The sequence below is a fragment of the Telopea speciosissima genome, chromosome 5 (genome assembly GCF_018873765.1).
Source record: "Telopea speciosissima isolate NSW1024214 ecotype Mountain lineage chromosome 5, Tspe_v1, whole genome shotgun sequence".
In the NCBI taxonomy this organism is placed as follows: domain Eukaryota; kingdom Viridiplantae; phylum Streptophyta; class Magnoliopsida; order Proteales; family Proteaceae; genus Telopea; species Telopea speciosissima.
Window position 1 is genome coordinate 5,471,969 of NC_057920.1, and position 116,593 is coordinate 5,588,561.

At 38.6% G+C, this 116,593-nt stretch overlaps 7 protein-coding genes, 1 long non-coding RNA gene and 1 other non-coding gene across 15 annotated transcripts; 5 read left to right on the forward strand and 4 right to left on the reverse strand.

Moving 5' to 3' along the window:
- Positions 1-2,924: 2,924 nt before the first annotated feature.
- Positions 2,925-3,842, forward strand: LOC122661736 (zinc finger protein 4-like). The gene has a single exon (XM_043857233.1). The coding sequence runs from the start codon at positions 3,024-3,026 to the stop codon at positions 3,597-3,599; it is 576 nt and encodes a 191-aa protein (XP_043713168.1). The 5' UTR covers positions 2,925-3,023; the 3' UTR covers positions 3,600-3,842.
- Positions 3,843-7,606: 3,764 nt separating this feature from the next.
- Positions 7,607-25,917, reverse strand: LOC122661735 (homeobox protein HAT3.1). Of its 2 annotated transcripts, XM_043857232.1 has the most exons (9): positions 25,591-25,917; positions 22,098-22,263; positions 21,822-21,945; positions 21,605-21,717; positions 21,094-21,513; positions 20,953-21,021; positions 16,113-16,445; positions 8,263-8,352; positions 7,607-8,186 (listed from the first exon to the last, which is right to left on the reverse strand). In XM_043857232.1, the coding sequence occupies exons 1-9, from the start codon at positions 25,887-25,889 to the stop codon at positions 7,827-7,829; spliced, it is 1,974 nt and encodes a 657-aa protein (XP_043713167.1). In that variant the 5' UTR covers positions 25,890-25,917; the 3' UTR covers positions 7,607-7,826. The 2 variants fall into 2 exon arrangements, with proteins under 2 accessions (XP_043713167.1, XP_043713166.1); XM_043857231.1 differs by having other exon boundaries at positions 20,953-21,513.
- Positions 25,918-25,981: 64 nt separating this feature from the next.
- Positions 25,982-28,374, reverse strand: LOC122661739. Its single transcript, XR_006332922.1, has 3 exons — positions 28,334-28,374; positions 26,426-26,487; positions 25,982-26,255 (listed from the first exon to the last, which is right to left on the reverse strand). It is a non-coding gene; the product is annotated as an uncharacterized LOC122661739 (long non-coding RNA).
- A 4,082-nt stretch (positions 28,375-32,456) lies between these two features.
- Positions 32,457-36,710, reverse strand: LOC122661785 (coumarin 8-geranyltransferase 1b, chloroplastic-like). Its single transcript, XM_043857291.1, has 6 exons — positions 36,599-36,710; positions 36,255-36,350; positions 34,077-34,148; positions 33,309-33,404; positions 33,089-33,193; positions 32,457-32,498 (listed from the first exon to the last, which is right to left on the reverse strand). The coding sequence occupies exons 1-6, from the start codon at positions 36,650-36,652 to the stop codon at positions 32,457-32,459; spliced, it is 465 nt and encodes a 154-aa protein (XP_043713226.1). The 5' UTR covers positions 36,653-36,710.
- A 23-nt stretch (positions 36,711-36,733) lies between these two features.
- On the reverse strand, positions 36,734-41,410 carry LOC122661786 (homogentisate geranylgeranyltransferase-like). The gene is made up of 7 exons (XM_043857292.1): positions 41,344-41,410; positions 38,864-39,072; positions 38,511-38,594; positions 38,343-38,417; positions 38,149-38,232; positions 37,779-37,849; positions 36,734-36,809 (listed from the first exon to the last, which is right to left on the reverse strand). The coding sequence occupies exons 1-7, from the start codon at positions 41,408-41,410 to the stop codon at positions 36,734-36,736; spliced, it is 666 nt and encodes a 221-aa protein (XP_043713227.1).
- Positions 41,411-56,681: 15,271 nt separating this feature from the next.
- On the forward strand, positions 56,682-96,069 carry LOC122661049 (probable indole-3-acetic acid-amido synthetase GH3.1). 6 transcript variants are annotated; one of them, XM_043856359.1, is made up of 4 exons: positions 56,837-57,042; positions 57,150-57,227; positions 65,787-65,814; positions 65,933-67,341. In XM_043856359.1, exons 1-4 carry the CDS (start codon positions 56,988-56,990, stop codon positions 67,302-67,304), a joined length of 1,533 nt encoding a protein of 510 aa, XP_043712294.1. In that variant the 5' UTR covers positions 56,837-56,987; the 3' UTR covers positions 67,305-67,341. The 6 variants fall into 6 exon arrangements, with proteins under 6 accessions (XP_043712293.1, XP_043712294.1, XP_043712291.1 ...); XM_043856358.1 differs by lacking the exons at positions 65,787-65,814; positions 65,933-67,341 and adding an exon at positions 94,649-96,059 and having other exon boundaries at positions 56,682-57,042; positions 57,150-57,251; XM_043856356.1 differs by lacking the exons at positions 56,837-57,042; positions 57,150-57,227 and adding an exon at positions 65,257-65,595 and having other exon boundaries at positions 65,713-65,814; positions 65,933-67,342.
- On the forward strand, positions 88,933-90,327 carry LOC122661220 (probable indole-3-acetic acid-amido synthetase GH3.1; the record flags this gene model as incomplete). Its single annotated transcript, XM_043856558.1, has 1 exon — positions 88,933-90,327. A coding segment is annotated over one exon (1,380 nt), but the record flags the coding sequence as incomplete, so codon positions are not given.
- A 4,628-nt stretch (positions 96,070-100,697) lies between the features above and the next one.
- On the forward strand, positions 100,698-102,778 carry LOC122661050 (probable indole-3-acetic acid-amido synthetase GH3.1). The gene is made up of 3 exons (XM_043856362.1): positions 100,698-101,017; positions 101,169-101,270; positions 101,381-102,778. Exons 1-3 carry the CDS (start codon positions 100,698-100,700, stop codon positions 102,759-102,761), a joined length of 1,803 nt encoding a protein of 600 aa, XP_043712297.1. The 3' UTR covers positions 102,762-102,778.
- Positions 102,779-105,934: 3,156 nt separating this feature from the next.
- Positions 105,935-106,008, forward strand: TRNAV-AAC. Its single transcript has one exon. It is a non-coding gene; the product is annotated as a tRNA-Val (tRNA).
- Positions 106,009-116,593: the final 10,585 nt, after the last annotated feature.

The window sequence follows — 116,593 nt, forward strand, 5'->3', positions numbered from 1 at the left end:
AAAAAAGTGATGATGTCCAAGCTCCCAACTCCCAAATAAAAATAGAAAAACCCAGAAAGGTGGGGAAATAAAAACACCAGAATCAACCAAGAAAGAGAATTTTAAGTATGGGATGGAGGAATTGAGGGAACCATATCCAAGATAATAATCATTATCTAGGAACAAGTTTCTTTCACTTTCTTGAATTAAGATGGAGAGAGACAGAGAGAGAGAGAGAGAGAGATCTTCTTTCATTTGCTAAATTAGAACAATTAGGTCCCCAGAATATTTGAAAAAGCAGGAGATTCTTGGGTCTAATCTCCTTTTTTAATCTTCCTTCTTCCCATTTAAGAGAAACCAACTTGGAAGCCAACCTTGGACAAGAAAGTGAAGGTGAGAGGTTGGACTTTTTTTTTCTCCCACTTGAATGCTTTAAGTTCACATCATACTGCACGTTTCTTTATTGTTGTTCCAGGAGGCATATCTCTCCCAATTCAGATCCTCTACAATGCGCTGCCCATAGTGGCTTGAGCAGTGCATAAACAGGGTGTAGCACAATGACCACCTTACCTCTGCCTGAGCGGGGGTAAGGCGGTCATTGCACTGCACCCAGTTTGTGCGCCGCTCAGGCCGACGATCACTATCCATATCTCTCCCACTTCCTCTAGCACTTCTCTGTCTCTCCCTTCAAGTTAGGATATTCTGTGGTAACCAATCTCATTGTTTCCATCTCTTTGTCAACCGTTGTTCTCATTTAATATTACAACCAAACCAATCTCATTGTGTGTGGAATGACCGGACAGAAAAAATGTCAACAGTCGGGCTTAATTTAAAAAAACTTCCTAACTCTTAGGTAAGCCCATTAAATCTAAGATAAAATTGGACAACTTGAAATAGAAGAATTCATCTAAGGAGTTTTAGATTACTGATCTAGAAAACATTTTGCCCCACCTTTCTTTTTTTTGGGTGCATTGAAAACCTTTTCACCTTCTTTTTTAGTGCTCTTCATTGTTTTAAAATAAATTCTATTAAATTCAATTTACTCTTTTGGGTCAAATGAGTAAACAGTTCATTTGCCAAGGTTTTCAAGAGACTCCTGGAATATTTAGATACCAGGTTTTCCCTTCAATAGCTAAAAAAAAAAAAAAAAAAACTTCTGAAATTTTCATAAAATCTAGGGCGATGGATCACTGATTCTGTAGTTTGCTTTTCGAGACATTTTGAGCACAAGGTTGCGAGTTTGAAGGTATTTTTGAACATTCATAAATAAGGGTGCCAATAATGGAGAGTAATGATTAGTGGATTGCTGCCATACAAAAAGATTCCATTTTGCACCGTCTTAATGAAGGAAAAAACGTGTCATTTCACACGTGTTCTTGAAAAACATGTAAGACAATGATAACTGTTAAAAATGATATAATGTTAAATTACTCTCAATAATTTTGAAAACCTTCTACAAAAAAAAATAGAAATAAGGGAAGGGATAATAATAATAATAAAAAAAAGGTTACATGTTCTTGTCCACTTTACAATCCTTAGAAGAGTATTCCAGTTTACTACCCTTTTCCCCTTTCTTATCTTATTTTCTTTTTATGAATATAAATATTATTAAAGTGTCAAACCCAAATGCTCAGTTTCTTATTTTTCAATGTTTTGTTTCCACCTCCACCACTGACTAGAATAGAGGACTCTGATCAATCGATGAGACAAGTCTCCTGTTCAAGCTCTTGACCCATCAACCAACATTTAGGTACCTTTCATCACCAAGAAGCTTCAGCATCAAAGCTACTCTTTTAAACCATTACTATAAACCGTCAGCTAGCTAAAGAGGAGCAAACAAGCAAGCAGCCTTTATGGAAGGAGGTCTCCTCCTGTCTAATTGCCAAGTACTTTTCAAATAACTACAAGATTCTCAGAATAAGTACAAGTGGTCTTTATGCATTTCTACTGTACATATACATTGCCCATTACTTGTTTCAGGAAGACCAGGAAACCCCACATGAATATCACATCCACATAGATACTATTTTTTTCCCCTCAAAGCAATACAATAACTTACCCCTTATCTACTACCTACTTTATGTCATCATTATTTGAAGTTCTCTGGTCCCCCACCATCCCTAAAAAAACCATTAATAACAGTAAACTATAGCATCTCCACATCCCACACGCACATTGATATCCATCTTTCAGTCATTCATTGTTCAACACCACCCAAAGGACTTTGACTATCTCTTTCTGTATCACAAGAACACAGATTTGATAACCCAAACAGAAAGCTGATTACTGTTAGAACAGAGAAGTTTAGGGAAATCCATCTTAACAAAATCAATTTGATGATGCAAGGACTTCACATGCAGATTTTGTGTTAAATTTTTTTGTTTCTGATGTGTCAAAACTTGTAACACTGCAATAAATCGTTGTCAAGATTGCCAAACACTGACAAGATTTGTCTGGTTAAGTGGCCCACCTGTACTCTGGAGTTGAAGTAGCACTAGCTTCTGTAATTTTAGAGACATCATGCATGTATCTGAGATCTGACCCAGTTACTGTGCTAGTCTAATAGCCACTTTTGAATTATATACAGGGCAGTAACAGTATTCATCACTTGCATGCAGTGAATATGAATAAGTAGATAATGACTAAGACTGTTGATGGAATTGTTGCTGGATTGTCAACCTTATATTTTTAGTTACTCCCAAGAGAACCATATAAAGTTTGTGCAATATAAGATCAAAAAAGAAAAAAGATGAGAAGGAAGGAATCCTAACCTTTGACATGGGTAACAGTAAAAGATGATATAAGCATTGTCCCTGGAATACCAATTACCAAACTATCAATAGGTGGGGCTGTTGGATAGAAAAAGAGATCAATTTTCTTTTAATTATGGAAAAAGAAGTCCACTTGCCAGTTCCTATCCCTTATGACATCTCTTTCTTCACCATTTATTCCCCATTTGATATACAACTTTTTAAGAACACCCACCACCATCTCAGTAGAGGCTTTATTTCTTCAACTTCCTTGGCTTCTTTAATTTCAGGGTTATGGTGAAAATGATAATTCAGAGCGAAGAAGAAGAAGCAACAAAGTTGCTGGAAAACCAGAATGATGGCATCGAGGATGATGGAGCTGAAGGTGAAGATAACTTTGGGGAGTGGTTGAATTTGAGCCTGGGCAGAAATGAGCCCCAGATGACAGAGGACTCTGATCACTTCCCATCAAATCCAGTTTCCAACAGAGTCTTCTCCTGCAACTTCTGTATGAGAAAGTTCTTCAGTTCCCAAGCATTGGGTGGTCACCAGAATGCACACAAGAGGGAGAGAGGTGCAGCAAGAAGGTTCCAGTCTCAGAGGGAGGTGGCAATGATGGGCTTGCACCTCAGTTCTCCAATGGTCCGATCACTAGGTGTTCGACCCCACTCACTAGTGCACAAGCCAAGCAGGGAAGAAACAAAGATGGTGGCACGGTTCAATGATTCCAACAAAGGCTTCATGGCATGGACACCATTCATGCTTGAAGAGGCAATGGACTTGATGTGGCCAGGAAGCTTTCATGTGGATCCCCAACAGCCCAAGCAACCACCAGAGCTACTTAAGCTTGATTTGAATCTTCGACTCTAGATCATCCACCTTCAATCACACAATGATCTGGGTTCCTACTTTTATTTCTGGTCCACTTGTCTGATCTTTGAGTTTGTTAATCGATCGACCAAAGAAGCTAGCTAACTTAATTGGGAATGAACCAGACAAACTGAAGCTTCAAAACACTTGCAAGAAGGGTTGTCCATGACAAAGAGAATTACCTACTGTTTTCAATTAGTGTACTAGTAAACATCAGGTGTATTGTGCTTTCAGTTCTCAAAAGTTTCACCCAACATATGTTATCAAGGACAACTTTTTTCCAGTTTTCCTCTAGTTTTGCTTCATTAGAGCATAATTTGCAGAACCTAAATATTGTCCACAAACCATTTGTATGAAAGAAATCTAAGGATTGGATTAAAAGGGTGGTGGTTGGCTAATAGAAGAGCATCTCCATTTGTCTCCTTTCCAAGAAAAGAAAAGAAACTGAAAAGAGAATATCTCACAATGTAATCAAGTCTGCACTGCTGGCTTCCATACTTGGATGCTTACAGTTTCCAAAAGCACTCCATAAATGTTCATTGGCAACAAATCACATCCTATATTGTAATTTTCCAATAATTTAGATTGCTGAGAGTTAAGGCAACAGTGAACCTGTACATGTGTTCAAGAACCCAAATAAGATTTACCAACTATATAAATTTGGCCAGAAGATAGGATCATCATACTTGAATGCTACCAGCTTTGAGATCCACTGCAAAAGAGTTTATTCTTAACATGTTCATTTTCCAGAAGGACTGAGTTTCTCTACACCCAGGTGAAGAGACTCCATGGCCTTACTGTCGTTGGATGAGACTCCCAGAGGCAACGACAACTTTGTCCAGTAAAGGGGGATAATTTTGACCCTAGATTTCCTTTCACCAAGTGGTAGGAAAACTTCACCTTTCCAGAAATTAAGATTACTGATAGTTGGCCAACAGTTATCGGTGATCCCAAATTCATGAACCGCATCTACTTTTCTCTGAAAATTTTGCCTCAAGATAGACTCCCCTTATGGAGACAGATTTGTGTTTTTCATTACAATTAATTAAGCTCAAGGATGTTGTAAAGTGTTCAGCTCTCTTTTTTACTACCTTTTCTTTTCTTTCTTTCTTTCCTTTTTTGGGGGTTGGGAAAGATCTGTAAGATTCATGATTGAACATATCACCCAGCTAACATCCAGAAATCAATAGCTTTTTCTATAGCTCATGAATGAATCTGCTGAGTGGTTGCAATTTCCTTCTCATTAGCTGTAGAAATCAACTGCAGTATCTCTAAACCTGGAGAAATGTCATCATGTGATGGGAGCTATTTCTTGGACTGTTTAGCCAACAGAGTGGGAGGCAGTTCACCTTTTTGGGATTTTTGTAAGTTTTCCCCCCTGAAATAATTTGGGGCATGTGGGAAGAGGAACAAGATTTTTTAATGATAAGAGGTTGAAAACCAGTAAAAATACATAGAAGGTTGAAATGAATGTAGCACAAACAATTATCATATCAAAAGGCCTTAGGTCAGTTTCGATATGTCATCCAATGACATTTTGAGTTCCCTTCTTTGAATGGGAAATTCCTATAATTGACCTTAGGAAAAACACTGGAGCGCTAATTGAAAATCTCATCCAAACCAATGCCTCTGTGAGTGCTCTCATTGGCCTCCGCATTGGTGCAGCGGCTACACAACCGGTTAGCGTTCTCTTGCTTGCATCGCTGGATCCCTCTTGCCTCTGCTTCTTGAGCACACTCTGCATACCCAAATCCATAGAGGCAGTGATATATTGATGGTTAAGAAACTTAAAAATGATGATAAAACCTCAACCTGCTTCCTTAGATTGATGTTGGTGGTCTTGGTGCTGCAGTCAAATGTTTCTAGTGATCAGTTGAAAAGCTCAGAACAAAGTTGAAATCTTAGCCAACTAAGTGTTGAAAAATGTGTAGGGTTAGTATCACAATTCTGGTCTGTGGGATGTCACTCTAGAAATGTGATGTTGGACCAAAAGAAGACAGAGAAGGCCTAGAAGACTAATACATCATGAGACAAGTTCCCATCTGAGTTATCAGGCAAATATCTTATTCCAGCAAATACCTTGATTGCCTAATAAAAGGACTTATGTATAGGAAAGGGAGGTGAAGGTACGAACCCCCGTCAAATGCAACGAAGAGAAACTTCGTTTGAAGGAATGGAAGAAGAGTTTGCAGTGGCAGAGAAATGAAGGTACGAATTGAAGGGGTTTTTGGTCCTTGGGTTTTGAGAAAAGGGTTGGCTGAATTTGGTAATTTCATTTTTTATGTTTTAAAAGCTAAAAAGGACTTATTTCAAAGGAAGACAGAGAAGGACCATCTTAGTAGCCATGGATTTCAAAGCTTCATTATACAATTTATCTAATTTTTATTGGTTGGAACTTGATATAAAACCAAGTGGCATTGAGGTTATTTTTTTTTTTTTTTTGGCCTTTAAATGTAATAATCCTACTAGTATTACAAGATGACCATGTGGGTGCTTCTCTTCAGGGAGAGGAGTGGGAGTAAGCGGCTACAACTTGGTGAACATGAAAGAAAGCAAACTTGAAACTTGGCCTGCTAGGACCTTACAATAACCTACTAGGGTTCCAAACAGTTGCTTTACTTCTCATGGTCGGATTTCGTGAAGTCAGTCACTCGGTCCACATTTGATTGGAGGTTCGCAAGTCGCAACGTGTTCCCCACACAAGGTTTTTAAGAATCGAAATCGGCAATCGAGTCGGCCTCCGCCAATTTAAATTTTGGCAAGGATTTGCTAAAATCTACCAGAATCTGTCGGAAATCAGCTAGATCTCGCCTGAACCGTGGGAAAACCTGATTTTTTTGAAGCAGGAATCGGAGAGAATTTGGAATCAAATCCAACCGATTCCAATCGAATCAATATGGACTGGAGTGGATAATATAACTTATGAATGAAAACTTGAATGCTTGCATGCTTAAGAATGGATATCAGATTTTTTTTGAATCCCTATGAATATATATTTTGATTTTTGTTAATCCTTAGGAATGTATTATAGAATTTTGGACATATAACATGCCCACATGCGTATAGGAACTGGAACCAGGCCATCACATTAATATTCGGTTCAGATTAAGACCCATCTCAACAGGGGTTGGTTATCCAGCACCAAGGCTGTTACAACTGATTATGAGATTTTTCTTTGAGTACAATCACCATTAAGACTATCCGAATCTTTTATAGTACTCGTATCCAAATGTGAAAGAGTTCTTAAGAGCATCACACATCAGAATGTATAAATTATGGAAGCATGATTTTTATGGACTACTCAGTTCTTGCTCTTTGTACATTCATGAATGCAGAAGACATAGTTTTGTCTATTTATTAATTAAAAAAATACAGATATCTATAAAAAATTCTCTAAAGCACCGTACAATTCTATTAACATAGTAATCTTGAAAACTGATGCGCTTTAAAACATGTTTGAAAAATCAATTTTATTTGAAAGACAAACACTAAAAGATACAAAAGCCCTATGGGACAAATGTTGCAGAGGCTTGCAAAAATAGACATCTTACCTATCCAGGCAAAAAAGAGCATGCCAAATGCATGAAGCTCCCGCCACTGCAGGGAGTGGGGAGGGTCATAATGTACGTAGTCTTACCCCTGCTTTCACAAAGAAGCTGTTTCCAGACTCGAATCCGTGACCACTTGGTCACAATGGAGCAACCTTACCTATCCAGGCAAATTCCAGCAAATTCTTTTCTGAAACCTGAACTGATTTTCTAATTAGTAACAACAGAAGAGGTCCACAGATTCGATCTCCCTACTGGTTAACCAGTTTCGCTTGAGTACTTCAGATGAAACGTGAGATACCCGAGCTGTTGGACCGCCATGGCATCATTCAAGTTGGTGAGGGCAAGTCCAGCTTCACTGCTGTAAAATGCAACCCTCCAAATTATATAACATGTTCAATCTCATAAAGCAGGGAATATGGGTTAGCTTTTGTAGGCAAATCCACTCGGTTTCTTGTTCAAAGAAACTGCTCCCAAGGAGGTAAATCCCCATCATGATGATACGGGGCAACAGCTAGTTCTCCGAGGGCTATCTGTTCCCCCAACTCTTCATGCAACACCGCCCCCCTCCCCCCCCCTTTTTCCAGAAAGAGGTTTTGGTTTCTTGGGAAGCCATGCAGCAGATTTTCTACTTCTAGTCTTGATCGGAGACTGCATCACTACTTGTTTTAGAGTCCGGTCATTTGTCGAGTCTGTTTGAGTACCCCTCTTTGGTAATCTCCATATTACTCATCTCATCTGATTCTTCATCGTCCTTCAGACTCCTCTTCCTGGACTTTGATGTAGCTGATTTCCTTTGACTGCTTTCCTCAGTCACAGATTTCATCCTCTCCTCATTCTTGCTGCAACATTCTGTACCAATGACCTCAGAAGAACCTGTTTTACTTAATCTTTTATCTCCACTAACACTGTTTGCAGCATCTTTATCAGGTTCAGGGTCTATGCTCTCCTTGTTTGGGGGAATGGTATCAGCTTTGCTGACTCCAACATTTGCTGATAAGCGCAAGCTTCTACGTGCATTCTCAAACCATTTGCTAACCTAAATATCCAGAAAAACACAATTAGAAATTAGTGTTACTGACTCCGACTAAAAATTGAAATAAAAGAGTGCAGACCTGTCGAAGCGTGATTCCCAGTTCTTTCACCAATTTCTCTTTTGTTGATCGATCAGGATACTGGTTTTCCCTCAATGATTCAGACAGCCTCTGCATTACAAAATTGCTATCAAGTATTTGAATGGAAAGGGGGTAGAAAATGAAAAGAGTTTGACTCCTAAAACCAAGTATAAGTGGACAAACACTCCCAAGGAACAAAAAACATGTTTCACATCACTCACCCTAAACTTGCTAGTCAGAATTCATTTAAAATATGGCCCGGGATATGATAGTTGTCCAGAAAGCAAATTAATGTCACCAAGGACAGCTGAGATATGACTTTTCAACCCCCCGCCCCCCTCCAAAAAAAAGAAGATTTGACTAGGTCGATGTAACAGTAAATCATTTGGATAACAGGATTACATTACAAAAAAACAAAGAAAATCATTTACAGTTCATTTAGGGAGAGAGAGAGAGAGAGCAAATAATTAGGTTTCAAACAATATAAGCAAAATGGTTTAGAAGAAGGGACCAAAATACTGAAATATTCACAGAAGTTCAGTTTCGATTAAAGGGGGAAAAAAATTTTAGCGTTGAAAATTTCAGGTACATAATATTTTGGAATAATATGAAAGTTCTGAATTTTTTCCAAAAACTTTAGGACTTTTATCCACTTTGTGGTTTTTTTTTTACTGTCTTTGATATATTTAATCTTTGAATGAATATTTTATTGCTAATTTTATTATTATTACTTAATAAATTACTTTTTTACAACATTCTATAATGAATTTTTATCCACTCAATTTTCTTTCTCCTGTAAATATAATCCATATTCCAACCGTAGATAATGCATAAAGATAAGAATAAAAGATTCCACAATAAGAAAAATTACACACAACTTTCAATATATATATATATAGTACAGAAATTTTAGACCAAAATTTCAGAATATTTCAACTGATTTTGTCTCGAATAAAATAATAAATATAAATAAATGAGAGATTTCTTTCAGGTCCCTAGACTGAATAAAACCTTCTTTAGAGGGAACTTGTGAATTAACTAAAGATAGAAATTTCTGGACCTTAGGGAGCATGGCTTTGCAGTCTGTGCAAGAATTTAAGCTAAGGCCTTTTTTTTTTTTTTTCTCATATAATGTGTGTGCGAATCGTAGTAAGGTGGTGGAGCTTAAAAGGAGATACCTAGAAATCATTTACTGATAAAGAAGTCAAACCAGGAAAATGAGACTTCGAGGGAGACACTAATATGATGTGAAATGAGATGACTACTTGTATTAAAAATGTTGCTAAAGATGTTCTAGGTAAATCTAAAGAAAAAGTCATTCCTCTAGGGAGACTAGGTGATGGGATGATGAGGTTCAAGCAGCCATTAAGAGTAAGAAAGCTAGTTTTAAGACATGGCAAAAGACTAAGGATGTAAAGGATCTAAAAAGGTCTAAATTTTCTAAAAATGAAACTAAGAAGATTGTGGGAAAAGCAAGACTGAAGAAATACAAAGATTTTTATAACAATCTGAGCACAAAAGAAGGGGGGAAAACTATCTAATGAAGATGTATTAAAAGTGAAGATGGTAAAGTGCTAATAAGGGATGAGGATACTAATGGGAGATAGATAGATTATATCTACAACCTACTAAATGAAGATGATTCGAGTAATAGTGTCCTGGAAGACTGCATTACCATCAAGACACCACATGTCGTAGACATGTACGAAAGATTTAGGTTTCTAAAGTAAAAGAAGCTTTAAGGAGAATGAAAGTAGGCAAGACAGTAGGCCCAAATGAAGTCCGAATAGAAACGTGGAAGAATCTATGGTTTATCTTGGCTACCCAAGCTGTTTAATAAGGATTATGAGTACAAGGAAAATGTCAGATGAAAGGAGAAGCATTGTGGTACCAATTTTAAAAATAAAGGTGATATTCAGAGCTGCAATAACTGTAGAGGCATAAAACTAATCATACTATAAAATGAGAGAAGATTATTACTGAGACAAGAAACTACTATTATGGAGAACCAATTTCGTTTTATGCCAAGAAGATCCACGACAAAAGCTATTTACTTACTTAGGAGACTTATGAAAAGATTTAGAGAGTGCAAGAAGGATCTCAATATGGTCTTTATTAACCTAGAAAAGCTTATCACAGAGTCCCTAGAGAGTTAATTTGGTACCTACTAGAGCAGAAAATTGTTTCAAGCAAATATGTGGACATAATAAAGATATATATGTTCAAGATAGTGAATTCTCAATTACAATTGAGTTACATCAAGGATCAGCTTTAAACCTTTATTTTTTTGCACTTATCATGGATGATTTAACCAAAGACATTCAAGATGAAGTTCCTTAGTGTATGCTTTTTGTGATGATATTGTTTTGGTGGATGAGACAAAAGCAGAGATTAACGTAAGGTTGGAATAAGGGGACCAACTTTGGAATCAAAAGACTTTAAGATAAGTAGAACGAAGACAGAGTATATGATGTATAACTTTAATACATTAGGACAAATAAAGAGCAGGTGAAAATTGATGAGAGGAAGATTCCGGAAAGTGATTATTTTAGACATATGGGCTCAATCATAAATAAAGAAGGTGATATAGAGGATGATTTTTCACAGAGAATTAAAATAGGATGGATGATGTGGAGAGGTGCATCCGAAGTGTTGTGTGATCAACGTATTCCTTTAAAACTTGAAGGAAAATTTTATAGAACAGTCATACGACCGACTATAATGTATGGTGCAGAATGTTGGGCAGTCATGAAGCATCATGTAGATAAACTTAGTGTAGTGGAGATGAGGATGTTGAGATGGATGTATGGCAAAACTAGGAAGGATAAAATAAAGAATGATCGTATTAGAGCTGATTTGGGAGTAGCTTCGATACATGATAACCTGGCATGACCATGTTCAACAGAGGCCTTTGGATGCTCCAATACGGAGGAGTGATTTGATTCAGACTAAAAGAACTAAAGAATCTGGGGCAGACCTAAAATGACTCAAGGACAAGTGGTTAGGGAAGACATGCATAGCTGGCCTTGTATCAAGTATGACCTCGAATGGAGTTGATTGGAGGTCAAGGATCCATGTAGCCAACCCCATTTAGTTGGGATAAAGCTGAATTGTTGTTGTAATGTGTATGCAAACCAAGTTTGAAGGAGTCACAAGTGAGCTTGTGTACAAATTTTGACATTTAGAATTCATACAATAGTAAAGTAGAAAAAGAAGAGAACTCGCAAGTTGAAGACAAGGCACTGGGTGTGAGAGAGTTCTAATCTCATATCAAATCTGGTTTCAAGGGATGCATGAGAACTATAGAAGAGAAAGAATGACGAAGGGTAAGGGATTCTCCGGTGGTTGCTCATGTTTTTTTTGGTGGGGGTGGGGGGAGGCATGGTGCTACTTGTATTAGAAGGCAATGGCCCTTGCATTGTGAAGGTTGATGAGATTGAGGAAAGCAATGTGGAGGGGCTGCTAAGTGGGATCGAAGGAGAGAAAAGGTAAGGTATATGGCGCCATCCTCGTGCTGCTTGTTTCGACAGCAAACCAAGCTCTTGCAAAGCAATGAAAATGGGACCTGCAAATTAGATGGCGGATGAGTCAGCTAAGAACAGTAGTCTTTGTATATGGGTCCCTATCAAGGTACTAAAACTCTGATCTCGACCCCAACTCGACCCTGGGAAAAACCGAGATCTCGGTCAAGTTGGTGCCTCTTTTTTTTCAACTCAATGGATTTTAGACCTAGTTTGGGTCTGAAACTTGGTATTCAGCCTATTTTAGGCCATTTAAACAATGGCATTATCAAATTTTGCAAAAACAAAATCCAAATAGGAGTTTTACTTCGGACCTTAAGTTGGTAGGCAATGACGTACTAAAATACCCTACTCTACCCATAATTTAGTAATAGAAAGCAAGCGAAACATTCAATTAATAGCTAAACAACTTAAATAAGCATTAGAAATGTTAAAGTGATACATCAAACTGTTTAACAATGTTACAAGTTATAACTATCATCACTTAAACTGAGTGAATCAAGTATTCAATCCCCAGTAGTGCCACATAATCTTCCCATGACATAGTGTTGCTGCACTGTTGCATACAGTGCTCCACAACAAGCATTTAAGAGTTGAATCCTTCAAATTTGAGATTAATCTTGAAGATGTGTAGCTGAATCCTTCAAATGTGCAGCTGAATCAACTCTCCTGCAGGTTACAACTTGAAATCCTAAGCTAAAATGAGTCACAGCCTTCAAATGGGGAAGAAAATAGCTTTTGAACAGAACTCGATTGAGAAATATCGAGTTCTATCGAGTTAGATGACTTTTAAAGAAGTAAATGGGTCGAGAACTGGGTCGACCCAGAAAATGTAATTTGAGAAATTGTATACCAACTTGATTCAACCTCCCAAAAAAACCCTGAAATCTTGTGAGTTCTTGAACTATGGTCCCTATCTGTAGTAGCCCCTTAAGTTGTGGGTTTGCCCTCAAGCCGTCTGTTGCTGTTGTTGGATCCGTAGTTTTTACAAACCGAACCGGGGCAAAGGGCCTGGTTTTCACTGCTTTGGACCAGTTTTGGACAGTTTAATATAAAACTTAAAATTAATTTAAACAATTGGAATAAAGATTAAAAAAACGTGACCATTCCCGTAGTGGTTGATCTTCTATGGTTTTCCAAGTAGTTGGATGTTCAAGTCACCATGTTTGCACATTTATCATTCTTTTTTAATAAGGGAAACATTGGACTGAGTCAGAATGTTTTCAGGAAGCAGATGGAACCGGATGGTTTTCAGAACTGCCAAGTTTGATTCTGGTTTTCAACAGGGTAGTCCAATGACTGAACAAAAAATAAATGGGAGGGCAGTTTTGGTTCTGTCCAACCACCGGTTCAGTCTGGTTTCGAAAAAGTATGGTTGCATCTTATATCCTGTATTTCAGTTGTTTCTTATAAGATTCCGGGTCAGGTGGGTCCAGGAAAAACCTCTAAACTGGCACCATATATGCCACGTTGCAGGTTGGATGAGGCTGAAATTTGTAAACCGCTAGATGCAGAAGTCCCATGCTCATATGTCAAGTTTAAGCCCAAATAGAGTTGGCCACGTGGCAAGACAAAGCATTGAAAAATCCAAGACTATAATGAGGGTATGCCCAATGCATGGAGGCATATGATTACATTTGAGCCAGAAGTTTGACATGTGATCAATTCAGACCAACAACAACATGTGATCAATTCAAACCATTTCCTAGATATCCAATAGTTGGAATGGGTGCAAATAGGTCCGCTAGGCCAGAGATTCTTCCAAGATCTGTCGACCATAACAATTTGGCCTAAAATTTGTTAGTTACCCACGTCCAATTTTATGACCAATATTGGTCATAAAATGACTTCAAAATTCCTACCGTTCGCAACTAACAGGGACTGTTAACGGAGTGGGTTTAGTTATTAATTAGTTTGGAAAGCAGGGGAGGAACACGTTATTTGCCAAACCTCAAGGGTGAAAGCATAATTAAAGCAAACCTCAAGGGAGGTACATGTAAATTACCCTAAACCATTTAGGGCTTCTCTTTTCTAACCATAGAAGACTTAATCATTGAGGACAAAAGGTTTTATAGACAAACATTTTTCTTTAGAAGTTTTGAGTGACAATGATGCAGATCAATCAGATCTGACGGATATGAAAGGACTGTGAGTAATGGGCCCACTAATGGAATGGGAGAGATTCTGATCTGACGAATATATATGGGTCAGATCTAACGGTCAGATTTTAAGCTACGGGTGGATATGGCAAGATCTAAATCTAGATATAATGGTCAGACATAATAGAAAGAATAATTAGATCTGATGGTCAAATTCTAAGAGAATAAATATCAGATCTGAATTTTTTATTTTCAGAATAATAATCAATTTAATGAGGTACAAGAAAGGAGAGAGAAAGGGTGATCTATGGGTGTAAATAATGAGAGAAAAAAGGGAAGATATCTCTTTCCTAAAAAATAGGATCTCAAGTTTAAAAGAAAAAAACTAATAGAGGAGAGAGAATAAAGGCTATCGGTTAATGAGAGAAATAGAAGGAGAAAAAGAAGGGGAAAAGCATCCTACCATGGAGGGTGAGATAATGAGAGAGAGTAACCATTGGGTGGGGAAGGAGAGAAGAAATAAGGGAGTGATGCGAACAGAGGGGGAGACTGGAGGAATTATGGATTAGGGGAGAAGAGGGAGCTGGCCCATTAGAACTAGATGGGCCAGGCAAAAAGGGAGTGAATATGGGCTGGATCGGGGGAGGAATGGACCAAAGAGAATCTGAAGGATCAGCCAAAGAGGGGACTGGCCCATTAGAGCCAGATGGGCCAGCCAAAGAGAGGGGGAAAGTGGGTCGTGACAGGGAGGGGAGGGGTAAAAGAGAGGGAGCCAAAGGGGGGAGGTCTAGGGGATAAAACACCCTTGACCTGCTTTTGGAGAAAAGAGGAAATCCCAACGTTCGAGGGGAGCTTTGGGGAAGCCAGCAGAAGGGTGTCAGGCTCGACAGGCGAAGGAGCAGAGGGGACTTGCACAGGAAAGGGACAGGTCGAAACGGAGAGCAGAGAAGGGTTAGAGGTGTTCAACTCCTCGGGGGGGGGGGGAGGACATCATCGCCACAGAGGGTGGCAGACTGAAGGACAGAGAATCTATTGGGAGCTGCGGTAGCATGATGGGGGACAATCGAATCAGAGGGAGAAATGCGACAAGGAGAAACTGACGCCGGGAGGACCTTCCTATGATTGCCGCTTCTTCTCCGGCCATGGCTGGGATCACGATGAGCAGAAGATGCCAGAAGAGGAAAGGCTTCTGGCTCAGACATCCTAGGGGGGTTTTCTTTACACACAGAGGGACTTCTATAAGCCCCGGTGAGGTTGTCAACACAACAGCAGCAGCGGCAGCAGGGGTCTTGCGAGGAGAAGCTACATCACAACCAGCGGTGGGCGAGGACTTGGAAACATGGGAGAACTGACCGAAGGTCTTGCAAATAAAACAAGGGGGCAGCAGCCTTTCGAAGAGTATCTTCTGCTGGAAGGAGAAGCCTTCTTCATCTAAGATAGTGACAAAAGATGGAGGAGGAGCATCAGCAAAGACAAGGACATAGATCCTAGCAAATGATAACCTATCCATCTTCTTTGTGCGCTTACCGGAGTAACAAGGAATTCTGATGACTGATCCAATAATGCTCAGGCCATTTTCACACCAGAAATGAAGCGGAAGACCAGGCAGCGTAATCCATAAAGGGATGGAGAGGAAATCAACCTTGTTTAGCTGCAGATGATGATCCCACTGGCGAAGGTAGATGGTGTTTTCCCCCACCTGCCATGGGCCTCCCTCAAGGGCTTTCAATTTGTCTTCTTCATCAGAGAAGTAGAAGATATAAATGCCCGCATTACACAATCAGTAAACAAAATTTTGCTCGTTCCATGGGATTGATTTTATCCCTTTCCAACTCAAACAGGACCAAGCCTGAGCCTTCTTTTAACCATAATCTAGTAGCTCTCTTTGTTACTAGAGCAAGGGTCAAAATCAAAAACAATTTGGTGACTTGGTTAAGCACCAATTGAGCAAAAGACTTAACTGAACATGTTCTGCTCAAGACCACCATTTAAACAAAACCATAAACAACCAATCAAATGGATCAACACTATCAGCAAGAACAAAAATACTGCAATTCGATTGGAAGAAATGCCTTCTGCCAGCAGGTCTAACTAATTAATAGAAGAGAGAAAATATAATACCATATGTGCTTGAACATGTGCATGGAAAGTAAGTTCATCACCCACAATGGAATTTTTTTTTTGGGGGGGTGGGGGTGGGGGAAGGAAATTTAAAAAAAAAAAATGATACCTGAGTTGCAGCTTTTCCGAGACTTCTTGATGGCGATGCAGTAGCCAATTTCTCAGAAGAGCAAGGCTCTGAACCATCTTTCTGTTTACAGCGCACTAATTTGTTTGCACCTTCAATGTCGAGCTTTTGGCGAGTTTTTCTTTCTGGAGTAATTTCAGTATCTCTTGAGCTTCGCTTTATATCTTTATTTGTCCCATTCATTGTGGTTAAAGAATTTCCTTTTGTTGACATGGTACAGTTCCCCGCAAAATTGCTCTTCCCTTTTCTTGATGCACTTCCGTCAGTCCAATCTTCATCATCACTTGAATCAGAAGGAACATTTCCATATGTTTCCTTCATAAATCAGGGGGAAATGACAAACAATTAAGTGATAAAAAAATTGGTCATAAAAGCCAGCAGACACTATGCAGATGCAGTTTAGTCTACAACAAAGATTAAATTTGATTAACAAGATAGAATGATACAGGAACACCATAATGATACAAGACAGAAGGCACTTCAAGCATAATGCAGCACTTCCGAGCACAACAAAATTGGTTTGTGTGAAGATGGGGGAACTGATGAGGGAGCATCCTGTAGACCCAAATTATCTCACTACTAAGGCTTAACAGTTGTGTCGTGAGCTCTCTACCAACGAGGAAGGAGTCCATTACCAATTTGCTATCCGATGGATCAGTCACTGGGGTTCCATTCATGAAAGAGATCAAGAATGAGCACAGTAGGTGGCTTACAATAAGGCAGGGAATGTACAAACAAAATGGGATATAGCTTTAAATTTCGGGAAGAGTAAGTTTATGTCTGCACTTTGAATCTGGTTAAGATAGTAGCAATAAGACTTTTAGAGGCATACTTTGGTAATTTAGGTTTGTTTTGTTGGTGAGATTTATGAACATTGATGGATATGGTTATGGAATATCCAATGGGGTTGATTGCTGGTATATTTCAAAGAATTGACTATCAAGTATCAACTGACAAGAAACCTTGCCCAACAGCAGGGAATTTTGAAGCTATCATTTGCTGCTAATTATTTTTCCAGATACACTGTCAGTGATTTATAATTTCATCTGTTAGTTTTACGGTGAGGTGAACACCAGGACAAGAGTGATTTGGAACTCCATTGTCGATGTTCCTTGAGATCATTGAAAGGTAAATACTCCTTCTTGACCTGCCAATACTAGTTGTTGTTAATTGGATTAGAGAGCAGTTTTATATTGGTTATGAATAAAGGGGGCTGAGGGGCTCACCTAATCCAGAAGAGAAAAAAAGATGATGGGACAGATCGGAGAGGAAACCAATCGCTGGGAGAGGGGATTTGCGCACCAGCCCTAGGCAGCACACAGTAAGCACTTTCTTAAATTTCAATCCAAAATCCATCCCAAATTGTTGGGTTACAAGCTATTATATAAAATCAAACAAAAGAAACCCTAATCCTAACATGAAACTAAAATAGACTTTGACTCGAACTCTATCTACGCTCCTTTCGTTAACCAACAACAAGAAGATAAGGTTAAAATTAAAAATAATCATAATTAAATAAACGCCTAACTGCATCAACTCTCCCGGTCTTAAAAGAACTCGACTCCTTCAAGTTAGGTCGCAAACCCAAGATACCCTTGTAATTATCTCGACGTTGGGGTGACATGTATCTCGGGGAAGACGGAAGAATTGCAACTCCATGGGTGGGGAGGAGAGAGTGATCCATAACTGGAGAGGGAGAAAATTATTGTCGTTGCAGCATATGGTTCAATGCATGAGGCAATATCAGAAACGTATGCCCTCTTTCTTGTTGGTGGTGGTGATGTTTCGAGCACCATCGTAGAGAATACCAACATGTCGTTGCCAAGGTCACCCTAGCAAAATGTCACAGTGCGCCAACAAAGTGACCAAGCACGGCACATGGTATCGTAATGGCCCAAACTGTAGATGTACTCCAGCTGAGCTGTAGGTCCAAAAACTTGCACATGAATCCTCTTGAAGAGCTGTTTCCGTGGAAGGTTCAATACTGGAACAAAATCAGCAGAGATGAAATTGTCTTATGCCTGATATCGACGACTGCATAAACATCTGTAGAACCAGAACCATGCAAAAGAATACCCTTCTATCTGTTTGAGAATGGAGTAAGACTAGCGGAGTGAGCTTCAACTTCATCATCATCATCATCATCATCATCGAGCTCAACATCTTGCTTAAGAGGAAGACCATCATTAATCTCCACGTCCTCGTTCATATTGGCCAACTACTGCTTCAACTCGACCATAGTAAGGGGATAGGTACGCTTAGGACACTTACTGGCAAAGTGACCTTTCTCCTTCGCCGAAATTAGATTAATTTTGGAAGCTTTCCACCAAATCCAAGATTGCTTAAATCTAATTTATGTTGAAGGAGTTATGTTCCGGTCAAATTTAATTTGGTGTGCGCGAATGCTGTCAAAATGGCTCTGAATGGAAATACTTTTTTAGGCATCAAAACAAATGAATATTTTACCACACTTTTGGTTTTTAACAATTTTTTACCATATTAAGATTTATAGAATTCATAGATTTGAGAAAAACCCCAGCATTAGAAAGTTGAAAATTTCACCTACCACTGAAAATCCAGTTTTTGTTCGTGAACTGGGAGGTTGATTTTTTATCCTTTTGGAATTTTATTTTTTAACCATTTTTATTGGATTCAAATAGGGGGAGTTTGCTTATTTATGAATAATATCTTAAGTAAAACCATTTATGAATAATATCTTAAGTAAAACCATTTACTTAAATGAAATACCAAATATAAAACAATTTACTTAAATGATATTAGGCATACATAAGTAAATGAAATACCAAATATAAAACCATTTACTTAAAAGATATTAGACATAAATAAGTGTTTGTCCTGGATTCCAGCCAATGTCCAAGAACAATATACACTATCAAACATGGGTCAAAAACCACAAGTACCAATTTGCGTGTTTTTTGTGTGAAAATAGCTCATGCATTGTATTTAGAATATAAAAAATAGGTTGTATGCAAAAAATAAAAATAAAAAAAAAAGCATTTCTGGGCCTCGAAACCACCAACTCGAGTTGTCTAAGAAAAAATCACTGGTTTCGACTAGTTTCGACCATATCTCGATTTCTAGCTGGTCGAAACCCGAGCTTTAGAACCTTGATTTGAGGTCATACTTGGCACAAGACCCAAACTATTCATGTCATTCTTCACAACCTCACCTTTAATCAGAATCAGATCACTCCTCCTTATTAGGGCATCCCCAGGCCTCCGTTGCACATGGCCAAACCACCTCCGACGACATTCTCGGAGCTTGTCGTTGATCGGGGCAACTCCCACATCAGCTCTAATACGTTCGTTCCTCACTTTATCCTTCCTAGTTTTGCCTCACATCCATCTTAACAACCTCATCTCTGCAACACATAGCTTCGCTATATGGCAATTCTTAATTCCCAACATTCCGCCCCATACATCATAGCAGGTTGGTCATGGTACTGCGGTCGCACCTCTCCAGTTCATCCATCCTACTTTAATTCTTTGTGAAACATCATCATCTATGTCACTTTCTTTGTGAATGATAGACCCCAGATATCAGAAATAGTTACTTGGCGGTATCTCTCTCTCTCCTCAAATTTCACCATGTCATCATCCATCATAGTGTGACTAAAGCTACACATCATATACTCCGTCTTTGATCTACTAATCTTTTAGCCTCTTATTTCCAAGGTCGATCTCCATATTTTCTAACTTAGTGTTAATCCATGCTTCTGTCTCATCCACCACAACGATATCATCGGCGAAAAGCATACACCACGGTACCTCATCTTGGATGTTCTTGGTTAACTCATCCATGAAAAGCACAAACAAATAAGGGCTTAGAGCTGATCCTTGATGTAACCCACTGTAATTGGGAATTCCTTGCCCTGGCCTCCCATAGATCTCACACTAGTCACCACACCCTCAAACATATCTTTAATTACCTCTATATATTTACTCAACACCCCTCTCTTTGCAAGAACATGCCGGATTAAATCTCTAAGGACTTTCTCATAGGCTTTCTCCAGGTCAACATATTTCCATGAGCCTCCTCAATAGGTAGATAGCTCCAGTCGTGGATCTACCTGGCATAAAACCAAATTGATTCTTCAAGATATGGGTCTCTCTTCTCAGACAAGCTTCAATATCCTTCTAAAGTTTCATAGTATGGCTCATTAGTTTTATGCTTCTATTGTTATTGCAGCTCTGGACATCACCCTTATTTTTGTAAATTGGAACTACAATGTTTCTCCTCCAATCATCTAGCATTTTCTTATGATCATAATCTTGTTAAATAACTTGGTTAACCAATATATCCCAGATACTCCTAGGGCCTTCCACATTTCTATTGGGATCTCATCCGGGCCTGATGTCTTGCCTACTTTCATCTTTCTTAAGGCTTTTTTAACTTCCGCTACATGGTCACAGATTTTGATTGAAATATTTCCATCATTTCACCAAAATATTACCTGAACCAACTAAATTCTTTCAATGTTTCAGTTAAACTATGTTAATCTGTCCCTTCAGAAAGAAATTACAATATGTTTTATAACCAGTTAATCCACCAAAACATTTCCAAGTTGAAAGCCATGCCAGGTCAAGATGGCAGATATGACTTTGCATTGATTTAAATGAATCAGATGTTGAATCCATTCATACCCTAAGAAAAGTGAAAAGAACAACAAAAAAAAATAAAAATCCTGAAACCACTTTCCATTTCATCTGCCTGATAAGATAAGAGTTCAAGTACTCCCATGGCACATTTAACATGAACAAATAACATTCACGAAGCGAGAAATGTAGATATGGGAACTTACATCATGCAGCTTCTTGTAGTCCAACCTCTCAACATTCCTTTTCCCCGATACAAGTGTGGCATTTGGATCCACATCCAGTAGGGACCGAAGCTCAGAATTTACTGATTGGTTTTTCTTTCTAATCGTTGTGGATCTCTCAACTGAACCTCTGATGGATTTGGCATCATCCATTGACAATGATTCAGGAACTTCAACACCATCAAAAGACTTGCTATCATCTCCTGAAGCACTGATATCCTCAGAGTCGGAAGTAAAATCAGAACTTGAGGATTCCTTCTTAATCAGTTCATCATGATCTACAGCATTAGGATCATAATCATTATCTTCTGCATCATCAGAAAGAAGTCCCACATAAAGGTCATCATTGGATACAGCCCTCGAGTCTTCAGATGCAGAAGTGAAGTCAGATTCCTCGAAAGTTGAGTCTTCTGTCTGGGCTTTCCCATCATCTTGTGGACCATCAGGGTCGTAGTCATCATCTTCAGAGTCATCTGATGGCAGCCCTAAGTCACCATCTTGCTCATCTCTAGCTGCGGTAGCAGCTGCCTCAGGAAAAACCTTCTGCACATAGAATAAAGGAAACACTCAAGGATGGAAAGGTTGAACAATTTTGTAAATTGACTAAAAAGAAAACAGATGTTTCCCAATTGACCTCCCAGTGATCATTAGTAGAGAGATCCGTTCCTAGGGATTCATTAAGTAAGTTGATGTTATCTACTTTGCAATCACATCCAGGGCACAACCAACTCTCGTCTCCAGGTGGAACTGCACGACAGAAAACCAAGGCAGCATAAACTAGAAACATGTTACTAAACTAACCACTAGTTCAAAGTAACAATGACTTATCACTTGAGTTGTTAGAAAATTACTTTCATCTTTTAACAGTGGAGGATCCAAACACATCTGGTGAAACCCACGGTAACACATTCCATCACAGAGTATAATATCATTTGCAGAAGTCAAGTCTTTGGACCCACATTTGGCACAAAATATCTGCCATAAGATGGATGTATAGCTAAGCATTCACTGTTCCAGGAGTACTATCCATTCACTATCATACGAATAGAATGAAATAATAAACAACAACAGAAAATAAAATTTAAAGAAGACGAAACAAAGCTTATGAGGTCTAGGACTTGGCTTACATCCTCACTGTAGATTTGTCCATCCGAATCAAATAAGGATTCCTGAAGCCTTCCCTCAGCACAGGAAGAATCAATATGTTGAAATAAACTGCGTATTTCCTGTTTGCAACGTAAAATTTCGGTTGATGCACGCTGCAGCTCCTTCTCTGGCTTAATTTTTTCTGAACTGCAGATTTATAGGAGCAGTTATATAAAAAACAGGAAATATGCAATTCACAAGAAGAGGTAGACACAGAGAAGTGTATAACAGAAGTTTTAGCCCTGGCCAAGTAAACAGAGACATCCCAATCTTCATCACCAGAAAATACAAATCAATTTGAAAGCCTGAGGAGTCAGAAACATTACAGTAATGGTCCTGGAGTTGGCCACCACCCAGGTAGTGTAGAAATTCAATTGCCATGATGGATCAATAGATTGACCACGATTAGATATATCCAACCCAAAACCACTCCTAGAACATTTAAATTTTTATCCAAGATTTGCTAGGTGGTAAAGAAGTAGCACATACATAAAATGAATGTAGCTAAGACGAGGAAGTCTGAACGGATAAGTGCAAGACCATGGTTACAATAAAGAGAAATGAGTACCGGAGACCATACAAGAAACGAAAAATGGAGAAGCCACATAAGTAGGACACTTCAATTTCTCTCGGTGCCACTCCGCCAAAAAGGGTATACGAAATTTCCTGGAACATACTGCTTGAGAATGGGTCTTCAAGCAACTATGGAAAAGACTAGGTGAAACAGGACGAGTGCACTGAAGAAAACTTGGTAAGTAGCAGCAATAGGCAACAAAATGAGGAAACTGAAGTGATGGTTCAGCCATTTATGGAGAAGACACTGAAATGTACTAGTTAGGCATCTAATGGTGCAACTTGGAGGTACTGAAAGGATCAAGGGAGAGAGAGAGAGGGGGGGGGGGGCGGGAAATTACTTCAAAGGAATGGCAGCCATACTTAACAGCCTGTACGGATTCCACTATAGCTGCCCCTAAGTAGTTGACCAAGGATTAGTGAGTGAATTGAGCTGCATCCAGGAGCTTAGTCACCAATTAGATTGGTTAAACATATGACCATTCAGCATCAAAGCAACTATGTCGTACATTTGTCTCCCATGAATGGTAACGATGATCTTCTTGCCATTGTATCTTTCCATATGCATGTCAATAGCATAGAGGACAGGCCTCAGCGCAACGGTAAGGTTGCATACATTATGACCCTCTCCAGACCCCACAGTGGCGGGAGCCTTGTGCACTGGGTATGCCCTTTTTTATGCATGTCAATAACATAATTTAGAAATGTAATACCGCAAAGATTTACTATAAAATAGATCAAGATCAAATATATGTACTAGACTGTAGGAGTAGAAATGGAGTGGCTAAAATTTTGGAGGGATGCCTAGGCAACAAGTTGCCGCCTAGGTGTCCTAGGCGTACTAAATATGTACTACAGCAATGATAATTTTATATACTATGCTTATGTGCAACATAGACGCCATATCAATGCAATATGGTATAATTATGGTAGAAATGACCTAATATGCGAAAACCAACATTTGGTAAATAAAGCATAGGATATAATTTAAGTATATTCATCCCAAAAAAAAAGAGCAAGAAACCACTTCCACTATCTTAGTTCAATCGCCAAGTGGAGGGAGAGTCTAAGAGTGTTGCTTCTAAATTAGAACTAAGAGCATGACCTGGCAAGGTGTTTCTCAAATTTTGTGTTATCAAATCACTCCAGAAAAACTGAGAATTTTAAGCAGTAAAGTTTTAAGGATCTGAGTGCTGCACAGCCATAAACATTAAAAATGAGTGAAACTGAGAAATGATGCTGAGATGAATGGGTGATAACAGTAGCTTGAATAGAATATAAAATGAATCCGACGAGGGAAGTAGGTTTATAACAGGTTACAATATAAGTGGGGCTTGTATTTATTCGTATGTTAGATATTACCCATTCATACAGAACAGAAAGCTCAGGAACTTCCAAGAGAGCCATCCCAACAGAAAGAAAGAGCTGGATTTTACCCAAGGCCCAAATGCATGAGCCCTTAGGGTGATAACCCAAATGATATGATGGGACGAGTCACTGGAAAATTCAACAAAAACATCGGAAGGACAAGAATTTTATTTCCATGAGTACCGTCACATGCATACGGCATTTTGAGAAGAAAAACATTTTCATAACACAAGGTTGGGAAGCATGCACATACTTGTATCAGAACATACTTCTACCATAGAACATTAGCACGTAGGCAAATGTTTGCTACACCAACCTTTCGTACATATCTATGATGTCTGGTGTCTTGATGAATAATGCAGATAACCGATTCGGTCATAATCAAACTATCTCCATTTAGAAGTTCACAAATATACCCATCCCATATAAACGTATAAAATTGAGAAGCAATAGCTTTATGGTTTTACCGCATGTTTTTGAGTGTTTGCGTGCCAGGGGGGGCAAACGTAAATGCTTTAGCACTATAATTGTGGTCTATGAGCAGTGTTAGGTATGCAGTATCACTTGACTGGTTGCACCAGCATGATAGGCTTTGGAACCCAAACCCAGATGGAAATGGTCCAAGCCAAGATTTTGGTCCAACAAGAGTTGGAAGTAGTTATTTTAGTTATCTAGTAGTTTATCTTTTTCAGTCTTTTATTTGTTTGAGTTGCATACATAGGATTAGTTTCAGTTTCATAGTCTAACTTGGAGTCATGTTATTTCTCTCGTTAAATACTTGCATGTAACCCAACATTGGAGAGACAGATTAAACAGTAAATGGAATAAAAGTTTATAATGTTTTACTCTGTGAGAGTGTGAGAGTGTGTGATTGTGTGAACTCATTCCCTTCCCCGGCAACTCTTCAATCCTATCTCAGGGTTTTCCCTTCTCCTACCCGGCCTCCCACCAGTTAGTTTTGGCTATTTTCATTTCAGTTTTGTAACAGGTGATACTTCTGTCAAATTCAAAATGACTTTTGAAAAATATAATAGTATAATTGAAGTGGAAAACAAAGAGTCATGAATCAATTGATCAACCGTAAATGAATAGCACGTACAAATAAATGTCAAAACACATATTTTTCAGGAAGAAGTCATGGTGAGATGGGTTTTCCCCAAGCTTCCCCCAATTCATCAACATAATCAACAAAAAATCTATGAACTCTGTAAAATGCACCAATACTTGTTTATTTTGATGCATATGCCATAAGTTTCCATCAATTTTCAAAGAACTACAACTATACAGAAAGGGACAATGTGCAAAACTACCTCAAATCTCTGTTTTGAAGCAAAAAATACCACTGGTGTCTAGGTGAAATGAGATTTTAAACACTTAAGGTTAAAATGAGCATTTTTGTAGTATGAGGCTTCAGGCAAAATATTTCCCGTTCAAAATGGACAGTAACCTCCAAAAAGTAATTAAGACATTCTCACAATAACCAAAACACTACCCTTAGAATGAGATGTGCAGTTCACTCTACCAGATACAAACCTTTGTCCTTTCCAACCTTCACCAGAATAAGCATCAATCAGGCTTTGCTCATAGCTCATTCGAGACAACAAGTATCTTAAGCGTTTCCTAATTCTTGAGAATTCATCATTCAATTTTCTACTTGTTTTTTCCCTTTTTTCTTTCTTCTTCCTCCCAGCAGTAACATTAACGGACTTGTCTGCTAGAACAGGATGATCAGGAGCTTTGGAGGCTCCATAGGGCCTTGACCGAAGAACTCTAGCACTACAGGATCTTAACACAAATGTTCTTTTCCTAGACCCAAGGGAGGCTTTAGCCATCTTGCTTGAAAACCTAGAACAATTCTTTGCTGAAAGAGCTAGAACAATTCTTGCAGAAACAGCTCCTCGGACCATCGGAGTTTCCATAGAAACACTTCGTATATATTCGGAGCCAAGTTGATGGTTTTCTTGTGGTGTACTCTCACTTTGTACATGTTCAGAGCCAAGTTGACGGCTTTCTTGTGGTGTATTTTCATTTTGTAACTGTTCAGAGCCAAGTTGACGATTTTCTTGCGGTGTACTTTCACTTTGTATGTGTCCATAGCCAAGTTGACGGTTTTCTTGTGGTGTAAATTCAATGGGGTTTGAGCTTTTCCTTGTATCACCGTTCTTTCCTGCTGGAGAAGCAGCATCCATATGCTCCACCTGCAATATATGTATCCAAGCATCGTCATCCTAGTAAGCATCAGTTGTGCCACCACTTGGAAGCATTTACTTCAAAACACACTTTTGCTTCAGAAGAATTCATTTTTTTAAATGAAAATATGTATACCAAAGCAGCAGCAATGGTGATGATGACAATAACAATGTGTCACCTGCTCAAAGTAAAAGACCACTGCAAGTTGTGATGTATTTGGATGTTATATAACTGAGATTCCTGCAAGAAAGATCAAATAGACTTCTGATAATTTATAACCCATTCTATATAAACCACTACACAGGAATGATGATTGCTATCAATTGAAAGATAAAAAGACAAACAAATCCAAGACGAAAAAGCAATAGTTAGATGGGTTGCAAACTCATGTACATGAAATAAACCTGATCATCTCTCAATGCACACAACTATTAGTTTTTTCAGTGCTGATAGCAAATAATTATCATTTCGAAAAATTCCGAATTTGATACAATGTACATAGAAATCATACTAGAGATTTATATTTAAACCCAGAAAATAACTTTGATGGAGGCAAATCGGACTTTGAATCATCCTCAGTACATTGTGAATGGATAGGAGAAAATTAAAATTAATGGAAGATGGCCTTTGAATTCCAATACGAAGGAGGAAAATCAACAAACTACAAGAGCCCCATAAAGGTTTTTAGAGAGAAAAGAGACCATGGATGCAAATTCATATTAGATATCTTTCCGTATGATACGTTAATTCTATATAAATAATTAATTATATACGAAGATATTTTGTAATACAGAAGTACACTTCGTACATAGATGATATAAATACAGTTAGAAGAAATAAAAAGGAGTATTAAAGAGAAGGTAGAAGGGCATGGCTGTAATTTTATGGAGGGAGTTGGGTACAAAAGCTAATTTTCTCTCCCGTCTTCGTCCTTCAGCCCCATCTCATCTCCTCTATGAAATCTTTCAAATTTCAGCCCCTATGCTAGAGTATGAAGACAAAACGAGAGCAAATTCAATCAAAGTAAATCAACCCAGTGCACTCTCAATCTGTATCATCAAATCTACTTTTTCCAAGTGAAAAATTGAAATAAATAAAATCGAAATCCGACGATTCAAATCCCTCTGCTGCTTCTACATTCATCCAAAACCCATTCTAACCCACTCCAAAAGTCAAATTTCATTTCACCTAAGTTTTCTGTGCCCGTGTGAGCTTTATGTTCACAAAAGCTTTTAACAAGTTCAGTACATCCTAGACCACAGACGGTGGGTCTGTGATCCTATTTCCTCTTGTTTAGCATTCAACTATACAAGAAAAAGTCTTTGTTGGCATTTGGTTTGTGACGGGTTTGTGACTGGCAGTGACAACTTTGAATGGATGGTTCTCATTGGAGTTAATCAAATTGTGAAGTTTTTTTTTAGGTGGTAGGGGGGGGAGGGGGGGCGGTTGGGGTTTTGAGTTGGTGAACGTTTCAATGTTTCAATGTTATAAGCTACAATTTAAAATAAGCTCCTACCTCCAGTTGCTTTTACGAAGTTAAATGCACTAAAATATCAAGCACCCATGGGTGGTCTATTGACTAGTAGCAGCAGCGGGAACAAGTAAAAAATTGTTGGGCCTCCCAGTCTTATGGTTCGGGTGAATATAATCCTACTTTCTGCAAGTTAGATCCACTCAGATGAGAGTGAGACACGAACACTGTTCGATTTCGAATTTTCACTTTGGAGGTACGAAAAATGAAGTTTAAATGCATGCGCAGCACAACATCTATGCGTATTCTCAAGCCACTCCACGTGCTCGACGAGAAGCTGCCCATTTCAAGTTCTCAAAGTTTAAACCCACATTGTTCATAGCTCGAATGCTACCCTAAGACCATTTACTACGATCTAGGGCTAGATAACTAACAACATGCTATCAAAACCAAAAAAGAAAACTGATATTATCGAAGTCAAGATTGCTAGGTCACTCGGAACAAATTATATCTTAACTTGTCATCTCCACCTGAATTAACGCAAGCAACAACAAAGAAGTACAGGAAGAAAAAAAATTAAAAAAAAAAAAAAGAAACATCGCTTCAGAAGCTCACCTCAGCGTTGTACAGAATCCATTAACCTCGACAGCCGTTCGAGGATCAGCAACGAGAGGAGGAAACGAAGGATTGGAAGGAGAATCGCGGAATCGAAATAATAAATGAAACGGATTGAATAGTTTCCCGCCTTTCAGAACGAACAGAGAAGCCTTTCTACACTTACCTCGCGACGCGAACACAGTCCACACATATGTATTAATATATTATAGAGCGGTGTGTCTCTCGAACTCACCACCGCTTTTCTAATCCGCCGAGATGCCCGAGACAGGCAGGCAGTATTATGCTTTTAAGACTATGCCGACGTAGCGTACAACGCTGCTTTAGTGCACTTCTATACGTACGGCGTTCACTATACAGTGTTCTAAGCACGGAATCTCAAAGAATTTTAACGTGTCGGTGATTCTAATTTTAGGAAAAGTTACCAAACGCAAGTAGGCGGGCTAGAATCAGGAAGCAGTCCTATTACGAGTTTCAAATCGGTGGGTAGGTTTCGAATTTCGATGATGCTAAATCGATCTTCGGTCTCAATTGGGTCAAATCAAAGCCGGTTCAATAAGATGAGGATCGGTTTCGATCGATCGATGCTGTAACAGGATCTACCATTAACCCTTCCAAATGAAATTGGTAGGACTGCTCGTTCAAATGGAATCAATTGACTACATAAAATGAAGGTAGGCTGAAAAAAGGTATTTTTTGAACGAGATGATTATTTTTCTACATTAACGATATATCCTTCTTCTTCTTTCCTTGTCTGCCAAAGAATTTTCCTTTCTTTTCAACATCGATTGAATCGATTTGGTCATTCTAGATATTGGTTGGTTTGGTTTATTTTCGTTTCTCACATATACGTAACGAAAATAATTATAAAAAATTTATTAAGTTTTCCCTTTTTTTCAAATTCGGATTGATTCTCTATCATTTCAATTTTAATCTACTTTAAAACTTTGCCAATGTGGCACACAACCCTAATATCCACTGCAATGAACTTCACTCAAGTTGGCTCAATTAAAGTTCTCTCACACAAATGTTTTGCTAAAAGCAATATCATAGAGGTTATCGGTTCAAACCTTGCGGGAGACACAATAACCAAAACTTTTTTAGAAAAAGTAAAGGGGCATTTTGAAACTTCCTTTGTAAGCTTACTTTTTTGTCATTTTGGTAATAATATCATTTCACACGTACTCGAAAAATGGTCTTGACGATAACATCTTTTGATATATCACGTTCAACTTATTTTGGAAAACTCTTTTATACTTGTTTTAAAGGACTTTTGAAAATACGATAATGGATAATAAAAAGAAGGTGTCAAGTTCTAAATACGCCTATAAAGATATCAGACACTTCATATCTTAAAATCTTTTAAAACCCATATGAGTTTAATGGCACCATTCAAAAAGCTGCATAATGGCTAGACAACGTTCACTTTTTGATGGAGTTATAAATAGATCACTTGGAAGATTTTTTGAGGTGTCTCTTGAAGAACTTTTGGGACACCCCTTTAGGAGATTTTGGAGAGACTACGAAGGCTTTGCTTGGAGATCTCAAGATTACCCATGTGTTGTATTTGGAAGAATATACAAAAGAATCTACAAAGGGATCATGACAGGAGGAACCAAATGCAATATGCTTCAATGGAACATCAACCTATGAGTGGTATTTCATGTTGTGCTTTCAATTGTATATTTATCATATTATGGGGAATTTTGGAGTTGTACTTTGATTTGTAAATCTGCCCCATAGTTAATAAGTTCAGGACCGACAATAATATGTAACTATATACATACGGCAATCAAATGGACTGTATGGCAATAGGACTTTCAAAAATCCGGCGCAATAAAACATAAACAACAATGATATAGTACGTGGTTAATACGTGTTTAATACGATTGCTCTGTAAAATTTCAAGAGCAAAAATACTTATATTCACTATGCAACAAGCATGTACACCTAATAAACACAATAATAGATCCTTGGAAGACAAATGGGAGAGGGTACATGTTCTGCACAAAAGTTTATGTTTTTTTAATAGGATGGTTTGTTTTATAATTAAGTAAACTTAGTGGTTCTTAGTAGTTACATCTTACGTAGGTTCACTTTTAGTTTGGCTGAAAGTGCAATTTGGAAGTTGTCAGTGTCTTAGCTTATTGTATTTCATTTTCTTCCACATGATCAAATTGTTTCTGGGATACATTGGAGTGCAAAATCAAATAAAATTGTTATTGTTTCCCATGACCGGAATGCGTGAGTAAATGCTTATTTATCACCAATACATTTTGAAACATTTTTATTATGAAATACCACACTATGATATGTCAAATAAAGTTTTGACTCCTTAATTAATTTTTTGCTTTCCACATATGTTTGGAGCCAGAAAGCATCAAATGGGTACGAACCCTTGTCATTAAAAAGTTCAAATAAGTAGATGGACCAAGAGTTAATTAAAAAAATCCATCAATTTTTTTTTTTGGCTACTACAGTCGAATCCAGCAAAGGGTTTTTGCATTCAAGAATCAGGGGAGGGGAAAGGGTTTTTCCATTAAAAAATTAGGGGAGGGGAAAAGGTTTCAGGCAAATACCTTAAGCCATTGCAATTTGCCATTGCAAATTGCTAGCCTAAAGAACCATAGTCGCCGGAATAAGAAGAGGAAGGAGTGGCGGAGAAGAATGGAGAAGAACCACAACCGTTGGGATTTGGTATCCGTGAGAGGGCTTGGAACCAAGAGTTAATTAAAAAAATTTGTCATTTTTCTTTGTATCACAATCGAATCCGGCAAAGGGTTTTTGTATTCAAGAATCAGGGGAGGGGAAAGGGTTTCAGGCAATTACCATAAGTTGCTGCAATCTGCCCCTGCAATCGCATGGTTGAAGAACCACAGTCGCCAGAAGAAGAGGAAGAACAGACGGAGAAGAATGGAGAAGAACCACAGCCGCTGGAGTTTGGTATTCTTGAGAGAGGGACGATGGTTTGGGGCTGGGGTTTGGTAATTGGTATCCGTTGATTGGTTTTAGAATTTAGACTATAGGTTAAAAAAAAAAAAAAAAAAAAACTAAAAGTGTTATATGTGTATTATACGCAGTTTAAACGTGTATAATACTTCAACCCTTAAAGTCTGCGTATATATCCTACTTCAACGACTTATATGTAATACGATGAGTTTTTTAATTAAACATTTGGATCTACGCTGATTTACTAACTATGATCCACACTACAAAGAAGGATATTGTAATTGAGTTTACAAATAAATTAAAGAACTCTCAAGTGAATTGCAAAGTTAGGGGTGAACTTTGAAACGCGTAGGTTTGGTTGTGATTCTCAAAAACAATTGGGTTGATCATGATCCTCTAAAACAATGATTTGATAGTGAGCCGAGAAAACCTTTGGGTTGAAATTGTGACAATGGAAAACAACTCCACAAAGGGTTGAGTGTGAGCATGTGAAAACACTTGGGTCAGTTATGAACCCACGAAAACAATATGTAAAGGTTTCATTGGCACCACTAGAATACCAATACAAATAGTGCAAATCCATGTGCTTGTGTTGCGCTTGGTAGTGGAAGTAGGTAAGGGGACTGAACCACTATAAAACATCTTGTCTCTTTGCAGTTTGATTGTTGTTTCCGCAATTCCACATATTCCTTGTGTTAAACAAAAAAGAATGAAGGGAGGGGGGGGAACATCATCAAAATCCAATTCACCCCCTCTTTGGTTGCCACATATACGGTCCAATAGAATATAATATTGATATTAACTAACTTGGTATTTGGACTAGGAGAGGATTCTATTTCACATTGGAACTTCGTAAGGGCTACCCTCTCTACCCTGAATTAGGTGATAATACTCTACTACTAATAACATTTTGAGGTCTATCTAGGGCCATAAAGTTTCGAGGTTGGAAAAAACAAAGTTATACTATACATAGGGTTTTGGCTTCTTTTTTTTTTTTGAGGGGGGGGGGGGGGGTTGGGGGTTGGTTTGGTTTTAATTATTTTCATTACCAATAGAACTTCAGTAGTACATTCATACTACCAAAAGAAAAAAAAAAAAAAAAAGTATTAGTATTATTAGATCCATTTGCGAACTTAACATCTTATGTTGCTCTTGTAACCATTTGACGTTCTTCTCAACGATAACAGTGGATGAGGAGGTACTCAAGAGATGTTACCTGAAAAAAAGAGTATCACAATGGTAACATGTATATAGATAAATCCTTATGTCTATCGAAATGCACTAAAACACAAAATAATGAGTTTCTTTTATCTTCTTATTGCTTTATTATGTACTCCTTTTATACTCTAAAAAATCATTAAATTGAAAAATTATTATTAGTACACCGATTCCACACTTCTTCAGATAATTTTCAAAGTTTTCTCATAGGAAAATTAGATTGCAAACTCTTATTAATGTGATAATGTGTTAAATACAAAAGCAATCAAAATTCATGCATTAAATTATTGTAATGAATACCATTTTGGGATAATGAAAAATCCCAAACTAGGTAGTCATTTAGGAACAAATGGAGATTCTATGCTATAACATAACATTAATTTTGTGACATAGCATTACTATAAGATGATCTTATTTGTTGAGCAAGGATAACTTTATATTAGATTCTTAACTTTTGAACCAAAAAGTCATTAATTTAACCCCCATAAATATGTAGCTTATTGGAACTTTTGATGTGATTTTTAGCTCACAAACCATCTTAGTGCATTCTATTAAAATAAAATGGTTTCTAAAGCCAATGTGACATACCTTAAAAAAGAACATATAAAAGGATTGAGTTGCCGGTGGATTTTTGGGATCAGTATTTTGGGAACGGTTCCAAATCGCTAACGCAAGTACAAGGTGACCAAATATCTACATGTGAAGAAGTTAGAGATTACATAAAAACATTCTTATGTGAGACAAATGTAATTCTTTGAATACAAGAATGTAACAAAACGGATGAAAGTTGTAGGGAAAATTTGCATACTGCTATAAGCTTGCCAAACCAAAGTGATGATGAAGCCCCTACTACCATAGCAAAACCATATCCTACTAATAGGATTTTGATAGCAATATCAAATGCCTGTTCCATTAAATACACGAGTAATGAGGAAAAAAACTTGGTTTACTTGTGTACATTACTTGAAGCTATTATTGAAACATTACAACAAGATGAACAATAATGATGGAAAAAACATTTTTTTGATCGATAGAATTGTATTAAGAAAATATATTATATATTTTTTCTTAAAAAACCAATTCATATTAATTAATAGTTCTTTTTTTTTTTTTTGGTAGAATCGATTAATTAATAGTTCATGAAGATAGAAATACGATATATTTTGTTGATTAAATGAGGTTTAAATTTTATTTTTGAGATACAAAACAAAAAAAGGAAAGGAAAGGTTAAATAATAATATTTTTGTCAACATGGTTGTCTGACAACATTATCCCTTAAAATTTTCTTCACACACAACAAACATTCTATTTATTAATAGCAATGTGAATGAACGTTAAATGTGTAGCACTATTTTTACTAGGTTGACTATGAATTATAGAATCACTTAGACATTAGAGATTATAAGTTTTGGTCTAGTGAACCAAATTAAAATGTATGGAACAAATTAATCAAGGCATACTAACTACATAAAGATAAAGACTTTCTAACACACATCAATCTTATGCTCATCCTTCAGCATGAAAGCAATAAACATATTTATTTATAATAGTATTAGAGGAGAAATCTTTGACTAACTCTTTCTTCACCAATTTGGGTGCTGATGGTTTCAATGCCATTTTTTCTATCTCCATCCGTATCTGAAATGTCCTGTGTTAATTACGACAAGTGTGATTATGATATAAGATATAAGACAACCATCAAAGAATTTACACAATAATTGAATAATAATCTAGTATATATTATTTATGAGTCATTTTTCTATTTTAAAATGGTTGAATGATTAAATTTTTTTGTTTTATTTACAAAGCAAACACTTCCCTCTTTATTCCACCTAAGTCAAAAGTTTAAATCTAGCAATTATGCACTTTTGATTGAAGTTTCAAAAAAAAATTATATTTGAATTGAGGGACAATAATGAAAATTAAGTATTTAGTTTACAACATTTCCAATCAATATTTAAATCTATTGGATCAAATGGGCCAAATTTTAAATCTTTCCATTCTACCATTATTTCCTTTTTAAAATAGAAATTGCAGGAGCCCCAACTTTTTCTCTGTAAAAGTTTATAATCTATTTCTTCTATGATAATTAAAAAAAATGAGCAAAAGATCAAGTAACCACCATCCATTGTCTACAAGTGCCAAAAAAGGAACATAAAAAATAAAAGAATAGCATTTGTTAGGGTGATATGTCCCCTCTTTCCCCTCTTCCCTACCCCATTGTTTTTTTTTATTCTTCTAATGTTAATAAAAATTTTCAAGGGCAGCCTTGAATCCTCGAGTTTGGCTAATAAAAAATGAGCAATGACTTTTATTGAGATCACTAAAAATCAATTAAATAAACAATCACAAACAATATGAGGAATTTAACGTTGTTCGACATGAATGCCTACCTCCACCTAAGAGAACCAACTATTTTTTCATTAAGCCAAAAAACTCTGTACATCACTCTCCGTCTCACCTTGTGATCTCCGTTGTTTGTGTCTAGGGTTTTTCCCACAGAGACAATATATAAAAAACCATAAAACCCTAATCTCCACACAATTACAATTTTATGTTGTACACGTAATGGACCCAAAATCCGACCCAATTAAAAATACAAGTCCAATAATAATTATGTGGGCCCAAAGAATACAAGACACATCCAACCCCAATAGAAATGATTTCTAACGAGTTGGAAACTCTTTTTGAATAGCCTAAAAGGTTAAAAAAATTAATAATTCAATGATTTATCAACAAATTATAGTTAAAAATCTATAGAAAATACAAAATTTTAGCTTTGCTATTGGGTTATAAATGGGTTATTTTGCGAATTGCTCCATCACTTGTAAGCATTTATGATGGTAGGTGTTTGATGGTAAAACACACTTAATCTTGTTTGAAAAAAAAAGTAAGGCCATCATCAGTTGAGTTCATAGAAATAGTCATATACGGCAAGGTATTGGGATAATCTTGCTACCAACTAGACCAACTTATCTTCTTACAGTTGAAAGTGTCAAATGGGACTCACTTAAACGCATACAAGTCTATAACGAAACCCATAGCTCACTCTTAAGCCTTTCACATATGATCAGTACGCACAACCTCCTGCTGAACAATGTCAGATTAGCTAGACAAAATTGAGTGCATGTAGTCTTCTACCAGCTCAATAGAGTATAGGGTAAGGGTTTAGGGTATAGGTTTAGGATATAAGGTTTAGGGTATAGGGTATAGGGTATAGGGTTTAGGGTATAGCTTTGTTGTTGGAATTTGAGAAAACGGTTTGTGGGAAGCTATGACTTGGGTTCCACAGAGATTTGGACTGTGTTTGGTATTCCAGGTTTTCATATTCTCATACGATAGAAAACAACTATTTTTATCACTCAAGAATGCGAAATCGACCTAGAATGCATTTTAAACACAGCCTTGATCTCTCTCATATCTTACATTTCCACCTTCGAAATTGGGATAAAAATCACTACCTTAGGGAGACTTAAGCCCCCATCGCCTTACCCCATAAAAGGCCCCCTGCTGGGAGATTTACAATAGAGAGTTAATAACCTTCTCCTGAAGATTCAAGGTTATTTAAAAAAAAAAATAACAGCGATAAGAATTCACTTTTTTGGGGGAATCAGATATGGAACTTCTGATAGGGAAGTTTGAGTAACTAGAATGTACGTTAGTTGAATGGAATGATAGAATTTTCCCCCAACAAATTTTTTTTTTAACGGTACTAGTAAAATTCATGCTTAAACTAATATGATAGAGCATTTACCTTTAACATCATTTGGGGAATGCAGCCCAAGGGCATAATCAGCATTTGAAATATTAACGATTTTGTAATAAAGGTTGGTCTCCCAAGTACATATTTCTGCAAGTTGTTAGTTAATGTCATAACTATATTTATAAAAATCTAAATGGATACATATATGAGAGTTGTAGACATACTATAATGAAATTACTTGTGGATTAGCTTAGTTCTATATGATCCTATTATGTTGATTGGGAAGTAGATCCAATGTGATGGAATTACATAGGACCAAGCTAATCCTCGATTAAGAATGGTTAGTTAACCAAACACAGCCTAAATTTCATTTAGCATGTAAAATTTTTCCGTACCTGGATATGTATAAAACAAGGGATTTGAAAACCCAGAGCACACCACAATATCATGCTTGGTATATAAATTGAAGGAAATCTTTTCCATCTAAGAAAGGGAAGCTATAAAGAAAAGAAAAAAGCAAATCAGCTAAATCAATAACACGCTAAATTCAAATATGACATTATTTTATCTTTATCTACATCATTAACTTTGTTTCCTGCTGAAAAGCTAATACAAAAGTAAATATAATGTATTAAAAATTACAAGAATGAAGGAGAAAGTTTTCCTAGACCATGAGTGAATGAAAAGTATATCCATCTGGTCGATAATAACCCCTAGTAACTGGCCAAGATAATATTAATATCCAAAAAAAATTATGAGAAAATTTTCCTAAACCCAGCCCATGTTTGAGCAGGCCTGGGCCTGAGATTTTAGCTTTGGTTTGGGGCATGCAAGTCTGGAGAGGTTAATTGCGGGTGGGCTTTTCTTTTTTTTGTCTCTCCATTGTAAATTATTAAGAGGATGCTTGTGATAAATAATTAAAACCTTAGGATGTATACAATATATTTTTTTTTAAATGTTTATTATCAATATCTTTCCTACTTGGTCACACCCTCTATGCCCTGTAACAGGCACCATGAAATGATGCCCTTGCCCCTTGGGTCGATACTGAGTTGTGCTCTCCCATTGGCCCATACGCTGGTGTAGAGATCATGTAGCCAAGTAGAGATCTCATGCCCTTCTTCTTTATAGTATCCTTTCAATTCTTTTTTTTTTTTTTTTTTTTTTTTTTGTGGTAGATAGTATCTTTTCAATTCAACTACAAATTAAAGAAGACGGTTCACCACTATCCTAGGGTTTTATTATGTTCCAAAATACCTTCCTGATACCCATTCCCATCCTCTCACACCCCTCGTTGAATGGGATCCCATTCACCGTGGGTGAAGGGAAACTCTGTCCATCGTTTATTATCAAATATCTTTCTTTAATCTATTTTTTGGTAGAATATCTCTCTTTAATCTTATATAAATATTATTATATTTTATTTTGTGCTTTATATTCTTTTTTATCTAAGTCCTTTACTTGATTATTTTATTTCTAACTACTTCAACCCTAAACAAGCAACGGCTTTAGTAAACTAAAGGAATTAAAAAAAAAAAAAGTTGTAGAGGAGATACATTAATAGAATATGCAGACCCCCCAAGACAGCTAATAACTGCAGACCAAAGAAGTGGTGGAGATTTAAACAATAATCCCAGTCCAATACTCTGCGAAAAAGACAAAAAAAACAAAGATCAGAAAATTTTAGTCATATTTGCATGAAATCATTTCAAAGTATTCATAATTACATTTGAAAGTATTTGAAGATTACAAGCCTTTTTTAGAGCTAAACTTTAAATTTATAAGTAACGGAGAATGTTCTCTATGCCGGGGGCGCAGGCTGTGCCCAGACACATGGGGGTGGGAACAATGACCACCCTCCCTCCTTGAGTGGCAGACCCATGTGTCTAGACGCATAGAGAACATGAGCCCTATAAATAAATAAGAGCTTACGATGAGTGTATACCAGTGTGGTAGCTAACAAAGAGATGGCCACAGCATCTCTAGTTGAGAACTCTTCAGAAGCTAAAGGAAGATATGGCTTATTAACCTGGTTTGCATAAGATGGCAACATGGTTATAATAATTAGCTTCTTTAATTTATAAGTTTCTTTAATTAATATACATAAAATGTTCTTTTGATGTACAAGATATGATGTACCTTGTCAATTTCAATATCAAATAGCTGATTCACTCCATTTATATAAATGAGATTTAATGTTGAAACCACCAATACCTAAAACAATAATAATGATTTTAGTAGGAATACCAATTATTAAGTAGGAAAGTATATATTATTTTTCCTTGCTTACCCTTATGTCATTCTCACCTTCAAATATCCCATAAAGAATGTTGGAGTAAGATCAGCAATTGATTCTATTGGCAGAAGAGAAACTGATGATATTCCCACAATCTGATAATTCAAAATTATAATTAACATTTCTATTATACTAAAAAGTTAAAAGGAGCCGGGGAGGGTTTGCTATTATGCCAGTGTGCAATTTCGAGCCCATAAGAGGGGAGAGTTTTGGATTCGAAAATAGATATGAGTTCTTAATGGACGAGAGAGGAAGAATATGTGCGGCCCACAATTTTTAAAAGGGAAAGTGTGATGGAATTCACTCCCAAAATTAAATTTAAAATGATAGTCAACTTCAATGTGATTAAAACTAATATACTTACATTTGCTATGATAGTGTAAGGCCGGCAAAATTGATAGAATGCTTTCAATTTCTGCAGAAGTCTTACATAATGATCCTCATGTTTTGGTGAAAGCTCATTCTCTAATATAAAATTATCATTGGGAAGCTTCTCATTGGATAATGCTGAAAGTTGGTGGCTTTGCTTGACATTCCATTTTCTATGGATACCATGAAGATTACTCTCTGGAACTTGAAATGGAAGAACACAAATGTGAAAGGTTCATAATACTTGTCTAAAAATATTAATAATAATAATAAAAAAACCATTTGGTATGAAAGTCAAAGACAGGAAATAAATGATTTTTTTTTTTTTGATAAGTGTATAAAAAAAGGGTGATAAGGAAAATGAGATATATTCACTATTTAAAGAAAATTTAAATGTTGTGCATCTAACTATAGTTGGTAATGCATATTTGCATTTGCATTTGAACCAAAAAAGAGATCCTTTTAAAAGTCTTAATCAAAACCTTTCCCACCTCTTTACTATTTCCACCCTTAGTTAGTAAGTTCGGGAACGGCAATTGAACGGGAATGGATACGTTCGGCAATTAAACAGACTAGACGACAATAATACTTTTCAAAAATCTGGTGTAATAAAAGGCATACGGCAATAATACAATATATGTTTAATACGGCCGCTCTATAAGCAAAAATACGGGCATATGTTCACTATGTAATAGACATGCACCATCTAATAAACAAAATAATAGCATATAGACAATGATTTTATCAAAAAGAAACCTCACAACTAAAATAAACACAATATTATATCCCCTATTACATCTCATAAGATTATCATTTAACAAATCAAAATATCAATAAAAGTATCTCACCTGACATGGAAGAAAAAAAAATAAGAATAATGTGTTCTAGAATTCATCTCTAAGATGAGCTCACATCAATGAACTCATCTCTAAGATGAACTAACATCACCAATAGAAGTTCATTTGCCTCAGCAATCACCAATTTACCAAGCTACAATTAATTGGCCACTTGAGCTGAAATGAGAACGGAGATGAAGAAGATGAATGGAATGGGGGCAGTCGACGGCTAGGGTTCAAAGAGAAGAAGACCAAAATCGTATTATGCGAGGATTTTGTTTTGCGTTTTTTCTTCTTTAAGTTTTGAGTTTTTTTTTTTTAACAAAACTAAACTTAAATTAAAAAATATTAAATGTGTTTAATTCATGTTTAATACGTACATAATACGGGTGCACTTAAACAACAAGTATTTTACCATATATACGGAAATATATGGTAAAATATGTTTTTTTGAATTAAACGTTCAGATACACATATAATACGTGTATTATATGCGAACTTACTAACTAAGTTTCCACCTACAGCCAGAGCCAACATTAATTTTTGTAGAGAAAGCTTAGGAAAGGTCGGGCTCGGTTCGGTTGCAAAGGAAATTGAATGGAAGAGAAGTGAAATTTGCAAATCTAATACAGAAATTTTTGTAATCATACCCCACATGAGTACGCCACCAATTCCAAATCTTTTCATATTTGACTATTAATAAAGATTATAACTAAAAAATATCATTACCAAATATGATAATAAATTTAAGTAATTTATACAATCATGTTAGGTAATGATTAAAAAAATATCATTTTTAGATTTGAAAATTTTTCATTTTTTCCTCCTTATTTCTTTTACAATAGAAAATCTTTGAAGGTGACTCTCAATCTTTCTCTTTAATTTCATGATGCATGAGTTGTAGAAGTTTAAGCTTGTGAATTAAAATTGAAATTAAAGTGCTTCTAGTCGTCTACCAATATCTTTCTTTTATCAAAGAAATCAATGATTGCCATTTCATTCTTTCCAATAATCATTTTAGTGTGGGGGAGAGAGAGAGAATACAATCGATGATCACGAATAGGAATAAATGCATAAAATGATGTGGGTGTGATACATTGTTGACAAAATGGAATGCATTTTTGAATTCACATTGCTGGCGTAGTTTTTCCTCATTTGGTCACGCACGTACGTGAATGACTCACAGTCGTTCAAATGGAATCCATGTTGCAGGGAATATTCCATCTGAACGGTTGTGAGTGAGTCATGAATATTCAACTCCCCTCCCTCCAAACTTGGGATGAATGAGAGAATACGCACATGGGTATCAACATAGATGAATTTTTTTTTTTAAAATTTCATAAGGGGCAGTAAAATAATTTCATGTGCTCCTATGTCTAGGAATCACATGACCACGCAGCGTTGATTTTCCAAATACCAATACGAAGAAAAATAGGAAAGAAAGGAAAAATAATTACTTACTTCTTCTAGCAGTGAAGCATATAGAGTTAGTTGTGAAGTAACCTACAAAAAAGGGGGGGGGGGGAATGCAGTGGTTTCATAAAGAAAGACAAAGTAGATTTAAAAGTCGATTCCATGATTGAAAAATGGGTTTAATTTCTACAGAAATTACAGTAAAACAGTATATATAATATCTTACCTCTCTCAAGAGGTGGGCACATTGGGAGAGAAAAGGTTGAAAAGGCTGGTGTTAGAAGCGCCTCCATATCTCTTTCTTTCTCTTTCAGTTTCTCTTTCTATCTTTCCCTCTCTCTCTGTGTGTGTTGGTGAGTGGTGGCTAAAAACCTTCGAATAAATAGAAAAAGAAGAAGAAATAATGGCTGGCCCCAATAATAAACCAAGACAAAGTAGCTTTAGAAGTCGATTTCATGATAGAAAATTTCTACAGAAATTACAGTAAAACAGTTTAGTATCTTACCTCTTTCATGAGATGTGTACATTGACAGAGAAAAAAGTTGAAAAGGCTGGTCTTAGAACCGACTCCATACCTCCCTCCCTACCTCTCTCTCTCTCTCACCCTCTGGAGTGGTGGTTAGGTGTGTTCTTGTTCTTAGAAGCGACTCCATCCAGGGTTTATAGGCTTTATATGGTGGTGGGTACCGCTTTAAATGTTGGATAGATAGATAGATAGATAGATAGATAGATCAAGACGTAACGTTGACCACTATCAATGTCTCATACTGAAATGCAATCAAAATCCTCTTCCAACGGTCCAAAACCTGTTAAGGGCTCGATTGAGAAGGGGGTGGAGATAGGCAGACGAAGAGTCTAGAGGGGGAATGAGAGAGAATATAAAAGAGATTAGTTGGTTTTTACTTTTTTAAGGATTAGATTGGATTAGGGTATTATTAGGTTAGGCGATTAAGTTGGGGGTATTTTTGGGAGTATACATGTAATCTAAGAGTAATTAGATAATAGATTTGGGGTTAATAATAGACAACGATGAAGACGGGAGACAGGCTGTAAGCCTGTAAGTCAGTAAAGTGGCAAGTGGGGGCCAGTTTTAACTCTGGTGTGTGGTGGGCAATTTAGAATATAAAAATGATTTTGTTTTTTGGTTACAATGAATGATTGAAAGAAAAGGAAAAATAATTGAGACTATAATGGACTAATGGGGCAATGCGGGGCAGTTTTTTATTCTTCTTTCCCTTCAATGTATAATTTTATGTTTGTTGTCGGTGGATCTAATTGTAAAATAATGGAGGCACACACGGGATTTTAGGCATAAAATATCGATATATGATATAGAGGAAAAACCTGGTCATGTGACTAGCGTGGCTCTGCATGTAGAGTCAGAAGTATACGAAAGTACGACGTAGCCCTCATAAAAATGTGAAAATGTCAATTAAGGCAATGTTTGCACCTGCGATCCTATTGATCAGCATGTACGTGCAGGCTTTTAGGATTCTCTATAATATATTATCGGGTCAGAGAATACTAACTGGTTGTGTGGGGCCATTTGTGTCTAGGCGTAGGGGTCATATGACCAAGTAGCGTTCATTTCTCCTATATTATTATATTTATGGGAAAAAGATCCATGCCATGGTGTATGACACCTACGCTACAATACCTTATATATAAATATATATTATAAGTTGTGTTTCAATTGGTACCGGTGTAGAGATTGAATTTTTCACCCTAAAAGATCCTTGAGACAGTGATAACATGACTCTAACATGGCTCTAGAGTTAGTACGACACAAATGTCCATTTTGCCCTTGGAGTGACTTGGGTGTCCAAACCTTATCAGAATTGAATGAAAACTTTTAAGATATGTTGATTTTATCATTTTAAGGCTGCATCTAGCATTTGATGTTTAGACGATAACGTTTGGCCATTATTCGTGAAAATTATCATTCGACAAATTCTTTGATTTTGAATGTAATTTTGATTATATTCTTGATATAATTTGCATATGATCTCCACATCATTGAATTGTTCTCGGATAGACCTTTCGAGTATTAGTGGCTCGGGAAAAATCGGATGATCGGCTCAAAAGTTATCGTCGTCGTCTGAAAATTGATATGCGGAATCCTAAAATTTAGGGTCTTCTAGGCATTTTGGGCCTACACATTGTGGCGCCAACCCCTCTTTTTTTTATTTTGACCATTTTGCCCCTGAACCCAAGATTTTACTATGAATAGCTCTTCTCCCCATAAGTTAAAAAAAACAGAAACTGGAAAATCCCTGAAAATCAAAAGAGAAGAGAGATCCTAGAAAATCTTAGAAAAGTCCAAAAAGTAAATTACCAAAATTACCTCTCGATCGGAATTTTGCCGTGGATTCTGCAAGGTCTCGTTGGCCAAAATATATAATTTTCTCTCTCTTCCCTCTTTCGTTTATTTAATTAGATACTTATTAATTTAATTATTTTAAATTGTTTAGATTAATTACCCAAATTGGGATTCAATTGGGAGAATCTGACGATTCAAATCAGGATTAGGTAGCTTTGATTGCGATCCAAGCCACTTTGAGTAACATGTATGATGGACACATGTCACATCTAATGATTTTCTAAAAAGAAAAAAAAAAAAACACTAGCAAATCTTCCAGATTCCAAAAAAACTGAGGGAGAATCAGTGATGCCCGATTTTGTTACGAATTTTTATTACTCACCCTGTTAGGAATTGGGAAGGTGTTGATTTTTAAATTACTTTTTAAGATTAGTGAAGTTTCAAAATACATCTAATTGTGTTTTATCTTGTTTTGTCTCTCACTACAAGTATTGAACTTGGGATTTTCTCGATGTTCCAAAGCAAAGGATTGAAAAATCTCTGAAGAAAAAATGCAAGGATATAAGTAGGGATGTAAACGAATAGTCGAAATCCGTTTTTGTATCTCTGTCTGTATCCGTTTAGCACTATCTGAATTCGTCCGAAAGTTAAATGGATATGGATACAGCTATCCGAAAAGCTAAATTTACATATAAACGGATAAAATATTCGATTCATATCCGCTTAGCTCTATCCGAATCTGTCCAAAAACTAATCAAATGCGGATGCTGATATAACATGAGCCGAATCCAATCTGTTTACATCCCTAGATATAAGGAAAGAAATTGTACCTCGAGGATGTACCAGGTATCGTTCACACAACGGGTATGACTCAATTTCCAAAAATGGCCTTTATTATTTTCCTTTCGTTTTTCATTCATGAGCACTTTCTCAACCTATCCTTGTTTAGGGACTTAGGGTAATAAAATCTGTGGAGTGACAAAGAGACTTGTTCATCTCCTTGCGGTACCTTAAGGATTACAACTTGGGCAGACTGGTTGGGCTGGAAAAAACCTCAAGCCCCGTCGAAATTTGGGTTACATTCGCCTGACCGCCCAACTCATGTCAAATCAGGTGGGCTTTGCATCATTTTAAAGCTTTTTTTCCCCAATACCGATTCAGATGGGTTTCACATGTTTAATCCTTTTTGTTTTACCTCTTTTGTTAGGTGGTACAGAAATAGGGGAAGGGAAAGAAGTCTGAATTTATATTTCCTTTTTTCTTGGACAAGAAAGAACCTCTTAAACCACCACATCTGAGCGTTGAATTCGATTAGATAGAAACTCGGTGCTTCTATGTTTTTTTTTTTTTCATCCCCTACCTCAAAACTCGTAAACTTATTTCGCATGTAAACAGGGTAAACTGAGAAAGGACCGGGTTCTAGTTTTGACTGGTTGAGTGACTCAAACCGGTCAAACCGCAATTTGCTGAAAAAAGAATATAAAAAAATTAAATTAAGTAATATTTAAAAAATCCAGAAAAAAAAAAAATAGTATACAATAGTAATAGCTTAATTGGCATAGTGATTGATCTTATATTTAAACAGGAGGTCAAGTGTGAAAATCCTTCCACATGCACCAAACCGGTCGGTTCTGATCTGACCCTACTTTTAATCATCTATATTAGCCAGACTACCCAAAAGCTTGCTTGGCTCGATTAGGCCCAAGCTCAAACCAAGACGATTTTTCATGCAATGCATCAAATGCTATTTTCCTATATACTTCTATTTTCAATTTGTGGGTTTATTGCAATTGGGTTAAGATTTAGGGGCTTTTATTCTTTGTAATGGATCAGTCCAAGCCCATCTGTCTTTCTTCTTTATTTTTATGTAGGCCTGAGGCCCAAATAACATTAGGAGTTTTATCTCTTTAAATTTTATTTTATTTTGGTAGATAAAGATTTTATTCATAGGAGACATGGAGAACACATGATCGGGGGATAACACTATTGGGTATATTCTATAACTCTAATATATGTTCTAACATAAATCTACTTGAACAAGTAATCAGGTTGTGGTGGGTCCCACTGGAAAGAACCCATCTAACCTCAAACCCTAGTCTTTCCTATAAATAATAGCTGGAGGCAGCAACTTGTTTATTCCAAACTTGATATTCAGGGTATATTGCTTTAAGCAACCTTGTGCTTAAACTTTAAAACCCTAACAAACACATCTCATGAATTAATAGATCAAAATTAATCAACTATTGTACACGTCATCGACAGAGCCCTCTTAGCCAGGAAGACTTGAGGGTACAAGATTCAAAACTAGAAGGCAACTACAAAATATCCTCCAAGATTTGGTTTTGTTTAGGGTTAAACTTGTGTTCCTCTTGAAGTCTTGAAGAACTTCACCAATTCGAGATTTCGAATCTTGAAAAGCTCCATTTTTCAAGAAACTTGATCGTTATGCTTGAAGGACCACATCCCACCTTTTGTCTTCTTTTTCACGCGTGGAAGAGCATATCTCACCTTTTGTCATTCCTAGAAGAATTCAATGGCTGGTTCTCATTTTTGTCTTGTGTCAATCTTGGTGGGCTTACTTGTAACGAATGGGTTGCGTTGGGCAAGTCCATTCAAGACCAAAATGGCTCTTGGAAGTGGTTTAGATACTTCTGGTCCACAGACTAAGAACAACTAGTAAATCTATAGATGGATTTAACATTGGAAGAGAAGGTTAGAGAGGCAGCCATTATGTCAAAATCATAATCTATCGTTGACAAAAGGTTTTTATACTTTGGAGTGTAAAATCTTATCCATATAAGCAAACAATAATAAATAATCAAAAGATATAGTCTCTTCACATAGTACAAAGTAGGGGTGTCATTGTGTTAATCGATCGGCCACTCGAGCTTGGTCGGTTTCTGATGTATCTAATCAGTCCCCATCAATTTAAAGTCGTACACCGTATCTGTTTATTTAGGTAATCGGGTCTTGTAGGCCAGGCCATGACCATGCTTCTATTCAGTCTGTCAGTTATTGGTTCATAATCAAGCTCAAGGTAATAGGGTTTTCAATAGGCTAATTGACTATTCAAACTATAAATGGTTCTTAAATGGACTTAAATGAGCTAATTGGTGGGATAGAAACAATTGGTTATCTTAAATGGACTTAAATGAGCTAATTGGTGGGATAGAAACAATTGGTTATCGATTGGTCACAGTATTTGATCGGTTCTAGTCGGATGACGGTTAGGCTACAACCTACCTTACACCGAGAACCCTCGATTGTTAATCTATAGATGCTTAAACCTGACATTAGTAAATTGGACCTCTCGATGCGGGCCAACTTTTGACACCTGTGTACTAAGCCGGGACAACTCCACATGTATTGCCTAACCCGTTCTTAGAAATCCTATCCAAAAGCATTTCGGTGTGTCCGTGCGTTCGTGAGAGACAGAAAGCATTGGAATTTAGAAAGATGGAGACAGATATGGATATCAATACTGATACGGATGTATTGATATAAATATCGAGCAACTTCTAGTGAAAAAATCACCTTTTGATTGTATCGATTGATACGTATCAGATACATATCGGTACGGATCACAATCAATACTGATACAATGCTACATGGTCGATGGTAAATAAAGTAGAAGACAATGCTTGGGCAATCTATATAAACTCGAACAATAATTTGTCCAATGGGTAGTTCTAGAAAGCCCACGTCAGCCCTAATAAAGGTGACCCTACTTGTATGATTGTGTTTTGTGCGGATGAAGAGCACATTCATTGTTGCATGACTATATTTAGTGATGATGCTAGCAGGATTGATAGGATCCGAGGACGAAAGTTTCATCATTCCTGTGTTAAAAACAATCAAAATCTGAAACTTTGAAACAATAATTGGCCCAATGGGCACGCGTGAAGAAGATATGATATGTCTTTGCTTGATACGGAGAAATAGATATGTTTGACTACGAGGGAGGGATTCTTACGTCACATGAATCTTTTTTAGAGTTTTGCAAGCATGACCAATCGAGGGGACAAAATTTCATCTTCCAATAATAACCCTAGTTAGATCAAATTATATTGGGACATTGGGAGTTATAGATAATTTGGATCCTCTATTGTGGAACTGCCTGGTAGGATCGTGTTGCCCAGACACAGTGTTGCGTGTAATGTTTGCCTTATCCTTGGTCAAATGCCTTACTTGAGTGGGGGTAAGACGATCATTGTACGCAACACCATATCTGGACAGCACGGTCTTGCCGGGCAGCTCAACATTAAAGGATCTGGATCCAGTTATAGAGGTGTAATCTTATATCGTTTAGTTTCTCTATATCTTCGAGGAGTTCTCTCTCTGTAATGTCTTAGGTCTCATTTGTATAGAAGATAAAAAAAGAGTGATAAACTTGTAAGGGACATTTTTTTTCGCCTATCGCATAGAACCCAACAATCTCCCCCTCTACGTATGAGGGAGCTGCCAAAATCTTCTCCACCCCCCTCTACACGGGAGCGTCCAAGATCATTTGGATAAAACTCATCTTCAAAAGCTGACCGTTAAGGAGAGAGTGCCCAAGTACTCTGTATTGCGCTACTCACTCCCGATGTGTGATTATTTTTTTCATTTTTCACGTGAAACCCAATAGTGGGTTGGGTTGATAAGAAAAAAGAAAAGGAAAAAAAATGATGGATTAATATTTTTTTAGTAGGTGGGATCTGAAGGGAGAGAAAATGTAAGTGGGGTCGGAATCGATATGAGAGGGAAGAAATGAGAGAAGTGAAATATATACAAAATGATGAATGGATAATACCAATTAGTAGGATATTAAAGACGAATAGGATGAGAATAAATTGAATATTACAAAAAATAAAAATAAAGATTATCTGCTAAATTCCCACCCTGCGAAACACAAGCTCAAATTTTCTGTTTTTTTTTTTTTAATCCCATTTTTCTTACTCAACCAAACAGGATTTGATCCTTCAACACGGTACAAGAAGACCTTAAAAGGGTGGAAGAAAAGACGAGAATCGGGACAAAGGTTAGAGAAGAGAAATTTCTGCTATCGTGTGTTTCGTGTCGTAGAAGCCAAATGGCATCCAAGTGGGTAGGGGATGATTGGTTGAAAAGTTGCAGAAAGTCGACAACGTTGAATTGGTGTTTGATAAATGGCACACGTGACGTGAATTGACTTTCATGATATATGGTAAGTTGGAACTTTTGCTGGAAAAAAGGCAATGTTGCAAAATGGCGCATTCACCCATGCTCCCACTCATCCTCCAGAGTCAATTGTCAAAGTCAAACCAACCCCCCATGTCACTAATCTTGATTCTCGTGTGTTCATAATCCCCTTGCTATAACTAACGTGCGCACCGAGGTTTAACGTTTATGCTCAATTGTCCATTTTCTGTGTTTGCTCTAATTTGAGTAGAGGAATGCAAGGGTTCAATTGGTTCAGTTTTGGTTTGGTTTAAAAATACAATGTGTATAAATTAGAAAATTGAATAAAATTGGTTCAATTTTATTTGATTTGTATATGTACAAATTGAAAATTAAATAGAATTATTTCAATAATTCAGTCTAATTTATTTATTTATTTTTTTTGATTTCTATGAAATTTGGAATGTCTTATAATGGCCTTAAGTGAAGCATGAAAAAGAAAATGAACATAAAATGCAACTGGTACAAGAAAAGTTAAAAGAGTCAACAATCGTAGACGAAGACAGAAAGAAGGATGTGAAAACTAAAAGCTTAGAACTCATGATTTAGTCTTTTAAGATTTAATATGATTTAGGTTCAGTTCAAATTTGATTTTTATACGGATTACATTTCATCCGATTCAATTCAAGCCTATAGTTTTCCAACCTAAGATTGAAACCGACATAATTTTAAGGGGAGACTTTTCCTTCACATGTAGAGAAGGTTAAGTTCTGTAACCAATCTATAAGGTCTATAACCTCCACACCGTCTATGGAGTGTGGGTCTCGCACCCCATATACTATGGTTTGAATAAAGACAGTCCCCACATGGGGAGCAGAGCTAAATTAATCGGTATTCCTCCTATTGTTCTCCATTCCCTTTCAATCCCTTGATCGACCATAGATGTGAGAAAACTCAATCCTTTAAAATCAAAGCCGGTCTGAATTTTTTTGGTTCAATTCAATTTGATTTTAAAAAGCTGATTTGGATTCCGGTTTTCAGTTTCATTGACGCCCTTAGTCCAAAGTATACGGCGTTTGGTAGAACGTAGACTCAGCCACTTCCGTTCTTAGTTTCTTTCGTGTAAGCTTCCGTCATAATCCCTTTTGGATGTTGCCGAGAAGTTTCCCTCATTTTCCGTGTTCTGCATGGAAATCAAAGTTTCACCATTTTCCCTCTTTCTCTGGCCAGGGTCCTTACATGCCCGGTCAAAAACATGTTTTCTATCTTCTTTACTTCCCGGCCTCCTCTTCCGGGGGACCTGGTCCTTCTTTCAAGTTTCTAAGTGTTCTTACTGTACACCATTTGCATTGGAGGAAGGAAGGACTGTGTTGGTTGGGTCAGTCAAAGTTGAAAGTCTCCATTGTTGATTACTGAGTTCTGATTCGATGATTTGCCTTGCTTGGCTGCGCCGTACTCTTTTCACACTTTCCAAACACAAACCCATGTGCATATAATCAAATTCTTCTCTTTTCTCTAGACAGTTCCAGATCACTTCCCACTAAATTATTTTTGGGATTTCTAAGATTATATGATTATTATCACTTCCACTGTGACTGTGCATGATTCACTTTATTCTTCTTTTTCGGTTGGGGAATTGAAGAAAGCGTCAGCAGATCGAGTGCAGACAAAGCTTATTGGCTTTTCTTAAAAATCTGTATCAAACCCACCTGGGTTGAACCTGTTGGTCCAGAACTCCACACACTGATACATGGAACCAATTAACAATGCAATTAATCCATAGTGGTCTGAACTCTTAACTCCATTGACTGGCTTGGACCATCTGAACTAGCCAGCTGACCCAAATGTTTAAAACAATAATTGTTTTAGCCCTTCTTTAAATTAGATTTGAAGCTACCAATTAAGGGTGAGGACGTTTATAAGTTGTAAGCAAGGTTCAGGTTTAAGGCCAATTTTGATCTTGGCTGAAATCAAGATTTTTTAGAAATTTGGTCGAAATCTGGTATTTTTTTGGGTCAAACTCGAAATGTCATGGGATGGTTGAAATTGATTGAATCTCAGTATTTTTCGGTTGAAACTAGTCTCATAAAAATTATTCGAAACTCTGCATTTTTAGATCGAAATTAGTTAAAACTACCGAAATATACAAAATATGCTAAAAACTAGATTAGTCAAAATTTTTCGAAACACAATCCTTTTTTTTTGGGTGAAAAACTAGTTGAAACTACCGAAATATGATCAAAACTTGGTACAATTTAATATTGACCTTAAATTTCTCTAAAAAAATGTCGAAACCAAGATATCTCAATCAAAACTTACAATTTCAATCGAGATTTAGTTCCCTTGTTGTAAGCATCCAAAAAGAAAAGAAAAGAAAAGAAAACAGACCTCTTAATTATTATCTCTTATTTTACTTTTTGACCCAATATCTAAGAAATTTGACATTGAATTGCTTCTGGTTTGAGAGAGAGAGAGAGAGAGAGAGAGAGAGAGAGAGAGAGAGAGAGAGAATTCTTGTCTGTGATTTTGTGGTATTCTTCCACAACATAACTTGCTTTGAACCAGTTACATCAGTGCCCGCCTTCTTTTTTTAAGAGGTGAATGTATAATTAGTAATGCACTTAATTAAAGATAATAGAGTGGTCCCATGCTGAGGAGCTTAATCTAGCTCTACACAAACTGAGATTCTATTAATATGAACAACCCATAAATATATCTTTTCCCTGAAACCAAACTAGATAACGACCTCTTAACACCTTCTTGAGCCACAGGATTCCCTCCCTGTAAAATGATAAAAATTATATAATCTCTAACTTGAACCCAGCTCATCACGCAACAGTCTCGATGCAACTAATCTCTTAGCTAGAAAGAACCCTTTAACTTCACGTCTACACCCTCTTCAACCTTCATAATTTCATTCTTGACTTGTAAAAACTTTGGATTTGATCAAGTTGGGAAATGGGCTATTTCTGTACAGTAATATTGTTGAGCTAATTAACCTGTCTCTTCCAATCTAGCTATATATATATATCTTATTGCATGGATCCTTGTCTCCATGTCTTAATGCATGGATCCTTGTCTCCATATAATATATATAACCTAAGCATGGAATTACTGTTTTTAAGATTCTCTTGATGGCATATGGTCTCCTCCATTGTTTATATATCTTTGATAATGACATATAAAGAGGTTGGGTTTAGGTGGATTATACATTTTTTAATCTTAATCTTATTTATCTAAGTCAAATTAGTGAGACATTAAGAAAGCTAACCTAGTCTAATACTTGACAAATTCAAAATGATAAGCTAAGCTTTAGAGAAGTTCCCTCTTCATGAAATTATCTATATATGTCTCCCTCATATGGGTAGTTGTTCATAAGTCATGGTCTTTAAAGTCAGTTTCAATGAAAACCTAACCATTAGGACCCAAAGGGAAATTTGTCCAACCTCCATTGGTTAAACCCTAGTTAGACTTTTGGGTTAGAAACTTAGGTTAAGAATCTTAAGGAATTAGAATAAATCCAAATCTTGATGCCAAACAAGGTCTTTATCATAGTAGCAAAGAATCATATATGGCTTAGAGGTCTGTTCACGCCATCACTGTTTTTATCAAATTTTATGGATAATTGGTTCATATATACATTCTTGGGGTTGAGCTCTTACGTATACTCCATTACTATCTCTCTCTCTCTCTCTCTCTCTCTCTCTATATATATATATATATATATATATATATATGCTTCTACTACTTAACTTAAATCCCCATCCAATCTCTTTCTTATTTCATTACATCTCAACCATAATATAAAATGCTTATGGGTCAATTTCCAACATAATATACTTATCTCTAGGGACTCGTTTTGCTGTTAAATTATCCCTTTTTTTATTTTTTAAGGTTTTGGGGTTGGGGGGAAAAGAATAAATATGTCCACCATCCATTGTCTAATATTCTGATAAGTAGTTATCTCATAGTAGGAAGTGATTCTGCTGACGCAAAATATTTGAATATAATATAAAGAAAAAATATCCCCACACTGTCTGCTTAATATATGTCTCTTTGTAACCATTGAAGGGAACCCTAATCACCTACCCATACATGAACATTTCCATGTATGGTTTTATGATGACACATAATATTTTGTTTTCATAAATGGGCATTTATGGAAACCAAAGGATATGTGTCATTACCAACTGCACGTGAAGCATTCACTTACAATGATACCCTCCTATATGTTGCCATTGGTATGGCGTGAGAGATTTTTTCTGCACCGATGGCGTAAGGAATTCTCTTTTATATTAAATATATTTATTTATGAGAAATAAAATTGTTATGTATGTCTCGAATTCTTGGACCTGTTCTGACATTTTTGGTGGCGACCCGAATGGAACTTATTTATGAGATTTTTAATGGAAGCAGAGGGCTTCGACCCGACCCGATGGATCGACCCAAATCCAATGGAGAAGTATTTATGTTCTTTACCCTCTTTATTGTAAAGAGAGTGAGATTTGGGGTTTTTGTTTTAGGGATTCAGGGAGAGAGCATCAACGCCGTTTTGGGTGTTCTTGAGGGTTCTCCATTGTAACTTTCTCCGATTTACATAGTGAAACAGCTTTGCTTTCGGCCATGGATGTAACACACCATACTGGTGTGTGAACCACGTAAAATCTCTGTGTCATCTTGCTCTGTTCTTGTTTCTTTTCGTATTTTAGTTGGTGTTTTGCTCTAATAAGAACGTTACCCTGGTCGTGTGATTCCTGCATCTAGACATAGGAGCATACGAAAATATCACGCTACCCTCATGAAATTAAAAATCACATCTATATTGATGTCCTTGCATGCACTCTTATTTATTAAATAATCTACCCATTAGATTCCTTCAAGCAGACATCACACTTGACATGTGGTATCATCTTATTCTATCAATGTTACTAGTGCTCTAGAGTAGTTTTATCATGCTTAAGTCATCCCAACTTATCCAAAATTCCCTCCCAACACCCTTCTTGATAGGAGAGAGAGAGAGAGAGAGAGAGGGAGGAATAAAAGTGATTAAGCATCCATGATTGGAGTACTTAGTGGCCTATTTTAATCTAAGTAGATGTAGAATGACGTTGGGGAAGATTTAATAATTAACACTTATAATATATAGTAGTTAAAAAATAGGACATTGATAGCACCATAAGGTTGGTGCTATAGCCACCATGAGCCACGAATTGAAGTCCCATTGACGTGTTCGATGCACCAACTGACCATTGCATGTCCTTCTAAATTTAACCATCTTCCCCCTTTTTTTCTGGGAATACTTTTAGTATTATTCCCCATATAAACCTATATTTATTCATAATCTATAATGAGATACTTCTTAAAAAAAAAAAAAAAAAGTTTTCCATAATCCATGGAGATCATATCACCATTGATGATACAAGATTATGATTGGACTCTAGGTTCTACAATCCACTTAAATAAAAAAAAAAATGTCTAATTTTGAAAAGTGACTTGTTAAGAACTAGTAAAAAAGGGGTAAACTATAAACCATGTATAGAAGTTTTCTCTTTTTCTTTTATAAATTCTCCATTTTTGTCTAAGTATTTAAATACCCAAAAAACTTGGGGAAAAAAAAAAAAAAAAATCTATAGTGCTCCATTAAGCAAATTGTTATATTATCACACCCTTTAATGAGAAAAACCCGTAAAAACTGTAGTTAGGATCCAAATGGATGTTAGTTGGATTCAAATCTAATGGTTGACATCACATTTGTATATAAGAATGTGCCTTTTAGTGATAAAATATTTTTTCGATCCATCCCAAATCGTAAAGTAATTATTTTTTGAAAAGTAGTTTTCTATCTGGGAGTGTGGCCTACGCCAGCATTCCCATGTGTCTATCTCTCTTATCCTCAACACATAGGGGTAGAAGTGTTTTTGCAAAGGGGAAAAGAGAGATAGACTCATGGGAGTGCTGGTGTAGACCACACTCCCGATCGACAACGTTCTTTTTCCCTTATTTTTTACTTCACACTCCTAAATTACAACTTACAACACAATTAGATGGCGTAGAAGGTTGATCTTTCAAATTGATAAAGTCAATACAAGTGGTGCCTTAATGACCTATACTATTGATTAAAAAAGAGTACAAATATTTGGAAGATATGATATTTAAGTTTTAGTAGCTTATAACAAATATTCAAAAATACACACTAATAACTCTTGAATGTTTGTGTGTTTTCTATTATTTAACACGATGACTAAATTATAATAAGATTTAAATAATTAAAAATTAGAAAAAAAAAGCCATTTTCAGTAGATATATCAATATAAGGAATAGGCTTTTAGTTTGGTACCATTTACATAGTAGGTGGACCATAAAATTCTTGTTGTAACATGTTCATTGAATTTGACTATAACAAGCTAAAGATTATTATTATTATTTTTGGATAGGTAGGCCTAAATAAAGTTTGAGTCTTGTCATTCTAATTGTGAGATATCGGTCCTTACCAACTGAGTTAATTAATTAAAAAGACAGAGAAATTTTTCTTGTCGGTAGATTTGTTATTCATAGGAAGTAAGTATTTTTCTTTGTCAAAAGTTTTTCTTCACCCATGGAGAAGGAACTTTGAAGAGTTGGACAAATTAGAATGATGTTTATATGATATTAATAATTAAAAAATACAAATAGATAAGTATTAGTTCAAGTGACGCTTATGTGATGTAAATCACAGGGCAATAGACACTTCTGGGTGCATTTGATTTAGGGAGAAAATTTTCTTGCACCATGATTGTAGGAAAAATACACCTATTTAGGGTGATAAGTGTCTGCCCCTTCTATTGTACAAGATCGATAATATCCCAGTAGTGTTCTTGATACCTTGATCAAATGATTTTGGTCAACTTTGCCACCGGTCTAGTTAGTATTATTATTTTTGTGTTTTTTTTTTATAAATAAATGGAAAAAGAAAAGGATTTAGACTAATCCACTATAGTATTTTAGGAATTTTCATTGTCCTCTTTGAAATCAATCATTTTATATATAGAAAAAATAAATTCCGTTATTTTAACATAATTATCTTGTGTTTATTATTTCTGTCTTGAGGAAAGAGACAATTCTATTTAAATATTAGAGGTATAAATTAAGTGACACGCCCCTAGAGGCAGAAACGTCCTACATTATATATGCACATAAGCCAATGTACCATAACATATGTAACCACATAGCATTTTGGTCGTCTCTCACTCTCTTCATTCTCAGGTCCTACAGGTCTCTCGTATTTGTCTCATGTGCCATCTCAACAATAATCTGGACCTAATTTCAAAAATTATATGGAACCTAAAAATTGGAAACAACTCCAGTTCAATTTTTTTTTGATCACACAGGGAACGTTAGAATTTCTAGTTCAATCTCTCCTCGCTTGCTTAGAAAACCCTCTCCGTTTCTCATTCACTGGGACAAGATATGCTAGTACCTCTGTGTCTATCACTTTCCTCCTCATATGAAATGATCTATTGACCTTCGATACTATTTTGTTTAAACCGTGGTTTATTCAATAAAATCAGACTGATCGACTGAACTAGAACCGCAGCTTTTCAGCCCACCTTCCGGTTCTGGTCCGATTTTTTGAAAACTGGTAGGAGACACAACCCATCCTGCCGAGGACGCGGGCAGGCCATCGTTATCAAGGACCAACATCTGACCAAAAAATTGCCGCGTGGCTCAGCTGACTTGTTGACTCGGACAAACTTACAACTTGGATGGCTGACGTGGCCCGCATGTCGGCCCCACATGTCTTTGAAGAGGTGGACAACCGTGACGTCTTGTGGGCCACCTTTGTCCCCGCCTCACCCTACGCCTCCGGCGTCAAAATTTTTTCTCTGTCGACGACTTGCATGGCTGCCTCGCCGTCCAACGAACTTCCCCCGCTTCCTTCTGTGTTACCAGCCTGACGTGTAATGTGACGTGGCAAATAACAAAGAGAGCCATCAGAGATTGGCTCCCCACGCTTCCCTTGCCTATAAATACTGCCCTGCGTGAGTCCTTCAGAACCACCACTCCTTTCCCCAACCAAATCTAATCCAAAGAACTCCTCTCGTCTTCTTTTCTCAATCCCCCTTACTCTTTCTTTCGCTTGCTCACTGTTTCTGTCTCGGCTTCAACAATGGCTACTGGAACCTGTCTGTCGACGCCACTTGGCACTGCCGCTTGCAAGAAGCATGCGAAGGCTCTTCACTTCATCGAAGAGATGACCAAGAACGCCGATTCTGTCCAAGAGACAGTTTTGGCTGAGATCTTGACCCGAAATGCCGAAACTGAATACCTCGGCCGATACAACCTTAATGGCGCAACTGATCGTGAAACCTTCAAATCGAAGATACCAGTCATAACCTACGAGGATCTTCAGCCAGAAATCCAACGCATTGCCAATGGTGATCGTTCCGCCATCCTCTCTGGTCACCCCATCTCTGAATTCCTCACGAGGTTTGCATAATTATTTACCAAATGATTCACTTTATTCTTTCCTTCTTTTCCACTCCCTTTCTAATGAGTTTCTATAAAAAAAAAAAATAAATAAATAAAATTTGCAGCTCTGGAACTTCAGCTGGTGAGAGAAAGCTCATGCCAACAATTCAAGAAGAGCTGGATCGCCGTCAACTTCTCTACAACCTTCTCATGCCAGTCATGAGCCTGTGAGTACTGTACTATATTATTTCCTTTGACTCACCAAGTCCAAAATGGTTTCGACGAATTACTGAAACGTTTCTTGTTTTCTGTCTTTGCTGCAGTTACGTTCCAGGCCTGGATAAGGGGAAGGGGCTCTACTTCTTGTTTGTCAAATCCGAAACGAAGACTCCAGGTGGGTTACTGGCACGTCCAGTGCTCACAAGCTACTACAAGAGCGAACACTTCAAGACAAGACCCTTCGACCCTTACAATGTATACACCAGCCCCAACGAAGCCATCCTCTGCTCCGATTCTTTCCAAAGCATGTACTCCCAGATGCTATGTGGCCTCTACCAACGAAACGAAGTCCTCCGAGTCGGTGCCGTGTTTGCCTCCGGATTACTCAGAGCGATCCGATTCCTCCAACTCAACTGGCAACAGCTCGCCCATGACATTGCCACCGGGACCTTAGATACCAAAATCACCGATCCGTCCATCCGGGATTGCATGTCTCAACAAGTCCTCAAACCCAACCCTGAACTCTCCAGATTCATCACCAACGAGTGCTCCGCTGGGAATTGGGAAGGAATCATAAGCAGAATCTGGCCAAACACCAAGTATCTTGACGTGATAGTCACAGGTGCGATGGCCCAATACATCCCAACCCTCGATTTCTACAGCGGCGGGTTACCTCTAGCATGCACCATGTACGCTTCCTCCGAGTGCTACTTCGGACTTAACCTGAAACCAATGTGCAAGCCCTCCGAGGTATCCTACACAATCATGCCCAACATGGCCTACTTTGAGTTCCTCCCTCACGAACCCAAATCGTCCATACTGAGTTGCCGCGACTCACCTCCCCGACTCGTCGACCTCGTCAACGTCGAAGTCGGTAAGGAATACGAACTGGTCATCACCACCTACGCAGGGCTGTATCGGTACCGAGTTGGTGACATTCTCCGAGTCACCGGGTTTCATAACTCGGTCCCACAGTTCCATTTCGTGAGGAGGAAGAACGTCCTGTTGAGTATCGACTCGGACAAGACGGATGAGGCGGAGTTGCAGAAAGCGGTGGAGAACGCGTCAGAGTTGCTGCGAGAGTACAACACGAGCGTTGTGGAGTACACGAGTTACGCAGATACGAAGAGTATTCCAGGGCATTACGTGATTTACTGGGAGTTGCTGGTGAAGGACCCAGAGAACGCGGCGAGTGAGGAAGTGATGAAACAGTGTTCCCTGGCCATGGAAGAATCGATGAATTCAGTTTATAGACAAGGGAGAGTGGCGGACAACTCGATCGGAGCGTTGGAGATAAGGGTGGTGAAAAGTGGAACATTTGAGGAACTCATGGATTACGCCATCTCAAGGGGAGCTTCCATTAATCAATACAAGGTACCAAGGTGTGTCAACTTCACACCTATCATGGAGCTCCTAGACTCCAGGGTCCTCTCTGCGCATTATAGCCCTGCTTACCCTCATTGGACACCAGAACGACGACGGTGACCCCACTGATTCTGACGAGACCCCCAATCATCAACAAGAATAGAAGAAAATAAAAAATTAATTCTAATTTGAAGTAGTAGGCTTTTCTTGTTTCTCTCCCTCTTTTCTTGATAGGGTTTAAACTTTAAAGCTTGTTTTGAAAGTGATGTTTACGGCTTTAGTTAGATAGATGCGTGGGTAGATTGGGATAACATGTATGCGTCATGATACTGTCGTAACGCATATGTCTGTTTGTAAAAAGAAACAACTCTTTCGTCTCTTTTTCTCCAACCATTATCTTCTTCTTCTTCTTCTCTGTGAAGCTGTGCTTGGGGTGGTGGTGGTGGTAGTGGCATGAGTTTGTAAATTAGATGAAATATGAAAGGTTATGTGGTCCATTCAAAGTGGTTGTTTTTCTTGAAAACAAAAAAAACTGAAGTAGTCTCAGAGAAGCAGAGCATCTGCAAATAAGAATTCAGAAGAAAAGAAACGCATGCGTTAAATTAATAATGCAAGTAAAGATTTAAGATTTAAGATTTAAGATTTAAGATTTAAAACTTCTTCTTCTTTCTTCTTTGTTCCTTTCCACGTTTTTCTTTTGGGTAAAGCTTGAAATTACTGTTGGATGGAAGGACTACCTTGGGGAATGGTGAATTGGAGATGATGGGGGGCTCCATTTAAATAGTGCAGGCATGTTTGTTGGTCGTTCTTAATTTTATATTCATATAATGAAAATGAAAAGTTAAAAAAGATAATAATTACAATTACCAATTAGATTTACAGATTGTCCTTTCTTTTATCTTTTATTTTTTGTCATTTCTTATTGATTAATTATGGGTAATACATTTATATCACATTCTAAAACATAATAAAGAATAGATGATGGATGGTAATAGTATATCTAATTACCTATTGGGTTGGTATGGATTTGTTAAATGTAAAGAATTTGACACATATATGGTGGAGGCAGCAGGTTTGGAGTCTTTAAACATGACCCAAAAAAATAAAAAATTGATGGTTTCAATTTGTGTTTGATTTAGGGTTAAAGATTTGTCACGTTAATAGTATTGAAATCTCCCACGTTACACCAATCACGAGAAAAATGTTTCATTTAATAAGGATCCCACATGGTGTTTGTGGATCAAAGTAGCTCTATTGCACACGCTCATACACTTAGCGTTGGATATATTCCTTTTTTGCTTCTAGGAATGCCCTTCAAGGTACTCTAAATGGCAGTAAATGGGATGTGTTCAATGTTGAGTGTACATGTATTGCAAATAATCTCAAAAAGGAAAAAGTTTCAGTGTAAACCCCATAACTCATTAGATGAGAGAGTGTAAGAAGGAAACGCACATCGCCTCATGGGGATCTTTTCCTTTCAGTTTTATTAATTTCAGCCTAGTGCCTTTAACCAAGGGGGATGGATTCCACCCGAATAGAGTGTTTGGGCGGGGGTAGGGTGGTCATTGCACCCCCTTCTTAGGGGCATTGGGGAACAGGGCCGGATAGGGAACTAGAGGATATAAAGATCCAGGTCATAGCAGATAATTGTGCATGACTTACAATACAGATTGATCTATCATTTGTAAAGCTGGATGCTCATTTACAATTATCCTCCCCTCTCATGTAGTCGCATCGACTTCTTTTTTACTTCTTAGTTTTGGCATCTTCTTTTGTCATGTGGTAAGACATAAATATGTGTTTGATATGAATTCTCAAAATAAATTATGGGTTTATAACACTTTCCAAAACCTAATACTTCTACTAAATTTTCTTGTTTCAAAGTGCATTCTACACCCATAATCTACTCAAGGGCACATGACAAACACAACCTATATGTGATTGATCATTGGGGGAGATCGAGACTGAGCGAGAGGGTGTTTTGATTTTGTCTCAAGCAATCAAATTAATGATATATCATAGCTTGGAGTTGTGTCTTCATGGGGAAGAAGGAACCATGTGAGGAAAAACGACTGCACGTACCAACAGGTGAACATACATGTGAGAGCCAATCACATTTTAATTTGGTTATCATAAGAACCCCTCCTACCCTTGTAAATAGTAAAAATAAGACAGATGGTTGGCTCTCACATCTCAGGAAAAACAATGTAATACACGCCATCTCTTTTTCCTAGCACAAGTCTTTCTCGTGATATCTTAAATCTTATACATGACAAGAACAGCCAGGAATTATCGTCTGTAAGTTTAAGTCATCGGATTGGAATCTTTTATGCTTGCAATGGAAGGATTAGCATGAGGCCCCCGACACAAGGAATTGCAAGCAGTGAGATTACAAATCATTTTTAAACGGATAATTCCAATATTACCTTCCAAATCCCTAAGATTATACAATTTGGACATGCCAAATTTAATGAAGTCATGTAACTGATGAAATGTTGTCTCACATCATTTATCTTGTTTTCTTTTTGGGTCATATCTCACATCACTTATCTTGGATCCTTAAATGTTTTTTTTTAATATACCATTAGATCATTTCCATTTAATGGCAGTACGTACATCACCTAGCTAGAAGATGTCCAATGCAGCATCAGAGCTCGACACGTGACCGAGATGCCGTTCGAACAATGAGGATGGATGCACACATCTGAGCATGGGGCCCATGCGATGGAGAGTTTCTAGCCCGATGGTGCACATCCATCGTCGCCATTCGAATGGCACCTCAGTCACGTGTCAAGCTCTGGTGCAGCACCGAACATCTTCCAGCGCAATCCCACGCTGTAGATGAACTGAATCCGTATTTTATAGGCTTTTTCATTATACTTAATATGATATTAGAATCCAAGTCTCTTTGTTGTATTCCTAAATTATCTATCCACATGTAGAATCAAGTCTATCGAAACTACATATATAAGATGGAGAATATTGAAATGTTGAGAGACTAAAACTTTATTCAAGACTTTGAATGTGTCTTAATATATCATTGGCTTATCTCCACCTAATTAATAACTTAAGTTTTAGGAATAAATGTACAAATGATATTTCGTGGGCCATCCCATTATGTTGAAAATGGTATTAGAGTCATCTCTTCATTATATTGATACCTTTAAATGCAATAATAGCTTTCCATTATCCATAAAGCTAAGTATCTAGGGTGAACAAAAAGAAAAAGGGAAAAAAGCCTAAAACAAATTGTCTGAGATCGAAAATGACTTATTAGTATAGTAATGAAAGAATGAAGGTGGGTCCACTTATAGTATAGTAATGGATGTATGAAAGTGGGTCCATGATCTAATGAGTTCCATTAAAGTGAAACTATGGTGCCGACAGTATGGCTTAAACCTAATAAGAAAACCAACTATTATTGACCTAACAAAACGTTTAATCATGCATGCAAAGCAAAGTGAAGATACAATGGATCAGATTGATGATATGATTGTAATGGAAAGAAGATGTCGGCCGGGTGAAGGTGAAAAGATTTTGTTATGAGACCACATCAAATTGTGGTTCTTATAAGCACCTATTTATGTGTTTACCAAATGTGCAATTACATAACAAATTCAATTTCCAATTTGAAGAGTTCATAATTATGACTTAAAGAGATGTCTCCCCTTACCTTTCACATGTTTGTGATTTTGTAGCAGTGGTTGTTCTCAACATTTTATGAGTGGACCATATGAAGGGAACTAGTCATCCCAAAGCTTACATTACCAATTATTATTATTATTATCTTCTTTCGTTTTTGAACACTTTCAACCATTCAACATTATGTAAATGATGATGATTATCATGGCATCCATGGAAGGGTTCAAATAAGCGGCTAGAATCGGCCGGATCGAATCGACCTGAACCCTAACCCATTTTTGGACGGCCTAGCTCTTTCGATCGGCAAGCCAAATCCGGCTGATTTGACCGATCTGGTTCCGAATGTGCAAATCATGATCCACTGAGAGATTGGTTTGTCAACAATTCATAGGATCTTTTTATCTTTTTTGGTGGAAAGATGACATTACAGGTTCCATAATATCAACAACAGTAAGGGGAAATGGGCTGGGCATGTAAGGAGGTGTTCTTGGGCATTCTTCGTTTCTGAGATTGGAACGGGCATATTCTCAATTTGGGCTTGAGTTAGTCAGGGGCCTTAAACCTAACTTAATGGGCTCAAATCCAGACAGCAAGAAAATCATACGCAATGGGCTGGACTGTAAAGGTTGACCACTGCTGCTAACCTTGGGATGGGCTAGTAGGCCTTCACACAAACTTTTGTGACCCAAAGAAAAATGGGAATAATGAAATATACCATTCCAAAAATGCTAATATCACAGTGATTGTGATGTCACAATCCAATCGAATGGTCAAGAAACAAGGATGGAATTTTCGTTCTCACCACTTGTGGATAATGGAAATTCAAATGATAGAGTTAGCTTAGCTGCAATGTTTATTTATGGGTCAATTCCATATGGGTTGGGTCACCTGAAGTTTGAAACCAAACAGTGCCCATTTTATCTTCTTTAAGCCCAGTTTTACCCAAGGCCCAAATTTTTTTTCGGTTCAATTATGGATCCGCCCATTAGAGAGTGAGACAGTGGATCGGACTCAACTCAACTCTGAAATTTTGCCCATTAAGAAGAAGCAACCCTAGATCTAAGCCCAAGGGGAATTAAAGAGGGAATGAAAATTTTCAAACAAAAAAAAGAAATTTTTGTAATCATTACCCCATGTGATTGTATAAACTACTTAATTTTCTTACCATATATAGTAAAGATACATTTTACATATAATATTTATTTTACATTTTAAACCAAAGGGAATTGAATGCAAAGTAAAGTGGAATTTAATAACCAAATATGGAATGATTTGGAGTTATTGATATTGTCACATGGTGTCCCATGGGGTAATGATTACAAAAATTCATTTTTTAAGTATGAAAATTTTCCTTCCCTTCCCTTTAATTCCCCTTGCAACCAAACGGAGCCTAAAAGAATAAACTCAAATTGGTGAAAATGGGAAAGATTTCAGAGTTGCATGCCACACCCCTCGCTCTTCTTGTCTACTACCATTTTGGATGAAAAAGATCCTGTCAATCCGAACAGCGTGCAGCCATGTGCAGCACCTGAGTAAGGTGGTGCGTATTGACTGCCTTACCTCTGCTCAGACAAGGTGTTTGGGCAGGGGTAAGGCGGTAAATGTGCACTGCCTCATCTCAGCTGCCCGGATTGATAGGAGCCGAGTCCCATTTTGGAATTCTGTTTTAAAGAACCCCTATCCCCTTAATAGGATATCTTTATAACTTTAGACAATTGTTGGATAAGACTCATCTTTTGAGGCGTTATTCTTTGGCCATATACTTTGACTATTGCTTCGATTTATACTTTTATTTATTATCTTTTTGACTTCTTCTTATCTCTTTTACCTCCATTATTGTCTTAGCATCTATTGGATCCATGTAGCTGATCCCATTTAGTTGGGATAAAGTTATGATTATTGTTGTTTGTTGATTGATAATTATTTAAGTTCTTGTAAACCTGGACATTTTCCCTTCTCTCCATTCCAAAGGTTATATTGCAAGGAAATTATTTGTAGATATTCCAAATGTCTACATGTGAGGGGAGGGGATTCAATTGTAGATATACTCTCAAGCACACCATTAGAAACTTTAGCCAAGGCAAACTATTTCAGTCCCACCAAGTAAGGTATTTATTAGGGATAGGGTTGGGCAGACTGTCAACTTTTGGTAAGCTAACAACATGCATCAATCATAGGATTGGATACGGGAGGATAAAGGGATCTTTTCAAAGAGGAAAGTAAGGTTATCAAAATATCATGGGGGAATTGAGTTACATAATTGCGGCTTAAACACGAAATATTCATTGTGGGAGATTAAGGAGGAGATTAAAAAGTAGTAGCTCTTGCAATCACAATCTCTAGAAGCAGGTCTGCAATTCGTTCGTTGGGTACATTGAACATTCACCTCATACCGATACCATACCAAATATCGGATCGATCCAGGTATTTCAAACCGAATAATTTTTTGCAAATAAAAAAAAACCTGCAAATTAAATGTTTCATTCACGGGACCCACATGTGTATTTTGAAGAAAGTTAAAGGCTTAAAGCCTGCAATTTAAAATGACTCGGTTTGAAATACCTTGCTGCAATGGTATACATTGAAAGTTGTGTGTCATGTCTATACAATAAAACAAGAAAACAACGAGTAATTAAGAAGTTCAATTTTTATCTTCTCAGGTGCGGTGCCGCACCCAGTGCCAGGGCACCGCACTTTTAAAGATAAAGATCCAGAGGAAGTAGTGGTTCCCACTAGTTCCTATGGTACAACACATGGCAACAATTGAGAGTCCACGTGGAGCTGATCCGGACAAAGATTGCCAACGGACTCATTGCTTGCCGGTTGCCCCACCTATATGAATACCACCATGTCCTCTGCTTGAGCCCTTGAAGCCACGTACTCTACTGCCCTGATTACTTTCCCCTACTTCCCTCTTCTCTTCTTTCTAATTTTCTCGTTTGTGCTTCGCTTCTCTACCCCCTTACTCTCTCGCTTGCGGCTTGCAGCTTGCAGCTTGCAGCTCAAAGTCTCTGTTTCAACAATGGCTACTGCCACTTCTCTGTCGACGCCATTTGGCACTGCCGCTTGCGAGAAGCACGCGAAGGAACTTAACTTCATTGAAGATATGACCAAGAATGCCAAAGCCATCCAAGAGAAGGTTTTTGTTGGGCTCATGACCGTAAATGCTGAGACTGAGTATCTCTGCCGACACCAGCTTAATGGCGTAACCGCCGATCTCGAGACATTCAAATCGAAGATACCAGTCATCAGCTACGAGGATCTTCAGCCTGATATCCAACGAATTGTCAATGGTGATCGTTCCCCCATCCTCTCCGGTTACCCTATCTCTGAATTCCTCACTAGGTCTCCTCCTGCTTAACGCTTATCTATTTTATGTTTTTTCTCTCTCTTATCCTGGCGGCAGAGTTTCCGATGCTTAATTAATTAATTTCTATAAAAATAAAAAATAAAAAATTGCAGCTCTGGAACTTCATCCGGTGAGAGAAAGCTGATGCCCATGACTCAAGAAGAGCTGGATCGCCGTAGAGTTCTCCATAACCTTCTCATACCAGTCATAAACCTGTGAGGATTTCATTAAATTAAGTCCAAATTAAGTAGTGGTAATAGCTAGCTAGTGCATGGTTTGGTTTTGAATTGATAGAAACACCATTTCCTTGCATGTCTTCTGTTGTTTCTGTAGTTACGTTCCAGGCCTGGACAAGGGGAAGGGGCTCTACTTCTTGTTCGTTAAAGCCGAAACGAAGACACCCGGTGGGATATTGGCACGTCCAGCCCTCACAAGCTACTACAAGAGCGACCATTTCAAGATGAGGCCATACGACCCTTACGATGTATACACCAGCCCCAACCAAGCCATCCTATGCTCCGATACTTCCCAGAGCATGTACACACACATCCTATGTGGCCTCTACCAACGAAACGAAGTCCTCCGAGTTGGCGCCGTGTTTGCCTCTGGTCTACTCAGGGCTATCCGATTCCTCCAACTCAACTGTCAACAACTCGCCCAGGACATTTCCATCGGGACTTTGAATCCCAAAATTACCGATCCGTCTATCCGCGAGTACATGTTGCATCTCCTCAAACCCAACCCTGAACTCGCCCGATTCATCACCGAAGAGTGCTCAGGTACGAACTGGGAAGGAATCATAAGAAGAATCTGGCCAAACACCAAGTACCTTGACGTGATAGTCACAGGTTCAATGGCCCAATACATCCCAACCCTCGATTACTACAGCGGCGGATTACCGTTGGTATCCACCATTTACGCTTCCTCTGAGTGCTACTTCGGCATCAACCTTAAACCAATGTGCAAGCCCTCCGAGGTTTCCTATACAATCTTGCCCATCTTTGCCTACTTCGAGTTCCTCCCCCAAGAACCCACATCGTCTACACTGAGTGGCGGCATCGACTCATCTCCCCAACTGGTTGACCTGGTCGACGTGGAAGTCGGTAAGGAGTACGAAGTTGTGGTCACCACATATGGCGGTCTTTATAGGTACCGAGTTGGGGACATACTCCGGGTCACCGGGTTCCATAACTCGGCTCCCCAATTCCAGTTCGTGAAGAGGAAGAACGTCTTGCTGAGTATCGACACGGACAAGACCGATGAGGCCGATTTGCAGAAAGCAGTGGAGAACGCGTCGGAATTGCTGCAAGAGTACAAAACGAGCGTGGTGGACTACACGAGCTATGCTGATACCAAGAGTATTCCGGGGCATTATGTGATATACTGGGAGTTGCTGGTGAAGGATCCGGAGAACACGCCGAGTGATGAGGTGATGAAGCAGTGTTGTCTTGCCATGGAAGAGTCACTGAATTCTGTTTACAGACAAGGGAGAGTGGAGGAGAACTCGATCGGAGCTCTGGAGATAAGGGTGGTGAAAAGCGGGATATTTGAGGAACTCATGGACTTCGCCATCTCAAGGGGAGCCGCCATTAATCAATACAAGGTGCCGAGGTGCGTCAACTTCACACCTATCATGGAGCTTCTCGATTCCAAGGTCCTCTCCTCTCATTTTAGCCCTGCTTGCCCTCATTGGACTCCAGAATGAGGACGGTGACGATATGCCAATAATAAACTGAATAAGAAGAGAAAAATAAATAAAATTCCCCTTATTGTTAATATTTATTCTAATTAGGGTAGGCTTTTCGTAAGTTAATTTCGTCTCTTTTTCTCCAACGATGATCTTCTTCTTCTCTCTGTCTCTCTTTGCTCTCTTTCGTGCAAATGCATGTGCTTGAGGGTGGGGGTGGCAAGAATTTGTAAATTAGGTGAAATCAGGGAGGTAATGTGGTCCATTTGACATGTTCACCTTATATTGAAAACTTAAACTGAAGAAGGCTCAAAGAAGCAGAGCATGTGCGTATCGGTAGGAGAGAAACGCATGCATTAACATTTAACAATACACTTATTAAGAAATTGGGACAAGGTTGGGATCAGTCTATGCAAGAGTAAATGGAGTTTTTTATTTTATTTTATTTATAACTTTTTGGATAAATATATGGAGGAGTTTAACCCATGCATGTTTCTACGATATATAGTAATAAATGGAGACAATAGAAAATATTCGAAGTGATTTTTTTCTGAGCATGAATTGCAACAACAAATCCTTGTGGGCTACACAGGACTCAATCAAATTTCCTTAAAATAAAAAGAAGGGAAATTTTCACTATTTTCCTTGAGGTATCATGTAATTACAAAAACACTTCTAAGTTTGGGAAATTTTGCGTGCCCTCAGAGGTTTTTAAAAGTTAACACATGCCCCTATTTCGTTAGTTAAGAACTAACTATGTTAAAATTAAAGGGTAAAGTGACAAAAATACCCTTGCAAGAAAAAAAAACATGCAACTCATCTTCCTCAAATCGTTGAGGGTTTGAAAAAAGAGAAGATGAGTTACACTAGACAATCAGAATTAAGGTTTTGAGGAGAAACTTGTCAACTTACTCCTGAATCTTAAATCAGATGGGCCTAAAATTCTGTTCGATTGGACTTTATAGAGTTTGCTAACACCCGGTTCAGTTAGATCTGATTTCTCAGGCTTGCTGGGGCAACCAATTTGACCTTAATTGAATTCTGAATAAAATTTCAACAGTGTAACACGAAATTAATGTGGAATTTCGTTTGGTTCTCTCTAGTCCTATTGCCTCATCTGACTCTGTTACCACAAAGCTTAAGGCAGTCATTAAGGGGATGGAGGGTTCTGTGACTAAAAATTGGTTGGACATCATAGTTGAAGGGGATTCTAAGTTGGTGATTATTTGGATACAAGCCCGGATACAAGCCCATTCGATCAGGTCGGCTCATTAGAAAGGCTAGGTCTTTGTGCTGTTGTGGCAGTCCCTCGTCGTTGGAAAGAAGGCCAGCTCTGAAACACCTCTCCCAGGGTCTCCGTTCAGACTCCGGACCCTTTAATGTTTGAAGATCCTTTAACTCACCTATAATGTTTGAAGTAAATTCCTCCGGCGGCATCCTTGGAGGAGAAAGTTTGGTTGTCGGGTCTTCACCAACTTAAGCAGCGTAAAAATTGAGAGAGAGAGACATGTTTGACAAATTTGGCTCAATTCCATTCCATAGATTTTGTAGATGTGTTATTCTCCTTCCATGAGTTTTACATGTTGACTATGAATAAAATGTTTTTCTAAAAAAAAAAAAAAGATTTTAGAGGGTAATATTTTACTCGCAAAATGGTTCGGGCTAGGTTTTGACACCCTTACATTTAACAATGCACTTATGTTTGTTGCTTGTTTTTCTTAAGGAGTTATTAGGATAATTTTTTACTCCCAAAATGAAAATAAAAGTTATAAAAACTAAAATTACAATTATCAATGAGCGTTACATATATGGAATAAAAACAGTAAATTGATCGTTAATTAATTACTTGACTACAACTTTCAGTTGAGTGGGAGAGAGAAGTGAATTATTCCATTTCCTTGGTTGCTACCTTGGTAGGAGGAACATTAATTCTTACTACAAGTGTGCCAGCAAAATTTTCCCCCAGGTTGAACATACTCTCTATTAGGGCTGCAACAAGATGGACTCGGCTCCTGTCAATTCGGGCAGCAGTGCTGCATGTGCAGCACTTGAGATGAGGCGGTGCATATTTAATGCCTTACCCCTACCCAAATGCCTTGCCCGAGTAGGGGTAAGGTGGTCAATGCGCACTACCTTACTCGGGTGTTGCACATGGTTGCACGCTGTCCGGATTGACAGTATCTTTTTCATCCAAAATGGTAGTAGACAAGAAGAGGGGGGGGGGGGGAGTGGGTTGGGGTTTTAAAAAGCCTAGCCTAATCCAATCTTGTTGCGGAATTTTGTTTTAAAGAACCCCTATGTTACGGCTTGGCATATTATGATTCGAACCCTAACCCGAATCCGAATGTAGGTCCGGAACCCAAAGTCATAGCACTGTGTAAGATATGGAGTATTGATTTAATGTTTGAACGGATAGAAGATAAAGAAGGAATCCCATTGGTAACCCGCCGCTTGTCGGCAAAACGATAGATACCTCCCCTGTGCGGTTGCGGGATCCACATACAGATGTACAACTCGTAGTAAGAGATCCTAACCTCGTGTTAGGTGTTTTTAATATCATAACTATGTCCGTGTGGGTTCTCTTGCGGCACAAATAGACTTTTAGATGGTCCGACACGAAGAAAACAAATATAGAAATCTCAGGTTGATGTACTAGTCGATTGTTGCATCGACTAGAGAATTGTACCACCGCGGATTTTGTTCTAGAGATGTAAAGCCCAATGTTTTGGGTCGGGGATCTCGTTGTCGCATCCCGATTAATGGCTTGGGATGTTTTTCCCAACATTCTAGGACCCTTGGGACCCACAAAATCCAAATACTTGCACAAGGGTCGGCTTATTTCATAAACAAACAAAATCCTACAAAAAAAAGACAAAATTCAGAATTAGAGTTGAATCAGATTATGTGAGATATTAAGTTAATGACACCTATCTAAACTCACAACCCATCTTATATGACACCTATCCAATGCACAAACCGCCTTATAATTAGCTTAATATAAAAATCAATCAAACCTATCTATACTACATGCTATACTATTCCAATCAATTAAAAAAAAACTAAATTCTATCTACACCCCACCAAACCGACTCACGATTAATCTTAGTAAAGCAATTAAAATCTATTCTAATAACTAACTAACTCACTTACACTAATCCCACCCGTATGAATTAAAACAGAGAAGGAGAGAAAAGAAGAAGAAGAAGAAGAAGAAGAAGAAGAAGAAGAAAGGGAGAAGAAGGGTGTTGGACTGAAGTGGTTTACTAACCTAAGGTAATAATCTTCACCTCCTCATCTTCTCTTCGACCTAGTTATAGTAACCTCTATAGAACCCATGCTGATCTTCAAAATTTTGGAATGAACCATGTTCTGTTCAGTTCGTGTTTCTTATGAAATTGAGTTTTTAATTTATAGAATTAAAACTTAAAACCCACATACATATTCGGATCTTAAACCTTAACCCTATGTTAGCCTTATTACTAACTTATTCATATCTCGGAGATTTGAATTAAAGTGATTGATTCATGTTTCAGCCATACGGAACTGTTTTAATCAAAGTTGATTCATGAAATTACATTCATAGTTGTACCCACCTTCAAAACCCTGATTTTTCCATGCAAATCGATCATATCATGGTTCCAATTCATGGTAATGATCATGCGAACAATACTCCTGATCAATTGGATGAAGATCCGGCCCAAAACCCCAGTAAAAATTCTATTTTCTATGATTTTTAGGCTGCTGTACATCTCTGGTTGATGTCCTAATCGACTGGGTCATCAACCAGAGAATGCCATTTTAATTCTACACCTAGTACTAACTCTGGTCGATGTCCCAGTTGATTGGACCATCAACCAGAGAATAATGCCTTAATTTTTACACCTGTTATATCTCAGGTTGGTGTCCCAGTTGACTGGTTCATCAACCAGAGAATAACTGTTTCAGTTTTTAAAACACTGCCATCTCAGGTTGATGTCCCGGTTCACTGCCTCATCAACTTGAGATGCTATTTCACTTGTAAACACGTCATAGACCTTGTCCAACCTGACCACGAGGTAACCCTAGGACTCCACACAAGTTTTTGACGCTTCCTAACACTGTGTGTAATTAAACATTCGTGGTGCGTAAAGGCCCATTGCTACCAGGAGGTCTTGAGTTCAAGCCTCTTGGTTCAAAAAAAAAAAAAAAAAGCATTCTGTAGACACTGATTTTTGTCACCCCCTAATTGGCGATGATGACAACGGAACATGGACGATGGACAACGCACTCTCCCTCTTTCTAGACCCAAGATACCTGACTCATAAGACCAAGAACCATGTTGAGCACAAAATGACCCATTTTAGGCCAAAAAACAAGGAAAAATGGCACTGCGCCCCCACGGCGCCGTGGGGATGTGTACCGGGTTTTCACGGCGCCATGAGGGGGTGTGACATCAGCTTGCTGACGTCACCCACGGCGCCATGAAAAAATCCCCCACTGTGCCGTGGACATCTCCACGACGCCGTGGAGGACTTATCTGGCCAGGAGAGAGAGGGGATCCCTCCCTATAAATAGGAGTGTCCCCCTCCCTCATTTTCCAAGGAATTTTGGGTAGAGAGACCCTCCCCAAGTGATTTCCATCCTCTTTGTCTCATTTTTTTACCCTCTTTTCTCTCCTTTCTCTTATAAGAGTGTGAGTGAGTGAAATTTTCTTGGTAGTGGATAGATCCTTCGATTATCCCTTCGAGCATAGAGCACTCTTGCTCCTAGGCGTTGTTATCCTGTCAGTGCACGGATAACCATCAAAACCCCTTTATTTCAGATGTTATTTTGTCTGTTTTCTCCCCTCCAAATCATTTGAAAGAGCCATTACTCTGCCCAGAAAGAATCGACGTCAGTCCATTCGTCTATCTCCCCTGAGCCAGGGGAATGCAACCATACAGGTATAATTACTGCATTGTTGTTGATTCAATGTAGTCCTTTCGTATTTCATCATTTTAGTCCGTATTTCTCATATATGTAATGTAGTTTATTATGTTTTAGTTCAATTCATAGCATCTGAATGTAGTTCATAATATCCCCCATCCCCGTAATAAAAGAGAGAGAACATTCGTCTTCATGTAGCATCTAATACAGAGAGACCAGCTTCGGTCGGGCGAGGTGGGTGCTTAACACCTTCCCACACTCGTAACCTGACCCCTTACCCGAACCTTTGGTCAGACCATATGGAGTCATGTAGTCCGATGCCGTTCACAACGGATAGGGCTACACTTAATGGATCCTAGGCCCTAACCCTAGGTGGCGACTTCACATTATATTAGCATATTTTAATGCATGATCCTAATCCCCCATTTATCAATATTATACATTGACAATATTATCTATTATCCATCCATATATATATATCAAACCCATGTCGCCCATAAGGCTGAGGAACCCTCGTCCCGAGGACCACGGTACTTACAGTGGCGACTCCGCTGGGGATGTGAGTGGATAAACGTCCACTCGAGGTCAAACTTTCTAAATAGGTGCTATCAATAAATGACAGAATGTTCTCTCCAAACTTTTATGTAAAAAATAAAAAAAAAATAAAAAAATAAAAAATAAATAATATATATATATATATACAAAATAAATAAAAAAAGAAAAAATGTACAAAACAAAATACAAAAAAAAAAATACCATAATATGTTTGTCTTGGCTAACCCCTGTGTGTACTAACCGCATCATGCATAGTGCTCAAAGTGAAATCAAACGGCAAGGGTACTCTCTGTCGTGCCTTTATCCCCGGGGAGGTGAGGCACGTCGTACTAACTACTTTGAGATCGGATGATAGCCGCTTCCTGTACCACTTTCTTGCACACACACACTGCATGGGAACCCCTCTTACCCCCGTATTTATTTGTTGGACCCCATGAGTAATCATGGGTAATTCGCGGCGAAGCTACAGCCCTTGATATTTACTGTACGAGTTTAGAATCATCAGCGAGGGTATTCACTAGTGTGCTGTGGGGTGCTTTAGCCACCCAAAAAAGGCATTAGCATGATTGCTCTGAGACTGTGTGACCTACTCTCTAGGTATATTAAAAGAACCACGTGCCTGCAATTCGTGATCACGAGCGATAGGTATATCGATTCTGTCAAGGGTGACCTTGTTCTGTCCTATTAAGCCTACCCATTACATGCATCATGTAGGAAAATAGACCATATATGATTAGGGTGCGACACAAATTAACCCTTGTTAGCTGTAAGAAAGACCGAGTTTAAGGTCGCTTGATGATTAATTTGGCCTCAATACGAGATGCCTCCCAAAGTAAGGAATCCCATAGTCCCGTGATAGTCCCTCGAAGAAAGATGGGAGCCCACTCCCGTATGATCGATTCCCACATGTCCCTCGAAAATGGGGCACCTTATATTGATTCAAGATATAATCATCAGGAACCTGAAACTCGGCTTTCTTCTTTATTTGTTTATTTTTCTTTTTTAAGAAATGTTTGGGCGACGATGGCATTTGAAGTATGGTCTGAGAGAACTTCTACAATATCAGAAGCTCCAATGACGACTTCGATTACTTGAGCCAAATAAAATACAAAAAAAAAATGATAAAAATAAAATACCAAAAAATGCTAAAAATAAAATACCAAAAAAATGATAAAAATAAAATACAAAAAAATGTTTAAAATAAAAAAAACATTTTACATATTCAAGTAAATTCCTTGTGGCCTGAAATAATTCTCTCTGACTGATGTAAAGCACAATTCACATCAAAAGACTTCCTGTTACCCGCGTGAGCCCGTTATGACAATAGGCTAACCCAAATTGGTCCGATCCAATCCAGAGGTGTTCAGGACTTCCCTTTCTCCACCCAACATCGTGAGGCAGAGTTCGATCAGGCTTTTCCTGGATAGAATCACCATGGATTCGTTAGGCAGTGATCCACCCAAAGTACGGTTAGGTCGATAAATGGACCAATTACAGGCTGAGATGGCAGAGATGAAGCAACTTATGGTGCAAGTCTTGCAAATAGTACAAGACATGTCCCAAGGAGGCACAATACCCACTCTTGGGGAGCCGGAGTGTGCTCAACCAATGACCCCCAGGGTAGCCCCGACAGTGTCTAGGTTACCCACCAGGATTATGATGGAGGAAGAAGATGCCGTGATCAACGTAACTCAGGAGTATCCCGAGACTGAAAGGGAGCATATGATGAGGGAGAAAGTTGAAAAGCTTGAAATTGCTGTCAAGGACACGGTTCATGAGGAGCCTGAAGATAACTTGGTGTTCTTCCCTGAAGGAAAGATACCCGAAGACTTTAAATGGAAATTGGATAAATTTGATGGTTCATGTGATCCTAAAGCTCACCTTAAAATCTTTGCTATAGTGGCTAAATCTTGGGGCCTCATGGAAAATCAAATGGGGCAGACTTTTCTTTACTCATTTGCTGGACCTGCTTTGCGATGGTTGACACAGTTAGATCAGGCACAGACTCAGACTTGGTCAACAGTGGTGAGAGCCTTCACAAAGCAGTACTCATACAACACTGAAGTGGATGTCACACGGAGAGAGTTGGAGACACTAAGGCAAGGCCCTACTGAAGGGTTCTACAACTTCATTATAAGGTTTAGAGAGAAGGCCGTAAAGATGTGGAATCGCCCGACAGAAGCAGAACAGTTGGAGATGATCCTGGAGAATCTGTATGGAGAATATCACGATTGCCTTTACTACCAACACCACAAGACTTTTGAAGAGCTAATGGCCGTAGGGAAGCGTATTGAAGACAAATTGTTCAGAAAGACATATGGCCAGTATAGCCACACATTGCAATATCAAAACCAAAATTCAGAGGCGAATATGGCAAATTTAAGACAGCGTGAGTTCATCGATTTGGGTGTGGCTAGGTCTCTTGCATATGCTGAATTGAAGAAACTGGGACTTTTGGGCACGGTTCCTCTGTGATCGGTCAGGGATCCTCCACCAGCTTGGTATGACTCAGATCAATACTGTGACTATCACACCCAAGAGGGGCACCCCACTGATGAATGCATTGCGCTTAGGCATGCTATCCAAGACCTACTGGAAGCAGGAAAGTTCAAGCCAGGGGCAAAACAATAGTCTGTTAATCAGACAATCAATGCCCTTGAAGAAGATTTAGAAGGGTTTGATCCCACCTCCTTGATCCAAGCTTTGCCGGTTCCTTTAGAAGAGGTAGTGACAGGTCAAAAGTCTCCATCAATGATGTTCGCCCAGGATGTTCATGAATCCTCTCTTCCTCATTCAACAACTGATATGACTAAGCTGAATGGGTTTGAAGGCCATGAAGAGATCAAGGAAAAAGAGGTTATGGCAGGATTGCAATATCGGATTGACCTTTTACCTTTCCATCTCCAAGAACAGATCATGCATCTGGTCTTACAATCAAAGAGTGAAGATTGCCTGGATTTGTTTCATGAAATTACTCTCCTCAACCGTGGGAATGGCGACCTCTGAGGACTTCCTGTCCATCTAGATTATCCTTTCTTCAATATCTTTGGGATAAGAGACCTCTACCAGTTGTCTACTGAAGCCCTTTGTTTCCTTTTGTACCTTTGCGAAAGGTACGTGGTAGCATTCTGCTTTCGTGTTCCAGAATTATTAACCTATATGAGCCAGGACGAATTGCATCCAGAATTTGTTCCTCCTCGGTCAAACACAATGAAATTTCTTCTTCGGTTTCAGACACAGACTCAATGGCTCGAGTAATTATTCAGTTGTACAAAATGGAATGTCCTCTATACCCTCCATAACCCTTATTGGATACAGGAGTCGCGAGAAGAACCAAATGCGAATCTGATCATGCGTCAACCTCACTGCACCTTTCATTTTGGTACAACATTCAATTTGGTGGATTTCTTTAATAGAGGATACAGAAAGGATGATTGGGAGAAGATAAGGGATCATTTGTGTGAGATTAACGGAGTCCCTAAGGAGCAGATTCCTCAAGGAGCAGATTCCTCCAGGATTATGGAAAAATCCTTTTGATGCTACCACCAATTTTAAAAGAGAATACTTCTTTTACATTGCCAGCCTGCAAAGTGGTAGAATCGCCGAAGAAAGTTTTTCGTATTCCTCCGATGGAATAGGGGCAGACACTGATTGAGGACATCACTATCGCCCGAAGGCGTTAAACTACAATCATTAACTTGATGAGTATCAGTTTTGCTGGCCGACTTAAAATGGATCCAACACTCAGCTCTAGTTAGAAGGTCATTTTTCATGGTACAAACTGCATAGTCCCATGACAAAGCAGTAACAGTACTTCACTCTTGTGTAGACAGGATAGCACTGAAGACATCATCGGGTCTGCATCCCTTGGTTCTTTAGGTCTTTTCATTCAGTCAAATTTCCTTCTGTTAACTCATCCACCGTGTATTTTCCATTAGCCGTCAATGAATATGTTTTCTCGTCCATCTACTTGTTCTCTTTCTTTTCTCTTTCCTCCAAATAACAGTTTATGATGATCTCATGACTACTAGTTTTAAAAAAAAAAAAATATTACTACCCTTCCTTCCAATGTCAAAGTCTTGATGGTCAAAGATTTGGAGCTTTCCATACATCTGATCCCCTTCCAACGAGCCGGAAGCCTGGATGAAGATTTCATCTCATAAAGCCTATTAAGGGAGGCCCCCTTTGACCGCTAGTCATCTCAAATAAACCCTGATATAGCAAAATCCGCTAGTCCCCCAGTTGTGCCTTAGCCGTTTCCTTTTAAAAAAAAAAAAACTCACTTTGGCCCACCCACACCTCATTATCCATATGTCCTCTTGCTCATCAAAATGTCCCATTGGCTTCTAGGGTCTAACCGGAAGAGGTCTCTCGGTGAAGTAAGATGTCACAAGGGCAATACGTTTCCGAATGATGTAAAAAAAAAGAAAAAGAGAGAGAGTAGCTCCGTCTGCACAATCAAAATTGGGCCAATCTCAAAAAGAAAAAAATGAGAGTTCAAAATAAAAGAGCAAAAAAAAAAAAAAAAAAAAAAATGACAGCAAAAAAGAAAAAAGAAACAAGGAGAGAGCAAAAAAAAAAAGAGAAGAGAGGATGCATTGGCTCAAGGCATTGCAAATAATTGGGAGCACTTAGACCATGGGGCAAAAATAGCCACTTTTCCTTCGGAGACAACATTGTCAAAATTATCAGGGTTAAAATTACCAAAGTCTTCAATTGAGACACGAGAGGGATTGCCAAACTTCTTGATTACATTATTAAAAAAGAAGAAATTCCCCAACAAGTTCAGTTACCAGAATCTTGATAAAGTTTTGGGAGCAGAAGTGTCGAGTCATGGTTAGACCCTAGGGGCACATTTGAGCCTTTACCATCCTTTGGAACCCAGTCCTAAGCCCCATTACAACCTAGTAAAGCCCTCCCGGGCCAAATGGTGATGAGACTCTCGTCCACAGCTTCGAGCTCACCCGGCTATGATGGAACTTAATCATCAAGGCTTTGACATTAAGGCATCTTTATCCTGAACTACGTTCGACCTGATCCCTATTTGGGATACGTAGGTAACTTGATGAAGTGATAATCAAGTTCGGTCCTCCCACATGTACAGTTTTCCATTCGTCCATGTACAACTTTTTATTTTTACTCACTTACATCATATCTATCATATTTCTACTTTTTCCCCTTTCCCACTAGTATCCCTCTCTCGTTGATGCGATCCGATGATGTGAAGAAAAAGAAGCACGTCTACCAAGATCATGAAGATTTATGAAGAGATGACTAGGGGATTAAATGCCAGCAGCATTGTACTCACCCTCTTAACCAGTAAGACGACCAGAAGAATTAACTTGTCACTGAGGCAATCTCTATCCAAGATAAGAAGGACAAAGGAGCATAAGGAAAAATGATTTGTTTTCTTGGGGCAATCCACCAGGCAAGAGCATGTGAAATTAAAGGGGCATATTGTCCATGAGAATCGACTCCCAATCATGAAGAGTCTCAGCCTAAAAGATGAAATGACCGTACAAGCAGAGAATGATGATACTGCCTGGGATAAAATGCCATGACTCTCCATGAAGGAAGGGAAGAGTGACTTATCCACCCATCTTGTTCGTACACGTTTCCCTCAATTTACCCTTTGACTTGCTTTGTCAAAAGTTCATTCAACACCCGTTCGATGTTGGCCAATCGATGCTCGTCGAGCCTATGCGTGTAACGGGGATGTGAATAATATGCCTATGTGGAATTGTGCATTACTGGGTCAGAATGTGAATAACTATAAATTTTCAAAATAAATTTCTCTCACAAATGAAATTATTTCTTACAACAAAAAAAAATAATAATATATATATATATAGATAATAAAAAAAATGTTTGATGGATAAGTGTTTGGTAACGTATAATTCTGCACTAAGCTTTTGTGAAGGACAAGTGTTGTGCAACACAAAAATGGAGAATATCTGGTAAGTGTCTATGTTTGTATGTGATTACTTTTCACTTGCTTGTATTGATTACTTGCATAGGGTTGTGTTTTTCTTTTTGCATGACATAATTTGCATTAGGACTGTGATTCCCTTTGCATGCAAAAAATTTAAAAAAAAAAAAAAAAAAAGATAAAAAAAGATTACTTGCATAAGATTGTTTTTTTTGTTGCATTTTGGATCATAATGCAAACTACCTGAGTTTTAATGATAGACTTCTTTGCCATTGTCATCATGGATCCGTGTGCATAAGATTGCATTTTCCTTTAAGCATTCCACTAATCCGATCATGACAGCACTCATGTGCTATCCTATTTTCATCATCATAATGCCCATGCACTACTTGGCATCTAATGGTATACATTTTGGATTGCTTTTCCATTTTGATCATGGATACTGCACATGCATAGGATTGCATTTTCCTGACCAATGCCTTGATCATATACCATCTGAATTCTTATTTCCGTTGCACTAGCGTGCAACCTACTCAACTAATCATGACAAAATTCGTATACAGTTTGGGCTCTGATCATTTAGTTCCATCGAACCCTCGTACTTCCTGCACTCACGTGCAATTGGATTATCTGATCACTGTTGAATTCATGTACAACTTGATCTCCAATGATTTGGCCCCATGAACAGTTTGACCAAGTCCTTAACCACTTCTGCACTCATGTGCATTTGGTTTTTTGGATCACTGTTAGTTTGATCTTTCGGTTATCCCAGATTCACGTATGGTTTCGCACTCTCGTGCAATTTGATCCTTTTGATCCCTGCTATACTCGTGTATAGTTCGATTACCATTTGAATCTTCTGGTCCCAGCTGTATTCACGTACAAATTGATTGAACCTTTGACCCTATTGAACCTTGCTATGCTTGTGTATAGCTTGATCACTCATTGATTTTTTCGATCCCACTATACTCACGTATAGTTTGATCACTCTGTGACCTTTCTGATCCTCCCTATACGCATGTAGTTCAATCAATCTATAAATCTTTCGGTCGCCATTATACTCGAGTACAGATTGACCCATCATCCTGATCCTCTTTGTACTCATGTACAAGATTGATTCATTATCTGATTTTCCTTGTACTCGTGTACAAGTTAATCATTAACATTTTTTATCTTCACTATACTTGTGTGTAGTTCGATCATCCAGTGAATCTTTGGTCTCTATTGTACTCATGTATAGATTGACCCATCATCCTGATCCTCTTTGTACTCGTGTACAAGATTGATCCATTATCTGATTTTCCTTGTACTCGTGTATAAGTTAATCATTAACATTTTTTGATCTTCACTATACTTGTGTGTAGATCGATCATCCCGTGAATCTTCAGTCTCCATTGTACTCGTGTACAAGATTGATCCATTATCTGATTTTCCTTGTACTCGTGTATAAATTAATCATTAATATTTTTTTATCTTCACTATACTCGTGTGTAGATCGATCATCTCGTGAATCTTCAGTCTCCATTGTACTCATGTACAGATTGATTCATCATTTGATCCTCATTGTACTCGTGTACAAGATTGATCCATTATCTGATCCTCCTTGTACTCATGTACAAATTAATCATTGAACTTTCTGATCCTCTCTATACTCGCGTGTAGTTCGATCATCCCATGAATCTTTCGGGCTCCATTGTACTCATGTACAAATCGATCCTTTTTAGTCTAAACCCATGGACAATTTATCATCCAAATCATTATTCTATCTGGCCACTACTGGACTCATGTATGGTCTGATCGTCATGATCTCTTGACCACTTCTGCACTTGCAGGTAATTTTGTCATGGTCAAAACTCGTGAATAGACTTTCAGATGAGACCCGTCCCTCACTGAAACCATATCTTTCCCTCGGAATGACTGGAGTGTGTCGTTCCATAGGTCAGCCAGATCGGCTATAAGTACATCATACCATTGTCTTAGATTGATCGAAGAGTGGCTTTCCACATGCCATCATCGACAGAATGATGTCTATACCATGCGAGCACCTTCTCTGTGCCACAATACTTCTTTGGCATAAGGAGGGTCTTACCCTATAGAGTAAAAAAAAAAAAAAAATACCTAAAAAAATATTTTCAAGAAAGGCCCTGAAAAGGGGAAAAACCCTAAATATTGAGGAAAAATCCTCATGCATCATGAATTATACTAACTCTTGTTCAAGATGTTAGCCCCAGGCTCAGTCAAGTCCTCTTGCTCCTAACCAAGCTCAGTCGAGTCCTCTTGCTCATAATCAAGATCAGTCAAGTCCTCTTGCTCCTAACTAAGATCAATCGAGTCCTCTTGCTCCCAACCAAGATCAATCAAGTCCTCTTGCTTTCAAGATCAAATGAATTCTTTCAAGATCAATCAATCAAGTCCTCTTGCTTTCAAGATCAATCGAGTCCTCTTGCTCCCAATCAAGATCAATCGAGTCCTCTTGCTCCCAACCAAGATCAATCGAGTCTTCTCAATCAAGATCAGTCGAGTCCTCTTGCTCCCAATCAAGATCAATTGGTTTATCAAAATATTTCATCACGGTTAATCGCCTATTTGGCAACTCTAGTTGAGTGACGCCTTATCTAGATCTTCGGTCGAGCGGTGCCTTATCACCCTCAAATTTGATCTTTGGGCCGAGTAGTGCCTTATCTAGATCTTCGGTTGAGTGGTGCCTTATCACCCTCAAAAGTCTATCCCTAGTGGAGTCCCTCATATTCGATCTTGTGGGCCGAGTAGTGCCTTATCTAGATCTTTGGTTGAGCGGTGCCTTATCACCCTCAAATTTAATCTTCGGGCCAAGTGGTGCCTGATTTAGATCTTTGGTCGAGTGGTGCCTTATCACCCTCAAATTTGATCTTCGGGCCGAGTGGTGCCTTATCTAGATCTTCGGTTGAGTGGTGCCTTATCACCCTCAAAAGTCTATCCCCAGTGGAGTAACTCATATTCGATCTTGTGGGCCGAGTGGTGCCTTATCTAGATCTTTAGTCGAGCGGTGCCTTATCACCCTCAAATTTGATCTTTGAGCCAAGTAGCGCCTTATCTAGATCTTTGGTCGAGCGATGCCTTATCACCCTCAAAATTTGATTGAGCAATGCTCATAAGATAGAGATTTGGTTTTTTCGAGTTTTTCTTTTGAGGATTATCGAAAGATTTCATCGTGATTAACCGTCTGTTTTTAGCAACTCTATCGCCTTTGAGCAAAGCGTCAGTAGTACATGTTCTTGGTGATAAAATTAGTCAGTCTTTTGTCTTTACCCTTTGGCTGTTGGCACAGGCCTCGGCCAAAGAGGGGCAAACTGTAGACACTGATTTTTGTCACCCCCTAATTGGCGATGATGACAACAGGACATGGACGATGGACGATGCACTCTCCCTCTTTCTAGACCCAAGATACCTGACCCATAGAAACATGCTGAGCACAAAATGACCCATTTTAGGCCCAAAAACAAAGAAAAATGGCACTGCGCCCCCACGACGGTGTGGACTCCTTCCCACGGTGCCGTGGGTGCCTTCCCATAGCACCATGGGGATGTGTACCGGATTTCCATGGCGCCATGAGGGGGTGTGACATCAGCTTGCTGACGTCACCCACGGCACTGTGGAAAAGTCTCCCACGGCGCCGTGGAGGACTTATCTGGCCAGGAGAGAGAGGGGATCCCTCCCTATAAATAGGAGGGTCCCCCTCCCTCATTTTCCAAGGAATTTTGGGTAGAGAGACCCTCCTCAAGTGATTTCCACCCTCTTTGTCTCATTTTTTTACCCTCTTTTCTCTCCTTTCTCTTATGAGAGTGTGAGTGAGTGAAATTTTCTTGGTAGTGGATAGATAATTTGATTATCCCTTCAAGCATAGAGCACTCCTGCTCCTAGGCGTTGTTATCCTGTCAGTGCACGGATAACCATCAAAACCCCTTTATTTCAGACATTATTTTGTCTGTTTTCTCCCCTCCAAATCATTTGAAAGAGTCGTTACTCTGCCCAGAAAGAATCGGCATCAGTCTATTCGTCTATCTCCTCTGAGCCAGGGGAATACAACCATACAGGTATAATTACTGCATTGTTGTTGATTCAGTGTAGTCCTTTCGTATTTCATCGTTTTAGTCCGTATTTCTCATATATGTAATGTAGTTTATTATGTTTTAGTTCAATTCATAGCATCTGAATGTAGTTCATAATATCCCCCATCCCCGTAATAAAAGAGAGAGAACATTCGTCTTTATGCAGCATCTAATACAGAGAGTCCAGCTTCGGCCGGGCAAGGTGGATGCCTAACACCTTCCCACACTCGTTACCTGACCCCTTACCCGAACATTTGGTCAGACCATATGGAGTCATGTAGCCCGATTCCGTTCACAACGGATAGGGCTACACTTAATGGATCCTAGGCCCTAACCCTAGGTGGCGACTTCACATTATATTAGCATATTTTAATGCATGATCCTAATCCCCCATTTATCAATATTATACATTGACAATATTATCTATTATCCATCCATATATATATGTCAAACCCATGTCGCCCATAAGGCTGAGGAACCCTCGTCCCGAGGACCACGGTACTTATACATTCGTAGGACTCCACCTTTCGCCCATCAAATCATACCGACAACTGATACGAGGCATAACCCGACTTCTTAACTGCAAGTATAACAAGGTGAGTGGGGATAGACAATTGATTTCTTTTTGGGAATGTTTATTTCATTTAGTTGTTTTGTTAGGTGTCATGCATATGTATGAGAAATTGTCCTTATGTATCGTTTGAAACTGTTCTATTGATTTATTTTTGTTTATAACATATGGATTATGGAATTGTGAATGGATATGGATGTGATGATGGAATGTGTTGAAATGTAAATCTTTGCCATGACCGAAATTATGGTAGAGGACTAAATCTCAGGGGTTTGCTGGGTAAACTAGCATTACCAAAGAAGGTATTGAAACCGGCGATGTCCGATTGAGGACCGGGAAGCCAGCGTTACTAACAGAGGTACTGGGACCAACGATGTCTGATTGAGGATCAGGACCGGCAGGCTCCCAGTGCAACTCGGGTTTGACATCGCCAACGGAGGGGATGCTACCTAAGGTGTTGATGTAGCACAAGCTTAGAAACTTAGGCATTATTGTTAGGTGGAATTACGATTAAAATTGAATCTCATACACATAGGATTTTGCTTGTGAATGCTTGCGTGGTTTATCTTTACTTGCTGGGCTCAGTGGAGCTCATCCCTGTGGATATCCTTTTTATTTTTAGATGATCATGTAAGTGGAGGTGACTGTGTCGGGGAGGATTTCTTTGAGTCGAGAGATAAGGGAGAGGTGAATATGTTGATTTGGACACGAAGGGGCATGGTCCCGGTTGTGCATGTGATTACTGTGTCCTTTCTTAAATGATGCAATAGACTGAGAACTCTTACTTTTGTGACCTTCTAACTATTCCTTTGGTGGGTGAAACCATTGTATATATTTGAATAGTTAGTTTTGGGCCTTGTGCGTTAGTTTCGTGATAACTTAGCGAGTGAACGACTTAACTAGGAATGATGTAAATATAACTTTTGTAAATCTTAACTCTTTGCGCACTCTGATCGATATGTTATGCTTTCCTTTAATATCGTCTATGCTTGTGGTGTGTTTATACTGCATCTGGATCCTGGTGGTCTCCGAATACATCGGGTATTCGGGTCAGCCATCGAATTCTCTCAAGGGGGGGTTCGGGGTGTGACACCCTATCCCCTTAATAGGATATCTTTATAACTTTAGACAATTGTTGGATAAGACTCATCTTTTGAGATGTTATTCTTTGGCCATATACTTTTGGAATATAGTTTGATTATTGCTTCGATTTCTACTTTTACTTATTTTCCTTTTTACTTCTTCTTATCTCTCTTACCTCCATTACTGTCTTAACATCTATTGGATCCATGTAGCCGATCTCATTTAGTTGGGATAAGGTTATGATTGTTGTTGTTTGTTGATTGATAATTATTTAGGTTCTTGTAAACCTGGACATTTTCTCTTCTCTCTATTCCAAAGGTTATATTGCAAGGAAATTATTTGTAGGTATTCCAAATGTCTACATGTGAGGGGAGGGGATTCAATTGCAGATATACTCAAGCACACCATTAGAAACTTTAGTCAAGGCAAACTATTTCAGTCCCACCCAGTAAGGTATTTATTAGGGATAGGGTTGGGCAGGCTGCCAACTTTTGGTAAGCTAGCAACATGCATCAATCACAGGGCTGGACACGGGAGGATAAGGGGATCTTTTCAAAGAGGGAAGTGAGGTTATCGAAATACCATGTGGGAATGGAGTTACATAATTGCGGCTTGTTGGTCAACTGGGTCAGTTGAGGTTTTCAGGAGTGGTGTTGTCATTTTTGGCAACCTTATTAGCCATATTGGTGATGCGACAGTGGTATTTGGTGAGTTGGAAGAGCTGAAATGGTCAAACAGTCACCTACACAACTATAAGGGTATTTTGATCATTTGGTACGGTTACAAGGGTACCCGCACTTGAAGAACACCATTTAACAGCATATTGAGTCCTTATATAGTGTTTGGAAAAGGGATGAAGCAGCAAGAGAAGGTTTCATTCTGTTAAAGTTGTGATTTCACAGGTTCATGCAATGATAGTGACTTTAAGGTCATTTTTGGAAGATTTAATGGCATTTATGGGTGAAGTGGTCTTCATGAGAAATGAATTTGGTCGAGGCATGGTTCCAACACAATTAGTTTCGTATCATTCCAGTGTTGGAAGAGAAAGTTACAGTTGTTTCCGTGTTGACGCGTAAAAACGGAGCAAATCTGGAATAGGCAAAAAGTTTTATTCTTAGCCAAATTTTTTGGTCGTTTTTTTTTTAATTGCTACTGGAGACAGAGATTTCCCATTGTTTTGTTAAAGTTCCAGAATCACCATAGGTGTCGGATCGGCATCTAGTGCAAGATTCCTCTTGGACGTCGTGGATTGATGCAAGACTCTTTTTAAAAAAGAAGAGAGAAAGGAAATAAGGGATTTGGTAGTGGAGTGTGACATCAGCATGACATCACATCCTATTTTTAACGAATATGGCAGTGTGAATTTCTTTGACATGTGTTTTCGTTACACATGGTTTTGTCACGAAGAATCTAGTTATTTACGATTCTACCACTGGTTACCAATTTTGGAGCATCCAACTTTAGAAGGCCATATCTTGGCCATCCGATGTCCAAATGGGACAAATTTTTTTTTGAAATTGGGTATTTTTTTTAGAGGAATCTATTGGAGACACTTCCAAAGGCAGAAAACTTAGAAATTTTTTTTTATATACACAGAACACTTTAATGGATTGATCTGTGAAGCTACAATGAACATTCGGATGTGCGCATCGACTCTCAAAGGGGTACTGCAATAGATTGATATCTGGAATACACAGGAGAGAGGTATTCTTTTATTTTACAAGTCCTATTATTTTGGGCTTGCTTATGTGTTGAAAACAACCCTAGTTTTGTTCATGTTATTGGGAGGGACTTGTAATGAAATTTTTATATTCATATTGTAATTCCATTCAAGTTGGGGCTTGATTGGATTGGGATTGTAGCCCTAGATTTCATTGTTACGGAGTCAGAAGCAGGTGTTGTAATACCTGGGCTATTGTAGTAGTCGAATTCGAGTTGAGTATTTGAGGAAATACGAAACCCTTACGGGTATTCCTCCGTGGATGTAGGCAACTTGGGCGAACCACGTATATTTGGTGTACTGTGTGTTTGTTATTTTTCTTGCATATTCTTGGAGTGTGTTTGCTGCAGAGTGGTGGGACACTGTCTGGTAGACCCAACCACATTGTGGTGTGTGGTGGACGTGTCTGTGTGTGATTGGTAATTATGGGACTGTCCTGGCCAATCTTGAATTGCTATAGGTGAACTGTCGCCAGTAAGTTGTTTGCTTGAGATTGGAAGAAAAATTATTGAGATCCACTGATCCACTGATTCACCCCCCCTCTCAGTGGCACCTGGGATTCACACTGCTTAAACACGAAATATTCATTATGGGAGATTAAGGAGGAGATTAAAAAGTAGTAGCTCTTGCAATCACAATCTCTAGAAGCGGGGCTGCAATTCGTTGGTTGGATATTGTTCATTCGAGGTGATACATTGAACATTCACCTCATATTGATATTATACAAAATACCTTGATCACAAAAAAAAATAAATATATGATACAAAATACCGGATCGATACAGGTATCTCAAACCGAATCATTTTTTGCAAATAAAAAAGCCTGCAAATTAAATGTTTCATTAAAGGTACCTGATGTGTCATAAAATCCCCCAACCAACCAAAAGCTACCACGTAAACGTACTAGAACTGAATCGGAGGTCGAGGCGGAGCACTGAAGTCAAGGCCGAGCATTGAAGCTAAGGCCGAGACTGAGCATTGAAGCCGAGGCCGAGGCCGAGGCCAAGACCGAGCACTGAGGCCGTGATAGGGCATAAAATCACATCACCAATTAGAAACTGCCACGTGGCCGACCCGAGGCCAGTCCAAGAACCGAACTGAGCTGAGCAGGAAATCAGGCCGACCCGGTCTCCAATAGGTCACCTGACAGAGCCGAGCTCACACAAGTCAGCCATAAACTCCTGACCGAGCATACACAGGACATCCTAGGCCGAGCCCTCCTCCACAGAGGCTACCATAGCACCCCACCGGGGATCGCGGGGCCACATCAGCACATCCCGAGAATCACGGGATAAAGATCGAGCCACGATCCCACCACAATACGAAATCACAATTTACATGGACTCTTACCTTAATAAGAGCCCGACCCCGAAAATAGCTCTCCATTCCGCTCTACGCGAGAGAGCCTTCCAAAAGAAGGACTCCTACCATACTAAGACTTTCCCAACCGCCTCATCTTATCCTCACTCTATAAATACTCAGGTATGGAGCACCATTCCTCATCTCACTTTTACTAGCAGTTACGCTGTTGCACTGGTGATCTAACTTTAGCATCGGAGAGTCCTAGATCGAAACCACACCGGCTCTCTTGTGCTCATCACTTAGTCTTTGCAGACTCATCTGTGGGCAAACCAAGCATCGGAGATTTCCACAAGCAACAATACCCACATGTGAATTTTGGACAAAGTCAAAGGCTTAAATAACTCTGCAATTTAAAATGATTCATTCGTGGAATCATATGCATAAAAAAAATTTCAGAGGATCGATTATAACGACCCACAAACCAACATTTTGGATAGCTTGAAATCGGGATCGTTGTTGGCCAATTCTGATTCCTGATTTTAAAAAAAAATAAGAATAAATATTATCATATATACATTAAAAACAGGTGGGGAAGTGTCCTACAATACATGCCAACAATTATGATATCACGTGGAGCTGATCCGGATAAAGATTGCGAAGCCAACGAATTCATTGCTTGTCGGTTGCCCCACCTATATGAATACTACCATGTCCTCGCTGCTTGCTGGAGCCCTAGAAGCCACGGACTCTGCTGCCCTGACCAATTTCCCCTACTCCTCTCTTCTCTTCTCTTCTTTCTTTCCTCGCTTGCAGCTTGCAGCTCAAAGTCTCTGTTTCAACAATGGTTAGTGCCACTTCTCTGTCGACACCATTTGGCACTGTCGCTTGCGAGAAGCAAGCGAAGGAACTTAACTTCATTGAAGATATGACCAAGAATGCCAAAGCCATTCAAGAGAAGGTTTTAGTTGAGATCATGACCCTTAATGCCGAGACTGAGTATCTCCGCCGATACCAGCTTAATGGTGCAATCTCCAATCGAGAGACATTCAAATCGAAGATACCGGTCATCACCTACGAGGATCTTCAGTCTGATATCCAACGCATTGCCAATGGTGATCGTTCCCCCATCCTCTCGGTTTACCCCATCTCTGAATTCCTCACTAGGTCTGTGCTTAATAACGTTTATCTTTTTTCTTTTTTTTTCTCTCTCTTGTCCCGGCGGCGGAGTTTCCGATGCTTAATTAATTAATTTGTACTAAAAATAAAATAAAATAAAATTTGCAGTTCTGGAACTTCATCCGGTGAGAGAAAGCTGATGCCCGTAACTCAAGAAGAGCTGGATCGCCGTAGAGTTCTCCAGAACCTTCTCAAGCCTGTCATAAACCTGTGAGGATTTCATTAAATTAAGTCCAAAGTGGGTAGTAGCTAGCTAGCTAGTGCATGGTTTGGTTTTGAATTGATAGAAACACCATTTCCTTGCATGTCTTCTATTGTTTCTGCAGTTACGTTCCAGGCCTTGACAAGGGGAAGGGGCTCTACTTCTTGTTCGTTAAAGCAGAAACGAAGACACCCGGTGGATTATTGGCACGTCCAGTCCTCACAAGCTACTACAAGAGCGACCATTTCAAGATGAGGCCATACGACCCTTACGATGTATACACCAGCCCCAACCAAGCCATACTATGCTCCGATACTTCCCAGAGCATGTACACACAAATGCTATGTGGCCTCTACCAACGAAATGAAGTCCTCCGAGTTGGTGCCGTGTTTGCCTCTGGTCTACTCAGGGCTATCCGATTCCTCCAACTCAACTGTCAACAACTCGCCCAGGACATTTCCATCGGGACTTTGAATCCCAAAATTACCGATCCGTCTATCCGCGAGTACATGTTGCATCTCCTCAAACCCAACCCTGAACTCGCCCGATTCATCACAGAAGAGTGCTCAGGTACGAACTGGGAAGGAATCATAAGAAGAATCTGGCCAAACACCAAGTACCTTGACGTGATAGTCACAGGTTCCATGGCCCAATACATCCCAGCCCTCGATTACTACAGCGGCGGATTACCGTTGGTATCCACCATTTACGCTTCCTCTGAGTGCTACTTCGGCATCAACCTTAAACCAATGTGCAACCCCTCCGAGGTTTCCTATACAATCTTGCCCAACTTTACCTACTTCGAGTTCCTTCCCCAAGAACTCACATCGTCCACATTGAGTGGTGGCATCGATTCACCTCCCCAACTGGTTGACCTGGTCGACGTGGAAGTTGGCAAGGAGTACGAAGTTGTGGTCACCACGTATGGCGGTCTTTATAGGTACCGAGTTGGGGACATACTCCGAGTCACCGGGTTCCATAACTCGGCTCCTCAATTCCAGTTCGTGAAGAGGAAGAACGTCTTGTTGAGTATCGATGTAGAGAAGACCGACGAGACCGATTTGCAGAAAGCGGTGGAGAACGCGTCGGAATTGCTGCAAGAATACAAAACGAGCGTGGTGGACTACACGAGCTATGCTGATACGAAGAATATTCCGGGGCATTACGTGATATACTGGGAGTTGCTGGTGAAGGACCCGGAGAACACGCCGAGTGATGAGATGATGAAGCAGTGTTGTCTTGTCATGGAAGAGTCACTGAATTTTGTTTACAGAAAAGGGAGAGTGGCAGAGAATTCGATCGGAGCTCTGGAGATAAGGGTGGTGAAAAGCGGGACATTTGAGGAACTCATGGACTTCGCCATCTCAAGGGGAGCCGCCATTAATCAATACAAGGTGCCGAGATGCGTCAACTTCCCACCTATCGTGGAGCTTCTTGATTCTAGGGTCCTCTCCTCTCATTTTAGCCCTGCTTGCCCTCATTGGACCCTAGAATGACGACGGTGACGATATGCCAATCATCAATTGAATAAGAAGATCGAGGAAAAAAGAATTCCCCTTAATTCTTAATTTTTATTCTAATTTAGGGTTATAAAGGCTTTTCTTGTTTCACTCTCGCTCTCTCTGTCTCATAGTGATGGGCTCTTGAGCTTTTTAAAGTGTTCTCTACGCTTTAGTTAGATGCTTGTCTAGAATCTGATAATCTGTATCGATCATGACTCATGAAACTATCATAAATTAATTTCGTCTCTTTTTCTCCAATGACGATCTTTCTCTTCTTCTTCTCTCTCTCTTGCTCTCTTTGGTGCAAATGCATGTGCCACTAAAGCTGTTCTTGAGGGTGGGGGTCGCATGAATTTGTGAATTAGGTGAAATCTGGGATGTAATGTGGTTCATTTCACCTGTTCCCTTATGTTGAAAACTTAAACTGAAGAAGCATCGGTGGAAGAGAAACGCATGCATTAAGTGTTAACAAAAAAAAACAATGCCCTTATGATTGTTGCTCGTTTTTCTTAAGGTTCTGTTTGTTTTGGTGTAAAATTTTACATGTTGAAAAGTGTTGTAATGTTTGTTTTTTGATGAAAATAAACATTAGAATGTTGTAATGTTTGTTTTTTGATGAAAATAAACCTTAGAAAATTTTTCAACATGTAAAATTTGTCGTGAAAAAATTTTCAGGTAAAATTTTACGCCGAAATAAATGGAGCCTTATAAAGAGTTATTAGAATAATATTTTACTTACAAAATAAAAATTGAAAGTTAAAAAACAAAAAAATACAATTGACAATGAGCATTAGATATATGAACTAAAAATAGTAAATTAATCGTTAATTAATTCCTTGATTGCGGCTTTCAGTTGAGTGGGAGAGGGAAGTGAATTATTTCATTTCCTTGTCTGCTACCCTTTTAGGAGGAACATTCCTACTACAAGTGTGGCAGCAAAATTTTTTCCTAGGTTGAGGGTGCAAGTTTGTCCATTGGCCCAAGCTTGTTGTGAGCCCGAAGAGGGCCTGGCCTGGGCCAAGATACCCTAGTTTTGAGAAGCGGTCAAGGTTGTGAATATCTAACTCTGAGTCAAGGTCAGGCCAGGCCAAGATTGAGGCTTTGGGCTTAGTCCGGTGCGGCCACATCTTCTTCCTCCTCCTCCTGTTCTTCCCATCCATCTTATTTTCTTTCTTCCTCCTATATATTATTCCTTGGCATGGGCCAGCCCCTACATCTCTCTTTCCATTCCCCAGGACCAATTAAGCTCATCCTCACCCAACCAACCATGAGTTAAGGTTGGGTTAGATCTACGCCCATCTAAGAGGATTCCGGGCTGGGTTGGGGTTTTAAAGAGCCCGGCCTAATCCAACCATGTTGCAGCCCTAGTATAGAGTATGTTCAACCATTCGTAAATAGGGGAATGTTTTGGGATTCTATGATAATGACTTAACCCTTCTCGAGGTGTAGGAATATTGTCTCTCCAAATATGGGTAACAACTGTACCCAAAACACAATAAAATAATCTCTAATCACCTATTGTGTTGGTTTGGCTTTGTGAAATGTGAAGGCTTTGGCGCATATAAATGGTCATTATATTATAAATATTTTTTTTGATAAAAAAATAACAACCCCCACCCCATAAAAAAAAAAATTTATTATTATTTAATAATTTTTTTTTTTAAAAAATTAAATAATTAATAAAAAAATAAAAAAAAAAAAAAAAATAAAAAAAATCCTACCGGTTTAGGCCAACTTTTCACACCCCTATATATCCTTTTCGCTTTTAGGATTATCCTTCAAGGCACTCTAAATGGCAATGGATGGGACATATGTCCAGTGTTGAGTGTACATACAACATAACCTTTGCTAGTTAAAACGTGTTTAAAACTATGGTACCAAACTATTATCAAAAAGACAAAAAAACAAAAACGTTGGTACCAAACTTTGCCATTTAAAAGGAAAAGTTTAATCCATGTCTCTACGATGTACAGTGATAATGGTGACAATAGAAAATATTCGAGGTGACTGTTTTTCTGAATACTAATTGCAACAACAAATCCGTGTGGGTTACATGGGATTCAAATTTCCTTAAAATAAAAAGAAAAAAGAAAAGAAAGTTCTAGTTTTAGACCCATCGGATGCTTCTTGGTCTTGAAATCACTTGGTATTAGGGAAGCTCCTACATGTTAGTGTTGTTCATGATATGTTTTTTCACTTGGTAGGTGATGAATCGAACACTACTCTCTGGTTCAGTAAGTGGCACCTTTCTGGGACTCTAATTGAAATTTTGGCAAAAAAGATCTGTGATGATTTTAGGCTCTCCATTGATGCTAAAGTCCATTGTTTTATTACGAACTCAAGAAACTTTTTGTCCTTAAGCCAACTCTTTTGATCTCATAGAGGTTTGAAGTCGATTAAAGGAGGTTGAATAGAGTATATAACAATTCAAATATAAATAAACTACTCCTTGAGGTTGATTTTGATCCGACTTGTCAAATTCCTCAATAGATTATATGAAGAGAGATGGTGACGATGGCATTGTTTGTCACAATATCTTTGTTACTTTCTTTAGTTGTTCTTCAACGTATCTACCTTTCTTTATCATTTCATAAAAAGAGTTACAAATCCCAATTTTAGGAGAAAGTTTTGTTCTTCAAGTGTTCAAAACACCCTTCTCCACCCCCAATGGTTGCTTTTGGGGCTTTGACGATTAGAGTATCTTCCTCTTGCTTTCTGTTTCCCCCAATTTCTTTGGTTTGGAGATCGTTGTTGGCAGAGGAAACTATTCTGATTTTGCTCCAGGCGATGATGGATTGTACCAGTGCCTTGGTAATCCAAAGACTTTTAAAAATGCAAAGATTGCAATGCCAAGAAGAAGAAGAAGAAATCAAATTACTTACTTTACAGAACGTATTTGTTGAAGTCATTACAACTTGTTAAATCCGAAATTGATGAGGCTTACAACTTGGTATTTACACTACCATCCAAATTGCTAACAACATAGAAACGAATTTGTTGAAGTCTTCACAACTCTCCCAGCCACGAATTTTTGAAACTTGCAACTTGATGATAATGGTTGATTTTTGAAACAAGTCAAAAGAAATGTTGTTGGATAAAATCTACATTACACTACTCGGAAAAAAAGAAAATAAAAGATAAGGACTTGTTTGATTGATTTATGATCCATTCCTTTGTTTTGAATTTATCTTTTTATAGGCATCCTTGGCAGTTCAGGTGGTTTCGTTCGTCGGTCACTGACCATTTATCGGTTATTGACTGTTTTTTATCACTGACCGTTTTCGATCAATGTTCATTTTCTGACCGTTTTTGGTCAATGGCCGTTTTTTGACCATTTTTAGTCAATGACCGTTTTCTAATCGTTTTTGGTCAATGATCGTTTTTTTATGGTTTTCTGACCTCCATTTTTTACCCTTTTTGATCATTGATCATTTTTTACCGTTTTCTGACCGTTTCTCAGTCACTAACCATTATCTGGTCACTGACTAGCAGGTTAGTCTTGATTGAAAAATATTTTGATCTATTTCTCTATTGATTGAAATAGACTGAAAATAGAATGTAATCAATGCCCCTCACAATCCCATTTGAACAAGGTGACATGAGTTACCTCATCTTTATATAAGGCACCACTCTCCCCTGACCTGAACACTTTGCCTACTTGTTAGTGTCTTTCTTCCTCTCTCTTGCGGCTTCCTCAAAGTGTTTGTTTCAACAATGGCTACCGCCACTTCTCTGTCGACGCCATTTGGCACTGCCGCTTGCGAGAAGCATGCGAAGGATCTTAAATTCATTGAAGATATGACCAAGAATGCCAAAGTCATCCAAGAGAAGGTTTTTGTTGAGATCATGACCCTTAATGCCGAGACTGAGTATCTCCGTCGACACCAGCTTAATGGCACAACCGCCGATCGAGAGACATTCAAATCGAAGATACCAGTCATCACCTACGAGGATATTCAGCCTGATATCCAACGCATTGCCAATGGTGATCGTTCCCCCATCCTCTCCGGCTACCCCATCTCTGAATTCCTCACTAGGTCTCCTCCTGCTTAATGCTTATCTATTTTTTCTCTCCCTTATCCTGTCAACTGAGTTTCCGATACTTAATTAGTTTCTCTAAAAAAAAATTGCAGCACTGGAACTTCATCCGGTGAGAAAAAGTTGATGCCCGTAACTCAAGAAGATCTGGATCGCCGTAGACTTCTCCATAACCTTCTCATACCTGTCATAAATCTGTGAGGATTTCACTAATTAAGTCCAAATTAACTGGTAGCTAGTGCATGGTTTTGAATTGATGAAACCATTTCCTTGTCTTCTATTGTTGTTGTAGTTACTTTCCAGGCCTTGACAAGGGGAAGGGGCTCTACTTCTTGTTCGTCAAAGCCGATACGAAGACACCTGGTGGGATATTGGCACGACCAGTGCTCACAAGCTACTACAAGAGCGACCATTTCAAGTTGAGACCATACGACCCTTACAATGTATACACCAGCCCCAACGAAGCCATCCTATGCTCTGATATTTTCCAGAGCACGTACACACAGATGCTATGTGGCCTCTGCCAACGAAACGAAGTCCTCCGAGTTGGCGCCTTGTTTGCCTCTGGCCTACTAAGGGTGATCCGATTCCTCCAACTCAAATGGCAACAACTCGCCCATGACATTGCCACGGGGACTTTGAATCCCAAAATTACCGATCCGTCTATCCGTGAGTACATGTTGCAAGTCCTCAAACCCAACCCTGACCTCGCCCGATTCATCACAGACGAGTGCTCAGGTACGAACTGGGAAGGAATCATAAGAAGAATCTGGCCAAACACCAAGTACCTTGAGGTGATAGTCACAGGTTCCATGGCCCAATACATCCCAACCCTCGATTACTACAGTGGCGGATTACCGTTGGTATCCACCATTTACGGTTCCTCTGAGTGCTACTTCGGCATCAACCTTAAACCAATGTGCAAGCCATCCGAGGTTTCCTATACAATCTTGCCCATCTTTGCCTACTTCGAGTTCCTCCCCCAAGAACCCACATCGTCTACACTGAGTGGCGGCATCGACTCATCTCCCCAACTGGTTGACCTGGTCGACGTGGAAGTCGGTAAGGAGTACGAAGTTGTGGTCACCACATATGGCGGTCTTTATAGGTACCGAGTTGGGGACATACTCCGGGTCACCGGGTTCCATAACTCGGCTCCTCAATTCCAGTTCGTGAAGAGGAAGAACGTCTTGCTGAGTATCGACACGGACAAGACCGATGAGGCCGATTTGCAGAAAGCAGTGGAGAACGCGTCGGAATTGCTGCAAGAGTACAAAACGAGCGTGGTGGACTACACGAGCTATGCTGATACCAAGAGTATTCCGGGGCATTATGTGATATACTGGGAGTTGCTGGTGAAGGACCCGGAGAACACGCCGAGTGATGAGGTGATGAAGCAGTGTTGTCTTGCCATGGAAGAGTCACTGAATTCTGTTTACAGACAAGGGAGAGTGGAGGAGAACTCGATCGGAGCTCTGGAGATAAGGGTGGTGAAAAGCGGGATATTTGAGGAACTCATGGACTTCGCCATCTCAAGGGGAGCCGCCATTAATCAATACAAGGTGCCGAGGTGCGTCAACTTCACACCTATCATGGAGCTTCTCGATTCCAAGGTCCTCTCCTCTCATTTTAGCCCTGCTTGCCCTCATTGGACTCCAGAATGAGGACGGTGACGATATGCCAATAATAAACTGAATAAGAAGAGAAAAATAAATAAAATTCCCCTTATTGTTAATATTTATTCTAATTAGGGTAGGCTTTTCGTAAGTTAATTTCGTCTCTTTTTCTCCAACGATGATCTTCTTCTTCTCTCTGTCTCTCTTGCTCTCTTTCGTGCAAATGCATGTGCTTGGGGGTGGGGGTGGGGGTGGCAAGAATTTGTAAATTAGGTGAAATCAGGGAGGTAGTGTGGTCCATTTCACATGTTCACCTTATATTGAAAACTTAAACTGAAGAAGGCTCAAAGAAGCAGAGCATGTGCGAATCGGTAGGAGAGAAACGCATGCATTAACAGTTAACAATACACTTATGTTTGTTGCTCGTTTTTCTTAATAAGGAGTTATTAGGATAATATTTTATTCCCAAAATGAAACTGAACGTTAAAAAACAAAAAATACAATTCTCTATGAGCATTAGATATATGGAATATAAGCAGTAAATTAATCGTTATTTAATTCCTTGACTGTGGTTTTCGGTTGAGTGAGAGACGGAAGTGAATTATCATCATAGTTTAAGATCTCGCGATATATTGGTATCTCGGGCTTGTCGAGATGGCCGAAATATACTGAAATATTCGAAATATTGTCGAAATATGGTATTTTTTCTGTCATATTTCGGCAGTCCATCTCGGTGGGTTTTTTGCCATATTAAGGCTTGATACTTCATGTAATTATTTAAACTAAATAAACACATTTAAACTTTCATATTGCAAAAAAAATGAACTCAAAGTGGTGTTTTGGGTATGCACCCTTGATTGACAGTATACAGTCGCCGACCCCGATGTATAAATAGTTAATACATTGTTTAAGTACTAAAGGACATAATAAGAAATTTAAACAAAGTAATGAAACACAAATAAAGTCAAATGTAGCATTTAGTTTAAACTCATAAAATCATAAGTGCATAAGTTCATAAGTCATAACTTATAAACTCCATAATAGTCAATAGTTCAATACTCAATACACAAATTATTTCTACGAAATATACTAAAATATATCGAAATTTACCGAAATATGGTACTCAATACACAATATTTCTATGAAATATACCAAAATATACCAAAATTTCTACGGAAATTGAACTTTTTTCATTTTAGAAGCCCATCTCGTCTCGGTAGTGTCGAAATTACCGAAATTTCGACGATATATCGCAAAATTTTGAACCATGATTATCATGAGATGTCGAATCTGATTTATTAAAGAAGTTTAAGAAATTGGGACAAGGATGGGATCAGTCTATGCAAGAGTAAATGGAGTTTAACCCATGTTTCTACGATATATAGTGATAAATGGAGACAATAGAAAATGTTCGAGGTGATTTTTTTTTGAGCATGAATTGCAACAACAAATCCTTGTGGGCTACACAAGACTCAAATTTCCTTCAAATAAAAAGAAGGGAAATTTTCACATACCTCCCCTGAGGTATCACGTAATTACTAAACTAACAGAATTGGGGCATGTGTTAACTTTTAAAAACCTCAGGGGGCACGCAAAATTTCCCAAAACTTTAACAATGCACTTATGTTTGTTGCTTATTTTTCTTAAAGAGTTATTAGGATAATATTTTACTCGGAAAATGAAATTAAAAGTTAAAAAAAGACTAAAATTACAATTACCAATGAGCATTAGATATATAGAATAAAAACAGTAAATTGATCGTTAATTAATTACTTGACTACGACTTTTAGTTGAGTGGGAGAGGGAAGTGAATTATTCCATTTCCTTAGTTGCTACCTTGGTAGAAGGAATATTCTTACTACAAGTGTGGCAGAAAAAAAATTTCCCAGGTTGAACATACTCTCTGCTAGGGCTGCAACAAGGTTGGATTAGACCAAGATTTTTAAAACCTCAACCCACCCTTCGAGAATGTTTTCGAACTCTATGATAATGGCTGAACCCTTCTCACAGTGTAGGAATATTTTCTCCCCAAATATGGATAACAACTGTACGCAAAACACAATAAAGAATAGGAGAAGGATGGTATCTAATTACCTATTGGCTTTGGCGCATAAAATGGTGGAGGCAGGTTTGGAGTCTCTAAAAAAAAATATTTTTTTTGATGGTTTCATTTTGGAGTTCGGTTTAGGGTTAAGGGTTTGTCAAGCCACCATCGTCGAGAAATCTCCTGCGTCACACCAATCACATCAAAAGGTTTCATTTAGTAGGGAGTTTACATGGTGTTTGAGGATAAGAATGGCTCTAATATAAGTGGGTTCAGCATTAGACATATGTCCTTAGGGGTGTTAATCCGCTGGGCTCGTAAATTTCCGTAGGGCCTAATCAGTCGGATTTTTATCCTCTACGGTTCTGACACCCTACAATTCCCTTATCCGATGTAAAACACGTGTCCTGTGAGATCCAACGGTTAATTTTGAAATAATTTTTCTGCTTCCCACAAAAGTCATTACTCTCTCTCTCTCTCTCTCTCTCACTGCAACCGAAAACGATGAACTTCCATCGGATTCTCACTCTTCACTCCTCCGGCAGAAGAGGAAACTCCAACATTGGCGTGTTAACTGCGCCTGCAACCTCTGACGAAGGCTTGGTAACTTCTTCTGCAGCCTCCGGCGAAGTGCGAGTGGAAGACGTCTGCAACTGCTCTCTCCCGGCGAAACCCTGTTGCCCTAACTCCAAAAAGAAAGCCTGCAGATTTTGGGGAATCTCTCACACCAGTAATCTCCGGCGAAGGAGAACGGTTCTTCAACGATTTTTATTTTAATAATTTTTAATGAAATTTGTAATATCCTAACAGTTTGGAACAATAATCACCCCATGAATCGATTTCTCAATTAGTATGATGGAAAGTCTACCATTTGCTTAATTACAAGAGAAAGGAGAGAGGGATTCACTAGAGTGAATTGAACAACAATAAATAAAAGCCTCTGTATTTTCTTATAAGCATATCTGCAGCAATATCAACAACAGAATATTTAATACGATTAAATCATTACAAGAGTGAGTACCTACAAGAAGAGTACAGATAGATTAAAGTGTCATAATACATGCTTATAGATCAAAGAGAACCACAAGGAGGTTCAAAAGTGAAAGATAATTAGTTTACATTGATTTTCTTGGAGTTTAGAAAATCGATTTAAAACAGAGGGTCCCTGAATCGTGGTTTAAGTGTTACAACGTTTCTGATTTAGAAACTGGGTCAAAATTTATGAGGTATATTGGAGATGACAAGAAGATGTAGAGAGAACTAAGGTATTGATAAGAAACTGCTTTTGAGCTAACGCAATGATTGTGAATTTGGTGTCATGTAGGGGAATCATTGTCCCTGTTATTTTGGGTTTTAGGATTTTTTGTGTATGGTTTTGGACAAATGTTTTCTGGGTCTAGAGAGAAAGATATGAACAGGGAATGGTATAAAAATGAGCAGATCAAAGGTCAAAATCGAACCTCAGAGTGGGCTAAAAATCTGTTGCAAGGGCATGAGAGAGCCTTCACGTGCGAGAGAATCGAGGTTGCCGGAGGTTGCAGAACCCTTTGCCTTCGCCGAAGATCACTGGTGTGAGAGAGGAACCAATGCCCGAGCTTTCTCTCTGCCGGATTCGCACTTCGTCGTCTTCCACTAGCACTTTGCCGCCTTCGTCGGAGGTTGCAGGCGCAGTTAATACGCCAACGCTGAAGTTTCCTCTTCTGGTGGAGGAGTGAAGAGTAAGAATCCGATGGAAGTTCTTTGTTTTCGGTTGGAATGAAGAGAGAGAGAGAGAGAGAGAGAGTTAGTGAGTTTTTTGGGAAGTGGAATAATCAGGTTAATTGGGTTTTAAATGAATTAATTGATTAATCATGCTATAAATGGTTCTTAAACGGAATCATAAACGGACTATAAATGGTTCTTAGAGGTGGTGAAAAGCGGGAAATTTGAGAAGATAAAGATCTTGGAATTAGCAACAGTCAAGAATAATAAATAAGGTTTTTATTATTATTATTGTGTATAAGAATAAATTAAGGTATCATATACATTACAAATAGATGGAGAGAACAATTTGGATCTTTTATTATCGAATTGTCTCACAAGACCCTACTGCTAAGACACAAGAAAACAATAAATGATCACCTTATCTCCACTTGGACAAAGCGCTCAACCAAGGGTAAGGAGCACGATAGTAGAGGATCAGGTCCGGAGAAGAAGGGAGAAAGTGATTTAAAAGAATGGGTAAGAACTAAAGAGATTTACGTATACATAAACATTAAAAAGAGATGGGTGGGGAGAAAAGGAGGGGGAAGTGATTTATAAAGAATGGATATGACCTAAAGAGATTTGGGTCTACAGTGGAAGTTGTGTCTCATACGCTCACGTCAAATAAGAAAACGAAGTATGTCCCACTGTTTCGGTGGTTGGGCTCAGGTTCACGTGGTACACACGTGAAAGTCCACAAGGTGCTGATTCGGACAAACTGACAAAGATTGCCTTGCCACGGACTCGTTGCTGCCGGCCAGTTGCCTCATCTATATAGATATATATATATATATATATATATATATATATAAAAAAGCCACCACTTCCCTGACCGGACCACTTTCCCCACTTCTCATCGTCTTTCTATCCTCGTTTGTGCTTCTCTATCCCTTTGCTCTCTCGCTTGCTGCTTGCAGCTCAAAGTCTCTATTTCAACAATGGCTACCGCCATTTCTTTGTCGACGCCAGTTGGTACTGCCGCTTGCGAGAAGCACGCGAAGGATCTTAACTTCATTGAAGATATGACCAAGAATGCCAAAGACATCCAAGACAAGGTTTTTGTTGACATCCTCACCCTAAATGCCGAGACTCAGTATCTCCGCCGACACCACCTTAATGGCTCCACCGATCGAGAGACATTCAAATCGAAGATACCAGTCATCACCTACGAGGATCTTCAGCCTGATATTCAACGCATTGCCAATGGTGATCGTTCCCCCATCCTCTCGGTTTACCCCATCTCTGAATTCCTCACTAGGTCTCCTCCTCCTGCTTAATTAATGCTTATCTACCAAATCCGTTTGTCATTTATTTAATTACCCTTCTTTCTCTCTCTCTCATCTTTTATTTTAAATTTGGCGGCAGAGTTTCGGATGTGTAATTAGTTATTTCTAAACTAAAAATTGCAGCTCTGGAACTTCATCCGGTGAGAGAAAGCTCATGCCAATGACTCAAGTAGAGCTGGATCGCCGTATATTTCTTCATAACCTTCTCATACCTGTCATAAGCATGTGAGTACTATTTCTATTTGCTTCCCTTCAAGCGAGTTTCATGGGTTTTGAATTGATGCATCAAACTATTTCCTTATTGTCTTCTCTGTCTCTCTTGGGATTTCCTGCAGTTACGTTCCAAGCCTTGACAAGGGAAAGGGGCTCTACTTCTTGTTCGTCAAAGCCGAAACGAAGACGCCTGGTGGGATATCAGCACGAACAGCCCTCACAAGCTACTACAAGAGTGACCGTTTCAAGATGAGGCCATACGACCCTTATGACGTACACACCAGCCCCAACGAAGCCATCCTATGCTCCGATACTTCCCAGAGCATGTACACACACATGCTATGTGGCCTCTACCAACGAAACGAAGTCCTCCGAATTGGCGCCATGTTTGCCACTGGCCTACTCAGGGCGATCCGATTCCTCCAACTCAACTGGCAACAACTCGCACATGACATTGCCACCGGGACTTTGAATCCCAAAATCACCGATCCCTCTATCCGAGACTACATGTTGCAAATCCTCAAACCCAACCCTGAATTCTCCCGATTCATCACCGACGAGTGCTCAGGTACGAACTGGGAAGGAATCATAAGAAGAATCTGGCCAAACACCAAGTACCTTGACGTGATAGTCACAGGTTCCATGGCCCAATACATCCCAACCCTCGATTACTACAGCGGCGGATTACCCTTAGCATCCACCATTTACGGTTCCTCTGAGTGCTACTTCGGCATCAACCTTAAACCGATGTGCAAGCCCTCCGAGGTGTCCTATACATTCATGCCCAACTTGGCCTACTTCGAGTTCCTTCCTCACGAGTCCACATCGTCCACACTGAGTGGTGGCGACAACTCAACTCCCCGGCTGGTTGACCTGGTCGACGTGGAAGTCGGTAAGGAGTACGAACTTGTGGTCACCACGTACGGCGGTCTTTATAGGTACCGGGTTGGGGACATACTCCGAGTCACCGGGTTCCATAACTCGGCTCCCCAATTCCACTTCGTGAGGAGGAAGAACATCCTGTTGAGTATTGACTCGGACAAGACTGACGAGGCCGATTTGCAGAAAGCGGTGGAGAACGCATCGGAGTTGTTGCAAGTGTACAAAACTAGCGTGGTGGACTACACGAGCTATGGTGACACGAAAAGTATGCCGGGGCATTACGTGATATACTGGGAGTTGCTAGTGAAGGACCCGGAGAACGTGCCGAGTGATGAGGTGATGAAGCAGTGTTGCCTTGCCATGGAAGAGTCACTGAATTCTGTTTACAGACAAGGGAGGGTGGCGGACAACTCGATCGGAGCGTTGGAGATAAGGGTGGTGAAAAGTGGGACATTTGAGGAACTCATGGACCTCGCCATCTCAAGGGGAGCCTCCATTAATCAATACAAGGTGCCGAGGTGCGTCAACTTCACACCTATCATGAAGCTTCTTGACTCCAAGGTCCTCTCCTCGCATTTTAGCCCTGCTTGCCCTCATTGGACCCCGGAACGACGACGGTGACGATACGCCAATCATCATCTACACTCAATAAAAAGAGAAAATAAATGGAAAATCGAAATAAAGAAAAAATTCCCTTTATTCTAATTTAGGGTATAAAGCCTTTTCTTGTTTCACTCTCGCTCGATCTCACTGTGTCATCGTGATGGGTTCTTGAGCTTTTGAATGTGTTCTTTACGCTTTGGTTAGATGTGTGTCTAAAATCTGATAACCTGTTATCAGTCATGAAACTATCGTAAATTAGTTTCCTCTATTTTTCTCCAACGATGATTTTCTTCTCTCTCTCTCTTACTCTCTTTCGTGCAATTGCTGTGCTTAGGGTGGTGGTGGTGGCATGAATTTGTAAATTAGGTGAAATCTGGGTGGTAATATGGTCCATTTCACCTGTGGACCTGATCTTGAAAACTTGCACCGAAAAGATTGTTTAGAGAAAAGCAGAGCATCGGCGAATCGGTGGAAAAGAAACGCCTACATTATGCATTTGCTCTTTTTGTGTATGAATTTATGTTTATATTGATTTATTTTAATGAAAAATAGGAATCATAAATTATTTATATCAATAGTTGGAAAACAGTTTTATTTAATTATTTATTATTTTTTCCTATATCAATTGTTTATATCAATAATTGAAAACAACTTTGTTTCGTTAATTATTACTTTTTCCTCTATCAATTGTTTATATCAATTATTGAAGACTGCTTTGTTTAGTTATTTTTTATTTTTTCCTATATCAATTGTTGAAGATAACTGTGTTTAATTATCTATTTATGTTTGTTTTACTGGTTATATAACATAAAACATATTGTATGTGAATCCAACTTGTTATATATTTTAATCGGTCATCATTCTGTGACTTATTATCACTCTATTTACATTGATTTAATATATATCAGTCCACTGTTTGAACATTGGGAGACCTTTGACTTATATTAGTAGACAATATAGCATATATGTATTGTATTATTGCTTGTAGTTTTTTTGGGTCTTTCAGTAAAGTTTATAATACCTGAGTAACATTATCTGTCTCTTGTTTGTCCATAGCATTTTAATTTTGTTCTTTTTGCTCTTAACAAGTCAAAATGGAATCAAATATTAAACGGCTCATAAACGGACTATAAAAATCATTATCGATTGATCACAATATTCGATTAGTCCTAGCGAGATGACTGCTGAACCACTACCTTGCACCATAAACGCTCGAATATTAATTAATCAATGTTTGAGCCCAATTAAAGTCTGAGGCTTCTCCAACCTCATTTTTATTTTTATTTTTTTATCTTTTTTGGCTTTTAAGAATACCTGTTTTTTTTTTTTTTTGGGGTAATGTGTAGGAATACTTTTCAAGGCACTCTAAATGGCAGTGGATGGGACATGTGTCCACTGTGGAGTCTACATAAAACAGAACCTTTGTTAGTTAAAAAGCCACTCTAAAACAATCATACCAAAACGTTCAATTTGGATCCTCTACTGCCAAGCTGCCTGACATGATTTTGCTGTCGAGACATGGTGTTGCATGCAATGTCTACCTTACCCCTGTCCAAGCGCCTTGTCCGAGTGAGGGTAAGGCGATCATTGCACGCAACACCATGTCTGGGCAGCACGGTCCTGTCGGGCAGCTCGGCAATAGAGGATCTGGATCCCAAAACTTTGCCATCTAAAATGCTAACTCCCTACCAACTTGATCCCAAATGAAAGTTGTAAAAATGAGGTCGGCAAAACTGTTTTTCTTCTTCATTTTCCTAATAACCAGGAAACAACAAATATGTAGATAATTAATGGATAGTTGTATCATCGATAACCAGCTTTTTCGCATCATCCAACATGGTAAACAAGCCAGTTTTTTAGCTGATGGAGCAATATATAGCACTAGGGCCAGAGCAATGGCAGGCGGCAACAAGTACTACTCCTAGAGTCAAGCTAAAGCAGCAGCGAACACTGTGGAGGCAGGTTACTTTAGCACCGGAGAAAATGATGAAAAACCCTAAACCCAGAAAAGGAGCGGCCGGCAACAAGAAGATGGCAAATATGAATTGCACATGGCTGCACCAGAAAAAGAATGTGGTGTACACATGGCTTCTGAATTACAAGCTTCAAGAATCCATATAGGGATAATGATCGCAAAATCCTACACGTTAAGGACCGTCCTTTTCTGGCAAGGAAGTCAGCCAAGCTGTTTCTTTTCTTCCGAACAAAAACAAACATGATAACAATATCCTATCCATGAATGATTCTTGGATGAACTGAATACCTCATTTGTAGCTGCAGAATTTGATGAGTCTGTCTTTTAGTTTTTCATTGGAGTTGAATTGTGGGTTTTAATCCTCTCCAATTCCCTGAATTGTGCAGTGCCTTAGTTCGGGCTGGAGATGCTGACACATGGCAGCTCGGATGTATATTGAGATGGGGACAATAAAAACTATTCGAGGTGATTTTTTTCTGAGTACGAATTGCAACCACAAATCCTCGTGGGCTACATGGAACTCAAATTTTCTTAAAATAAAGGGAAAATTACGTTTATCATCCTTGTAGTTTGAAAAAATTACACCGATTCCCTTAAAATTACGCCTACCACCTCTCCAAAAGGGAGGTGATTGTAATTTTGAGGGGGATTAATGTAATTTTTTCAAACTACAAGGGGTTTTTTTTGTAATTTTTCCTATAAAATAAAAGAAAAAAGGAAAAAAAAATTTCTGGTTTTTGAAGACCCATCTAATGCTTCTTGGTCTTGATATCACTTGGTATTAGGGAAGCTTCCACATGCTAAAGTTGTTCGTGACATGCTTTTTCACTTGGTAGGTGATGAATCGAACATTGCTCTTTGGTTCAATAAGTGACACTCTTGTGGGATTCTAATTGAAAGTTTTGGCCAAAGGATTGAGGATGATTCTAGGCTCTCCCATGATGCTGAAGTCCGCAGTTTTATTACTAACAAAAGAAAGAAAAAAAAACCCTAGCCAACTCTTTTGATCTCATCAAGGTTTGGAGTCGATTAAAGGAGGTTGAAATATGCCCCTAGTCTAGGAAGGAGATTATTTCGACTCCTTTCATTAGACAATAGAACCATACAACAATTCAAATATAAATAACAACTCCTTGAGGTTGAGTTTGATCCGACTTGGCTGAATTCCTCTTGTGTAGGTTCAATATTATTAAGTATGTTCAATCTCATCATCTGTGGTGTCGTGGTGTAGTTGGTTATCTCGTCAGTCTAACACACTGAAGGTCTCCGGTTCGAGTCCGGGCGACGCCAGGCTCCAATTTTATCATTTTGAAAGTTTTTTCCCTCCTCGGATTTTTCTCTCTTCTACTTTTTAATAACAACAGAGGCAAGAGCGGTTATCGTGGACTGTATACTTGACTGAACTCTTCTTCCTAACTTTATCCAAGGGCTTCTGCGTCTGCGTCAGAGAGATTTACAGAGAAAAATGGGTACAAAAGGCAGGCAAAAGAGATAACTGAGGAAGAAGGATAATGGGGGATTTGGCAGGAATCTAGAGGAAATCACGGTACCACTTAAAGGCTATCAGTGAGCCACCCCCATCTAGGGTTCCAACTTGGGACGCCATTATCCTCACGGCTGCAAGCCCCGAACAAGCCGCCCTCTACGAATGCCAGCTCCACACCATCACCCTCGCTGTCGTCGACCTGGATGGCGCTCGCATTGGTCTCCGGTGCTGCCACCCTTAATGCCATCGCTGCCCATATTGCGAACGTCTGTCTTGGCCCACGCCACAGGTATTCTCTCTGATTGCTTTGCATTATTGATTTCATGTGTAGTTTCACTGAGCACGATTTCAATCTGATGACTTTGAATCTCGAATCTCTTCGAGCAAAATTGTTTACAATCATAGGCCTGCACTGGCCAAACAAGCTCCTCCTCCATTACAGTGAAATATTTTATGAAAAATCGCTTTCAATTATCTTCTAATTATGCTTCTAACTTTCACTTTGCTGCTCTTGTGATGTTCTTCTTAAATAGTTTCTTGGCTTATAAGTTAGTTATTTACCAATCAAATAAGCACTATAAATTTAAACTGTACTCGCAAGGTATCTTATGCTCACTTAGTTGTCAAGGATCAGTAATCTTTTATGTTCCACTCTAAACTATTACACGTTTCATGATACTTTAGGGGCGACTCATATTCAGTCTGAACAACGCTTTGGGTTAAAAATTTCAGAGAACTTGATTATTACTCTGCAGGTTGTATTTAATTCTATACCACTAGTACTAATTGCTCTTGCAAATTCTTTACTTGAGTCAGAAGAAATGTTGTGAAATTGAAGTAACATGGTAGCATCACAACTGCAACTTATCAATCCAGTTCAGCTAGTGAAAAGGTTGAATAGGCTTGCTTGCCTTTGTTTTCATTCATTCCAATAAATAGAGTTTGACAATGGGTTACATTGGTAAGTTACATACAAGGAAAGGCTATGGGTTACATGGTAAGTTACCTACAAGAAAGGACTAGGAAAGGCAATGGTTACGTGGCAAGTTATATAAAGGACAGACTAGAAAAGGTGGGATACAACCAGAAAATATAACAGAGAATATTCCACAATCAATTGTGAGCTGGAGCATCTCGATCAACTGTGATCCCTATTACCCCCCGCAAGCTGAAAGAGGTGTAGCCATGTTAAGCTTGGAACTCAACGATAAAAATCCAGCAGAGGGCAAGGCCATGGTGAAGACATCTGCAAGTTGATGCTCACTAGGTACATAACAAGTATCTTTAAAACACGTTCACAAACATAGTGATAATAGTCCATGTCAACGTGATGTGTTTAAGCATGAAAGAATGGATTAGCAGCAAAAAAAGTAGCTGACAACTTATCGCAATAGAGAACCGGAGGGGAGTGAAGAAATAACCCAAAATCACAAAGAAGAGATTGAAGCCATGCTAAGTCTGCACCAGTAAGAGAAACACAGCGATATTTAGCCTCAATGCTGGACTTAGCAATGATGGATTGCTTCTTTGAACCTCAAGTGATTAAATTTGATCGAAGGAAATTACACATGTTAAGAGGTAGATTGTCAATCGTTGATAATCAGGGTCACTGGCTCAATCAGCATCACTAAGGCACAAAGAGAAAAATTCAAAGACCAAGTGAAAAGAACATGAAACAAAGTGCCTTTAAGATATCTCTTCTTCTTCACCAGTTCTGGTTCTCAAGTTCTTAAATTGTTACAAAACATTTTCTTTGGTTTGGTCTTACCAGTTTGGAACCTAGTAACCATCCTAGTAGGTAATAAAGTAGTGGGATACTGTTGAACTGATGGTTCAATCTGGTCAATTTCAGGAAAGGGCTCTTCGGTTTGTTCAGATTGAGGATCAGGTAATGAAATTGTATCAGGCTGCAATGGAAATTCTGGTTCAGGTATAGATGAAGTAATATTAGGTTCATGGCAGGTTCAGGTGATGGAGATGGTAAAGGAACCGTAGAAAGAAAGAATTTGTGGCTGATTCAACATAGTTTGAATCCAATGACTTCAACCATAGGCGCCAAGACCCCTCCTAATCACAAAATGTAGCAGCTTCAAATAAAACTTGGTTTCATCAAAGTAGACATGTCCAGAAAGAAACACATGGCCAGAGGTGGGTTCCAAGCAGTTGTAACCTTTAGAATTCGCACCATATCCAAGAAAAATGCAAGGTTTTGTTTTAAAATCCCGCTTGTCTTTGTTAATTGTTATAAGGAACCATAAGCGGGTAACATGTCGACCCAAAAACATAAAGAAAGTCCATTATTTGGTGGTCTTTGAAATAACACTTCATATTGTGATCATTTACCATGAAGAAGAGAGTTGGCAGCCAATTGATCAAGTACATAATTATGGAATGCATCTAACCAATGTTCCTTAGGCATGTGAGCATGTGCAAACATAGATAAACTTGTTTCAACAATATGCCTATGTTTACTCTCAACCAATCCATTTTGTTCAGGGGCATGAGGACAAGAAACCCGCTGAACAATTCCATGATTTTTAAGAATGCTAGTGAAACGTCTGCCTTCGAATTCCGTGCCACATCACACTTCATGTTTTCAAATACTTAATTGTCAGATTGAAAACATTCCTAGCCATAACAAGAAAGGACTCAAAACATTCAGTTGTATCTGATTTCTTAAAACAGTGGGAAAAGCCAAGAAAATCATGCAGCATCTTCAACAATAAGAAAGAAATAAGCATGCCCAGTCCGAGATAGAATAGGAGCTGGTCCCCATAAATCCAGATGAACAAGCTCAAAAGGTGTAGATGAAATGGAATCACTTAAGTTAAAGAGTAGCTTATGTGCTTTCCCCATCAGACAACTGTCACATGTCTTAGAAAAACTTTGATGACCAAAAAAAGGAAGAAAGTTATGCAACTTCGAAGATTTGGATGTCCCAATGTATTATTCCATTGTTGAATTTGATGCCCTCTCACCGTAATGTGCTTGGAGCTGAATACAAAGAGGATAGAGTCCTTCACTGGTTGGTCCTCTTAGAAAAACTTTCCTGCTGTCATGATCCTTAATGGTAAATCCGGATGAAGTGAATTCAAACATACAGTTATTGTCGGCAACAAACTTGGCCACAGATAGTCAATTCTTTTTTATAGAAGGAACATATAAGACATCTTCTGAAACAAATTGTCGAAAAGATCTGTGAAGTGGGATCTTACTAATGCCTTGAATTGGTAATCCACTGCCATTACCAACCATGACTTGATCAAGACTATTATAATTTGATCATTGTATCATGCTTGAAGTGTCTGAGATCATGTGGTTGGTTGCCCCTGTGTCTGGAACCCAGTCATTTTTTGCAAGACTAAGCCCTGCAAAAGACTCAGGTATCCTCGTAAAAGTCTGGTTAAACCTCTCATAGAAATTAATGGCACTATGATAAGGTTTGCCACAAATTTTACAATAGACACGTGGTTTTCCACGGTTACCACTTCATCTTAGTTACCAGATCCTTGACCATGATTATCAGTAGCTTGATTTGAAGATGATTGAACAGAGGTGTCAGAATTGAAATTACTTCAACTATTTTCTCTAGTGTTTGATGCAATTAAATCACCTAGACAGCTTATTTTATTACAAATAAGCCTTGGTTTGGGTTATATATGTGTTGGACCTTTAGGTCAATGGGTTTCCATTGTAAAGGGCCATTTTAATGGACGTATAATATGTGTATAGGCTAGGGATACGGGATTAATTAGTTAAATGTCTTTATGTCTTTATTTTAGTTGTTATTAAGTGTTTAGTTAGGCTAGATTAGGATTCTATAAGTCCAGTCCTGTTTTAAGTCAGTTTTCTAGTCAATTTAGGTTACCTTATTAGTTAAGGATTGGGCTTGGCCTAACCTGTTTATTTTTCAGTTTTCTATATAAAGTTGCAAGGGGAGCCAGCATTGTACATGAAAATTGATTAACAAAAGCTTTTGCTGCTCTTCTCTTCATGCTGTGAAGAAATCTCTTGTGTTTGATTAAGAAACCCCTTGTGTGTGATCAAGGTAGATTGGAGTTTGATCCAATTGAACACTTTGCAGTGGTAAGCCCGAGTGGATTGCTCTATTGCTCATGTTCTTGACTTATGCTATTCTTATACTGGAGTTATTGAATCTATATTCTAAATTTCTTTCATTAACAAGTACGTTCAGATCTTGAATTTTTCTGCAAATTCCTGTTCTACCTAGCATTTACATATTACATGTTTTTTGAGATTACGCAACCCAGCTATTAGATTCCTTCAAGATTTTGACCATATGTTGAGGAACCCTAATGGTGAACTCAATATGAGTTTGATGTAATTTTGACCATCTGGTCTTTGAGATATATCTGTTTTTCCCATTCTGCTCCTATCCTCCATTATAGCTATTGTTTTAACCTTTCTTGTTAAATCTATTCTGAGATTTAAACTACTGCTTATGTCATATGCTGTTGAATCGATTGACCACTACAAGACTTCTTGGTAAATTACTGTTTTACCCCTACTTCGGTTATTTTTTGTTTTCTCATCGATATACTGATTTTCAAATCTGTTTTAATCACTAGTTCATAACAGATTTCAGTGTGAATCGATTATCCAATATTTTCTGTTCTTGTTTGCTGATTTATTACCTAAATACCCTTCTCCTAGATCTACTAGGATTGTCCCATATAGCCTGAATTATTCTTTGATTTAAAGATCTTGTCTATTGGCTACTGATTCGAATCTTTCAAATACAGTACTACATTAGTGGTACCTCATCCCTACCACTAGATGCATAGAATGCTACTGCATTGCTAGAAAAATTATCTTCATGTTCAACTTCTCAACCAACATATCAAAAAGTTAAGAAAAATATGGCAGTCGATAACTTCGAGTTGTCACTGATGTGACAAAACTCTCATAGTCAAGGGTAAGGCCAATCAAGGTGCTTAAGCTAAATTATCAGAATCGAGGGGTTGACCAACTGCAGCTAATGGATCAAAAATTGACAAGAAATGATTAAAAGCAAAAAAATATGATGCCACTCAAGAGACAGAAAATGAAATGAGAAGAATCAGAAGATGAAAACAAACAAAAGAATTAATAAATGGGAATTTTGTTGTTTCCAATTTTGGGTTGTTTAAAAATGAGCATCCCTCCTTTTCCCAACTCTCAAATACTCAATGGTCAAAACAGAGAAAAACGGGAAACAATTAACTGTTATTAATTTTAGAGATACCTAAGTTGCGATTTGGAAAATGTGCAGTTTTCAAGCATTATACATCTTCTGTTTTATCCATGATGTATTCTTCTACGTGGTTTAAACCTGCCTCCTCTCCCCCTCCCCCTCCCCGCCAATTAATACATTGCTTAATTTCATTGCCAGCTCTTTCTTTTTCTTTTTGGTCCTAAATTTTAGTGGGTTCCCGATTCATAACACTTGTCTTTTTCTTGGACCATCTCTTGGAGTCTTCTGATGGTGAATCTCTATAGGCAAATGGAAAGAATAGCCTTGATGAATTTGTTGTCTGTCCATTACGCCTGAGAAGAGCAAGGGTAAAGTCGTTGGTGTAAACCTAACACGATGCAGAGAAGAATGGAAATCGCAAACACAATCACACAATGTGCACAAAGATTTATGTGGTTCGGCAAGGTTGCCTACGTCCATGGTGAGATGAGATCTGTTTCACTATCAATGGAGAATAGGGTTACAGTCGCTCGTTCCTCACACCTCTCTCAGATTTGCAATACAGAGAAAGAACTCTTGCTACAGATTTATAGCGAAACCCTATACAGGAAATATACCGAAATACCCATATAGTCCTTTAAAAATTTTCCTCGGGGGCTGCCATCCAACGAGTGACCACACAGCAGTACATCATCAGAAATCAAGACACCAAAACCTCAACAGTTGGTACATGTGGACTTTGTTCGGGTTGGAGTGACACACCATCATAGATGAGGACATGGTTAAAGGCTCCACGTGGCAGTGGCCTGGGACTTCCAGCATCTTAGCAGCAGCTGTTGTGGAATGAGTTAATGGACGGAGATGACAATATTGAAAATGTTGTTAGACTTGTTTTGGTTGTGGAGCAGATCATGGACACAGGAGGAGGGTGGCAGGACCAAATTGGAGGTTTCATACCCGAGTATGAAATCTACTTCAAGTTTCACAGGATTACCAATACACCTTCATTCCCCTAGTGGCTTCTTCTGAATTGGCATTGGAATTGGAGCCATTTTACAGGCCAATTAAGTTTTTATCTTCTTGTTCCTGGTTTTACCAGTTCATTTCTGTTTTGTCTCACTAAAATAACTAAGACTTCAGTTGACATATGTTTCACATGATAATGCTGCTCAGATAAGCTCCCACTTGCACAGATGCTGTTCACTTCATTTGATCATTCTTCTTCTTCTTTTAGTAACAGAGGTTACGGAACTAGGCATAAATTGATATTGAACGTGGTTGGGAGTTGAGAGAACAGTTTCCATAGACATGGAAAGGAGAGTGGTTTTGACTTTTAGGGGGAGTGAGGGAGGTAAATTTAGGACAGAGATATTGGAGATAGGGTAGAAATTCTACCCTGTTGAAGTTGGGAAGATCTGTGGTCAGCTTGGATTAAAACCCATCTAATCTGTCATCACTCTTCCTTACTGGTGCATTCTATGGCCTCTGTTGTACTGTACGTCTCCTAGATAGCACCTAAGGTGTCAATTTTTAGTTTTATTCTTTTCTTGTTTTGCCACTCATGCAGCACTATATTTTCCTTATTTACGTGCATATTTCTTTCTGACCTAGCACTCAGCTCCATAATTTTATGGTTTCTGTAAACCATATATTTGCAACCATTTTGCAGGTTGACTTGCAAGGCAAGTCCTGCAAAATGTGGTAAATTTGGTATCTGCCACATGATATCCTGCTCATATCAAGTATAATACGGCTCCTGGACCAGCGAAGATTGGGCGGGAAGCCTTGATGAACAGTGACTTGGATGAGCTGGGCGATATAATGCTGGAGGTTTGGAGGCTGCACCAGGAGTTGGACCCTTTTTGCAGCAATGAAATCTGTGAACGGGCTCTTTGCACTGGCCGACTGCTGTTGCTGTGGGTACAAACTCCTGGATGCCGGTGGTGGGGGATTTGCTTTGTTACTTGCAAAGGACATGGGTAGAACTAAAGAACTGAGGCAATGGCTCGAATAAGCTTCAGATCTTGATGTTAAAAATCTAAAATTGGAAATTCTAGAATAATTACTAGATAGCTATTATTTAAGATAACCTTACATGTGTAGTTCTTATTTTCTTTTAATTCCTGTTGATAAGCACAATCTGTATTTTAGCCTTCATCAATCAAAATTAAGAATTTAAGAATAATTGGAATTCTGTCCATTGTTCTTGGTACATCCTTGTCAGTAATTACGTGTAAACACTGTTTGGCATCTCATCTGCTATACATTCTTTTGAGTATTTTCTTGGGAGTTTTTTCAGTTGAGATTTTTTTTTCATTTTTCTTTTGGTGAATCGAAATCAATAACATTGGTTGATTGGTAGGTTCACTCCCCGGATCCAATCTGGTGTAGCTGCTCTTCACCCCATCTTCCCTTTGCCCCTTGGTCACTTCACGGGTGGTTGGCTTGTTTCGGGTCCATATTGATAGGACCGGCTTAGTCTGGAAGGAAAACCATGATGGACTTCATTTATTTCTGTATAAACCCTAACATCCCTCCCCACCCCCCCAAAGAGAGAGAGAGAGAGAGAGATACAAATGATCTTTACTGCCAAAAGCTAAAGAAACCCATAGGAGGAGCTGCACATCTGGAGCTTCTACTATAAAGATTTCAAATGAAATAATTTTGTTGAACCCATCCTTTTTAACGCACAAACGCCATAAGCCATCCCCAAAAAAGCTTACCAGACTTGGTCCAAGGAGAAACTTGTCTTGATTCTTGATGACCCAAATATTTGCTTCATTATTGCTATTCCTTTGGACTCAAATTTTGTGGACATGTTGTCCACATGGTCATCTATTAGTATAACAAGTTTCAACCAGATTCAAGTGTAATAAGAATTGAGAAGAGAATCATAATTTGACATATTTGGTCAATCCATAGGCTGAACAACCCATCCAACTATTGATTACTGAATATCAACACTAGACATTGAACAAATTGGTGTCCATTGTCCATGGCATGTGTTACATATTGAGAAATACAGTCTCAGGTGTGAGATGCTTTGGAATTGCTACGTTTGAGCATGTTTGGAAAGAATCCAATCAGCCTGCGAATTACATTGCTTCTATTAAGAGTTCATTATTTTACCCATCGATTTCTGTCATGAGTAATCAGATATTGTAAAAAGGATATTGGTCATTGTATTTGTTTATTGGGATAATGTTTTCTGCCCGGGAACGGAACGTGCAATAGCACATCCTGTTCTCTCTTTCCTCGGGACCGGAAATAACCTCTGCCCCGAGGAGGGAGGGAGAGATAGGGGGGAGGTTCTAGCACACCCTCTGCTCCCAGGTGGGAAACCCACACCCTTGTTTAACAAGGGTGACAGTTGATTAGCTAGCTCAATTGATCAAAATTTCAGTGTGTTGATGTACATACACGGGGCGGGTAAATCTACCGGAAAGAAATTGCCATGCTGCTAGTTTACCAGTTCTGAAAATGTGATCTATATGGATGATATCTTTTTTAGGACACCCATTGGTGTAGGGTAGAGAATCCTCCTCACGGGAAGGGAACCCTCACCCTAAATCTAATTACCAAAATACACCTAACTGGCTTTTCTAGGTCATGTTGGAGGAATGCCAGCGACACTCTTTACAGAGCAGGTCCTACTACTGAGCAGCTCCAGTGTACTTAAGAATGGAGACTGCTTGTGTCCTTTGCACGTCCGGGCTTTCATATTAGTTTGGAAAGTCCTTTTTTGGTAATGTATTAGTTCGGAAGGTCATGTGGCTCATATCCATACAAAGAACCCCAATCAATTGGATGTATTGGTATTGACATACTTGTTAAAATTAATCTTTTTTTATTATCAAAATTAAAGATAAAACCATCTGATTCAGCCCGATACGGCCTCAATCGATACCATTACTGTACGGGTAAGGCTGCGTTTGGTATGTGCATTCTAGTTCAATAATGTTTTCTAAAAAATCATACCAAATACAGCCTCCGTCCTCCAACTATGATCTTAAACGTCTGGATCCATTATTTATTTATTTAGGAGAAAAGAACGGAGCATGGTGGCATGGCTCTTGCACCTAGACACATGAACGTGCAAAATTATTTTTCAGCCCTTCTCAAAATAAGAGATCTCATCCAAGTTGATGCCCTTGTGCGCTCTCATTAGCCCCCGTGTCATTGCAAAGCCTACACGACCAAACAACGATCTTGCCCTTATTAACATATATTTGTCTCCTCTTCACAATCACAACATTTTGTGGGTTCGGGGATCTTACCTAATGATGATTTCAACTCTAAACCATGGTTTAAGAGTGTGAACCATGCAACTCTACTTTGAAATAGTATAGGAGAATGTAGTGGACATTTTGAAATGGATAAAAGGACTCTCTCTTTGGGGTTGTAAGGGTGTCAAACAGTGTGGTTCTGGTTCGGTGCACATTTTGTAAGGTAGAAATCAAAACTGCATCAAATAAAAATCACCTAAAATCATAATCGTTTTATATGCAGTGTGATTTTAACGGCTTCTATTAGGTTTTTGTTATTTGATTTACATGCGACTTGTAATACCTGTTTCACCTTTGTAACCTTTAATTTTATTTTCCATATCCTTGTTGTGTAAGAGAAATTATATTGTTTCATACACATCTAACTCCAGACAAAGTTCACATAGACATTCTAATTGCAGTGATAATTTTAAGTGATTACTCAAGATCGTAAAGTACCGCAAGGGAAATCAACCTGAAAACATCACTAATCTATACCCCCACTCAATTCATTAACAAAATTTACTAAGACAGATCATACTAAAACCTTCCGTCCCTTTCATGAATTTGGCACTCAAAGTGAAATTCAAAAAATTCTCAGTAAAGAATCCTAATATTTTAAAATGTTTAACCTCATTCTTAAACAATTAAGAATATTCCTAATTTCGATTTTCCACACAGTTTCTATTCGGTTAACAAATGGTTTTCCGATTTTGAATCAAATCGAACCGGTAACAGAACCTATGAAATCAAAATCACATCGATTTTATACGATGTTCGGTTCGATCATAAATGGTCGGTTCCGTTTCCAACAATCAATTTTGGTTCCATTTGACACCCTTCGAATGTGGCCAAAGAAACAAGATGGGATAAAATGATCGCCTTGCCTCCCAAAAAAGATAGAAATCCCACCTGTAGATGCTTCGCTTC

Bases quoted from the DNA above. Each gene is read 5' to 3' on its own strand.
- LOC122661736 (XM_043857233.1), top strand. From the start codon at position 3,024: ATGGTGAAAATGATAATTCAGAGCGAAGAAGAAGAAGCAACAAAGTTG.
- LOC122661735 (XM_043857231.1), bottom strand. From the start codon at position 25,889: ATGGCTAAAGCCTCCCTTGGGTCTAGGAAAAGAACATTTGTGTTAAGA. The intron at 22,264-25,590 runs GTTTGTATCTGG...ATAAATCTGCAG, and splicing joins GAAGGTTGGAAAGGACAAAG to TTCAGAAAAAATTAAGCCAG. The intron at 21,514-21,604 runs GTCAATTGGGAA...TTCTATGTGCAG, and splicing joins CTACTAATGATCACTGGGAG to AAGGTTTTTCCTGAGGCAGC.
- LOC122661785 (XM_043857291.1), bottom strand. From the start codon at position 36,652: ATGATATTGTGGTGTGCTCTGGGTTTTCAAATCCCTTGTTTTATACAT. The intron at 36,351-36,598 runs GTACGGAAAAAT...AACAACTTGCAG, and splicing joins CTTGTTTTATACATATCCAG to AAATATGTACTTGGGAGACC. The intron at 33,194-33,308 runs GTATGCAAATTT...CTTCACATGTAG, and splicing joins GGTTTGGCAAGCTTATAGCA to ATATTTGGTCACCTTGTACT.
- LOC122661786 (XM_043857292.1), bottom strand. From the start codon at position 41,410: ATGGAGGCGCTTCTAACACCAGCCTTTTCAACCTTTTCTCTCCCAATG. The intron at 38,233-38,342 runs GTACATCATATC...TATGCAAACCAG, and splicing joins TTGATATTGAAATTGACAAG to GTTAATAAGCCATATCTTCC. The intron at 37,850-38,148 runs GTATACACTCAT...TCTTTTTCGCAG, and splicing joins CTTTGTTAGCTACCACACTG to AGTATTGGACTGGGATTATT.
- LOC122661049 (XM_043856356.1), top strand. From the start codon at position 65,273: ATGGCTACTGCCACTTCTCTGTCGACGCCATTTGGCACTGCCGCTTGC. The intron at 65,596-65,712 runs GTCTCCTCCTGC...AAAAAATTGCAG, and splicing joins ATCTCTGAATTCCTCACTAG to CTCTGGAACTTCATCCGGTG. The intron at 65,815-65,932 runs GTGAGGATTTCA...TTGTTTCTGTAG, and splicing joins CTCATACCAGTCATAAACCT to TTACGTTCCAGGCCTGGACA.
- LOC122661050 (XM_043856362.1), top strand. From the start codon at position 100,698: ATGGCTACCGCCATTTCTTTGTCGACGCCAGTTGGTACTGCCGCTTGC. The intron at 101,018-101,168 runs GTCTCCTCCTCC...TAAAAATTGCAG, and splicing joins ATCTCTGAATTCCTCACTAG to CTCTGGAACTTCATCCGGTG. The intron at 101,271-101,380 runs GTGAGTACTATT...GATTTCCTGCAG, and splicing joins CTCATACCTGTCATAAGCAT to TTACGTTCCAAGCCTTGACA.